At 42.2% G+C, this 141,497-nt stretch overlaps 10 protein-coding genes and 1 non-coding gene across 28 annotated transcripts; 4 read left to right on the forward strand and 7 right to left on the reverse strand.

The window, feature by feature from the left end:
* Positions 1-6,610: 6,610 nt before the first annotated feature.
* Positions 6,611-12,113, reverse strand: LOC139564810 (protein Tob2-like). Its single transcript, XM_071384654.1, has 2 exons — positions 11,920-12,113; positions 6,611-9,986 (listed from the first exon to the last, which is right to left on the reverse strand). The coding sequence occupies exon 2, from the start codon at positions 9,707-9,709 to the stop codon at positions 8,492-8,494; it is 1,218 nt and encodes a 405-aa protein (XP_071240755.1). The 5' UTR covers positions 9,710-9,986; positions 11,920-12,113; the 3' UTR covers positions 6,611-8,491.
* A 1,644-nt stretch (positions 12,114-13,757) lies between these two features.
* On the forward strand, positions 13,758-23,386 carry LOC139565464 (aconitate hydratase, mitochondrial-like). Its single transcript, XM_071385829.1, has 16 exons — positions 13,758-13,833; positions 15,334-15,476; positions 15,734-15,992; positions 16,508-16,600; positions 16,866-17,024; positions 17,169-17,319; positions 17,484-17,588; positions 17,740-17,831; positions 17,947-18,052; positions 18,261-18,418; positions 18,517-18,702; positions 18,800-19,078; positions 19,313-19,504; positions 19,629-19,761; positions 20,171-20,292; positions 20,412-23,386. Exons 1-16 carry the CDS (start codon positions 13,798-13,800, stop codon positions 20,541-20,543), a joined length of 2,346 nt encoding a protein of 781 aa, XP_071241930.1. The 5' UTR covers positions 13,758-13,797; the 3' UTR covers positions 20,544-23,386.
* Positions 23,387-25,497: 2,111 nt separating this feature from the next.
* Positions 25,498-36,580, forward strand: LOC139565294 (DNA-directed RNA polymerase III subunit RPC8-like). Of its 2 annotated transcripts, XM_071385504.1 has the most exons (7): positions 25,498-25,696; positions 25,979-26,093; positions 26,286-26,382; positions 32,517-32,603; positions 32,994-33,057; positions 33,279-33,495; positions 34,111-36,580. In XM_071385504.1, the coding sequence occupies exons 2-7, from the start codon at positions 25,983-25,985 to the stop codon at positions 34,159-34,161; spliced, it is 627 nt and encodes a 208-aa protein (XP_071241605.1). In that variant the 5' UTR covers positions 25,498-25,696; positions 25,979-25,982; the 3' UTR covers positions 34,162-36,580. The 2 variants fall into 2 exon arrangements, with proteins under 2 accessions (XP_071241605.1, XP_071241606.1); XM_071385505.1 differs by lacking the exon at positions 32,517-32,603 and having other exon boundaries at positions 25,499-25,696; positions 34,111-35,143.
* On the forward strand, positions 35,374-39,115 carry LOC139565295 (cold shock domain-containing protein C2-like). Its single transcript, XM_071385506.1, has 4 exons — positions 35,374-35,513; positions 36,831-37,169; positions 37,389-37,511; positions 37,742-39,115. The coding sequence occupies exons 2-4, from the start codon at positions 36,988-36,990 to the stop codon at positions 37,914-37,916; spliced, it is 480 nt and encodes a 159-aa protein (XP_071241607.1). The 5' UTR covers positions 35,374-35,513; positions 36,831-36,987; the 3' UTR covers positions 37,917-39,115.
* Positions 39,116-39,255: 140 nt separating this feature from the next.
* Positions 39,256-54,670, reverse strand: LOC139565293 (phosphomannomutase 1-like). Of its 4 annotated transcripts, none has more exons than XM_071385502.1 (8): positions 53,982-54,670; positions 48,626-48,743; positions 46,143-46,219; positions 45,822-45,913; positions 45,183-45,282; positions 44,737-44,812; positions 42,423-42,538; positions 41,811-42,075 (listed from the first exon to the last, which is right to left on the reverse strand). In XM_071385502.1, the coding sequence occupies exons 1-8, from the start codon at positions 54,060-54,062 to the stop codon at positions 41,953-41,955; spliced, it is 783 nt and encodes a 260-aa protein (XP_071241603.1). In that variant the 5' UTR covers positions 54,063-54,670; the 3' UTR covers positions 41,811-41,952. The 4 variants fall into 4 exon arrangements, with proteins under 4 accessions (XP_071241601.1, XP_071241600.1, XP_071241603.1 ...); XM_071385501.1 differs by having other exon boundaries at positions 46,128-46,219; XM_071385500.1 differs by lacking the exon at positions 44,737-44,812 and having other exon boundaries at positions 39,256-42,075.
* Positions 54,671-60,073: 5,403 nt separating this feature from the next.
* On the forward strand, positions 60,074-80,826 carry LOC139564752 (guanylyl cyclase C-like). Its single transcript, XM_071384535.1, has 27 exons — positions 60,074-60,816; positions 60,993-61,105; positions 61,531-61,598; positions 61,866-62,084; positions 62,288-62,406; positions 62,603-62,699; positions 62,796-62,901; positions 63,108-63,264; positions 63,893-63,978; positions 64,095-64,212; positions 69,186-69,267; positions 69,648-69,750; positions 69,970-70,032; positions 71,086-71,157; positions 71,639-71,743; positions 71,997-72,083; positions 72,372-72,504; positions 72,638-72,775; positions 73,052-73,140; positions 73,230-73,321; positions 74,137-74,295; positions 74,821-75,013; positions 75,400-75,574; positions 75,749-75,847; positions 76,007-76,101; positions 76,192-76,268; positions 76,351-80,826. Exons 1-27 carry the CDS (start codon positions 60,606-60,608, stop codon positions 76,553-76,555), a joined length of 3,261 nt encoding a protein of 1,086 aa, XP_071240636.1. The 5' UTR covers positions 60,074-60,605; the 3' UTR covers positions 76,556-80,826.
* Positions 80,827-86,150: 5,324 nt separating this feature from the next.
* On the reverse strand, positions 86,151-91,385 carry plbd1a (phospholipase B domain containing 1a). Its single transcript, XM_071384536.1, has 11 exons — positions 91,150-91,385; positions 89,318-89,540; positions 89,152-89,235; positions 88,895-89,036; positions 88,652-88,792; positions 88,321-88,465; positions 87,886-88,086; positions 87,634-87,774; positions 87,338-87,523; positions 87,088-87,194; positions 86,151-87,000 (listed from the first exon to the last, which is right to left on the reverse strand). Exons 1-11 carry the CDS (start codon positions 91,208-91,210, stop codon positions 86,824-86,826), a joined length of 1,608 nt encoding a protein of 535 aa, XP_071240637.1. The 5' UTR covers positions 91,211-91,385; the 3' UTR covers positions 86,151-86,823.
* Positions 91,386-93,295: 1,910 nt separating this feature from the next.
* On the reverse strand, positions 93,296-93,368 carry trnar-ccu (transfer RNA arginine (anticodon CCU)). Its single transcript has one exon. It is a non-coding gene; the product is annotated as a tRNA-Arg (tRNA).
* Positions 93,369-97,569: 4,201 nt separating this feature from the next.
* Positions 97,570-107,788, reverse strand: LOC139564928 (PRKCA-binding protein-like). Of its 10 annotated transcripts, none has more exons than XM_071384844.1 (14): positions 107,597-107,781; positions 106,908-106,957; positions 106,748-106,817; positions 105,015-105,126; positions 104,656-104,784; positions 103,596-103,662; positions 102,905-102,994; positions 102,318-102,371; positions 102,161-102,223; positions 101,826-101,959; positions 99,932-100,024; positions 99,754-99,804; positions 99,483-99,627; positions 97,570-98,919 (listed from the first exon to the last, which is right to left on the reverse strand). In XM_071384844.1, the coding sequence occupies exons 3-14, from the start codon at positions 106,786-106,788 to the stop codon at positions 98,657-98,659; spliced, it is 1,242 nt and encodes a 413-aa protein (XP_071240945.1). In that variant the 5' UTR covers positions 106,789-106,817; positions 106,908-106,957; positions 107,597-107,781; the 3' UTR covers positions 97,570-98,656. The 10 variants fall into 10 exon arrangements, with proteins under 10 accessions (XP_071240945.1, XP_071240953.1, XP_071240946.1 ...); XM_071384852.1 differs by having other exon boundaries at positions 106,744-106,817; XM_071384845.1 differs by lacking the exon at positions 107,597-107,781 and adding an exon at positions 107,099-107,564.
* Positions 107,789-109,497: 1,709 nt separating this feature from the next.
* On the reverse strand, positions 109,498-128,603 carry LOC139564880 (interferon-induced very large GTPase 1-like). 5 transcript variants are annotated; one of them, XM_071384729.1, is made up of 6 exons: positions 128,269-128,603; positions 125,493-125,612; positions 120,901-121,042; positions 120,103-120,189; positions 117,661-117,704; positions 109,498-110,889 (listed from the first exon to the last, which is right to left on the reverse strand). In XM_071384729.1, the coding sequence occupies exons 2-6, from the start codon at positions 125,580-125,582 to the stop codon at positions 110,788-110,790; spliced, it is 465 nt and encodes a 154-aa protein (XP_071240830.1). In that variant the 5' UTR covers positions 125,583-125,612; positions 128,269-128,603; the 3' UTR covers positions 109,498-110,787. The 5 variants fall into 5 exon arrangements, with proteins under 5 accessions (XP_071240830.1, XP_071240827.1, XP_071240829.1 ...); XM_071384726.1 differs by having other exon boundaries at positions 109,498-116,406; XM_071384728.1 differs by having other exon boundaries at positions 120,103-120,729.
* An 835-nt stretch (positions 128,604-129,438) lies between these two features.
* Positions 129,439-139,472, reverse strand: LOC139564972 (cdc42 effector protein 1-like). Its single transcript, XM_071384926.1, has 3 exons — positions 139,194-139,472; positions 132,387-135,202; positions 129,439-131,347 (listed from the first exon to the last, which is right to left on the reverse strand). Exons 2-3 carry the CDS (start codon positions 132,838-132,840, stop codon positions 130,743-130,745), a joined length of 1,059 nt encoding a protein of 352 aa, XP_071241027.1. The 5' UTR covers positions 132,841-135,202; positions 139,194-139,472; the 3' UTR covers positions 129,439-130,742.
* Between the last annotated feature and the right edge of the window lie 2,025 nt (positions 139,473-141,497).

Genomic DNA, 141,497 nt, shown 5'->3' on the forward strand with positions numbered 1-141,497 from the left:
TTTTAGAAATGTTTGCACATGTATAAAAAATGTCATAAGTATTCAGAGCCTTTACTTAGTTGAAGCACCTTTGGCAGCAATCACAGCCTCATGTCTTCTTGGGTATGACGCTACACACACCTGCATTTGGGGAGTTTCTCCAATTCTTCTCTGCAAATACTCTGTCAGGTTGGATGGGGGAGCACAGCTATTTTCAGGTCTCTCCAGAGATGTTTGATCGGGTTCAAGTCCAGGCTCTGGCTGGGCCACTCAAGGACATTCAGAGACTTGTCCTGCGTTGTCTTAAAGGGGGATAACCAATTGTACAACTGAATGCCTTCAACTGAAATGTGTCTTCCGCATTTAACCCAACCCCTCTGAATCAGAGAGGTGCGGGGGGCTGCCTTAATCGACATGTTTTCGGCACCCGGGGAACTGACAGACTTGCTCAGGAGCAGAACGACAGATTTTTACCTTGTTAGCTCGGGGATTCGATCCAGCAACCTTTCGGTTACTGGCCCAACGCTCTAACCACTAGGCTACCTGCCGCCCCATATACAGAGGGTACCGGTACCGAGTCAATGTTAAGGTTAATCAAGGTAATTTGTACATGTAGGTAGGGGTGAAGTGACTATAATACAAATGGAGCGGTGGGGGGTGTCAATGTAAATAGTCCGGTGGCCATTTGATTAATTGTTTAGCAGTCTTATGGCTTGGGGGTAGAAGCTGTTAAGGAGCCTGTTGGTCCTAGACTTGGCGCTCCGGTACCGCTTGCCGTGCGGTAGCAGAGATAAGTCTATGACTTGGGTGACTGGGGTCTTTGAAAATTTTGGATGTGTGCTTAGGGTCGTTGTCCTGTTGGAAGGTGAACCTTCGCCCCAGTCTGAGGTCCTAAGTGCTCTGGAGCAGGTTTTCCTCAAGGATCTCTCTGTACTTTGCTCCATTTATTTTTCCCTCGATCCTGACTAGTCTCTCAGTCCCTGATGCTGAAAAACATCCCCACAGCATGACGCTGCCACCACCATGCTTCACCGTAGGGATGGTGCCAGGTTTCCTCCAGGCGTGACGCTTGGCATTCAGGCCAAATAGTTCAATCTTGGTTTCATCAGACCAGAGAATCAGGTTTCTCATGGTCTGAGAGTCCTTTAGTGCCTTTTGGCAAACTCCAAACGGGCTGTCATGTGCCTTTTACCGAGGAGTGGCTTCCATCTGGCCACTCTACCATAAAGGCCTGATTGGTGGAGTGCTGCAGAGATGGTTCTCCCATCTCCACAGAGGAACTCTGGAGCTTTGTCAGAGTGACCATCGGGTACTTGGTCACCTCCCTGATCAAGGCCCTTCTTCCTCGATTGCTCAGTTTGGCTGAGTCTTGGTGGTTCCAAATTTCTTAAATTTAAGAATTATGGAGGCCACTGTGTTCTTGGGGACCTTCAATTCTGCAGACATTTTTTGGTACCCTTCCAAAGATCTGTGCCTCGACACAATCCTGTCTCGGAGCTCTACGGACAATTCCTTCGACCTCATGGCTTGGTTTTTGCTCTGACATGCACTGTCAACTGTGGGACCTTATATAGACACGTCTGTGCCTTTCCAAATCATGTCCAATTTAATTGACTTGATACTGATGATCTATTATTGAGAAGAGAATTGTATTGGATTCACCGTTTGTGTACCATGTCTCATAGAGGTCTGAACCAACAGTTTAATATCAGACCATTTTTTACATGAATATGTCACTTTGATTTGTCTTGCCTTCAAGGTCACCTACCTGGTCATTTTGTAAATATATATTATTTTCTGGAACTAGTACATGAACCCATCTCCTTGTTATTAAATTATTAGAGATAGACTAATTGTTTTTGCACCCACCATGCATCATGTCTGCAATAGTCAGGTGAGGTGAAATGTGTATATTTTGGGATATGAGCACTCAGTTTGTTTGTTTGACCTAACGAATAACCGTTTTGGATTTAAACGTTGTCAGTAAAGCGGTGAATTGGGAGCTTTAACAGTGTGCGGGCCTTCTTGTTCTATACTAGTATTCTTTATTAGCCCAGCACCTATGTTTTTAAGGATGTGAGTATGACCACAAACTTTTCAATCAATTGAATTTACCACAGGTGGACTCCAATCAAGATGTAGAAACATCTCAAGAATGATCAATGGAAACAGGATGCACCTAAGCTCTATTTCGAGACTCATAGCAAAGGGTCAGGACACTTACGTAAATGTGATATTTCAGTTTTTAATTTTAAATACCTTTTCGCTTTGTCATTATGGGGTATCGTGTGTAGACTGATGAGGATATATATATATATTTTTTTAGAATAAGGCTGTAACGTAACAAAATGTGGAAAAAGGGAAGGGGTTTGAACACTTTCCGAATGCACTGTATATGTATAAGTATGTGGACACCCCTTAAAATGAGGGTATTCGGCTATTTCAGCCACACCCGTTGCTGACAGGTGTATAAAATCGAGCATGCAGCCATGCAATCTCCATAGACAAACATTGGCAGTAGAAGGGCCTTACTGAAGAGCTCAGTGACTTTCAACGTGGCACAGTAATAGGATGCCGCCTTTCCAACAAATCAGTTCATCAAATGTCTTCTCTGCTAGAGCTGCCCTGGTCAACTGTAAATGCTGTTATTGTGAAGTGGAAACATCTAGAAGCAACAACGGCTCAGCCGCGAAGTGGTAGGCCGCACAAGCTCACAGAACGGGACCGCAGAGTGCTGTAGCGCATACAAATCATCTGTCTTTGGTTGCAACACTACATAGTTCCAAACTGCCTCTGGAAGCAACGTCAGCAGAATGACTGTTCGTCGGGAGCTTCATTAAGTAGGTTTCCATGGCCGAGCAGCCACACACAAGCCTAAGATCACCTAAGATCAGCGTCGGCTGGAGTGGTGTAAAGCGCCCAGCCATTGGACTCTGGAGCAGGGGAAACGTGTTCTCTGGAGTGATAAATCATGCTTCACCATCTGGCAGTCCGACGGACGAATCTGGATTTGTCGGATACTAGGAGAACGCTACCTGCCCCAATGCATAGTGCCAATTGTAAAGTTTGGTGGAGGTGGAATAATGGTCTGGGGCTGTTTTTCATGGTTCGGGCTAGGCCCCTTAGTTCCAGTGAAGGGAAATCTTAATGCTACAGCATTCAATGACATTCTAGACGATTCTGTGCTTCCAACTTTTTGGCAACAGTTTGGCGAAGGCCCTTTCCTGTTTCAGCATGACAATGTCCCTGCGCACAAAGCGAAGTCCATACAGAAATTGTTTGTCGAGATCGGTGTGGAAGAACTTGACTGGCCTGCACAGAGCCCTGACCTCAATTCCATCGAACACCTTTGAAATTAATTGGAACTCAGACTGCAAGCCAGGCCTAATCGCCCAACATCAGTGCCAACCTCACTAATACTCTTGTGGCTGAATGGAAGCAAGTCCCCGCAGCAATGTTCCAACATCTAGTGGAAAGCCTTCCCAGAAGAGTGGAGGCTGTTATAGCAGCAAAGGGGGGACTCCATATTAATGCCCATGATTTTGGAATGAGATGATTGACAAGCCGGTGTCCACATACTTTTGGTCATGTAGTGTACTTCCTATTTTTAGCGCCACCTTTACTGTTGTAGAGCTTGACCTTGGGCAGTCACAAGGTTACAAATGATTCCTTTTATTTTAGTTTGAAACATCTTGTAAAATACTAAATATTTATTTTGAAATTAACTGGACGTTATCTTTTTGTGATGTCATATGTTTGTTTTTGGTTCCTTAAGTTACACGTGCTTCAGGATAATGAAGTCTTCTCAATGAGGTGGTGGGGACTGAATTATTCCTTTTTACATGGTTCATGAATACATTTACAGTTACTTCCTACCAGATCTGCATAGAAAACCGTTATAAAAGATACCAACTCCAGGCTGAAACAGCCCATCACAATACAAACAGCCAAGGTCATCCTAAAAGAATAGCCTCTTTATGTAGAAAACAGTCAGAATATGAACTCTCTTTTAACAGCTATCTGTATGTACCCATATATGGGATACGTATCATTCATATTTATGAAGTGGAATTCAATGAAAGGTGAGCCCTTGCCTTGACCTTGCCTGAACAATCGACAAACAGCAGTGATTTTGACCAATGCTGACAGGATGCACATTGTGATGCTGGGAGACAAACAGGGAGCAGATCACTCTTCTTGCCTCATGCACACAAACACATGCGCTGTCTGTCTATCACACACGCACATAGACACACACACAAAAACAGAGATTTGAGGTCCTCTGTTTCTGCTCTGCCTATCCCCCTACCTCATCTACATTAGTATTCCAATGGAGTATGAGATGTTGCGTAATGATCACATACACACACAGGGGAGCAGTGTTGCATAAACACAGCCTCAAAGACAAGGGGGGATAGAGGAGAGGGGTGGTGAGGGACGAGTGGGGAAATGCGAAGGGATAGAGAGCAGAAATGTTAAAGGGAAAAAAATAGGGATTTGGTGAGAGAACAGAGCGGAGATAAAGGGAAGATGAGAGGGTGATGGAGGACAGGAATGAGATGTGAGTGGGCGGTGAGGAGATAAAGGGAGCCAAGGAGTAGCTGACCAAGCATGTTAATGCCAAACATCGACACGCCATAGGAGAGCAGAGCTCAGTGGAGACACAACAGGGAGTGTGGCAAACATCGGACAGCACAGTCAAAATAATGCACCGGACATATTTCGAGGTCATGAAATTAGGTAATATTTGTCTGGGGTCTAAGTAGAAGAGTTTGTGAGATGAGCTATTTGAGATTATCATATCTGGGTTGAATTATTAATCAGACTTCAATTTGTTTACATCAATATTAGAATGTATTGCAATGCTATGAAATACATGTTTATTTTTTACAACCTTGCGAGGGCTTTTTATACCGCAGGAACATAAATACTAGAATTCATGATCACAAGTAGGCCATCAGACACTATTCTAAATAATTTTGTAATAATAATTTTGCCAGGATTTGTCACATTTGATTAACTGAAACAGACAAAAATGACAAGAGAATTGTATTATTTTCCATGCTTATTTTTGCAATTGTTTTATTACAAACTTAAAAAAAGAATCTGATACAATAAGAAAGTGCAGTAGTAAGTCCCCTTTCCCATGGGGGGAGCACAGAAAACAGGTCATTGCATTTCAGTAGTGAAACGGTTCATATACATGGTGTACAGATCAGATACAAAATAGGAAAACGATAACAAAATACAGGCAAAAAAAGAGAGTACTATATTAATATATCTTACTTTCCAATTATATCCATTTATTCTTAAATGTTAAATAGAAAATACTTCTATATTACAACAAAATAGTCCAAAGTGCTAAATAAAATACACACGTAGATAAGCAAAAGACAGAATACAAAACTCTGTTTTCCCTCACTTTGAGTCAATCCTGGTGGTAGAACAGCCTGCTTTGTGTGGATTTAAAAACCAAGTATTTTTAATTACATGGAGGATAGTGTAATCTGTTACTCATTTTTAAACGCAAGACATATACCAACAGCCAACCACTATACCGCAACAAAACGCTGTCCATCCTGTGACCAAAAAGCCAATGTGAAACAATATCTATTGCCTTCCTATAATCATCAGAACTTCAAGTAGAGCAGCTCCCATCCCTCAAACGTCACAGTCCTCTGGCCTTCCCATTGGCAGGCGGTCAGTGACCGCAACATGGCCTCCAGGCCACCACTCAAACCTCCAGACCCGCTTTGCAGGCACAGGGAATTAAATACAGCACACATCCGATTACCAAGAGTAATCTGACCATTATTTAAGCAATGGGGGCAGGCAGCACTTTGGGATGCTCGTAGAGATTTTGGAAACCAAAAATCTCACTGAATCAACAAGAATGAACAAAAAAATAGCTCTATCCATCACTAGGCTGTCCACCACCAGGATTGACTAGTCACTGATCATAATCACAGCACATTCAATGACTATCCTCCTCCTAAACCTGCTTGAAACACTTGATTAAATGTATTGGAATATTTGTGGTTGAAAAGGGCTAAGACCCTCCCACAATTGTGGTCTAGAATATGGCGTTAGTTACACATTGCACTGGACCAGGGTAATTCTTCCTGTCATGACAGATCCATTTCCTCAATGGATCCCTATTCCCAAACCGATTCAGAGACAGTTTTAGTTATGGCTATAGTAGCGGGAGCAGGGGAATGTTACCACATGGATGCGAGGTGAATACTCATCGAGGATTAGAATGCAGGAATGGGTTTTTTGCTTTCCCTCAGTCTTTGTGCGAGAATGAAATTGGCAGCCAATTCAGTCACAGTAGGACTGTTCAGGCACACAAATAAGGTTAGTGGTATAAAACAAAGATTAATGGCACTGGACAATATGTAGATGGAATATGAATGAATAAGGGACAAAATTAGTAAGATACGAGCACTACCAAGGGGATTTGGTTTAAATGTGGAGATTTTTGGTTTAAGTGTACAAACTATGAAGGAACAGAAATCTTAAACAAGTTATCAGACTGCCCTTAGAAACAGACTGACAATGATGCTGTCAGACTATCCACCCATTGTAAACATTCATCTCTGAAGCTCTTCAAAAACCCAATTTAACAAAATACATTTACCCGTCTTTTATTGGACAAATTCTGTACAAGGTACAATCCACATTCAATACTTCATTTTATACATCTTTATTTTTATTCCCAACTTGCATATATATTTAGTTATTTTGGTAAGAATAACTTCAGCACATAACTAAACAAAGGAAACCTGAACATAAGAAATATATACATATTCCTACTGTTATAACATCTCTCTCAACTTTACAAAAGTACTTCATTACTTTTGAAAAAACATAGGAAAAATATAGAAAATTTAAAATAAATTACAAATGTAAAAATGACCCCTTCCCTCACAACCATTACATTTATAAAGAGATCCGATCCTCCCCTCCCAACCCCTGGATGTAAAGAAAAATAAACAGTTTGAATGACACACATATGGCCGACTATCACAGCAATTACCAGTGTGAGCACAAGTTAAGAGTACTTATGTTAGCTTATACACAGATGTTTATGGGAACAATCTAGAAAACATTCAGATGATGGCTCGGGACACTCTCCCTTCTATCCAAATCCAAATCTCATTGGAACAGAACCAACATTTCTTAGCAGATGCAGCTGTAACAATGGGGGGGGGGGGGGTCACATGGCATCTATAGCCCAATAATATGAAGTGCTGGATGGCTCAAAAGGAAAGGTGGGGTTAGGAGGCTGCCTGAACCCTGGTGACAATTACTGCCCCCTCTATTACCTATATGGAGACAGGGTATCACCACCATCAATATGAGAATGATCTGACATGGCATCATAAAGATACAAAAACACAGGTTTAGTTAACATTCATAGTCCTGGAAATTGAAAAGGAAAACATCTCATTATATGATGCTGGTCTCCCACTGGAGCAGCAACTGGAACAGAGATAATTAAGGGATTAAAGAGCAGGGGACCTAGCGTGGGCCTTTGGCTGCAACGCCACTAAAGTTCTACAGAAACGTGCTCCTGGTTTTAAAGTTTCAGTCTAAAGCCATTGCACCCAAGATGCCAAAAGGTGTTAAAACGTCATCGATGCCCCTGCCTCGCCATCCATTTTCCCTCTCCTTGCTCCCTCCCCGTCCTCTTTTCCCTGCAGAGTAAGACCTCTCCTTCATAGTCAAAGTCACGCTAAGCCATTCATCACAATCCCCATTGCTTAGCAGCATCCTATTCCCCTCCAACAACGCCCATTCACCTTCACACACTGCTGACAGATTCTATGTGCCTGTGTGTGTGTGGGAGATTAGTAGTCGTTATATCCTAAGACAAAGATCAACTTGCCTCACGTTCACCAAGGTTCACTGACCTCCCTGGCAGTAATTCTTCCTGTCATGACAGATCCATTTCCTCAATGGATCCCTATTCCCAAACCGATTCAGACATGGTGTGTGATATGTTTCAGGTCTCTAGTAACAGGCCAACTATATTCACAATGACCATAAGCCACAGAAGAGCACATTTAACACTTGTTAGCATGAATAAGACCTCACCAAACCCCTCTGTGCATTTTTGGTAACTAAGGCAGAGCAGATTGCAAAGCGCTAAGCTTTCCAAACCCATCTTACAGGACATTGGTCCTTTTTCACAGCGTGACAGTGAAGTGCAAAATATAACTATCATACTGCTGTCAATAGACCAAAGCTGAAGGGCATTTTACTCTGCTGAACATTCAATGAAAATGTCTGTGCAATAGGAGGCTGGTTACTCCTCTGGTTAGAGAAAGTGAAATCAAAATCCGTAACAACAAAAAAACGGAACATTAAATGATATTGAAATATATAGTGGAGGTTGTAGTAGTAATAAAACAAATTCTACGATGTAGTATCAGTAAGAACAATTTTCGCAAAAAATACTTGAGCATTACTGCCCTACTGCTGCAACAGAAATACTCATAAGAAAGGCTTAGTTGGCCAGCACCACCGGCTGGAAGGCCTGGCTGGGATATTGCAGGTTATACCCCCCTACACCCTCTACAAATGAGGGCTTCTCAATGTAAGAAATCCCACCGCTACCACCGATGATGCCAACAGCTGGACCAGGTGGGGGACTGGAGAATGGGTCAAAGGAGGGGTGGGAGTGGGTGGGGTGAGGGTGCTGGAAGGGGCTTGAGTGTGAAAGTAGAAGCGGAGCATCGTTGTCAAAGTATAGAGGCCCTGGGGATGTCGGGTAAACAAACTCTTTAGCATTGGGGGAGAGCTGGCTGGGAATCTGAGCCCCCAGGGAGTGCAGGGAGACTGAGAGGGGCTTGTGTTTCAGCAGCCCTGGGGGAGAGATGTTGGTGGGGGAACGGGAGAGGATCCTCTGTGGCGGGGGCACGCCTACACCCGAGCCGCCAGCCGATCCGGAACCGCCACACTTCTTCATCTTGGTGGAGCCAAATTTTGTGGCGGCGAAACTGGCCGTGGTGAAGGTGATGGGCTGCAGCGGTGGACGGGTGCTGGGAAGGGCAGCCGTTGGCTGCTGAGAGGGGAGGTAAGGGAGTCCCCCACTTGGAGGTGAAGGTGTGGATGTGTTAGAGGAGTGGGCAGTTGGGTTCGTGGGTGTGCTGGAGCTGGGATAGCTGAAAATCACTGGGCAGGATGAGGCCGAGAGGGGTGTGGGTGAGCTGGAGAGGGAAGGAAGCAGAACTGGAGATATCTGGGCTCCAATTGGAACAAACACCTGGGCCTCAGGGTTGAACCCTAAGCTCTTGGCCTCCTCTACCTCCATGTCCCCTTTACTCACTCCACTTACTACTTCCACCATTTCGCCTTCCCCACCTAAGCCGGATGGATCCTCCAAGTACAGGACCTTAACGGCTCCCTTCTCCCCGATTTGGTAGGACACCTCATAGGGGTCGATCCACACACTCAGCTCAGGGGGGACATTGGCACGCACTTCCTCTGTGTCCAGTCCACTTCTCCTGGCAGCTAGCTCCACCACTGGGTCCCTGGGGGCCCCTAGGTGCAAGCAGCGGAAGGCAGAGCCCCGCAGAGGAGCTTCAGGGTACCAGTGGCCTTCATAGTGCGACAACAGTATCTGCTCCAACTCCTCCCCGAAGAGGTCAGCACGACGACGGGGCAGTTTGTTGTACAGGTAGGACACAATAAAATTCAGAGCTACCTTTACCTCTAGGTGCATGACTGTACCTGGCCAATGCAGTCTGGATAGCCAAGTATTCAAATCAAGCCCAAAAAGAGACAATACTGGAACAGTTATCTCTGGCTTGTAGAAGTCTGATGTTTTCTTCTCCACTACATGTACTGCAGGTAAGTTGAAATCCGGCAGAATCTTTAAACCTCTTCCTGGGTGATCAACATGGACAGACTTGGTGGCCAGGAGGCCAAAAACTAGTCCAAACAGTTGTTTTCAGTTGACAGGTAACACGACTTGTCAGGTAACGAGATGAGTAGTTCAACTGGTGGAAAAATAAAAACATGGTGTTATTTCTAGGAAGGTAAAAGGCAGAAGGGATAATGAAGAAGAAGGGATAATGAGAAGGGATAATGAGTGAATGGGTTAGCCAGCCAACATGGAGGGGAGTAACAGATGCAGTGATTGAGGCAGAAAGCCATGATAATCTGCTTCTGCCAGATGCTTCACTACTCAGGTTTACACAATTAGAGAAAGTTCCAAATCAAACAGTGTAGGTGCGAGAGTAGGTTGTGGGTGTACTGTTCACATGTAGGCATGTTTTGCATACTGTAAATGGCACGGTACAGGCTACAGTGCATAAAGGACACCATTTCCCACCATGCAGCACTATTAACGTCATCACAACACGTGCAATACAGTCCACCTACGCACCATAAACATTGCCCAGCAGCCAGGATTACCCAGCAAGCTAAATTTAACAACTGTATACTTGATCTATGAGAACATGGTTATAATGTATGCATCAACGACGATGAATGTTATATTGTGAATTAGATTAGCTTGAGCAAAAATATATAATTATTTATATGAGATATAGCTACTCTGTTTGCAGGCAGAACATTGCATCGACGGCTAGAAGATGGGCAAGAACAAGATACAATACACAACCTGGCTTCGCTTGTTATTTAAGACCGTGTTTTACTTGTGTTAAATCTATGAAGAAGCTCATTTGGAGAGGTGTGAAACCGTTCAATAGGAGATGTTTGGAATATAGCAAACAAACTTTCACCTTTGACTACATTTAAACCAATGATAATGAAGTTTACAGTACATCTTCGAAAAGCACTAACCACCATAGTCATATCCAATATCATTCAATGTCTTTCCTACAAAGCTGTTCTTTCATCTTTTCTTATGCAGCTGGGACTTTATGTACAGTACACAGTAAAACCTGTCATGTATCAAAATGGATCCTAGTTGTTCATTTTGACAATTGACCTATAATGTATATACTGTATTAGTGAATGTGACATTATTCAACCATGAACATATTTGTTTGTCATAGATGTGTCCTACTACTAAGTAGACTACACAATCCAACAGTAGGTTACATGACCTAATCTGATAGTTGACATGTTATTTACAGTGCATCATCACCACCATAAAGCACACATCTGTCCACTCATTGTAACAATGTAGCAAGCTTATTCAAGTGAATACTATACTTGTATATAGTAACAGAACACATTCCTCTAAATAATTTATGGGCAGTAGCCTAATAATAAATAATAGATTAAAGAGAAAAAGTAGCAACCTTGGATGTTGATGATAAGGGGTGTGAAAACAATGTCTACAATATGTAGGCAAACTTGGTTAACTCAAGCAAAATAGGCTACATACAGTAAAGCAATAGAGTGATGGTGTGCAATGACCGAGTAGCCTATATGGCTTTGAAGTGCCGTGGTGAAGCCTATCCCAAAGGTCCAATACCTACTTATCTACATGATGGCAATTCCACCAATAAGGACACATATGATACTATTATTCTAACAAACTGGAAGATCTTACAAATTGGCACTGTAAATAAATTATAAGGAGACTAATAAAGTGGTGAATGTTGCAGTCTCATGTCATTATGTCGACCGATGAGCAGGACTACAACAGCTCAATAATAAATTGGTCCTGCCCGAAAACAGGAAGAAATGATTAGCTGTATATGAGAATAATAAATGCATCTCGACTCTCAGATACGAGTTTGAGTGGTTCTGTCTAAAAATGTAAAAAAACATTCTAAAATGGATGACCGAACCAATTAGAGTCCGATTCTCAAAAGGCAGGGCATCTTTTGAGAGTCCCAAAGCCTTTTTGATAAAATCATGAGGATGCACTATCTAGCCAAATGTACGGTTATGGCAGATACATAAAATGTATGTCAATGCCATAGATGTTTATATGCAGACGCTGTGTATACTTACTAATGCAGCTTGTGTTCAGTTCCTGCGGTTTTAATTCCCGTATTTTACATTGCATTTGAAGGTGATGTGGCTTTTCAAAGTAGTTGTTTAGAGGCAGATATAATGTGGTGTGTTAAATGGGTATTGAAATGTACTCTCTTCATACGGTCTCCATTTCCACAACAGACAGCTTGACTAAAACTGCCCGAGAAAACTTTACTGTTTGACAACCTTGCGCATTTATACAGGACCATTTCGCCCACACCCCCTATTTTGTGACGTTGGTCTGAATAGGGACTACTTTCTTCATACTATTGTAATGTATACTATCAAATAAATTCATACACACCTAGGAGAGAATAGTCGACCTTCAGTAATAAGCCTATAGTTTCAAAATAAGTAAATCATATGAAATAGGCTACGGGTTATTGAGGATTGCAAATGCTGGTAGATATGATTGAACATATTGGTATGAACAACGATGGTAAATAATAAAATGCATTTTCTTTATTTTTCCCCACCTATGAGCCACACAATTACATCCATGGTTCTGCAAAACCAGAAAGCGAAATCCTAGTTTAGTTGGCGAACGGATATTTGTAACTCCAAGTAAGTACTGTGCCATTGCTAAAAATATAAGCGGTGATAGCAACAGAGTCCCTATTGGCTGAGAAGGGGGAGGACGCGTATTTTATTGGGCTGCAAGGGTGTCCAGTCAGCAAGTAAGTGATATGACGTTTTGCAGGAGTTGTGGGTAATGTCGTTCCAACCATATAGAGTACAGAAAGACAAGTTTTTTACAATATTTTCTCGAACTTCCCGCTGAGACTTGTTTTGGGAAATCATTCTGCAGGTGAAATTACATAAGGCTGTAAAGTTACCATGTAAGATTGGCATGGTTTCTACTTTTTTCTACTTTCTCCCCCAGAGTGAACCCTACTTTTCAAACATTAAGAATTAAGAATTGTTTTCTAACTGTTTATATAATTTTTTATGTATTTTTATTTTATTTTGTATGCTATATTTTTGAATATGCAACAACAATCTATAGCCACATTTCACATAAGGAGAGTGATTAAAAAGGAAAATATGTGGACACGTCATTGGTCCAGGACCAGGACAGGTACTGGAAGAAATATACTGAGTAAGGAGTATTCTTGAAAGTAATTATATATACATATATATATATATTTTTTTTTAATAGATTCCAAGTTCTCTGTCAAAATACCTTCTTCAGGACCTTCATTATATTACTGCTGTGCCACATCACAGTCATTGTCTTCAGTTGTTTTGTCAGACTATATATAGGCTACTATGTAAATAATTAATTAATTTGTATTAGTAAAACTCATAGCCGGCAGGTAGCCTTGTTGTTAGAGCGTTGGGCCAGTAACCGAAAGGTTCGTGGCTCCAATCCCCGAGCTGACAAGGTAAAAATCGGTCATTCTACCCCTGAACAAGACAGTTAACCCACTGTTCCTAGGCCGTCATTATAAATAAGAATTTCTTCTTAATTGTCTTGCCTAGTTAAATAAAGGTAAAATAAAATAGCCCTTTTAAACTGTAAAAGTGCATCAACTGTATGCTAACTATGTGCATAGTTTATTATAGAGAGCGCATGGGTTCATTATAGGGAGCTGATGACAACAACCTTACAGATGAGTACTAAACAAAAACATTAACTCAATCATTATGTATATCTTACATTATTGGAACCACTTTGACAATTGTATGGAACTATTATATTTTGACATTGCGTTATTAGAGTCCGTCGTAAGGATTCACAGAGATATACACTTGTACGCAGTTTTAACACCTGTCAGGACAAAAATAATAGACGCGATTAAATTAGGGTTCCTGACGTCACCTGACAGCAACACATCTTTGTCAGTGAACAAAATGGCGTCCTATTGTATGACTGTCACTCGGCTTCGGGTAAGTAGAACGTTATTTTATATTAGTAAATATATTCAACACTATGCATCAAGTGCAAATGTTCAGTTAAAAATGAATTACGAGATATTGCTGTCCACAACGATATTTTTTTAAAATCATCAATATTGTAAACAATCCATCTAAGCGGCTATGTCGTTTGGTCGCGGTCTAGACTGTTAACGTTACTAACCAGCGCTCCATGCAACGGCTACAAGTTAGTCTGGGAAGTGTACAATAACGCTTTATCTGTAATGCTGGTTTACAATACAATATGGTGTCGAAATGCAATACATTGGTAGCTTCAAATTGCACCAAATGTCCAGTTGTGTGCAAGGTGACTCAAGGTTACTGAAGTTAAGTGCGCACTTGTCTGGTTTCTACGCCTGATAACAGATTTAGTCAAATCACGGTGTCGGACAATGCGGCACCAAATATAGAAATTTAACTGAACATGATATGATCTAATGAAATTATCTGAATGGACACTGTCCAATACTGTTCTGCTACGTCTGTGAAAATATTTGACCAAGGGCCTGCTAATATGAGGTAGATTTATATTTGATTCGGCAAATTAACATTACTGATTTTTCTCAGTTGGTTGTGATATTCCATTTGCTTACATCTTTCCACTCTTGATAACTCATGTTAGACAGGCTGATTTACATCTTATTGAGGACGATTGGCTGTGTTGATGCAATGTTGAAAATCATAGCTAGGTTAGGCTACTTGAGCTGTCACAAAATTGGCTGTGCTAATGTGTAGGGATTAGGTGTCTCCTTTAGGGCTAAACACTAATTTACCCAACACTTAGGTTACTCATTCTAAACTTTAGGTGCTGTGTATTTTGGGAAAATGAGTGACAAGTAGCTGGCTGACAGATTTACTTAGTTAGTGTAATGCAATGATCTAGTCTTTACTTGATTAATCTTGCTGCCAGTCTCCATTGTGAGGTGATGGAACATGAAAGTCACATGGAGATCACACAGATTGTATATTAGTCATTTTATGGTGTTCTTTAAAAATATATATTGGGCTTTTGGATTCTTCAACCAGCATGAAAATCCATAATGTCTGTCTGTGCCTCTGTTGATAATGCCAACATGCTTACTTGAAATGATCCCCATAATAACAGAGCCTAACACTGAGTCAAGTGAAACTTTATCTTGTTCTCAGAGTATGAATTCTATATGTCTCTGTTTAAACTTTCTGGTCATTTGGCTATAGACTTGGTCGGGTGTATTCAACTCTTACCCTACAAGATCTGGAACCTGTTGGTTTTCTGATCTACCTGATAATTAATTGCACCCACCTGGTACAGTAATGAGAACGCAGTGGAACTGGCTTTGAGGTCCAGAGTTGAGTTTGAGGAGACTAGGTCCAATGTTTGCAATGATTAGGAACTTTAAAGCCCTTGTATCCTCTTCCATGATGATGAACATGTTTCCAAGTTTGATGTATCATTACTAAAAATGTACCCCCCCCCCCCCCCCTTTCTTTTAGCTTGTCCTTGGAGAAGGGGCAAGGCGTCTCCATGTTTCTGCAGCCTTCAACGCCAAGCCCAAGGTGGCCATGAGCCGCTTTGAGCCTGGCACCAGCATCAGCTATGAGAAGCTGCATGAGAACATTGACATTGTGCGCAAGAGGTCAGTAGCTGCCTTTCCAACCTCACACCCAGCGCTCCTCAGTGTTCCTCTGTTAATAACCACTACTACTATGAAATGCCCATTACAACTGCTCACTAAATCCTTTGACATGTTAGCGTGTTGACTTCTCATGTTCAGCAACACTGGTCACACCGGGCTAACTTTAGATTACAATGCATTCCACCTAGTGAGTTAACCTTTTTTAAGTTGAATCCTAACCACACTGTCCTCCAATCCCCGCCCTCCTCTCACCTCAGGCTCAATCGCCCCCTCACCTTGTCGGAGAAGATTGTGTACGGTCACCTGGATGACCCTGTGGGGCAGGACATTGCCAGGGGCCGCACTTACCTGCGTCTGCGTCCGGACCGTGTGGCCATGCAAGACGCCACGGCCCAGATGGCCATGCTACAGTTCATCAGCAGCGGCCTGCCCAAGGTGGCCGTGCCCTCAACCATCCACTGTGACCACCTGATTGAGGCGCAGATCGGAGGCGTCGAGGATCTAAAGAGGGCCAAGGTCAGTAGGGAGCAGAGGAAACTCAAGGGCCTGTCCAGATGTTTTTGGGCTGTCCAGCTGATTTCTGTTGACTGAGATTTAGGGTGTTCTACAGAGGGATCATCTTTTCCATGGTATCACAAGTTCCTAGGGGTAACCAATTTTTTAAAATTTTATTTTATTTAACTAGGCAAATCAGTTAAGAACAAATTCTTATTTACAATGACAGCCAACCATAAGTATTGCGTTGGGGCCAAGATGACCCAAATGAGAGAGAATGTTGGTTAACTGCTACACACACACACGGCATCACATTATATTTTTAGACAAAGTGAAGCCCTGAGGAATATTTAGCATGGGTGACACTTACTACATCCAATTGCACAGAGGTCAAATTGAGGAACAGGGATTAAAGGGGAATTAAGGTCTGCAGCCAAATATGTGCTGTGAAGGTTATATAAAGTGGACTACCAGCTGAAAATATATTCTCCTCAACTGACACCCCAACCTCTTCTCCCTTGGCCTTTTTAATCCAGGAAGTGAATCAGGAGGTTTACAACTTCCTGGCGACAGCTGGAGCCAAATATGGAGTTGGCTTCTGGAAACCAGGCTCTGGAATCATTCACCAGGTACTGGAACTATACTGGTATAATAAAGGATAACTGGTCAGATTGAGCTGCCATGAGACTAATTTGTATTTGAACAATATCCACATCTGAAATTAGTCTAACAACTAGATTAGAGCTCAGGAATACTGCTGTGAAACAAGTAGTAGAATGCATTGTTTACTCATGAGATCAAACCTATTATACAATCAGATCTTGATGTTATTGAGATCAATACGTCAAAGGATTGTTGTGCATTGGCTAACAGATTTCACTTAACCCTTGACAGATAATTCTAGAGAACTATGCCTACCCAGGAGTCCTGCTGATTGGCACAGACTCCCACACACCTAATGGGGGTGGCCTGGGCTCCATCTGCATCGGAGTGGGTGGCGCTGACGCTGTGGACGTCATGGCTGGTATCCCATGGGAGCTCAAGTGTCCCAATGTGAGCTGCTATGACAGTGAACCACCTCACTACATTCCCTTCACCCACTCATGTCTCTAACTCCTTCCTACGTGTGTGTGTGTGTGTGTGTATGTATGTATGTATGACCTTTCACAAATGTAGTAATTCCCTCCTACCGATCAGGTGATTGGAGTGAAGCTGACAGGTAGTCTATCGGGCTGGACTTCTCCCAAGGATGTTATCCTGAAGGTGGCTGGGATCCTGACAGTGAAGGGGGGCACTGGAGCCATCGTGGAGTACCATGGCCCAGGCGTCGACTCCATTTCCTGCACCGGTGAGGCCAAAAGATAGTAAGGTTTACCTGAACTAGTGAGTAAACTACTCTACGCTGTTTGTTTTAACACTGCTTGTTTCAGTTGAGTTTGTCCAGTGGTTTGGTCTTGATTTGGTGCTAGTTTGCATAAACTTGATGTAACTTTTCTCACCTCCTGGTTGCAGGTATGGCAACTATCTGCAACATGGGAGCTGAAATTGGGGCCACCACCTCTGTTTTCCCCTACAACCACCGCATGAAGACTTACCTGAATAAGACTGGACGTGCAGGTTAGTACTCATAATAAGACATTACAGATTATTTTTATAGCCCGTTATTTCACAATGTGTTCCGTTTCAGTCTCGCAGCCACTGATACACATACAGTATAGTCCCTTAGCATTTTTGTATTCTCTTTTGGACTTTTTCCATCTACTTTCAGACATCGCTGCCCTGGCTGACGAGCATAAGGATGACTTGGTCCCTGACAAAGGCTGCGAGTACGACCAGGTCATTGAGATCAACCTGAGTGAGGTGAGTCCACTCTGTTATTAGGCTGACATCCATTACCTGTATTTATAGAATATCTTCTCAAGAAATTACACGCATTGTCAATGCTAACTGTGTGTCTGTTTTCTGTCCCTGGCAGCTGAAGCCTCATATCAACGGGCCCTTCACTCCTGACCTGGCCCACCCAGTGTCTGAGATTGGTGCTGTGGCTGAAAAGAACGGCTGGCCCCTGGAGGTCAAAGTGGGTCAGTATCAGCACCAGCAGTCACACGGTATCTTTAACACTCCCTTAAAGTCTACATTTTGCTCTCTGTTAATATTCAAGGAAAGCCCTATAATAGGAAAGTACAGTAACATTTCATTATCATATTTGCAGGCATATTTACATGACTGTTAAAATCACCTGGATTCTCCTGTCTTTATTATTAACCTGATTTCTGGTGGTCCCAATAGGTCTGATTGGCAGCTGCACAAACTCCAGCTATGAGGACATGGGCCGTGCTGCTTCCCTGGCCAAGCAGGCCCTAGACAAAGGCCTGAAGTGCAAGGCTGCGTTCACCGTCACTCCCGGTTCTGAGCAGATCCGTGCCACCATCGAGAGGGATGGCTTTGTGAGTTCAAACCTTTTGGGGGAAAAAACTCCATTACCAAACTAGTTGCCCTCTTACTTGATTTGTAGGTACATTCTTGTTGTTTTTTTCTCCTTCAGTCTAAGATCCTGAGGGATGTGGGTGGAGTGGTCCTTGCTAACGCTTGTGGACCCTGCATTGGCCAGTGGGACAGGAAGGATGTGAAGAAGGGGGAGAAGAACACTATCGTCACTTCCTACAACAGGAACTTCACTTCCAGAAATGATGCTAACCCTGCCACTCATGCGTTCGTCACATCCCCTGAGGTACCAATAATTACAACACACACACACTTCTTATATTATGACGTCCACACTATGTCCCCCTGTAACTGCCCTAATAACCCTCTCTCTTCCTATACAGATTGTCACAGCCTTGGCCATCGCTGGTACCCTGAAGTTTGATCCTGAGACTGACTACCTCACCGCTGCCAATGGTGAGAAATTCAAGTTGGAGCCACCCAATGGCGATGAGCTACCTGCCCTTGACTTTGACCCCGGCCAGGACACCTACCAACACCCCCCCGCCGAGAGCGGCTCCGTTATGGTGGACGTCAGCCCCACCAGCACCCGCCTGCAGCTGCTGGAGCCCTTTGACAAGTGGAATGGCAAGGACCTTGAGGACCTGCAAGTGCTGATCAAGGTGAGAGGTGTATGTCAAGACAGCTATATGATGAGGAAGGCCTCTTCTCATTGTTTGGCTGAGTTCTATCCTCCACCAAGGACCGTGGTTGGAATTGAGAGGCCTTCAACGGTGGCATTATAATTATTAAATACTTAGAAACCACAGAGTTGGCAGAAGTTTGATCAGGCATGTGGTGCCACATTTGGATTGCCATTTACCCTACGGTCTCTTTTCTTCCTTCCTGTTCCGCAGGTGAAAGGCAAGTGCACCACAGACCACATCAGCGCCGCCGGCCCCTGGCTCAAGTTTCGCGGTCACCTCGACAACATCTCCAACAACATGCTCATCGGAGCAATCAACATCGAGAACGACGCGGTCAACAAGATCAAGAACCGTCTGACGGGAGAGTACGGGGGCGTGCCTGACGTGGCTCGCCACTACAAGGTGTGACAGACAGTAACTGTCAGGAGAGAACCTATAGAGGCTGTGTACTGTTGGGCTGTCCCAGAATGACAATATTTAAATTGGAATCTGATTTTAAGAAATATTCTCTCTCTGCTCCCTCCAGGCTAACGGTCTGTCGTGGGTGGTTGTGGGGGATGACAACTACGGGGAGGGCTCGAGCAGAGAGCATGCAGCCCTGGAGCCCAGACACCTGGGAGGCAGGGTCATCCTCGTCAAGAGCTTCGCCAGGATCCACGGTACGCTTAGATGTTACATGTGGAGTCACCAAGAGAGAGGAGAGGGTATAGGGGTGTGGTGGGGCATGTGGGTGGGTAGCATGAGAGGAAAAGCTTTTGGTGGGAACCTGCTCAATCTGAGACTATCTGTGCTGAGACGGAGCTCATGTAGCTATCATGAGACCCATTGCACAAAAGGGGAAACGTGGTTAGAAACAAGATCACCCACACACTTTGAATGTACACATTGTTCTCTATGACCTTGACTTGGCATGTAATGGATCTGCCCCGCTGTGGTAGAAGGCCTCTCTGTTTACACAATGGAGCTCGATACGAGCCAATTCCCAAAGCTCCCTCTTGTTCCCCACTTTCTTTTTTTCTGTCTTATTTTCAATCTTTTCTCCTCATTGCCATTCTGTCCTCTTCTCAGAGACTAACCTGAAGAAGCAGGGCATGCTGCCCTTGACCTTTGCCGACCCCACCGACTATGACAAAATCCGCCCCGATGACAAGATCTCCATCACAGGCCTCGCAACCTTTGCCCCCGGAAAGGTGAGAGTCATTGACCATTCAGCCACCCAAATTACCGCCCTCCATATAATGGGGATGGGACTTGGTAGTATGTGTATTTTACACGGATGCCTTACAGGCCAGCTGTCTTTCTCCTCTAGCCCCTGAAGGGAGTGGTGAAGCACGGTGACGGCAGCCAGGACATCATCACCCTGAACCACACCTTCAACGAGAACCAGGTTGAGTGGTTCCGCGCCGGCAGCGCCCTCAACAGGATGAAGGAGCTTCAGTAACTGAAGGGACCCAGGGGGGTTCGGAGGGGCGGAGGAGCACAGAGAGAGGCGGACCTGGAGATACTGAGGGGGAGGGGCTGCATAGACGTGGGAAATGGGCGGTAGCAGCCTGCATAGCGTAAACACACACCCCATGCTGCTGTACAGATGAAATGCTTGCGCACACATACAGGATTACTGTCAAAGCTCTCCCCACAGACAGGTAGAGCTGTATACGCACACACAAGCTCTGACATAACACACACAAGAACCCTTGTCTTTGTTTCAGCATAGCATTTAAGTGTTCCCGTTCTAGGCAGCACTGCTCTTGTTGGCAGTCCTCCGTTTGTGTAATCACGTTTGTCACGCTTCTTGCTATTGACTGTAGTGCTGCAGTATTCAATTCACTCTTACCTCACAAACACACTGCTAGCTCCTCATATCTGGTCTGTAGCTTGAATCCTTCTCACGTTCCTTTCCCTGTCTTAGTTGTTGTGTTAAGCTGTGTACCTGGACCACCACTTGTTTCCTCCAATACAGACAGAGCTGGTTAACACAGTTGCACATTTTAATTCACTGAATGTATCCCTCTCATTCCCAGGATTTCCAACTCTTGTTAGTTCACTATTGCTGCTGGTAAAGATTAATGTGAATATTTGTTTAGGTAAGTCCACCATAGTTCTAGTGGGCCTCAGGAGCTGCAGATTTTTTTCTGTGACTGACCTGAATTGATCCGTTTTAGTCATTTGATTAGACAGCAAGTCGCTTAACCTGGTTACCCAGGCCGAGTAACTGTTCACATAGTAGACTAAAGGCATCAATGTAACCATTAGATTATGTGGCCCCAGAACCAGGTTGTAGTGACAAGGTCAATCCTTCTACAGAGTGTAGTGTAATCATATACTTTTTTTTGGTAGGGTTTTCCTTTTCCGGTGTTTCTCTTGACCCAAAATCAATTTTAACCCACGGAATTTGGTGTACCGTTTGTCACTCCTTTGCATTCCACACGTTAACTCTCAACCGCTGCTTTCTCCACGTGCTCTATTTGTTTCTACTTGAGGGCTATTGCATGAAATGATATTAGATCCTAGCAGCCCTTTTCTGTGTGTCTCTGTAGGTGGGAGTAAAATGCTACATACTGCTGTGTTGTACTAGTCTTGCCATTACTTTCCATGTGCGTGTCCATATATGTTAGCTAGCTAATCAGACCATTGCCTGTCCATATCCCTGTCTGGCTTTGTGCTGCTCCTCTGTCCTTGCTAATTCCAAGGCTCCACGCACAGCTTGAGGGACCTCCTCTTACAAAATGAACGAACAATCTAGTGTCCAGGCGGCTGTACACTAGCGCTATATGTAGTAGTATTGTAGACACTCATCCACGCTTTCACTTATGCATCGCAAATGCTGCACTCCATAGCATCTTAAAGCAAGGGTGTGATTTTAATTTGAAATAACAGAATACGACAAATGTAATTTGAGAAATGTATACCATTATCTGATTCAGGTTATTACATTTGGCTAAAGCTCTTGCCATTTTGTATCTACATTTTGCCACTTAAATGGTACATTGTGTGTTTGAGGATATTGCAGCTAAGTCTTATAAAGTGTGACTGTTTAAGTTGGCTTTGGGGGGCCATGACCACCTATTCGTTGTCTTCTCGTCACTAAGTACTAATTTACTTTAAAGTAAGTTCTAATCAAAGTATTCATGGGAATACTTTGGAGATTGGACTGGCCACTTCCATTAAATCCATTGGTCATGGTGCCAAGATGATTAATGTTGCTATCAAATCAACATTTGTTTTCATGTCAGTTTATTTTGCTTATCAATGATGAACTGAAGAGCTAACTGAAGAGCTAACTATCTCAGTTTTTGTAGTTGCAGTAGGGTGTAATGAAAGTAGAAACGCAATGCCTATTTTTGTCCACTAGCATATGGTCTTCATTGACAATCTATTCAGATGAATAGCAATGGCTCTGTTAAACCCAAATGTATTTAAAGGAACTTGGTTTGGGCCTGTGTGTAAATCATGTAATATAGAGGTGTACATATGCACTATGTAAAATGGAGAGAGGGTGGGCAGTAGCTGCCTGGTTGAATGCAGAGCCTTTTGTTCTCTGATAAACCCACTGTAACAAACTAATCATTTAATCTCATCAATTATCTTTTATTAAACTGAAGCCTAAAATAGTTTATCCATTTCCCCCCTCCCCAATCTAAGGGTTTCACAACTAGTCAAACCAATAAACAGGTGGTTGGAGGTTTTAAATTAAAGGTAAATTATTGTTGAAGCATTAAAGTAGGGTTGTACTGTACGTCTCAATGTTTTGTCACTCTTGGACCTGTGCTGTACAGTGGTCCGTCTTTGTATGTTGCACACTGGTGTGCACCCAGGTGAATGTTGGAGTTGTCAATGTAAAGGGAGCGACTGGTCAGGTGAGACATGCCTAGGTTTTGTTTTAAAGTTATTTGATGCAGATGAAGGAACCCCTGATTTGAAACAGGATTGGCTCCAGATCATGCAACTTTAACCCATGTATGCGGTTTAGAGACCATTAACCAACTTGTTATACACTGTCATAATCAATACTAATTCGTCATTTGCTCAACCTTAACTTTGCTAACACGTTGCTGATGAATTCTCTCTGATCTGTCTACTGAAGTTAATCACCAAAGATGCCTCATGAAAATGCCCCATTTACATACTAAAACAAACATAAGTGTTGTTACAAAGGTTTGCCATTCTGTTTCATTTCTTCATGTCAATGAACCCCATGTTTGAGTATGAAGATGACCAGTGTAATGCCAGCAGCATTTAAGTTTGTCAATTGTGTGGCTTTTAATAAAGAAATTCTTAAATTCACAAGTATTTAATGCAGTCTCTAAATGGAACTGTTCCTTTGTACATTGTAATTCATAAGGATAACAGCCACCCATGAAGCAGGCTGCTTATACTGTGATGTAATATACAATATGTTGATCCCTGGTTCAAATCTGTGAGTTTCTGAAATGCTACTGTAACGTGACAAAGCAAATGCTTAGCTCATTTTAAGTTGTCTTCAGTAAATCCAAAACCTGAACTGCTTTGTTTTATTGGCCTAGCTATTTCTTTTCCATTTTGAAACACTGTCAATGACTGACTTCATAAGAATGCTAATTTTGTTCAGACACTGCAAACAATTAAATGTAGAAACCCATTGATGGGCATTATTCAATTTAATGTAATCTCAAGTGGTTAATTCCGCTTGACTGATTTCCATATTTGTTTTGATTTTTAAAGTTTGTTTTGTATTAGATTTGAATGCTTGGAGTTTCATAGCGTACAAGATTAAAAAGAGATTTTAGGATATTTCCTGTGGTAAATTAATAAAATGTTATTTTTGCAAGTTTACATAATTAGATTTAATTCAGCACTTATAGTTACAATTCAGCACTGTGAATATAGTATCCCTTAGCCATAATAGAGGCGGTTTCACGGACAGAGATTGAGCCTAGTCCTGGACTAAGAAGTACTTTCAATGGCGATTTTCAGTCCATGACTAGGCTTAACCTGTGTCTGGGTTTTTCCATTACAGCACCATTGTGTTGCCAGTGACTATGTTAATGTAGGCTCTAGTGTTATGTTTTTGGAGAAGGGCTGTGGAATTGGAAACAAGTCTGAGCCTTTTTGGTAAAACACTGAGGTAAGTCACTAGTGGAAATGTGCAATTATGGTGCTTTTCGAATGAGACTTACCCCCACACTAGAGATCTTCACGGGTCCTAAAAGTTGGACCCAGACCCAAGGCCAATTACCCCTTTTTCTCCCCAATTTTGTGAAATCCAATTGCTAGTTAGTCGTGTCCCATCGCTGCAACTCCCCTACGGACTCGGGAGAGGTGAAGGTCGAGAGCCATGCATCCTCTGAAACACGACCTTGCCAAACCTCACTGCTTCTTGACACACTGCACGCTTAACTCGGAAGCCAGCCGCACCAATGTGTCAGAGGAAACACCGTCCAGCTGGCGACCGAAGTCAGCTTACAGGCACCTGGCCCGCCGCAAGGAGTTGCTAGAGTGCGATGGGATGAGGATATCCCGGCCGGCCAAACCCTCCTCTAACCCGGACCACGCTAGGCCAATTGTGCCGGGCAATGCAGTGCCTTAAACCGCTGCACAACTTGGGAGGCCCAAACACATTTTTTAAAGGGTGACCCTCCCGAATGGACACGAGAACAATCGAATCCGGGCCCGATGACAACCAGACCTAGAGCCAAATTTTGGGTTCGGTCGAACCCATGAAGATTTCTACCCCAACACCAGTGGGTTGCCAGTGTTTTATGTTAAATGTAAGCTCCAGTGTAATTGTATTTCCTTCAGGAGTGTGACACTAAAGACGGGGCGAGCAGAATCAACGGGGCGAGCAGAATCAACAACCTCTGCGTCATTCAAGACTGTTGATTTGTGAGAAGGTGCTGAAGTTCACAGTTAGCCAGTGTTATGTAAATGCCAGCTGAAATGTATACATGGCTTGGCACCAAATCAGGCCAGGTCCGCCAGAGCCATGGCTCAATGAGACTTGGTGCCGGTCTGCGTAGATGGAAACAGACAAGTTTGAGTCTTTTGGTATACAACCAGGGTAAATCCTCAAGGGAATATCACTATTCATGTGTTTGTATTCTGTTAAAAAAATGTTTTTTAAAATGTAAGTATTTCCCAGGTACATCATTCAGAGGAAACTGCAAGACAGCATGACTGAGTGCAAAGACAAATACTGTGTATCTCAACAGTATTAAGTGGCTTCCTTTCTGTGTGTCCTTTTCTACACTATGTTGAAGAACTGGGCAAGTGAGAACAAATGTATGAGTTCTCAGATCAGTAGACCAGATAAGGAAAGGAGACCAGAGGAGGAAGCCAAGAACTTTGACGAACAAAATACTAAAATAAAATTGCTGAAAAAAGCGTTCTGTGCCTTTAAGATTGCGACCTGCCGTAAACGGTCACGATAATGTAGTAAATCAATAACACGTGTAAAAAAATATTTTATGAAGCTAGCGACACCAAGATGGGGATTTTGGTGTCAATTTATCTATGATACCAGTATTTATTCAAACTAATAAGATGGTGATCCTTGCAGTTGAAGATACATTGTCCGAATTTAAATAATTTGAGTAGTTTAAAGGATTGCAAGGAAAGGTAGGTAACGTTAACAGTTTCAGGACCGTGATGCTGTGTTAGCTAGCTAGAGAGATAACGTTATGTTTCTTGATGAAATTGTTATACATTACTAGCTACATTGTTTCATTACACTGTAACAATGGAATTTAATATGATAAGGTAGCTAGCTAGCTGGTAAATGTACCTGTGCTATAGCACTTTAACACATGGCAGACTTACTGTCATACCACCCTGTCTGAAAGGTATTTTTCTGTGATTTCATAGCTACTGTATATTGTTTCTTGTTTTTCCTCGGACCAGAATTATGTTCGTGGCAGTGGAGATGGTTGACACTGTCAGAATCCCCCCATGGAATTTCCAGCGGCAGTTCAATGAAGCCATAGCCGAAGAACTCAACAAGAAATTGGCCAATAAGGTGAGAGGATGCAGTACCAAAGATACTGTATCCAACTCCCCTATTCATCAGTGGACAGAGGTTCTGTATATTGTCAGCTGAGTTAATCTTTTATTGTTTGCTTTGTTTAGCCTAACACAATTGTGACATTGTAGTCTTGTTAACTTATCTGCTTTATTTATGTTTGGCTGTTCTTTACCTGCATCGCCACAGGTGGTTTACCAGGTTGGCCTCTGTATCTGTTTGTATGACATCACAAAACTGGAGGATTCCTACATATTTCCAGGTGATGGAGCTTCCCACACCAAAGGTAAGGAAATTACAATTTGCGACAGATTTTGATGCGAATATTTAAAAATCAGCATAAAAATATTATGCACATTTTCCCACCGCAGGTGGGTTTCCATAAAACTGACTTGTTGCAGATAAAAAGCTGTGTGATGACAGGGCACATAAAAAGCCCTTTTGTGCTTACATTTCTTTGTACTGAATAAAAAATGGAAGTTCAATGTTTCCATTGCATTTTAAACTCGACCGATGGTTTTGTCACAAACTGTTACAACAAATAGTAAACGTGCTCAATCTGGTTTTTGCACATGCTCTCTAGACAACAGTTCACTTATAAAGTTGACAGAGTAGGTTATATGATGAGATGTGGATAAGCGCGAGATCATTTTTATTTGATAAAGCCGAACACCGATCATGTCAATCCTCAATATTTATTTATTGGACATTTGCAAGCCTACAGTGTACTTAAAAGCCCAATACAGCCATTTTGTATCTTAATATCAAATCATTTCACCAGGCAGGCCAAAACTCCATCCCACCAAAACAGGCTGAAATTTCAGGCGCTCTTTTCAAACAGTGCTTACAATAAGAGGGCATTATCATTATTTTCAGTTTCATGGTGTTATTCCAACCTCATAGTGCGTAAATACAGTTGAAGTTGGAAGTTTACATACACCTTAGTCATATACATTTAAACTCAGTTTTTCATAATTCCTGACATTTAATCCTAGTAAAAAATGTGGAATGTCAGAATAATAGTAGAGTGATTTATTTCAGCTTTTATTTCTTTCATCACATTCCCAGTGGGTCAGAAGTTTACATACACTCAATTAGTATTTGGTAGCTTTGCCTTTAAATTGTTTAACTTGGGTCAAATGTTTCGGGTAGCCTTCCACAAGCTTCCCACAATAAATTGGGTGAATTTTGGCCCATTCCTCCTGACAGAGCTGGTGTAACTGAGTCAGGTTTGTAGGCCTCCTTGCTCGCACACGCTTTTTCAGTTCTGCCCAGAAATGTTCTATAGGATTGAGGTCAGGGCTTTGTGATGGCCAGACCAATACCTTGACTTTGTTGTCCTTAAGCCATTTTGCCACAACTTTGGAAGTATGCTTGGGGTCATTGTCCATTTGGAAGACCCATTTATGACCAAGCTTTAACTTCCTGACTGATGTCTTGAGATGTTGCTTCAATATATCCACATAATTTTCCTTCCTCATGATGCCATTTATTTTGTGAAGTGCACTAGACCCTCCTGCAGAAAAGCATCCCCACAACATGATGCTGCCGGGGGTGCAAGCCTCCCCCTTTTTCCTCCAAACATAACGATGGTCATTATGGCCAAATAGTTCTATTTTAGTTTCATCAGACCAGAAGACATTTCTCCAAAAAAGTACGATCTTTGTCTCCATGTGCAGTTACAAACCATAGTCTGGCTTTTTTATGACGGTTTTGGAGCAGTGGCTTCTTCCTTGCTGAGCGTCCTTTCAGGATATGTCGATATAGGACTCGTTTTACTGTGGATATAGATACTTATGTACCTGTTTCCTCCAGCATCTTCACAGGGTCCTTTGCTGTGGTTTTGGGATTGATTTGCACTTTTTGCACCAAAGTATGTACATTTATTTCACATTTTATTTCACATTTATTTAACCAGGTAGGCAAGTTGAGAACAAGTTCATTTACAATTGCGACAGTTACAGTTACACATGGAGTAAAACAAACATAATACAGTAGAAAAATAAGTCTATATACAATGTGAGCAAATGAGGTGAGATAAGGGAGGTAAAGGCAAAAAAAAGGCCATGGTGGCGAAGTAAATACAATATAGCAAGTAAAACACTGGAATGGTAGATTTGCAGTGGAAGAATGTGCAAAGTAGAAACAGAAATAATGGGGTGCAAAGGAGCTAAATAAATACAGTAGTGGAAGGGGTAGTTGTTTGGGCTAAATTATAGATGGGCTATGTACAGGTGCCGTAATCTGTGAGCTGCTCTGACAGCTGGTGCTTAAAGCTAGTAAGGGAGATAAGTGTTTCCAGTTTCAGAGATTTTTGTTGTTCGCTCCAGTCATTGGCAGCAGAGAACTGGAAGGAGAGGCGGCCAAAGTAGGAATTGGCTTTGGGGGTGACCAGAGATATATATACCTGCTGGAGCGCGTGCTACAGGTGGGTGCTGCTATGGTGACCAGCGAGCTGAGATAAGGGGGGACTTTACCTAGCAGGGTCTTGTAGATGACCTGGAGCCAGTGGGTTTGGCGATGAGTATGAAGCGAGGGCCAGCCAACGAGAGCGTACAGGTCGCAGTGGTGGGTAGTATATGGGGCTTTGGTGACAAAACGGATGGCACTGTGATAAACTGCATCCAATTTATTGAGTAGGGTATTGGAGGGTATTTTGTAAATGACAACGCCGAAGTCGAGGATCTGTAGGATGGTCAGTTTTACGAGGGTATGTTTGGCAGCATGAGTGAAGGATGCTTTGTTTCGAAATAGGAAGCCAATTCTAGATTTAACTTTGGATTGGAGATGTTTGATGTGAGTCTGGAAGGAGAGTTCATCTCTAGGAGACAGAACGCGTCTCCTTCCTGAGCAGTATGACGGCTGCGTGGTCCCATGGTGTTTATACTTGCGTACTATTGTTTGTACAGATGAACGTGGCACCTTCAGGCGTTTGGAAATTGCTCCCAAGGATCAACCAGACTTGTGGATGTCTACAATTTTTTTCTGAGGTCTTGGCTGATTTCTTTTGATTTTCCCATGATATCAAGCAAAGAGGCACTGAGTTTGAAGGTAGGCCTTGAAATACATCCACAGGTACACCTCCAATTGAATCAAATGATGTCAATTAGCCTATCAGAAGCTTCTAAAGCCATGACATCATTTTTGGGACTTTTCCAAGCGGTTTAAAGGCACAGTCAACTTAGTGTATGTAAACTTCTGACCCAATGGAATTGTGATACAGTGAATTATAAGTTAAATAATCTGTATGTAAGCAATTGTTGGAAATATTACTTGTGTCATGCACAAAGTAGATGTCCTAACCGACTTGCCAAAACTAGTTTGTTAACAAGAAATTTGTGGAGTGGTTGAAAAATGAGTTTTAATGACTCCAACCTAAGTGTATGTAAACTTCTGATTTCAACTGTATATATAAAACACAGGAAAATCATAGTTTTGACCACCATCATTGTTTATTTAATCTTCCTATAAACTCTTCATGCTTTTCCATGGCATGGTGGTAGTAGGCTGCAACGTAAAATATCATTGCGTGAATCCAAGTTAACCTCGACATGATGGTTATTATATCAATAGTTGCGGCGTTTCGACCATGATTATTGCATAATCTTTCACAGGCAAGAAAATTGTCCACCCTTGTCTAGTGTATTTTGTGTTGACATTTTGCCCTCAAATGTGCTGTTTCCATCATGCCTGCTGTGAGTTAATTTTTTTAATGTGTAATTCATCTGCATGAAATGGTTGGATGGAAACCTGCTTAATGTCGCTGATAGGCCTACATGTTTCATATGAATATTGATTTGCAGGTAACAAGTGAATACATTGTTTTAGGATTGAGCCCACAAATGTATTCACTTGTTACCTGTAAATCAATATTCATGCAATAATTGTGGTCAAAATGGTGCAAAATAATACAAATAAAATAAAAACGTCACTGGTCCAATGAATGTGTTTATTTTCGAACGCTCTGCATAGAATTATTACTTTGTGTTATCTAAGGTAGAAAAAATACAGGTTAAGACGAAGTAATAATTCCATGCAGAGCATTCGAAAATAAACACGTTCATTGGACCAGTGACTTAAAAAAAATATATATATATTTCACCTTTCATTTAACTAGGCAAGTCAGTTAAGAACAAATTCTTATTTACATTGACGGCCTAGAAACAGTGTGTTAACTGCCTTGTTCAGGGGCAGAACGACTGATTTTTACCTTGTCAGCTCGGGGACTCGATCTAGCAACATATTCGGTTACTAGCTAGGTGTCAGAAGCAGCAGGTTCACCATCCTTTCTCCCCTGCCTCTGGAATGGTTGCAGTCTGGGAGAATGTTGGACTACCTAGCTAACATTTTTGATCCTGTTCGTTTGATCCTGATCCTATTTCAAATGCTCACACTGATGTTTTCCAATTCAGTCAAACAAATAATGGCTTATTACCAAAGCGGTATTGTAAACACGTTGTGGCCGATGTGTGTGATTGTTTGCAGACTTTTTTTCCCCAGCTTTGACCGTGCTACTGACTGTAGTGGTGTTGCTTGGCTTGCGCATGCAAATTTAGTTCACACAACATTTTATAATAGAATTTTATTTGACACGTCAAATTAAAAGCTTAATTGATGCGTATCTTTTTTTGAAATGCAAAGACCCAAACGGCATTCCATATGTTATATACACTGCTCAAAAAAATAAAGGGAACACTTAAACAACACAATGTAACTCCAAGTCAATCACACTTCTGTGAAATCAAACTGTCCACTTAGGAAGCAACACTGATTGACAATAAATTTCACATGCTGTTGTGCAAATGGAATAGACAAAAGGTGGAAATTATAGGCAATTAGCAAGACACCCCCAATAAAGGAGTGATTCTGCAGGTGGTGACCACAGACCACTTCTCAGTTCCTATGCTTCCTGGCTGATGTTTTGGTCACTTTTGAATGCTGGCGGTGCTCTCACTCTAGTGGTAGCATGAGACGGAGTCTACAACCCACACAAGTGGCTCAGGTAGTGCAGCTCATCCAGGATGGCACATCAATGCGAGCTGTGGCAAGAAGGTTTGCTGTGTCTGTCAGCGTAGTGTCCAGAGCATGGAGGCGCTACCAGGAGACAGGCCAGTACATCAGGAGACGTGGAGGAGGCCGTAGGAGGGCAACAACCCAGCAGCAGGACCGCTACCTCCGCCTTTGTGCAAGGAGGAGCACTGCCAGAGCCCTGCAAAATGACCTCCAGCAGGCCACAAATGTGCATGTGTCTGCTCAAACGGTCAGAAACAGACTCCATGAGGGTGGTATGAGGGCCCGACGTCCACAGGTGGGGGTTGTGCTTACAGCCCAACACCGTGCAGGACGTTTGGCATTTGCCAGAGAACACCAAGATTGGCAAATCGCCACTGGCGCCCTGTGCTCTTCACAGATGAAAGCGGGTTCACACTGAGCACATGAGCACATGTGACAGACGTGACAGAGTCTGGAGACGCCGTGGAGAACGTTCTGCTGCCTGCAACATCCTCCAGCATGACCGGTTTGGCGGTGGGTCAGTCATGGTGTGGGGTGGCATTTCTTTGTGGGGCCGCACAGCCCTCCATGTGCTCGCCAGAGGTAGCCTGACTGCCATTAGGTACCAATATGAGATCCTCAGACCCCTTGTGAGACCATATGCTGACACATGCACATTTGTGGCCTGCTGGAGGTCATTTTGCAGGGCTCTGGCAGTGCTCCTCCTTGCACAAAGGCGGAGGTAGCGGTCCTGCTGCTGGGTTGTTGCCCTCCTACGGCCTCCTCCACGTCTCCTGATGTACTGGCCTGTCTCCTGGTAGCGCCTCCATGCTCTGGACACTACGCTGACAGACACAGCAAACCTTCTTGCCACAGCTCGCATTGATGTGCCATCCTGGATGAGCTGCACTACCTGAGCCACTTGTGTGGGTTGTAGACTCTGTCTCATGCTACCACTAGAGTGAGAGCACCGCCAGCATTCAAAAGTGACCAAAACATCAGCCAGGAAGCATAGGAACTAAGAAGTGGTCTGTGGTCACCACCTGCAGAATCACTCCTTTATTAGGGGTGTCTTGCTAATTGCCTATAATTTCCACCTTTTGTCTATTCCATTTGCACAACAGCATGTGAAATTTATTGTCAATCAGTGTTGCTTCCTAAGTGGACAGTTTGATTTCACAGAAGTGTGATTGACTTGGAGTTACATTGTGTTGTTTAAGTGTTCCCTTTATTCTTTTGAGCAGTGTAAGTAGCTCCACCTTGCCCTCTGATAGGTTAGGTGGAACTTTCACTGTATTGCACCATATTACTATCAGATCTACACAAGTGCCTGGAGGTCACTGACTAGGAGTTGTTTCTGGGCAGGGATTTTCTCTTAGGACTGACTGTCCATTTTGATGTGACCTTATCTTTTCCCTACTCTGTTAGTCCACTTCAGGTATGTTGTGTTCCACCCTTTCTTGGATGAGATTCTTGTTGGAAAGATCAAGTACTGCAGTCAAGAAGGAGTACATGGTGAGAGAAACACCTCATCTTTCACCCCACCTTCCAGTTTTCTCCCCACCCATCTGAATGTTAAGTCCTAGTAGCCTATATGACTCAGTGCAACAGCATTGTCCATAACGCATATACCTATGTCTATTCTGGACTAATAGGCCTCGTTGTGTGGAAATAAGAACAATTGAACATGCTGTGATTTGCTGATACACTAATTTGGGTCAGATACTTTTTATACTCCGGCGTCACAGCCCCAGAGGAGTCTGTACACACTGCAGTGGTTTTCCTACCGACCCGGTCTCTCTCTCAATGTATAAAGTGGATCAACAGGAAGAATGTCTCAGTATGAAGTATAACATTGTGGCAGTCTGTATAGATTTGTTCACACTGCCATATTTTGTTTCACAGTCAGCCTAGGATTCTTTGATGACATCGTCATTCCCCCAGAGTCCCTACAGCAGCCTGCAAAATTGTATCCTGCCCAGTGATGTGTGTTTGTGTATTTCTTACCAATGTGTGCATTTGACAATTTGTTGCTTAAAGCTGAGTTGCAGTAGATGGCTCTGGAATACAATTGTGTAAATGTTAATTAAACTCCTCATGTTGATAGCTATCTGATAGACATTTTAGTTTACCTGTAAAAGCTACTGAAAATAAAGCAATCTAGCAAGCGCTCCTTGACTGCTGCCTCAGCGATGAAGCGGAGCAGGTGTGGGTGTGGGAGTATGAGACGGACGAAGGGGCCCATGACCTCTACATGGACCAAGGTGAGGACATCCGCTTCCGGGTCACAGATGAAGTCTTCCTGGACACGTCGCCCACAGGCCCTTCTGCCGCAGCAACCGACACCCCTGCAGCTCCAGGAGCAGAGGAGAGTGGCCAGAAGAAAGAGGCCCCTTACACACTGCTAGTAAGAAGGCGCTCACTGATAGAACAGACTTATTTCACACTACAAAAGATTGAATTACTATTGTTGTGAATTGAATAATTTCAAGTATCCATTTACAGTATATGTGATTGAGTTAAATGGTACCGGTAAGCTCACTCAAAATGTCCAGTGAGCAAGTATGGAACGTTTGATCAGGAGTATAATTCATTGGCTGAATTCTCCTGATGACCTGGATGGAATTATGTGATCTTTCCTTAACCCATAGGAAGTCCCACCCAGTTGACTACTTAAACATTTTGAAAGTCCTCAACGGTGCTGCCCAGGCTTAAACAAGCTTTGGGGCACTGGAGCTGTCTATTTTAGTCTATGGTGATGTTACTGCAGAATTGGTACCTTTTGGGTAGTGCAACTGGTTAGTACTTTGTCAAGTAGGGCGGTCACTTGTGCTTGCGAAGCAAAGGACCACTCGTTCGAGAAGGCAAAACTGTTAGCAGCATAGTGATGTCCTTCACATAGGTGTACTTTTGGTTTTGCATCATACATCCTTATTACAAATGACTATTTTAAGGTATTTTTCAATACTATAAGTCAGTAATTAATTCCACCCCTTCCCTCCCTGCCTTTCTTGTGTATCAGGGTACCATTAGCGAGCCAGGCTTGGGCCTCCTGTCCTGGTGGAACAGCTAGCGAAAGGAGAGACCATTACAGTAGAGAAAACAGGGGAGACAGCTGTCAAGTATTCATCCTACCTGCTGGACATACACCTTCTTTTTGGACTCTTCTCAGTCACTCCTCCCAGGTTGTGACTTTAACACTGGAGAAACAGGACTCTGTGAAGTGTCCACAAGGCTAATAGACACAGAACTTTGGGCTCAAGTAGAGGAGCCAGGATTCCCATAATAGGAATGGCAGACCCAAGGACAAGGAACCAGTAGCAAGGATTTCTAATAGCGCACACAGGCCGGGGACATGGAGAACTGCCTCACTTGCAAAGGTGTAGATCCACTTCCCCCTGTATATTGTAAATACTACCACCATAACTGTTAACGCACCAGCATTTACACCCGGTGCACATGACCGTAAGAAAGACTGACTAAAGGGCCCCAATTGGCCTATTTAGTGTCACCATGTAGTCTGTGAGTGTTCAGTTGAACAAGTAATGGAGTGTGCCTAAATATACAATTGTGTGTTGTCTTTTTGACCAGTATAGTGTTTCATCAGTGATAATCTTTGTTTGCATGATTTTGAGTTGGGTTATTTAAGTAATTAACGCCCAAGGAGGTGATGGTATATGGCCAATATACCACGGATCTCAGGCATGACGCATCGCAGAGTATTGGCCATTTTTCACAAAGCCCTGAGGTTTCTTATTGCTATTATAAACTGGTTACCAATGTAATTAGAGCAGTAAAAATAAATGTTTTGTCATATCTGTGGTATATGGCTGATATACCACGGCTGTCAGCCAATCAGCATTCAGGGCTCGAACCACCCAGTTTATAATTGTGTATAGGACATGTATCCCAAAAATATCATAAAATTACTGTCCTTGGGAAGGGTTGTTGTGAACCCACAAGCACTACACCTCACTGTAATTTGTGTATTTTCAGAGTTGGTCCTCTGAAGCAGTTTTTGATAAAGCGTAGAAGCCATATTCTTCCAGGCCAAATGAATGTTTCATATTCTGATCTTGATTTTGGTTATTTTTACTTACACCATTACATGAAGGAATACATCAGTATGGTTTACAATACGAACACGTACTTGTTTAATGTAATAACTGCTTTGACGCGTATGGGCATAGCACTCTTGTTATGCCAACAAATTTGTCGGCAAACACACATCACAAACATCACGCCCATTCTCCCGGCTACGGTGTAATCTCAGCCAGCGGCAGATGCGCAGCTTCAACAACACACCGCAAATCAGGGTATTCCGCGCGACTACGCGTATTTACTGTTATTTATTTAATGTTATATAATAGTAACTGACAAGGCACACACCCGTCCTCTACCGACAAAACGGACTCTAGCAATGCAGTAAGTAGACCGATGTTAAAAAAAAATAAAAAAATATTGTACAAATATTCAAGTACGGGCATGCCAGCTATTGTTTGGATTGTAGAAAATCTGTATCGCCTATTCATTAACGTGTGACAGCCTTTTTGACCAAAGTATAGGCTAAAGGAAATGTATGATAATGACAACTATTGGCTATAGAATACCTTTGACAAGGCTACTCATCCTCTCATCCCTATAGCGTCTCTGTTTGCGCGCGCCGACTTTTCGAATGTTCTGGAAATTAGAAAAAGTCGGATGATATGCGTGTTTATTACATAATAATTTGGCAATGCAAACTGGTCATTCATTTAGCCCGAAATGCACGCCTCCGCAACATGACGAATCATACAATGTTATGAATGTCTCACGTAGAGGGATTTTTCTTGTGATATTTAGACACGTTGAGCCGAGTCAATTGACTATTTCAGATATTTAATTCTGATGTAGCCCAGAGAAAGTATCCAGAGAGATAGACTTAACTGTTTCTCTCTTTTAATTTTAACTTTATAAAAACGGTGTTACAATGTTGGTGTTACAATGTAGCAGCCCTAATGTTTTGGTTTGCAGTCATTATCCAACGCTTTCCCGTATTGCATGCTGACGTCAGAAACACACAGCTAGCGTTTTGCCAGCAGTTCTGTCGACGGCGTTCTCAACATTCGAGCTGTCTGTTTTACTGTAACCTTGATGATGCAGGCAGAGCGAAAGAATGTAACTATCTTAAACCATGCAAAGCCATCTTGGCCTTGGAGTGTGTGCTGTGTCCTATCTTATTGCGTGCACATGCCATCAATATGCACCACCATGTCTTGGCACACAATGGCTGCTTTATTAAAATATATATATATATATATTTAACCTTTATTTAACTGCTTTTGTTGCAGCAATTCCTAAAGCTGTGCTCCTCTTGAGCTTGAAGGACTTGATACATAATGTAAACAACAGTCATATATCTAAGTTGAGCCTGTTATTGTTTGTGGGCAGACTTAGGAATGGTTGGCAGTTGAAATGTATGGCATTTGAAAGTAAAAATTGTCTGTAATGAATTGAAAGGCTGCCAGTGTCATTTTTGGTTAAACATTGCCACTAGGCTGATACTCTTAACCAGGGTAGTCTGACTAAATGGCTCCATAAGTGTCCAGTAATGTAAATCCAAACATCCATCTTAATATGAAGCTGTTATGAATGATGCATAATGTTCTCTGCAGTAGGGATAAACTTCATGAAATCTGTCTTTGTTTCAGTTGTTCCTTTTGGTTCAACTTTCGCTTTTCTTCTCTTTCTTTCTTCATTAAGAAACTTGCTGAAACAAACTGACAAATGTGTACTCAATAGCAAGACATATTAAAGCAGAGACAGTGAGCAGACTAACAAAACTGGAGTGTCAGCATCAGGCCAGGTGGTGAAGAACCAGAAGAGTGGTAAGAAGAGCGACCTCGCCCGTGCCTCAGCCATGACAGACCCCAGCCTGACGTCCCCCTCAGAGGCCCCTCTGCGCTCCCCCCGGGCTGCACCCATTTCCCTCTCCTTCCCCTTCTTGAGGGAGGGCAGCCGTGTGTGGGAAAGGGGAGCGCCACCCCAGCCCCGGTCACTGCCCAGCCCACTGCCCACCAAACGCAACCGCACCTATTCAGCGTAAGCAACTAGATATGCTGCTCATGAATGCGTTTCTGTATTAGAATTGGTTTGATAGTGCATGTTTATTATCGTTCACTTCTATGACGTTTATATATACATTCCTTAACTTCTTAGAGAATAATTTATTTCCACAAGCAGTAGCAGAAGGGATATGGTGTGTTGATGTAATGTTTTGTTAAGAGTGGACATGATGCTCTCTCCCCTGTCTCTCTTCAGCACGGTGCGGGCCACCTCAGGGCCAGCGTTTAAGGGCGTGTGCAAGAGCTTCTGCAGGTCACAAGGTCATGGCTTCATACGCCCCACCAATGGCGGAGATGACATCTTTGTTCACATCTCTGAGTGAGTGGCCTTCATCACTACAGCAGCCTTCTTTAGCTTGGCAAATTTCTAAAATGAACAGAATGCCCTGTTTTTTAAATATTCTGTTCACAGCTTTCTATCTCAGAGCAGCAATGGAACATCAGTGTTCAGTGTCAGATAAAATGTGTCAAGGTTCAAAGCAGGAACTGACTGCATATTCATATTGTGCAGTAAATGAACATCTAAATCATTAATTCAATCTATTTCAGTATCGAGGGCGAGTATGTCCCAGTAGAAGGAGATGAGGTCACATACAAAGTCTCCCGGATCCCACCCAAAAACCTGAAGATCCAGGCCGTGGAGGTGAAGATAGTTCATCTGAACCCAGGGACGAAGCATGAGACCTGGTCTGGCCAGATCATCAGCCAGCTAGACGAGAGCTAGGCTTCAGCGCTGGCCTGTTTATCTACACTTGGCTACAGGGAGGGCTAGGGTGGGAAGTTGAGGGGTCTGGCTAGGGCAGGCAGGGACGGCCAACTGGTGCTGGAGAGTCTGTCTAAATCAGGTGTGCTAGAGCTGGGCTGGAACAAAACCCTAGATACACTGACTGGCTCCTCAGGACACAAGTTGGCCATCCGTGAACTAGGACGTGGTTAGTACAGACTGGATTGATAAGTCATAAAAGCCAAGGGAGGAGAATATGTTCAACCTGAAGGTACTGGAAGTGGGTGAGGGGACTGAGCGGAGTGGTGGAGGAAATAGAATGAGAAATCCGACACCATTTTGAGGAGAAGCATTACTATTGGTGTCAAATCAAAATGAGGTTGGAGAGAAAATAACTGATGAAGGTTTAGAGATACAGAATCGGAAACGTCTGATTGAGAGAGCAATCGAGAAGGGAGGGAGAGATGGGCGTAAGACAAAATCAAAAGCTTGAACGAATAATTTATATTTTACTGTGAATGGAAAAGCCACTATTAATATGTTCTCGAGGTACACAACCGTCTTTGTATTTTTGCCTTTTATTAATATATATTTATTTGATCATTTTGCTTCGATTTTTTTGTATCCGTTAGTTTTGAGGTTACTGGGTTTAAGTTTTGGGAATTGTAGTCAAACGAATGCACTTAAAAACTTGAACTTCCATTCTGAAATACTGCCGAACCGACTACAACTCCTATTAGGCTTTATCATGTGGCAATTTGTAGTCCTGTTTGCAAATTGTAACTCACCATGATGGTATGAGCAAATTACTGTAAGGTTTTTGAAACTATTTGAAACTTTTCTATTGTCTGAGAGACGCTGTAACACACTGTCAATGGAATTTAAATACATTTGAATGTATTTGTTTAAGTTCTGAAATGATCATTTGATTGTTACTGAGCCGTTATTCGTATTTGTTTCATGTCTGCCCATTATGTTTAGCATTTCTCCATATTTAGGCTATTTCTATGTATTTTTCTGTCCTTCATTCTTACTGTTTTGGGTTGTTTTATTTCATATTTTAGTTTTAGTTAAAATGCTAGGTTTTCCATTGGTCACAGTTCAGAGCATTTTCTGTTAGACAAGCCACTGTGGCTATAGTTTACCCTAATTTCAATGTGAGCCTTGAAAGAGCACTAAAAACATTTTATGATTCACAATTATGGTGGCTGTTATCTTTCTTTAGTATTTATCTTTGGAGATAAGGGTGTATACATAGTATGTGACATTAGAATGACATGCCTATTCCTTAGTTATACTTTCCATCTGTTGTACAAAAAAATAACAAGTCACACTTGGCCCAATGATATAAAATAATTTATTACAATGAACATAGTTCAAATGAATACAGTACTCAACAATGACATCATGATTTCACAATTAGTGTATGTCGATCAAACTGTACAAGTGAGTCCACTGGACCTTTGTCATTCAGGAAGGTCTAATGGCCTTTGGCAGAAGGGTCAAGACATCCAGATTATTGTATTTGTCGCAGATGTCATTAACCTTTTAATAAAATTTGATTTGATAAGATACAACTAAAGGACGTGTACCTATGAATATACTGGGTAGGTAATGTAAAGGGTGTATAAGCCATCTGTGAGATCCATTTCTTATAGCGGTGCAGACTGAAGTAGCAGGAATAATTTATATAAAATTGCATAGATGAGGTAAGACTTCTTTCTACAGTGCCTAAACACTCTTAGAAAAAAAGGTGCTATCTAGATTCTAATTAGGGGTTTTCGGCTGTCCCCATAGGAGAACCCTTTGAAGAAACCTTTTTGGTTCCAGATTGAACCCTTTCCACAAAGGGTTCTACATGGAACCCAAAAGAGTTCTACCTGGAATAAAAAAAGGGTTCTACCTGGAACTGAAACGGGTTCTCCTATGGGGACAGCCGAAGAACCCTTTTGTGTAGAAAGTCTACACCCTCCTTGGATTTCTTCACATTTTATTGTGTTACAAAGTGGAATTAAAATTGATTTGTCAATTTTTTGTCAACAATCTACACAAAATACTGTCAAAGTGGAAGAAAAAATTCTAACATTTATTTTTAGATAAGTTTTCACCCCCCTGAGTCAATACATGTTAGAAACACATTTTGACAGCGATTACAGCTTTGAGTCATCTTGGGTAAGTCTCATAAGAGCTTTGCACACCTGTATTATGCAATATTTTCCCATTATTCAAGCTCTGTCAAGGTGTTGGAGATCATGGCTAGATAGCAATTTTCAAGTCTTGCCATAGATTTTCAAGCAGATTTAAGTCAAAACTGTAACTTGCCCACTCAGGAACATTCACTGTCTCCTTGGTAAGCTACTCCAGTGTATATTCAGCTTTGTGTTGTAGGTTATTGTCCTGCTGAAAGGTGAATTCCTCTCCTGGTGTCTGGTGTAAGGCAGACTGAAGCAGGTTTTCCTATAGGATTTTGCCTGTGCTTAGCTCCATCCCGATTGTTTTCATCCTGAAAAACTCCCCAGTCTTTGCTGATGTCAAGCATACCCATACCATGAAGGCAATTAACTCAGTGATGTGTTGTGTTGGATTTTCCCCAAACATAAGGCTTTGCATTTAGGCCAAAAAGTATATTCCTTTGCCGTGTTTTTTTGCAGTATTACTTTAGTGCCTTGTTGCATGTTCTGGAATATTTTTATTCTGTGTATTTGTATTATTTTTATCACTCTGTCATTTAGGTCATTATTGTGGAGTCACTACAATGTTGTTGATCCATCCTCAGTTCTCCCATCACAACCATTGAACTCTGTAGCTGTTTTAAAATCCCCAATGGCCTCATGGTGACATCCCTAAGCAGTTTCCTTCCTTTCCTGCAGCTCAGTTCAGAAGAATGACTGTATTTTTTATGTGTCTGGGTGGTTTAATGCTTCATCCACAACTTAATTATTAACTTGACCATGCTTAAAGATATATTCAATGTCTGATATGTTATTGTTACCCATCTACCAATCATTGCCCTTTATTTTTTAAGCTTTCGAAAAAGCCCTGGGAGGACAGAGGAAGAAGTGGTCATAAAATAATATAATGTCAACCCCTATTATTTCACACAGAGTACAGAGTGAGTCCATATAAATTATAATGCGATTTGTTAAGCCACATTTGACTTCTGAACTAATTCAGGCTTGCCTAAACAAAGGGGGTGAATACTTAAAGGAATTATTATATTTTAGTTATAATTTTTTTTAAACATTTGTAAAAAAAACTTGACAAACAATTACAATTAATCTATTTCAATCCCACTTTGTAACGCAACAAAATGTGAAACAAATTCAAGGGGGGGTGCAGACTTTCTATAGGCACTTAATCTGAAAGTGGACTGGCACAGAGCAAAAAAACACATTTTCTCTCTTCTGTCTCGCTCCATTTTGTTCAAAGACAACACTAGTCACTTCCTACATTCACAAAGAAAACAAATGATCCAAAACCCAGTTTGTCAGATAACTGTATCAATATTAGTGCAAAAGATAAGTGAGTATTTACATTATATACTCAAAATGTATGTAAATCTTCACATGATATTCACAAAAGAGGATTGTCTTACAGGAGGGCCTATAAGACATTTGGTTAATTTGATGTTACATACAAATACAGGGACACGCTACAAAAAACATTGGGTTGATAGATGTTAAACAGTCAGATATTACATTAAAACCTTAGAGAAACACTTAGTCATGATAAAAAACTGAAAACATTAGTACACTTCCTCACATTGTTTGAGCTACCATCCCTTTAAAAAAGCAGATCTGTCCACATCTCATAATAATTTCAATGGGAGTCCAGCCAATGTGAATTACTGATGATCCCTTTATGTGTCCAGTGCTAGTTAGAATAATATTATATAACAACAATGCATTGATTACAAATCTGTAGTGGTTTACCTCCCATTTCCACCTCTTCTCCTTCAGGTGCTCTTAGTAACTGCCCACAACAACAGGGGGAGCCCAGGGGAAGCTGACTGTGAGAGTGCCTGCTGCACGATTTATCACGACTCATTGGTGGGAGCTTTGAAGAAAATCTCTCGACAGTGCCTGGCTGTGTCCTCTGGTGAGTATACTGTAAAACCAATGGTGCGCGGGTCGTTGAAGATCTCATAGTCGTTTCCCCCCTGAACAGAGAGGAATGTAGATACGGCTTTAGAATCTGCTTTTTCACAAATAGGTTTGCACCGACTGCCCTTTTCCCCCTTGTCGACCTCTTTCCTTGTTTCCTCACTCACTCTTTATCTCTCTCTATGTCTCAGTAAAAGAGGTTAAATAAACACACAACCATCACAAAGCTCATGCAACATTCTTTCAGGCAGGGGTCAACTCCACATAGAATGACATCAACAATGATCTCTGAACTTTAACCTTTATCATTCAAGCCACAGCACAATCCTACTCTCATTGCTATCTTTAGCCTCAGAGCATTCCCCACCACTGACACGTCTACAAGGTCCTCCCCTTCACTTACAGACGATGTCTCGTTGCCAAAGAAGTAGATAGCGTCCAGGCCCTCCCCCTCCAGCACGTCCAGACAGAGCCTCTTGTCCCAGCCTTCAGGGAACACGTCAAAACTGATGAGACCACCTGAATAGAGAGGCACACGAGAGGGAATAATTCAGTCAATTTCAATTGATACATTACAATTTAACATGTTACTGAACAGAATATTAGTCCCTCCCATAAAATAATGATGATTTTAGTGATGATTATTAACACATTACAACCAGCTCTCTCATGCCATGTCAGGGATATTTGTTTTGGTTGGTCAATGCACTGATGAGTGAGGATGCCCAATGTATGTAAAATAGGTGTGATATTTCCCCCATTATAGGAACAGCAGCTTTGAGATATTTTTAAGACTGCAACTTCAACCGGTTAATGTTGCACATTTCTCTGCAACAGACTTGGAGCCCAACACATTCTCCCCTCGAAAAGCATGAAAGGTTATTAAAAGCCCCAATCACTGTGCTTAGTTCAGCAGAACAGACTTATTTATGCCCTGTGCATCGACTGTGTGGTGATGGCTTTGACATACAGTCTGTGTCCAGGGAGACCAGTCTTATTATTGGTGATTATTCACTACTTGGCTGACCTCCATGAGGTCACTAACAGTATGTGAGCCTACAGGCTGCCCATTGAGGTGGACTCAGTTCCACAAACACAGCCTGTGGCTGACTCCTTTCTTTTAAATCCCTCTTTCCTTTTCATTCTACAACCAGAGCAGTTAGTCTTTAAATTCTGCCACATATTCAGGTCAATGAAAGGTGAATGTGCACGAAAAGCCCTCAGAGAAGTAAGTTTAAATTCTGCTTCTTGCCCATCCCCCCTGCCTTCAGATTCTACTTCATTACCCCCCAGTGTTTAAAGCGGCAATCAGCAATAACAAAGCGCCCTCCTCACCACTGTTTCAGTAAAAGGTGTGGCGATGGGACTGGAGAAATGTAAGCACTCTCAAATTCAAAGGCAGAGCTATGAATGCAAGGACTGACCATCCATGATATCAAAATTATAACTTTAACCATGTTTTTAGGCTATACAGTGTTTGTTTACATTTACTTTGTTTCTAAACAATGGAGTAAAAATAGCTTATATGTTGTGTTCTGATGGGGTACGACTGTTCAAGATCATATGGCATTTATAAGTTATATTCTTCAAGAATCAATGGATACATATCATTAATGTATTAGTCCAAAAATGGATGTAGCAACTGCTGCTTGACCAGAAGGGAAGCTCACAAACGCAACAGCTAGGGAGGTTTCAGCCAATCAGAGGGTGTATTGGCCACAAACACCCACATCCTCAGCCCATCCCCCACACAGTTCCTTCCCCACCCCTGGCCATGCACCATAAAGGTGAAAGAAAACATAGCCAGGACAAAGGTGCCTGTATTTGAAGTGACGCTGCAATGTTGCCTTTTGAGCTGAGTGACATGAGCAACAATCTCTGGCGTAAGAACAGACAGTGCCGCATAGACATAAACAGCATTGCATATGTGAAATGTGAACAAACCAAGGCAGGGTAGACGTGCAGATACAGACTGCAATGAGCAAACACATAAATCTTATCCACTAGCCTTCTCATTGGCTTGTTTTATCAGGCTCTGCGGCTGCAGTGCAAACAGCCCTCCAACTGGCTCTGCTGCCAGTGCTATGAGCATCAGCTTCCACATCAGCAACCAGAAGGATTCCCAGTTAATATCAGCAATCAGAGGGATTCCCAGGGCAGTCACTCAGTTAGGGTAAAGTAAGGCCGTTAGGATGAAGTAAGGATAAATGTCTGTGTTTGTAACTACTGCTGCTACTGGCCCAAGGCTTTAACAAAGTGCCTTATGAAGACAACAGCCTTATCTCCAGCTGTTTGTGCAGCTGCCTGAATTGTGTACAGTTTCACAGGCCATTAAGTAAGCCCCACACCTCGTTACAGTCAGCAAACACCTAGTCTGACTAACCAGAGAAAAACATCTCTGAACCTCAGAGAGTGGAACAGGGGAGAGTAATGTTTAATGAAGTTGGGCACAATGTGTCCAGGAGATTGGCTACGCATGGCAGATCGTCTTTGTGAACTGGCAGATAGGAAGCAACAGCAAGGAAAAGACAGCAAAGGAGCTAGTACATTGAAGTCATAACAGGGTCCTTTCTATCTGAGAGATAAATGAGTCTTGAAATGTAGATATCACACCATGCACAGATGGCATACAAAAGAATACTGAAATACAAGACTAGAGGTGCTAATAGTTACACTGATATTAATTCCCAGCTCACATCCTGTGCCAGTTGGCTTACCTCTAGTAAATCGTAGACCCTTCCCAGCAAACTCCTCCTGCAGGGCCGCAACAAACTTCTCCCGGATTTTCTCTCTCTTTGAAGAGGTTAAGGAAAGGGGTCAGGCTTCAGGCCACTAAGGGTTAAGCCTCTCCACATCACCCATCAGACCACTAGACCCTCCATAATGTGTGGCTGTGAAACATCAATGGGCTGTCTGTTCAGCCATCTTGAAAGCTCAGCATTGTTTTGACTTGTTTACTCTCTTCCCCTTTTAATAGGAGCCAACGTAACAGAATATAAGATAAAATCATGCCTGCTTGCACTGTGCAGTGATTTGAGGTTATAAGAGGTTGAAAACATGACTCAATCAATAACACATGCTTTGTTTGTTTACTATTCGTTTTAAAAGTTTATATGTTTAGCCGTTTGGATCATTATTTAGGCACTCTTATACTGTGTAATACCTTGTCAATTTCAGAGAATTCGATTCGCTCCTCAAGTGTGCAGCTCCGGCCAATGGGGGAGATGTTCAGCATTCCGTTGCGGAATTCGATAAAGGTGCCCCTGAGGGCAGAATAAAGCATTAATCTGCAAAAAGAGACTTTAGTGTGGCTGTTACCAGCCATCATACATGTATAATCTCCCAGCAATTTATTGGGTATTTACCAACGTTTCGGCATCACTGTGCCTCGTGATGCCGAAATGTTGGTAAATACCCATTAAATTGCTGGGAGATTACACAATGGAGTGTGCGACTTTCTTTATTATGATAGTTTATAGTTTATTCGCCATTAGTCAGCACCTCCACACAAACTATTATTTTGGGTGTGCGCCAGCTTTTGTTTACCAACCATCATACAACAATTCTAGAGGTTCTAGTGTTAGATTCAGAATTGCTTTGTTCCTCAAGGAAATAAGTATTTCCACCCAGATACAGATCAATCCTTCTGTCTTAGTCTCTGCTTTAGGAATGCTGACAGAGCCACCATTCCTTTCTCCAATGCCTACAGCTGTGATAGACAGGTTGTAGTGACCATGGGGCCTCTGAATGACTAGACACGTAGAAAAGGAGCTGAAAGTAGGTCAGAGGGAGGGAATCTCACCTTTTCTTGGGCAGCTTGATCAGCCCCATGTAACTGAGACAGAAGTTAATGAGGTCCTGCAGTAGTTCCTCTCCTATCTGGTTCTGGATGGCCTGTAGGACAGAGGACATAGTTCAAATATTTGAACTGTCTTTTCTTATTAACACAGTGCAGTTCTCTTAAAGACATGATCATAACTTTCCCTTCCAGTCTTCTTAGCTGAGAGCAGTTTATAAGAAAAAAAGGTTGTGCCTGCATGTTGTTTACATGGAATCATGTTTAAATAGCTTGTTAGTGAGCAAAAATATATTTTATTCCTTCCCTCACCTCAGTCACACCCACCTGTTTGGAAAGGAGCTTCCCATCTTTGTACTGCACCGTGCCATTCTCAGCAAACACATAGTCAAACTTCTGTATCACTGTAAGAGAAAAAGGGGGCAAATTAGGTAAAAGTGTGTTATTGTGAGAACATTCATAGTAAATAGACAACACAAGCTACCAGCACATAGCCTTAAAAATAATAATAATAATGGAACACAGGCATGTTGTACCTGGTGCAGCGGGATTATTGGTTTTTGCAGATTACCACCTATGTAACACTACCTGAAACAGTCCAATTTAATCTCTGTTCTGTCCATTCACTCTACACATATCTCACATAGCTAGAGTATCAAAGTACTGAGCATCTCAATCAGTCTTGCATAATGCAGTCTGGGGATGATCAGGATAGAGAACTGTTGATGCAAAAATGCACTGAAAACAAAGCCTTGAATGCACTAGTAGCACTCCCACTTATACAGTGGGGCAAAAATGTATTTAGTCAGCCACCAATTGTGCAAGTTCTCCCACTTAAAAAGATGAGAGAGGCCTGTAATTTTCATCATAGGTACACTTCAACTATGACAGACAAAATGAGAAAAAAAATCCAGAAAATCACATTGTAGGATTTTTAATGAATTTATTTGCAAATTAGGGTGGAAAATAAGTATTTGGTCACCTACAAACAAGCAAGATTTCTGGCTCTCACAGACCTGTAACTTATTCTTTAAGAGGCTCCTCTGTCCTCCACTCGTTACCTGTATTAATGGCACCTGTTTGAACTTGTTATCAGTATAAAAGACACCTGTCCACAACCTCAAACAGTCACACTCCAAACTCCACTATGGCCAAGACCAAAGAGCTGTCAAAGGACACCAGAAACAAAATTGTAGACCTGCACCAGGCTGGGAAGACTGAATCTGCAATAGGTAAGCAGCTTGGTTTGAAGAAATCAACTGTGGGAGCAATTATTAGGAAATGGAAGACATACAAGACCACTGATAATCTCCCTCGATCCGGGGCTCCACTCAAGATCTCACCCCGTGGGGTCAAAATGATCACAAGAACGGTGAGCAAAAATCCCAGAACCACACAGGGGGACCTAGTGAATGACCTGCAGAGAGCTGGGACCAAAGTAACAAAGTCTACCATCAGTAACACACTACGCCGCCAGGGACTCAAATCCTGCAGTGCCAGACGTGTCCCCCTGCTTAAGCCAGTACATGTCCAGGCCCGTCTGAAGTTTGCTAGAGAGCATTTGGATGATCCAGAAGAAGATTGGGAGAATGTCATATGGTCAGATGAAACCAAAATATAACCTTTTGATTAAAAACTCAACTCGTCGTGTTTGGAGGACAAAGAATGCTGAGTTGCATCCAAAGAACACCATACCTACTGTGAAGCATGGTGGTGGAAACATCATGCTTTGGGGCTGTTTTCCTGCAAAGGGACCAGGACGACTGATCCGTGTAAAGGAAAGAATGAATGGGGCCATGTATCGTGAGATTTTGAGTGAAAACCTCCTTCCATCAGCAAGGGCATTGAAGATGAAACGTGGCTGGGTCTTTCAGCATGACAATGATCCCAAACACACCGCCCGGGCAACGAAGGAGTGGCTTCGTAAGAAGCATTTCAAGGTCCTGGAGTGGCCTAGCTAGTCTCCAGATCTCAACCCCATAGAAAATATTTGGAGGGAGTTGAAAGTCCGTGTTGCCCAGCAACAGCCCCAAAACATCACTGCTCTAGAGGAGATCTGCATGGAGGAATGGGCCAAAATACCAGCAACATTGTGTTGATTTACAGAAAACATTTGACCTCTGTCATTGCCAACAAAGGGTATATAACAAAGTAATGAGATAAACTTTTGTTATTAACCAAATGCTTATTTTCCACCATAATTTGCAAATAAATTCATTAAAAATCATTAAAAAAATTCAAAATGTGATTTTCTGATTTTGTCTGTCATAGTTGAAGTGTACCTATGATGAAAATTACAGGCCTCTCTCATCTTTTTAAGTGGGAGAACTTGCACAATTGGTGGCTGACTAAATACTTCCCCCCCCCACTGTATTTACTCTATTGTTCGTCGCTTTACTTTTGTTGCTGCTCTGAGTGATAACTGTCAGTTGTCAGTGTGTTGGTGGCCAGTCTCCACTGCTGTGTGTAAACTCCACCACAGGGTTAGTGTGTCAAGATAACACAGGTATATGAGCAAACATGTAACTCCACCTGGGTCCATGTGTGACCCGGAGTGGAGACTTCAGTTATGATGTAGCTGCTTTTGTCTATGTCTGTTATTTATGGACTGATGTCAAATGAGAGTGGGCTGCCAACATGAAAGCATCTAAACTGTCTCTCTGGTGAATTTCCTTTAAATAATTTCATGACCATGAAAGCGACAGCCTTTTGGGGTTTGCAAAGCCCTGTGAGAGAAAGGCAATAATGTGGGTTTGAGGGTGAATATGTGAGACTGAAATGAGACCAAAGTGAGAATGAGGAGTGCTCACCTTCATCTCCCTCCCCCAGCTGTTCTGCGATCTTTGAGTAGTCTGATCCACCCACTATGCCGATCTTCACTTTCCTGCGCAGAGACTGGAAAAACTCATCCAGCTTAGGGTCAATTTTCTGCAGGGTGTAAGCACACACGCATGATGCGTAAACACACGATGAGTGCACACAGACAGACACACACACACTATTGAAAACACCGTTTTAGGGACTCATAATATAAACTGTGACAAGACAGGCATTTACAGTCCTTAAAACGGCTTTTGTTGTCTGAACACAAAGCAGGATTGTCACACCCTGGCCTTAGTTATCTTTGTTTTCATTAGTATTTTAGTTAGGTCAGGGTGTGACATGGGTTAGTATGTGTTTTTGTATTGTCTAGTGTGGTTTGTATGGTTGAGGGGGTTTCATAGAGTAGATGGGGTTGTGTTCAGTGTAGGTGTTTAGAATTGTCTATGGTTGAGTGTAGTTGTTTAGGAAAGTCTATGGTTGCCTGATTTGGTTCTCAATCAGAGACAGCTGGTTATTGTTGTCTCTGATTGGGAGCCATATTTAAGGTAGCCATAGGCTTTAGGTGTTTGTGGGTAATTGTCTATGTTGAACGTAAGTAGTTTGTGTGTGCACTTGCGTTTGTAGCTTCACGGTCGTTTGTTGTTTTTGTATAGTTTGTATAAGTGTTTCGTTTCATGTTCATCTTCGTCGTTATAATAAAAGAAGATGGCTTATTTTCCACATGCTGCGTTTTGGTCCGTCTCTCCTCCACACGATCGTGACAGAATTACCCACCACAGGATCAAGCAGCGTGACAAGCGGCAACAGGAGCAAGGCATCAAGGATTCTTGGACATGGGAGGAGATATTGGATGGAAAGGGACCTTGGGCTCAACCTGGAGAATATCGCCGTCCCAAAGCTGAGCTGGAGGCAGCGAAAGCAGAGAGGCGGCGATATGAGGAGGCAGCACGGAGGCAAGGCTGGAAGCCCGTGAGTACTGCCCAAAAATTTCTTGGGGGGGGGGCTAGGAGGTAGTGGGCCGAGGGCAGGTAGGAGACCTGCGCCCACTTCCCAGGCTAACCGTGGAGAGCGGGAGTACGGGCAGACACCGTGTTACGCAGTAGAGCGCACGGTCTCTCCTGTACGTGTGCATAGCCCAGTGCGGGTTATTCCACCTCCCCGCACTGGTAGGGCTAGGTTGAGCATTGAGCCAAGTGCCATGAAGCCGGCTCTACCTATCTGGCCACCAGTGCGTCTCCTCAGGCCGGCTTACATGGCACCAGCCTTACGCATGGTGTCCCCGGTTCGCCTACATAGCCCGGTGCGGGTTATTCCACCTCCCCGCACTGGTCGGGCGACGGGGAGCATTCAACCAGGTAAGGTTGGGCAGGCTCAATGCTCAAGGGAGCCAGTACGCCTGCACGGTCCGGTATTTCCGGCGCCACCTCCCCGCCCCAGTCCAGTTCCACCAGTGCCTACACCACGCACCAGGCTTCCAGTGTGTCTCCAGAGCCCTGTTCCTCCTCCACGCACTCGTCCAATGGTGCGTGTCTCCAGCCCATTACCACCAGTGCCTACGCCACGCACCAAGCCTCCTGTGCGTCTCCAGAGTCCTGTGCATCCTGTTGCTGCTCCCCGCACTAGCCTTGAAGTGCGTGTTCCCAGCCCGGTACCACCAGTGCCGGCACCACGCACTAGGCCTAATGTGCGTCTCCAGGGTCCAGTATGCCCTGTTCCTTCTCCCCGCACTAGCCTTGAGATGCGTGTCCCCAGCCCGGTACCACCAGTTCCCGGCACCAGGCACCAGGCCTACAGTGCGCCTCATACGGCCAGAGCCATCCGTCTCCCCAGCGCCATCTGAGCCATCCGTCTCCCCAGCGCCATCTGAGCCATCCGTCTCCCCAGCGCCATCTGAGCCATCCGTCTCCCCAGCGCCATCTGAGCTATCCGTCTCCCCAGCGCCATCTGAGCCATCCGTCTCCCCAGCGCCATCTGAGCCATCCGTCTGTCCCGAGCCATTAGAGCCGCCCGTCTGTCCCGAGCCGTCAGAGCCGTTCGTCAGTCAGGAGCCGCTAGAGCCGCCAACCAGACAGGATCTGCCAGAGCCGCCAACCAGACAGGATCTGCCAGAGCCGCCAACCAGACAGGATCTGCCAGAGCCGCCAACCAGACAGGATCTGCCAGAGCCGCCAACCAGACAGGATCTGCCAGAGCCGCCAACCAGACAGGATCTGCCAGAGCCGCCAACCAGACAGGATCTGCCAGAGCCGCCAACCAGACAGGATCTGCCAGAGCCGCCAACCAGACAGGATCTGCCAGAGCCGCCAACCAGACAGGATCTGCCAGAGCCGCCAACCAGACAGGATCTGCCAGAGCCGCCAGAGAGCCATGAGCAGCCAGATCCGTCAGCCAGCCATGAGCAGCCAGATCCGTCAGCCAGCCATGAGTAGCCAGATCCGTCAGCCAGCCATGAGCAGCCATATCCGTCAGCCAGCCATGAGCAGCCATATCCGTCAGCCAGCCATGAGCAGCCATATCCGTCAGCCAGCCATGAGCAGCCATATCCGTCAGCCAGCCATGAGCAGCCAGATCCGTCAGCCAGCCATGAGCAGCCAGATCCGTAAGCCAGCCATGAGCAGCCAGATCCGTCAGCCAGCCATGAGCAGCCAGATCCGTCAGCCAGCCAGGATCCGCCAAAGCCGTCCAGCCAGGATCCGCCAGAGCTGTCCAGCCAGGATCCGCCATTTAGTCCGGGGCTGCCCCTTAGTCCGGGGCTGCCCCTTAGTCCGGGGCTGCCCCTTATCCCGGTGCTGCCCCTTATCCCGGTGCTGCCCCTTATCCTGGTGCTGCCCCTTATCCCGGTGCTGCCCCTTAGTCCGGTGCTGCCTCTTAGTCCGGTGCTGCCACTTAGTCCGGTGCTGCCCCTGAATCCAGTGGGGTTAAGTTGGAGGGTGGACATTTGGAGGAGGCTACGAAAGCGGGTAGTGACTATGGTGGGGTGGGGACCACGACCAGTACCAGAGCCGCCACCATGGACAGACGCCCACCCAAACCCTCCCATAGACTTTATGCTGGTGCGTCCGGAGTTCGCACCTTAAGGGGGGGGTTATGTCACACCCTGGCCTTAGTTATCTTTGTTTTCATTAGTATTTTAGTTAGGTCAGGGTGTGACATGGGTTAGTATGTGTTTTTGTATTGTCTAGTGTGGTTTGTATGGTTGAGGGGGTTTCATAGAGTAGATGGGGTTGTGTTCAGTGTAGGTGTTTAGAATTGTCTATGGTTGAGTGTAGTTGTTTAGGAAAGTCTATGGTTGCCTGATTTGGTTCTCAATCAGAGACAGCTGGTTATTGTTGTCTCTGATTGGGAGCCATATTTAAGGTAGCCATAGGCTTTAGGTGTTTGTGGGTAATTGTCTATGTTGAACGTAAGTAGTTTGTGTGTGCACTTGCGTTTGTAGCTTCACGGTCGTTTGTTGTTTTTGTATAGTTTGTATAAGTGTTTCGTTTCATGTTCATCTTCGTCGTTATAATAAAAGAAGATGGCTTATTTTCCACATGCTGCGTTTTGGTCCGTCTCTCCTCCACACGATCGTGACAAGGATAATGCTTTTGTTTAGACAGAGTGAGATTGGCATCTGTCTCTGAAGGAGGAGCAACTTTGATAGTGGTCTATTGATCCTCTGCAGAAATAATCCTATTAAACTTTCCATCTTGCCAGAGAGACTTGGGCAGACGGATCAGGCAGGGACCGCTTCATGCGCACATGAGGAAACTGCATTACATAATATAAGGGCATTCTGCACACTTATGTCTCTGTGACCGACCAACGGCTGCTGAACTGGGCACTGCCTACACGACGATCATTGAACGTTTCTTTACATCACCGGTCCAGACACTGAGACAAGAATGCAGATAGTCTACAATAGGATCTTTTTTTGTCTATGTTACAACAAAGACATCATCTTGTGATGATGGGCAGAGATACGAGGGATAATCTTAATGTTTATCCTCCTGTTTAATTGAATTATTTGAAGACATGGAGAACTGCCTGTTTTCACACGACAATTGCAAAGACATTTATTGATACAGCGTTGTGTAACTGAGAGTTAACCATTTATCATCATATGAATGAGTAACACTAGAGAGCCGTTTCACTGATTATTAATTGATTATCTTGCATTTCAAATCTGACGGTCAAAAGAGGCTGAGGATATAACTAATAGGCTACCCCCATTATGAATGTCAACATCCTTGATCAAAGTAGTCTGTTTTTAGGGTAGGAACTCCATGTGACTCTTCTTCCCATGTACCCACTTTAAGTTGTTTACTATCAGTTTATCTGTCTGTTAAAGTTCCAATGCAGCTGTTGTTATCTCAAAATCAAATAATTTCTGGGTAACAATGAAGTACCTTAATTGTCAAAAAGAAACAAAAATAGCTTCAGAGCAAAGAGCAATTTCTCAAGCAAGAATTTTGCTAGGACTGTTTGAGAGTGGTCTGAGTGGGGAGGGGAAAACAGAAAATGAGCTGTTATTGGCAGAGAGGTTTGGAACTCTCTTTCTCATTGGTCTATTAACTAATGATATCACCAGGCATTACAAAACTCCATCCCACCAAATCAGGCTGAAATTCAACAGCTGTCTTTTCAAACAGCTCTTACACTAAAAGGGCAATATTATAATTTTCACAATTTCACAGTATCCAACCTAATAGTGTGGCAATATATATAAAACACTGGGCCTTTAAGGATTGGCGCGAACAGTTGCAAGGTAATTGATACTTCACATGGAAGGACAGCAGTTATAGGGTATTTTGAATTGGCGTAAGCAGTGTCCCAGTGTAACGGTGGTCTAGGGTTGACACTTCATAAGTGTTGTGCAAGTAGGCAACAGTATTTTACTGTCGTGTTCTCGTACGGACGGAGGACATAACGTTCTTCCAAATGAATTATATCTCTGCTCCATGGGGCGCGCGCTACTTTGAAGTAAAATACAAGCTTCAGATGCAAACGAAGACATTTCAGTTTCATTGAAAAGAGTTGACGGACGACAGCATTTGTAGCGTACAACCACGGGATTAAATAATATATGAAAACAAGAACTTGGAAGGACAGAAAATGATGGTGTTTGCCAACATTATCAGGAAGTATATCGACAGAAAATAGTAAATCATTACATAACATGCAGGAACATTCCAGACCTTGCTGCAGATAAGACACTGACATTATTGCAACAGTTTTGTGCTATCAAGATGGCATGGCGATTGGCAAAGGTTTGACACGTTGGACAGCAACATTAGAAGAAAGAAAATGACAAACAAAACACAATTAATAGAACGGGATAATAAAACATGTTATTTAGCCTACCTCTCTCGGTGGGGTAAGAGTGCCGTCCACGTCAAATAAACACAGAATAGTCCTTTTTGAAGAACCATTTGATTCATCCATTTCTTATTTTGCAATGATAGTGTTACTAATGTGTAAATAATGATAGTGTTACTATTGTGTAAGTAATGATAATGTTACTAATGTGTAAGAAATATTCTGGGAAAGAGTGACAATTTTCTGATCTTGCCTCTAATGCAAAACAACGACTACTGTATAGGCTACAATACGGTACACTGTAAAATGTAATGCCCACCACTAGTTGGATGAATCATTTATGCCATGCGGTCTAGTAGATAACGACAAACCATATCCAATAGTTGTTGAACTGTAGTTTATCCTCAGACTGAAGAATAGGTCTGCCACCGTTTCCGATCGAATTCAGATAATCATCACAGGCAGCTCTACAAGTCTCAGGTTTATTTTGCAACAATGTCTCGATTCTCGTAGGCTACATGCAAACAGCCAATCGCAGCTTTTATGTTTGATGACGCGAAGTGGGTGTTGGCAAGATATATAAACATAGAAGTCCATTGCCCCCTTCCATGTCAAATCAAGACTGATTAAGACCCATCTCAACAGTCATTCGACCGTTCACCTAGAGGAGAGGACAGTGCTCAGACTGTGCCTAGATCTGTACAATGTAGGCTATCATATAATAAATTCACAGCCCAAACAATGGAATGATTCTTTACTGCATGTCAGGCCAGCCAGGGCATTAATCAGGCCAGCCAGGGCAGTAAGAAATGTATGATGAATAACGTTTAGTTGATAGCTCCATCAAGTGTTGCTTTAATTACCTGTATAACATGGTGATAGATCCAACTTCCAAAATAAACACTCACACTTGGCTCCTTCTGGATAGAGTTGTTGTGCAGGATTACCAGGACGTTTGTGTGATCGCTTTTATTATCAGTAAGTTAGTTGTCCACTAGAGGGCAGGCTAAAACAATATACATGCTTGTGCCCTATGGAAGCCAAATGCCATAGTGCAGAACAGCTATATTCCCGAAGGAGGTTCTGAGGGCTGTTAGATGGATTTGTCTGTTAAGGGTATCTGCAATCCTAACATGTCTTGTGGGTGGTGAGGAACTCAAATAAAGATGAAAGGTCTATCAGCGTCAAAGGAAAAATAATGTTTACATAAAGACATGATTATAGTCATGGTCCCTATTGGCACAGATGGCCATTTGTTCTGCGTCACTCCTTAATAAACAGTCCATATTTTGAAATTCTTACTGATATTCTGAATGGACATGAAAACTACGCATTTCAAATAGATTTCTTATTGTTGCATTGTTGAGAAGGAACCTGGAAGTAAGCATTTAGTTGGACCATGTGTATCCTGTACATACGACTAATACAACTTGAAACTAAATTAATTAAAACGTGTGTTGTGTGTCTTTTATCCTGCTACCAGTTATCTACCAGTTATCTACCAGTTATCTTGGTATACCCTTGCTCTATATTTAGCTGATACGCACAATGCACCTTCATCTAGGAGCACATTTTATAAAATTCGATGGTTTTGTATAACCTCATTCACCACTTTCAGGAGAATGGCTACATAGTCATGAACACAATAAGACTAACAGCATTTCTTGGGATTGTTTTTTATTAATAGGCCCTTCACTAGACTATGCTAAGGAGATACTAGGTATAAGGGCCATCTGATCAATTCACAAAGGGTTGTCCATTGAGCAACATTTAAGACTAGGTTAGGTAGACTTTGAACTTCTGTTGTTTTTTATTGTCAATAAGATTGTTGTAATGTGAATAATGGGTAATAAACTGAGGGCAGAAATGGAGATTATACAAGGCTGAATTGCAGCAGGTGATGAATGGCTTTGAATAGCCACCAATATACACTTCCGTTCAAAAGATTGGGGTCACTTAGAAATGTCCTTGTTTTTGAAAGAAAAGCATTTTTTTTGTCCATTAAAATAACATCAAATTGATCAGAAATACAGTGTAGACACTGTTAATTTTGTAAATGACTATTGTAGCTGGACGTCTCACAAGTCCTCAACTGGCAGCTCCATGAAATAGTACCCACAAAACACCAGTCTCAACGTCAACAGTGAAGAGGCGACTCCGGGATGCTGGCCTTCTAGGCAGAGTTTCAAAGAAAAAGCCATATCTCAGACTGGCCAATAAAAAGAAAAGATTAAGATGGGCAAAAGAACACAAACACTGGACAGAGGAACTCTGCCTAGAAGGCCAGCATCCCAGAGTCGCCTCTTCACTGTTGACGTTGAGACTGGTGTTTTGTGGGTACTATTTCATGGAGCTGCCAGTTGAGGACTTGTGAGGCGTCTGTTTCTCAAACTAGACACTCTAATGTACTTGTCCTCTTGCTCAGTTGTGCACCGTGACCTCCCAATCCTCTTTCTATTCTGGTTAGGGACAGTTTGTCCTGTTCTGGGGAGAGAGTAGTACACAGCGTTGTACGAGATCTTCAGTTTCTTGGCAATTTCTCGCATAGAATAGCCTTAATTTCTCAGAACAAGAATAGACTGACGAGTTTCAGAAAAAAGGTCTTTGTTTCTGGCCATTTTGAGCCTGTAATTGAACCCAGAAATGCTGACACTCCAGACACTCAGCTAGTCTAAAGAAGTACAGTTTTATTGTTTCTTTAATCAGTACAACAGTTTTCAGCTGTGCTAACATAACTGCAAAAGGGTTTTCTAATGATCAATTAGACTTTTTTAAATTAAAAACTTGGATTAGCTAACACACCGTACCATTGGAACACAGGAGTGATGGTTGCTGATAATGGGCCTCTGTACGCCTATGGAGATATTCCATAAAAAATCTGCCGTTTCCAGCTACAATAGTCATTTACAACATTAACAATGTCTACACTGTATTTCTGATCAATGTGATGTTATTGTATTTTAATAGACATAAAATGTGCTTTTCTTTCAAAAACAAGGCCATTTTTAAGTGACCCCAAACTTTTGAAAGGTAGTGTACCTCTGACATTTCACAACAGCAATAAATCACATCATTGATTTGGCCTGGAATCTATTTGTGTCTTTAATTTGTAACAAGATATTATTTCTGTGCGTATGTATATGTATAGGGAATATAAGAATGATGTTAATGAAAAAGCCATCTATGTTTGACTTTAAAGACATGCTTCGGTTGGACTTAGTAACATATCATCAATGACGTGATGAATATTGAGGCCAGTTACTAAGTCTGTATTTTAAAAGGCCACATTAATTCCAACGCCATGAATAGATAAGGGGCAGCCCTATCAGGAAGGAGATAACAGAGCAGATACTGTGAAGCAGAGACAGGATTACTCACAGTCACAAGTCACAACATACAACTTACAACATGCCTTAGTGAGTTTACCATTACTCAACTCTCCCTTTCCCCTTTCATTAAAAATGTGTCAGGGTCTTAGTCGGGGTGACAGCCTGCTTCTTCAGTATCCAGAGCTTTGTATTATCTGTGTTTTTGCTCAATATTTTATTTACAGGATGGACAGAGATAAATAGGGTTGGCTAAAGGAGACAGATGGTCACTCAGGCCATAGGTATCTCATTATGAGCCTCAGTCACTGAGAAAAACACTGAGAGACCATACAGCGAACAGAAAATACTCTGCTTGGACGTGTTGGCGTTTATTGCTCATAAACACTTTGTGATGCACAACAAATCACTCTATGCACTAGGCAATATTTAACTTCTTAGACAATGTCTTTATGATTTATATTTGAAAATGTGTTCATGTTTTAAGTAGTAGTACTTATATTCAAAATTACTTATTTCTTATTTATGGTATGCCTACATGTTTTGTTTGTGTGTGTATGTGAGGAAGCATTTACATAGACAGCCTTCCTATCTTTTTATAGATTCACTGGTGTTCAGCAAAGTCCATATTTCTGAGGGAAACAAAAACATCCATAACAGGCACGCGTCATGCCACTCTGTCCAATGGCAATCAGAGAAGTTTACAGTCACTATAAAAACAATCTCTTGTTCCTTTAACACATTATTACTCCATTTGCTAATCAACTGGGGTGTTTGAAGATGGAAGTATTCTCAGCTCTCTCTCTCTCTCTCTCTCTCTCTCTCTCTCTCTCTCTCTCTCTCTCTCTCTCTCTCTCTCTCTCTCTCTCTCTCTCTCTCTCTCTCTCTCTCTCTCTCTCTCTCTCTCTCTCTCTCTCTCTCTCTCTCTCTCTCTCTCTCTCTCTCTCTCTCTCTCTCTCTCTCTCTCTCTCTCTCTCTCTCTCTCTCTCTCTCTCTCTCTCTCTCTCTCTCTCTCTCTCTCTCTCTCTCTCTCTCTCTCTCTCTCTGTCTGTTCATGTGGCAGAATGACTGGGTTTCCCAAACCAACCCAGTCATTACACTCAGACACATTCAATGTAATGTTTACATAGTTTTTACAGCACCGGTGCCCAGTTCTCCTTCCTGAACACGTCGGTGTACATGTAAGAGTGTGCAGAGTATATGACTTGAGTAAACAGAACTAACAGCCCATTGCCTCAGAACAAGATGGAGTTACTGTCAGAGTTCAAGGTATTGGGGCGAAGATGTTTTTATGCCAGAAAGACATGCACACTCAGAGTAAATACACAAAGGCAACCCAAACAATAAACACACACTGCAAGAGCTTCAGTCATGATTTTCTGTTCAATGAGGAGCAAAACAACAGTAATGTGAAAACATGAGCAATAATGAGCGTGATAATGAATGATACACGTAGAGATTGGGCACAATCTTGGGAGGAGGGCAGTGAGGAAGAGAGGAATATAGCAACTCAAACACACAAGCAAGCCTGGAAAATGTTTTAAGTCTAGACTACACACAGGTTCTGTCACAGAGAAGGACTATGTGTTTCTGCAACCCGTTCTCATGATTTTACGTGTTTTACGTATGTTTTGGATAACTGAAAATAAAACTGTGTAATAGCCTATGAATATATGAACATGTTTAGTTGATACATCTCTCTAAAATGTCTATATTTCACAAAATGTTGTGTGTATGCTTTAAAGGGGCAATCCACAGTTGTCCATTTTTGGATTTATATATTATTGACATGTACCCATTGATTCTTGAAGAATATAACTCATAAATATCTCATGAGCTTAGTTCAACTGTCGTATCCCATCAGAACCATTAAATATATGCTTGTTTTACTCAAATGTTTGAAAACAGTGTAAATGTAAACAAAAATGGCATAGCTTCAAAACATGGTTAAAGCTATCGTTTGATATCATGGATGGTCAGACCTTGCATCCATAACTTTATCTATGAATTTGAGAGTGGTTACATTTCTCCAGCCCCATTATTCAGCTTTTTACCTAAACTGTGGCGGGGAGGACACTTTGTTATTGTTTCAACTGCAGATTACCCATTTAAAGGACTAGCAAACCGTTTTATAGGCTTGCAATCAACTTGCTTTATAACCAACAAATTTATCTGCAACACACAAGGCATCCATTTTATGGCCTTTTGTGACCTTCGCCCCTCTCCCTGCAAAAGCTCTCCCTTCTACTGAACATGGAGTTTCTGGGACATTCTAGACTGTGTTGCTATATAATAATTATGTAATTTCCATTGTCCTCAATACGATTTCACATCTACCTGTTTGATTTTCACATGCCTCCTTGTCAACATTCCTTTGTCTTTGTTTTCCTCTCTTGTATTTTTGTTCCTCCTAATTCTCATTAGGAGGAACACATTGTTTCCTCCAATTCCTTCTACTAGTCAGTTGAACATTGGATTTAGGCCTACTCACCTGTATCCTATACAAGGAAACAATAGAGACTCAATAAAGGCCATGCTTAAAGAGATAAACTCTCAGAGGCAAGTAGATTATTGCAGGGCCTACAATAAGTTAATAAGGGCAATTACAATGTTTCTATAGGGTGTTCTGCATACTACAGGATTCTTCCAATAAGTTAACAGGGTCAACAAATAGCATGTTTATAAACATGATTAAATCATTCAGTTTCATATTGAGATATATAAATAAATGAACTGTAGGTGTCAGGCATAGCTGCCCTCCCTCGTCTGTGTGCACAATCTGTCACAATCGGTTGTTCATTAACGCGTGGGACAGAGTGGCTGACAGGTACTATTTCACGGAAGCGCTCACAAGTGGGTCTATTGCCTTCGCTACTCCTTTAAACCTTTTTACTTTTAATATCAGAGGGTTCTCTACTTTTTGTTAATTTACCATTACTTTATCCAGAGAGTTGGTTGAGCTGACATAAACAATTTCACCTCTTTAAAAAAAAAGACGTTCTTTCTATCCCATTTCCCATCCATTTCTTGTTCTACCTTAGCTCTGGTAGGTGTGTCTCATGTGATTGCAAATAACTTAGAGTGTTAATTTGTTAAAGTTCTAACCATTGTTTTTCATTTTATATTTATATCTAAGAATTGAAGTAGGTTACTCAAATGGACAATTTCTTTTAAACATCCCATTTTTTAAAACAACTTTTTTCCTTTTTACTAGTTCTAACTTTTCTACCTTTTTGGTTTGGAGTGGCCTTCAGCCCTTAAGGGGGTGTCTACATCTGGATTTAGATAGTGGAGTTTTTTTACAATATTTTTAAAATTAAGTCCTGTTCTGTACAGCATCAAAATGCTGAATTCAATTTTTTTTCTGTGCGTGGGAGTCTTATTTGTGGCACTTGTTGAGAGTCGAATGCTGGACAAATGCATGAAATCAAAACCCAAATACACAATGAACGTTGTACTTTTGGAGGATCAAACTTCAGACTGGAGCCTTAGGCTTGTAAAGGTTGCAGTGTTGCAAGCAATTGAAGCGGACCGGCAACTGAACATTGCAGCAGGTACAGAAACATGTATTTCTTTTTTATTTGAATTTACTTTAATGTCAACATTAAATGAATTCGTCAGTGATAAACAAAATTAAGCTGTAACCTATCACACAAACCTATTGGACATTTCATTATGCTTGATAACCGTCATTATCTCATCCTCCTACAACACTCTCTCCCTTGTCAAGGTTTGAACACCAAATTAACGGCTAATTTCAATGGGTTCAACACCACGCTGTACAAACGAAGAGGCTGTGGGAGCAGCACCTGTGAGGGAGTGGAGATACTCAAGTCCCTGCATGTGAGACAGTCTTTTTTAGACAGTAATGTCCATTCTCATCTTGATACCATCTCTTCCAGGAGACCATTGCGACTTGAAGATATTATATGTTGACTTACAGACTGATTTAGATGAGAAGATGAATTGCCATTGAAGTGTAATTTCAACCATTCACTGTAGGCATATCATTTGGATCCGCTTGGCTACTGAAACTGTTCTAAGACATCAGGTGGCGAAGTTCTCATTCTTACGGACGAATACTGCAATGACTATACTGAACCTAAAACAGCACTTTCAGTCAGATTAAAATTGGGCTGATGAAGAGGGCCTATAAGATGAATAAAGATTACATTATTTCAGAAAGAGTAAGAGACAGGGACAAGCCCTTCCCCATTACTCAACAATATGAGGGCCTATGTTTATGTACGTATTTGTTTGTGCTCCAGACTAAAGGTGAGGTGGGATGTGCCATGCTGGGACCCTCCTGTACATTTGCCACTTTCTTTATGGTGGAGTAAGTACTCTCTCTGTCTTGCACGCACACACGCATGTTAATGATCCCTGTCTCTGTCATCCCCATTGAACAAGCATTTGTTTTGCCTGATTATTAGTAGTTGATTATGTGTACGTGTGGTAAATGACCCACTAGGTGATTATGATAATAGCGTTTATTGTTATGCTGGTTTATAATATGATGTCCTGTAAGATAAGGACAGATTGACCTGCTGGCCATGATCCCTCTATTTGGAGAACTGTGTGACCCCCGGTCTGTGTGTCTCAGCGTGGAGATAGGCCTGACCCTGACTATCCCCATCATCTCCGCCGGGAGCTTCGGTCTGTCCTGTGACTACAAGGCCAACCTGTCCCGCCTGCTGCCCCCGGCACGCAAGATCTCCAACTTCTTTGTCCACTTCTGGAACTTCACCAGAAATGGTCTGAAGATGCTCTGGGAGAGGGCTTATGTCTACAAGAAGGCAGACCAAACTGAAGACTGTTTTTGGTGAGATGGAACACCTGTGCATTTGAAAGGGGATTTCCGCCATGTACACACATACAGACAGTACAGAGATGGTCATAGCATGTGCATGGTAGACTGTAACACTGTAACATACATACGTAAGTTTGATGCCAGGGAGAGAAGAGTTTATTGTTGGGTGCTCCATGGTGCACCGTTACATCACTTCCCTTTTGCCATCGTCATAGGTACATCAATGCTCTGGAGGCACCTTCGGTCCAGTTTGCTATGTCAATCTCAAGAGAGATGCTACGCAGCAAGAAAGAGCTAAAGAAAGCTATTCAGTCTGAAAACAGACACAGCAACGGTGTGTGCCTCCCTCTGTCTTCTTCAATACCTTCTCAAGTCTTATCCATGCCTTACACACCAGCCACTTTTTCCACCCTGAATAGGAAGTAAATCAATGGTTACTAAAAACAAAACAAAACTTTTGTAATCTAGCTACATGCTTTAAGATGTTACTTCATCACACAGTTTTATCACCCCTGCACAATGTTTTTTAGTATTCATCCTCTGTGGAACCCCAGATGACATCACCACTATAAAGAACGAAACAACGATTCCCCCAGAAATTGTCTTCATCCTCATCGATATCTATAAGTGAGACTGGTTTTGGCAGTTTGTTACACTGCATTACATCGTTTTTGGGGGGACACTGATTGAAAATTGAAACCATGTAACCTTTCTATCTTCTAGCCATGGGTATCACATTAACATGACTGCCAACCCAAGCATGGACAATGTTCTGGTGCTCACCTTGCCTGAGAGACATTACAACAACACAGTAGATCACAACAGCATGGTTAGTCCCTGCTCAACTCATCTATCTTCATTCCTCAATTCTTCTGACCTCCTAATGTCTGAACAGAGATACCATCTCTCTCTCTCTCTCTCTCTCTCTCTCTCTCTCTCTCTCTCTCTCTTTCTCTCTCTCTCTCTCTCTCTCTCTCTCTCTCTCTCTGTCTCTGTCTCTCTGTCTTCCTGACTGCTTCCCTTCTCCTGTTGCAGGAGTTAAATGACTATGTGGCGGGGTACCATGACGGCGTGTTGCTCTTTGGCCATGTGCTGAGGCAGAGGTTGACCAGTGAGCTGAGAGGCAGAGCAACACAGCCAACCGCCACAGAGCTCTCCGATGTAAACCCCTTCAGGAATGTCTCTTTTCAAGGTATAGGAGGGCCTAATGGCCAGAGCCATGGTCCATACTGTCCTCAGTCCTCCATATAAACACCATAACATTTTAAGTCAGGCAATGGTGAGAACCTATACTTGTTGGACTTGGCAAAGCTGCTCGGCGGCAACCTTTAGCATCTGATCTTTGACTCTCGTCCAACGGGAACTTGCGCAAACCAGAACAGTAAATGTTTCATTTTTGTCACACCTCCGTCATTCTCCACACAGGAACGAAAGGCCACACATTATGCAGAATCCCATTCACTTAGATTTTTTTTTACAGTGCAGTACATGGCTAATTAGAGTGTTCTCTCTTGGCTGACTTTTATGGGCAATGTTTCACATTTTGTCCATTTATAGCTGAGGACCATAGTAGTTCAGCTGGTTATATGTCTTCCCCAACCTCTTGTATTAGATGACATTTCCCAACCTGAACCTTGATAATGGCACTAGGTCGTAGCCTCAATTTCTTTGGAATTGTTGCTCACAGTGGTGTGATTATTGGTGCTATAATAAGGGAGCAACTGGTTGTTAAGGGCAGGTGTTTCAGTCAACAGTTTTCTGCTCAGGAGGATAAATGGTGATACTCTTAAAGGGTTAGACATAATAGTATCTGTGTGCAGGTATGGGGGGACACTACGTGCTGGATGAGAATGGGGACAGGGACGTGAACTTCTCTGTGATTTACACATCCACCATCGATAAACAGGTAGGCTTCATCCAATGTAACTGTTGGAATGGTCACCATCTCCGTCCCCTGTTTAACAGCAGCAGGACATCATTTAATGATCACTTAATAACGCTGTCATTGCACCTCCCCTCCAGTACAAAACCCTGTTTGTGTTTGATACGTCCATAAATGAGACCAGAGTGGAGGACAGCACCCCCTCACTGCCCTGGCCCGGGTCTCAACTCCCAGATGACAAGCCAATCAACCCTAACGGTAATGACATACAGTGCATTTGGAAATTATTCAGACCCCTTGACTTTTTCCACATTTTGTTACGTTACAGCCTTATTCTAAAATGAATTAAAAATCAATCCTAATCAATCTACACACAATACCCCATAGTGACAAAGCAAAGTTTTTAGAAATTTTTGCAAATTTATAAAACAAAATAAAAACAGAAATACCTTATTTACATAAGTATTCAGACCCTTTGCTATGAGATTCGAAATTGAGCTCAGGTGATCATCCTTGAGATGTTCCTACAACTTGATTGGAGTCCACCTGTGGTAAGTTCAATTGATTGGACATGATTTGGAAAGGAACACACCTGTCTATATAAGGTCCCACAGTTAACAGTGCATGTCAGAGAAAAACCAAGCCATGAGGTCGAAGGAATTGTCCGTAGAGCTCTGAGACAGGATTGTGTTGATGCACAGATCTGGGGAAGGGTATCAAAAAATGTCTGCAGCATTGAATGTCCCCAAGAACACAGTGGCCTCCATCATTCTTAAATTAAAGAAGTTTGGAATGACCAAGACTATTCCTAGAGCTTGCCGCCTGGCCAAACTGAGCAATCGGGGAGAAGGGCCTTGGTCAGGGAGGTTACCAGGAACCTGATGATCACTCTGACAGAGCTCCAGAGTTCCTCTGTGGAGATGGGAGAACCTTCCAGAAGGACAACCATCTCTGCAGCACTCCACCAATCAGGCCTTTATGGTGGAGTGGCCAGACGGAAGCCACTCCTCAGTAAAAGGCACAAGACAGCCCGCTTTTTGCCAAAAGGCACCTAAAGACTCTCAGACCATGATAAAAAGATTCTCTGGTCTGATGAAACCAAGATTGAACTCTTTGGCCTGAATGCCAAGCATCATTGTAACGGCTGTTGTCCTCCTCTTCCTCGGACGAGGAGAGGAGAGAAGGATCAGTGGACCAATACGCAGCAGTAGGAAAATAAGCCATCTTTTATTGAATAGGACGGCCAAACGAAAACAAAACACTTACAAAACTAACAAAATCAGAAAACGACGTAGACGAAATCTGAACATGAACTTACATAACTACACGTAGAACTCACGGACAGGAACAGACTACATCAAACGAACGAACAGCCAAACAGTCCCGTATGGTACATACATCGACGACACAGGAGACAATCACCCACAAACAAACAGTGAGAACACCCTACCTAAATATGACTCTTAATTAGAGGAAAACGCAAAACACCTGCCTCTAATTAAGAGCCATACCAGGCAACCAAAACCAACATAGAAACAGAAAACATAGACTGCCCACCCAAAACTCACGCCCTGACCATATACACATACAAAAACAACATAAAACAGGTCAGGAACGTTACAGAACCCCCCCCTCAAGGTGCGAACGCCGGGCGCACCAGCACAAAGTCCAGGGGAGGGTCTGGGTGGGCAGTTGACCACGGTGGTGGCTCAGGCTCTGGACGCTGTCCCCACACCACCATAGTCACTCCCCGCTTCTGTCTTCCCCTCCCAATGACCACCCTCAAACTAAGATCCCCTAAATGAACAGCCAACACCGGGATAAGGGGCAGCACCGGGAGAAGGGGCAGCACCGGGACAAGGGGCAGCACCGGGACAAGGGGCAGCACCGGGACAAGGGGCAGCACCGGGACAAGGGGCAGCACCGGGACAAGGGGCAGCACCGGGACAAGGGGCAGCACCGGGATAAGGGACAGCACCGGGATAAGGGGCAGCACCGGGACAAGGGGCAGCACCGGGACAAGGGGCAGCACCGGGACAAGGGGCAGCACCGGGACAAGGGGCAGCACCGGGATAAGGGGCAGCACCGGGATAAGGGGCAGCACCGGGACAAGGGGCAGCACCGGGACAAGGGGCGGCAGGTCCCGGCTGAGAGACTCTGGCAGATCCTGGCTGAGGGACTCTGGCAGGTCCTGGCTGAGGGACTCTGGCAGGTCCTGGCTGAGGGACTCTGGCAGGTCCTGGCTGAGGGACTCTGGCAGGTCCTGGCTGAGGGACTCTGGCAGGTCCTGGCTGAGGGACTCTGGCAGGTCCTGGCTGAGGGACTCTGGCAGGTCCTGGCTGAGGGACTCTGGCAGGTCCTGGCTGAGGAACCCTGGCAGGTCCTGGCTGGACGGCTCTGGCAGGTCCTGGCTGGACGGCTCTGGCAGGTCCTGGCTGGACGGCTCTGGCAGGTCCTGGCTGGACGGCTCTGGCAGGTCCTGGCTGGACGGCTCTGGCAGGTCCTGGCTGGACGGCTCTGGCAGGTCCTGGCTGGACGGCTCTGGCAGGTCCTGGCTGGACGGCTCTGGCAGGTCATGGCAGGACGGCTCTGGCAGGTCATGGCAGGACGGCTCTGGCAGGTCATGGCAGGACGGCTCTGGCAGGTCATAGCAGGACGGCTCTGGCTGGTCATGGCAGGACGGCTCTGGCTGGTCATGGCAGGACGGCTCTGTAGGGAGGAGAAGGAGAGACAGCCTGGTGCGTGGTCTAGGCACTGGCTGCGCTGGAGAGGAGGAAACAGCTGGAGAGAGAACCCGGAGAGACAGCCTGGTACGGGGGGCTGCCACCGGAGGACTGGTACATGGAGGTGGCACCGGGTATACCTTACCAGGTTGAATGGTGCCCGTAGCCCTGCCAGTGCGGCGAGGTGGAATAGCCCGCACTGGGCTATACTGGCAAACCGGGGACACCATTCGTAAGGCTGGTGCCATGTATGCCGGCCCGAGGAGACGCACTGGTGGCCAGATGCGTTGGGCCGGCTTCATGACATCCAGCTCGATGCCCAACTTAGCCCTCCCAGTGCGGCAAGGTGGAATAGCCCGCACTGGGCTAAGCACGCGTACTGGGGACACCGTGCGCTTTACCGCATAACACGGTGTCTTACCAGTACGACGCCTTCTACCTCCACGGTAAGCACGGGGAGTTGGCTCAGGTATCCTACCCGGCTTTGCCACACTCCTCGTGTGCCCCCCCCAAGAAATTTTTGGGTCTGACTCACGGGCTCCCAACCGCGTCGCCGCGCTGCCTCCTCATACCAGCGCCTCTCAGCCTTCGCTGCTTCCAACTCCGCCTTGGGACGGCGATATTCCCCTGGCTGAGCCCAGGGTCCTCTACCGTCCAGGATCTCCTCCCAAGTCCAGAAGTCCTGGTTGCTCTGTTGAGCATTCCCTTGCCGCTTGGTCCTAGGTTGGTGGGTGATTCTGTAACGGCTGTTGTCCTCCTCTTCCTCGGACGAGGAGAGGAGAGAAGGATCAGTGGACCAATACGCAGCAGTAGGAAAATAAGCCATCTTTTATTGAATAGGACGGCCAAACGAAAACAAAACACTTACAAAACTAACAAAATAAGAAAACGACGTAGACGAAATCTGAACATGAACTTACATAACTACACGTAGAACTCACGGACAGGAACAGACTACATCAAACGAACGAACAGCCAAACAGTCCCGTATGGTACATACATCGACGACACAGGAGACAATCACCCACAAACAAACAGTGAGAACACCCTACCTAAATATGACTCTTAATTAGAGGAAAACGCAAAACACCTGCCTCTAATTAAGAGCCATACCAGGCAACCAAAACCAACATAGAAACAGAAAACATAGACTGCCCACCCAAAACTCACGCCCTGACCATATACACATACAAAAACAACATAAAACAGGTCAGGAACGTTACAATCATATCTGGAGGAAACCTGGCACCATCCCTACAGTGAAGCATGGTGGTGGCAGCATCATGCTGTGGGGATGTTTTTCAGCAGCAGGGACTGGGAGGACTAGTCAGGATCGAGGGAAAGATGAACAGAGCAAAGCACAGAGAGATCCTTGATGAAAACCTTCTTCAGAGCGCCCATGACCTCAGACTGGGGTGAAGATTCACCTTCCAACAGGACAACGACCCTAAACACACAGCCAAGACAATGCAGGAGTGACTTCGGGAGTGCAGGAGTGGCTTTTTAATACATTTCCAAATATTTCTAAAAACCTGTTTTTACTTTGTCATTATGGGGTATTGTATGTAGATTTATGAGGAAAATGAAAGCAATTTAATACATTTTAGAATAAGGCTGTGACGTAACAAAATGTGGAAAAAGTCAAGGGGTGTGAATACTTTCCCGAATGCACTGTATACGCTCTAGTAACAGGTCAGTAGCAGTTTCTACCCCATAGAGATAAAACTGCTGAACAGTTAATCAAATGGCTACCCGGACTATTTGCATTGACCCCATTATTTTATTTCAATTTTTGGCGTTTAGCAGAAACTCTTATCCAAAGCGACTTACAGTAGTGAGTGCATACATTTATTTCAATGTACACTCACTGGACTCTAACCACACACTCACACATACTACACTGACACTGACACTCCAACACACACACACACACACATGCATATTGACGACACACACACACGTACACGTACACACGCACACGCACACGCACCCACACACACACACACACACACATATTGACGACACGCACGCACGCACGCACGCACGCACGCACACACACACACACACACACACAAACATTCACATTCATTCACACTCTTCACGTACACTGCTGCTACTCTCTGTTTATTATCTATGCATAGTCACTTTAGCCTTATCTACATATGACCTATATTACCCCTTCACATTTATTCGGTACCGGTACCCCTTGTTGCCTCGTTATAGTTTTTTTGTTGCGTTACTATTTTCCCCTTAGTTTATTTACTTTTTAAAAACTCTGCATTGTTGGTTAAGGGCTTGTAAGTAAGCATGTCATGGCAAGGTCTCCATCTGCTGTATTCGGCACGTGACAAATACAATTTTATTTTATTTTATATATAAACACTAGTGCTACTAGTAACAGTACAAAGTTTATTCTTGTACACAAGCTCTTTTGAAGTTTCTGTTACATCTTGGTACGAAGATACAGTATTGGTGGGGGGAATACTTATTCTATGTTTGTGATTCCAGATCTGAAGACAGAGGATATCATTGTGATCGTCCTGAGTGTCAGTGTTGTGGTGGTGACTGCCATCGCTCTGATCTTCTACAGGTCAAATATGCACCACACCAACCTCTGTGTTCTCACTTCTGTCCAATCACATTGTTACTTGATGACATGTCTCACTCACCTCTGTGTTTGTCTATTTATTATTATTATTAACATTATTATTATTATTATATTTACCCTTCTGCTCAGTCACTTTAAACCTGATTACATAACTGTCACCAGAATCCCTTTCATTGATTGATACTGATATTGACCTTGTATATAGTATCAATCAATCCTGTGTGTATTTTTCTTTTATATTACTTAGTATTACTGCATTGAGGAAGAGCTTGCAAGCAAGTATTGCCCTGTACTGTTTACACTTGCTGTATCCTGTGCACGTCACAAATAAACTCTGGTTTGATTTGATTTATGGCCAATAGGCAGAACATGAAGGAACGTCAAAACCAAAAGAGGTGGTCCCACATCAGCCAAGACCTGATTGGTCCGCTGGATGGGAAAGAGTTAAGCCTGGTCTCACTGAAGGTGACCTCCCTCACCTCCTCCTTGTAATGATGTTGTTGCCTATATGTTTCTATTTATAGTATGTCATCTCTCAAACTCCCATAATGCATGGCCAACACAAGCTGGTGTTACACTGATGGTGGTTTAAATTATTTCATTTACATGCTGATACTCCCTGTGTTCTTTAATACCCAGGGATTTATTCCGAATTATTTATCCCTTTTTCTTTCTATATATCAGATCGATGAAGACAACAGGAAGGACAGCTGTTACCAGATTCACAGGGCTCGCTATGACAAAAAGGTGCCATTACACTCTTTGGTCCATAAACTGACTTAAACACATGGTGTGAGTTGTCATACCAGGGTCGTTCCGTGAAAAGATTTCCTTTTGCGTCCATTTGATATTTTAAGGACAAATTGTGCACCAATATAACATTTTAAAAGCCTGTTATATTAAATCATGTGCCATTTAATGTAGACCACGTGGAGAATTCAATAAATGAATAAAGACTTGCTAAAGTGCAAAAATTCAGCATGACATGTCCCTCTGAGGACCCTCTCTGACTTCTAGGAAGATTTTAACCCACTTAACCCCCATATTTCACCATCATTGTAAAGCCCTAGTTATTTTGTTGCTTTGACAAAGTCGTTTCTGAAGGTTATTATTTATTTCATGTGATTAGTGATTCATTTACGTTTGTTCCTCATTTTAAGGTCAACCCTGTTACTTGAACTGAACTCTCATTAATATGGTATAACTATTCCTTTTTAAATATGTTTTTCAAAATTAACATCTTTGATTCAGAGGGGTTGGGTTAAATGCGGAATAAAATGTTCAGTTGAATGCAACTGACTAGATGTCCGCTTTCCCTTTCCCTTAATAGTCAAATCATAGTGTAAAAGCAGGAGAGCTGGTTCTAGTCTTTGTGGCAATTTTCTGGTGTTTTGTGGTGGAAAACTGAGCAGATCGAGCATAACCCTGTTACCCATAGATAGACAGGCTAGAAATGTTTTTTATTTTTTATTTTTTTGTGAAGCTTGCATTCAATTGCAACCCCCTGTTGCCCACAACAAGCTTCCATTTCCCCTGTCGCAAGGAGATTATGGCTGATTTAAGATGAAATCGTCAACCCTGTTACTTTATTTGACACTTAATAGGCACTTACTATAGTAATATTTTTATTTAACCCCTTGAGACGGGGAAAGTGTTTTTCATGAAGTTGAATATGTGCTCTTCGTGACAGTTACACTTCTTGAAAGGCACTGAATTGGAGGAACGACCCACCAGTAACTACTCTCAAAGGCTGAAATGGGCATAACTTCTACTCTATTATTATGGATCTATTATTTTCAGCCCGTGATCCTGAAGGAGCTGCAACACACAGATGGCAACTTCAGTGAGATCCAGAGGATTGAGCTCAACACTGTAAGGTTCTTGCTAATGATGTCATTTCCTCTCCGCCGCTATCGTGGTTCTCCTAACCTGCTGATTCAAACAGTAGTCCAGTCAGCTATCCACTGATCTAGTGTCCATTTTGAGTGTCTATGTGGCCCGAGCTCAAGGTCAACCACATATTTGCTTATCTTGATGTGGTGTGAACAACAGAGGTTTGCGGATTTGTGTGTGTGTGTTTTGTGGCTTTGTGGCCCTATGGAGGAATCTTTTATCTCCTTGTCAATCAGAGGAGATAGCCTATGTGACCTTATGTGAGCAACTAGGTGATAAAAGTAGAGTGTGTAAATGAGTGTGAGGAAGTCATGATCACCCATGAGAGGATGTCTTTCACACTTTCTTTCTCTCTCTCTCTCTCTCTCTCTCTCTCTCTCTCTCTCTCTCTCTCTCTCTCTCTCGCTCTCGCTCTCGCTCTCGCTCTCTCTCGCTCTCTCTCGCTCTCTCTCTCTCTCAGCTCCTGCGTATTGACTACTACAACCTGACCAAGTTCTATGGCACGGTGAAGTTTGAGTATGGCCTGTTTGGAGTGTTTGAATACTGTGAGAGGGGATCCCTGAGGGTAAGAGGATTGGCAGAGAACACGACTTTATGGTGGGAATCAGTGTCCTACTTTCCACCCATATATCTTCATTGTGCAATGATAAGCAAATGACATTTACACACATGTTGATTACAGAACTCCTTTACCGACAGTGCCTGGGTCACAATCACAGTTACATTCACTCAGTTTTCTAATACCCTACCAGGCAGAAACAAAAACACTCAAGCATAAACTGAACTGCAGTAAACTCTGTAATTCACTGTCTTTACAGTATGTCCTTAATGACACAATCTCCTATCCTGAAAAGACCTTCATGGACTTGGAATTCAAGATTTCAGTCATGTATGACATAGCTAAGGTATGCTTATGTAGTTTGGTTGTACTATGTGTTTACTGTGGGTAAATGCACTGACATTGTAATATGGTGTAATCCAGTGCCCCCCAACCTTTTTTGCTTACTGTACCACCAACTGAATTTTGCTCTGGCTGTGGTACCCCTTAAGTACCCCCTCATGTGCATTTTACCAGTAACCCTATGGTCTCATGAGTCTTCTCAAGTACCCCCAGTTGTCATAGTACCCCTGGTTGGGAACCACTGGTGTTGCATGCTGTAGCTGTGTGGGGCTCACCCTGGTGGCGGTTTCAGGGCATGTCCTACCTCCACTCCAGCAACATTGAGGTCCATGGCCGACTGAAGTCCTCAAACTGTGTGGTGGACAACCGCATGGTGGTCAAAATCACAGACTTTGGCTGCAACACCATCCTCAACCCCTGCAAAGGTGAAGCCCTCTGCCCACTTTTTCCCTTACAAGTAAATGATTCAACCTGAAAGTATTATGCCATGAAGTTAGTAAAAAACTCAAGCAGGAGAGTGATTTGATATCCCATTCTGGTCCCTCTCCTTTCTGTCAGACTTGTGGACGGCTCCAGAACACCTCCGGAAGCAGGGGATCTCCCAGAAGGGGGACGTCTACAGCTTTGCCATCATCGCTCAGGAGATCATACTGAGGAAGAACCCCTTCTTCACCCAGGCCTGCTCCGACATCGCAGGTAACAATGGTCTGGCGGCTATAGTCAGAGAGTCATGCAGAACAGTTTTCAGCAATAGTAAAAGTTATCAAGTTTTTTATGTCTATGCACCTCACACTGGTAATTTAACAGCGGCTCCTGCTGCCCATTACATGTAAATACAACTTCTGCTCACTAGGGATCACTGTTAACAATTACTATTCTAGGGATTTTGCAAAAGGAGAGTGAAATTCGTATTATTTTACTGTAAATGATGGCATGGCTGTCAACTGAATTCCCCTTTCCTTCCTCCCTCAGAGAAGCTGTACATGGTGCAGTACCCATGTCAAACTGGCTTCTTCAGGCCAGATCTGAACTTTGAGACAGCAGCAGAAAACGAGGCGGAGGTACAAGGCCCCTCATAGCATTCCTCACGTACGCATGCATATCTGTGTTAGTTTGTATGTATGGTTGTCATTGTACTTGTCTCCTGCAGCTTTACATGCTGATAAAGAACTGCTGGGAAGAGGACCCGGAGAGGAGGCCAGACTTCAAGAAAATAGAGGGATCTCTGGGTAAGATATTCAGGTAAGCCCAGTGCTTCATGAGAGTGCGAGTGTGTGTGCATGATGTGTGAGTTTGTGTGTGTGTGTGTACATAATGCCTGATATTCCATATCTACACTGAGTGTACAAAACACAATCCTAATATTGAGTTGCACCCCACATGGACTCTACAAGGTGTAGAAGCGTTCCACAGGGACGCTGGTCCATGTTGACTCCAATGCTTCCCACAGTTGTGTCAAGTTGGCTGGATGTCCTTTGGGTGGTGGACCATTCTTGATACACACAGGAAACTGTTGACTGTGAAAAACCCAGCAGCGTTGCAGTTCTTGACACAAACCAGTGCGCCTGGCACCTATTACCATACCCCATTCAAAACACTTGTCACCCTCTGAATGGAACACATACACAATCCATGTCTCAGTTGTCTCAAGGCTTAAAAATATATATTTTTAACATGTCTCTTCCCCTTCTTCTACACTGACTGAAGTCGATTTAACAAGTGACAACAATAAGGGATCATAGCTTTCACCTGGATTCACCTGGTCAGTCTATGTCATGGAAAAGGCGGATGCTAGTAATGTTTTGTACACTCAGTACATTCAGTCAATCAAAACCCTTTTTACACACCAAAAGCCATGGCATGTCAACAGCTGATTTGTGTTTAACATACAGACGTCTTAGAAATGTAGAGTTCTGTCAATGCATTATTCATGCAAAAGTTGGAGTGATAGACAATCTCCAATTTGGATTTTTCTCTTGTTAAAGATTTTCTGAGCTATTGGGCTTTTATCATTACAGAGATTTTGTCATTTTTTTCCATGTTCCACAATCATTCAGCAACCTGCACAACCAGGCTAATGAGAGCTACATGGACAACCTGATCCGTCGGCTGCAGATGTACTCCAGGAACCTGGAGCACCTGGTGGAGGAGAGAACCTCTCTGTACAAGGCTGAGAGGGACAGGGCTGACAGACTCAACTTCCTGCTCCTGCCAGCGTATGTCATGCATCCCAGCTCAACCTTAACCCTTAACCCTAACTCTAACACTAGCTTCATGTCCACATCCTAGCTCAACCCTAACCCTTAACCCTAACTCTAACACTAGCTTCATGTCCACATCCTGGTTCAACCCTAACCCTAGCTATCACCCTAACCTTACCCCTAACCTGAGCTTTATGTCCACATCCTGGCTCAACCCTAATCCTAGCTATCACCCTAACCTTACCCCTAACCTGAGCTTTATGTCCACATCCTGGCTCAACCCTAACCCTAGCTATCACCCTAACCTTACCCCTAACCTGAGCTTTATGTCCACATCCTGGCTCAACCCTAACCCTAGCTATCACCCTAACTTTACCCCTAACCTGAGCTTTATGTCCACATCCTGGTTCAACCCTAACAACCCTAATCCTCTTAACGCTTTACCCTAACACACCTGCCAGCCTATTTAGCTTTTGGAAGCCAACAGAACGATAAGGAGTCGCTCAGCCTAACCTCCCGTCCCCCTGCTTCCCTCCTCAGCCCAGTGGTGCGTTCCCTGAAGGAGACGGGCAGTGTGGAGCCAGAGCTGTTTGATGAGGTGACGGTCTACTTCAGCGACATCGTGGGCTTCACCACCCTGTGCCAGTACAGCACGCCCATGGAGGTGGTGGACATGCTCAACGACATCTACAAGAACTTTGACAGGATCCTGGACCACCATGATGTATACAAGGTAGTTGGGACTGAGGCTTGACATGTTCACATACAGTGTCTTGTAAAAGTATTCACCCCCTTGGCGTCTTTCCTATTTTGTTGCATTACAACCTGTAATTTAAATGTTTTTTTATTTGGATTTCATGTAATGGACATACACAAATTAGTCCAAATTGGTGAAGAGAAATGTAAAAAATAAAAATGTTCAAAAAATTCGCAAGCCACTGTACTAAAGAAGAATCTACAGTAATGTTGTTACTGTAGTATTATGAAATTGAAAGCATTCATACCATTTGAGATGGAATAGTTGAGTGGGGACAACAGTTTTCATATGATATATGAATGTTATTATTGTATTCAGATGACATTTCAGAGGGTTATCGTCTCTTCTTCTCTCTCTGCCAGGTGGAGACGATCGGTGATGCGTACATGGTGGCGTCAGGGTTGCCGCGGCGCAATGGCAACCGGCACGCAGTGGACATCGCCCACATGGCCCTGGACATCCTAGCTTTCGTAGGGACCTTCCAGCTCCAACACCTACCGGGCATACCCCTGTGGATCCGCATCGGGGTGCACTCAGGTACCCCATCTCAGCACAATATAACTGGCCCATACAGTAGTTTGTATAGATCTTAGCTTTTCCCACAATTTAGTTTTATTTTAAGTTCATAACGTTGGGCCAATACAGTCCTGTAAGTAACACTGTCACTGCCTGCTGTGTGTTTAGCTTTCACTGTGTCTGGTGTATTTACAGGGCCGTGTGCGGCGGGTGTGGTGGGGAACAAGATGCCACGTTACTGTCTGTTTGGAGACACAGTCAACACTGCCTCACGCATGGAGTCCGCAGGCCTGCGTAAGAGACAACACACACAGACAACGACACATCAAACATAACCACTGGGATGAACACTTACAAACATTCTCCTCAGCTATCACAAGCACAGCTCCATTCTAGCAGCGTATATTCACCATAGTTCACCATAGGATGACACCTCTCATGCTTCCTCTCCAGCACTAAGAATCCATGTCAGCCAGCCCACCATAAACATCCTCCAACGGACAGACTGCAAGTTTGAGTATGAGCAGAGAGGAGAGACCTTTCTGAAGGTAAGCTGGGTTCATAAAGCTATGAGATGGTTTTGTGAGTATAGAGTTCAGATTATGCCAACAATTTGTATGTTTGTGTATGTATTATAGGGTAAAGGCAATGAGATGACATACTGGTTAACAGGGGTGACGGGGACAGAATACAACCTGCCAACGCCCCCGACAGCGTGAGTAGAAACCACCCATATCTATATGGAGCATTATGTATGTCAAATAATCCAAACATCTTGTCCCTGGTTGTCTCCTCAGGGAGAACTTCCAGAGGCTACAGCAGGATCTGTCTGAGATGATCGTGTCCAGCCTGGAGAACAGAGGGCCGGGGACCAACGGCATGGAGAAGAGGAAGACCCTCTCCACCAGAGTCAGGAGGAGGGAGACCAATGGGAGCCAGGAGGACGGCCTGCCAGAGTACCTACACCTGGCCATCACAGACATTCCCAGCACCTACCTGTAGCCACCCAGGACCAGACTGCCTCCTGTGGAGATACAGCGCTACTACACGCTGTCAAACGATGACAGTGGAGTCAAGTAGTCTTATATTCACCTCATACAATAGCTACAGTAATGCCTTATACATAGGAAACCTGACTATTTTACAATTAATTTCTGGGTAAAAGACATGGTTTTCTGGTTTGAGATAAAGGTTATTTTGGGTCACATGAGCAAAATGTGTGGAGACTTTCCATAAATAGTCTGTAATGGAGATGCTTTAGGAAAACCTGAACCAGTAAACCAAGGAACAGGATGGTACTCCTCTACTTTAAGAAGCCCCTGAATGAAAAAGAACTTACCACTTAAGGTCTTGAATTGTGTGAAAGATAAATTTGGTCGCTTTGTTATAATTAATGGTACTTTACAAGGGCAGAACATCTCCATAATGAATATTTACTTCCCCCCTGCCCACCCCCCTTATTTCCTCACTAAGGTATTTCTAGACTTTTCAGAATTAAACTCAGACACTGCAGTGGTTGGAGGAGATTTTAATTGTTTGTTGAACCCCCTTATTGATAAGTTTCCCAGCGGTATAGCTTCACTCTCTCCTCGAGCTAAGTCACTTAAAGCTATTTGTGATGATCTGGGGTATGCTGATGTTTGGAGAACTTTTCACCCCTCCAACAGAGAGTTCACTTTTTTCTCTGCACCTCATGGATGTCAGACTACAATAGATTACTTTTTTATGCCCAGGACGTCTTTGCAGTCTGTTTTATCTGCTAGGATAGGAAGCATAGTCATATCTGATCATGCGGAGGTGATCCTGGACATAAAACTCAACGGGGCATTCAATCTGTCAAGACATTGGAGGTTGAATACAACCATCCTTAAAGACCATACGTTCACATCATATTTTATTACAGAGTTTAAAGCATTTTTCTCTATTAACTCTCAATCAACAGATAATCCCTCGCTCCTTTGGGAAACCTGTAAAGCGTACACCAGGGGTCTGATTATGTCATACACAGCCACTAAGAGGCGGAAAAAGCGTGAAAAGCAAAAAAGGTTAGAGGGTGAATTAGGAACTAAAGAGAAGGACTACATTAAAACTCCCACTCCTGCCCTATTAAAGGAAATATCAGTTCTTAGATCAACGTTGGACTCTCTCCTAACACAGGACGCTGAAAAGAAAATGGGATTTGTCAGGCAAAAGCTATATGAACATGGCGATAAGCCAGGAAAGTACTTGGCGTACCTAGCTAAAAAGAGAGCTGACTCACAGTCAATTGCTACTATTACTGATTCGGATGGCAATCATTTATATGAAAATAAATTGATAAATGACTAATTTAAGAAATTTTATGCAAACCTTTATGCCTCAGAACTGCCAAATGACGCACCCAAATTAATGGAGAATTTATTTTCTAAGATTGAGCTCCCTACTATCTCCGAAGAACAGAGGTCTCTCCTTAATGCCCCTATTACCGAGGAAGAGATAATGTTCGCAATTAAGAATCTGCAAAACGGTAAGGCCCCAGGACCAGACGGGTTTGGTAGTGAATTCTATAAAGAGTTTCATGGCCTGATCCTTGAGCCATTGCGTGATATGTTTAACCACTCATTTTCAAATGACCAGCTCCCTCAAACGCTGAGGGAAGCCAACATATCACTTATTCTCAAAAAGGGAAAATGTCCAGAGTCTTGTTCCTCGTACAGACCAATTTCCCTTCTGAATGTGTATAGAAAATTACTTTTTAAAATTCTAGCCACAAGATTAGAGGACTCACTGCCACTAATTGTGAAAGGAGACCAAACTGGCTTCATTAAGGGCCGTAAGTCGTGCAACAATGTCAGGCGGCTTCTTAATGTAATTCAAGCCTACCAACAAAGTGCTAGGGATGGTCTTGTGCTCTCCCTAGATGCTGAGAAAGCATTTGATCGTGTGGAGTTGTCTTACCTACTCTTTGCTCTAAATAAATTTGGTCTAGGGGACAACTTTATAAAATGGGTGAAAGTTTTATATGAGGATCCTCAGGCTGCTGTCCTTACTAATGGGCTAAGGTCAAATAGCTTCTCTATATACAGAGGTACCAGACAGGGCTGCCCTTTATCCCCCCTCCTATTTGCACTCGCTATGGAACCACTGGCCGAGGCCATCAGGGTAACGCCTGCTATACAGGGGCTGCTCATTGGTGATGTTCACCATAAAATAAGCTTGTATGCTGATGATGTCCTGATATTCATCTCTAATCCCGAGACCTCAACTACATCTCTTATTAATATTATTCAATTATTCAGCGAATTCTCAGGCTACAAGATTAACTTAACTAAATCAGAGGCTATGCCACTTGGTAGCCTTCACTCTGTACCTAATACTTCTCCCCCCTTCCCTTTTAAATGGTCTCCCTCAGGCTTTACGTATCTGGGTATATTTGTAACTCCTAAATTCCAGCAAATGTACAAAGCCAATTTTGTTCCATTGTTTGATACAATAAGACAGGATCTGGAGCGCTGGAACTCTCTCCCGATTTCTTGGTTGGGTAGAATATCCCTCTTGAAAATGAACATTTTACCTAGACTACTTTACCCAATCCAAATGATCCCAGTATTACTCTCCAATAAGGTAATAAAGGATGTAAATGGATGGCTAAGTTCCTTCATATGGAGTAAACGCAAGCCAAGGCTTAAGATGGCAATATTGCAGCTGCCAAGTTCTATGGGGGGCTTGGATCTGATAGAATATCAGGTTCTATCAGTGGTGTGCCCACCTGTGTTATATTTCTGATTGGATCACAAACGATGACTCCTCTATTTGGTTAGACATTGAGACTTCTCTTTCAAAATACCCCTTACAGGATCTTTTATTTTTCAGAAGTTTCAAGTCTGTAGAAGATCACTGCAATAATCCTATTACACTTAACACACTCAAGGTTTGGAGGTCAGTTCAGCGCTTCCTGGGAAGGTCCAAACTAACCTCTGCTCTTACCCCAATTCTTAACAACCCAGATTTTGGTCCAGGATTGCTGGATGCTGGCTTTAACTCTTGGCTTAATAAGGGCATACACAGACTAAATGACTTATTTGCTGATAAGATTCTATTGTCATTTGAGCAGATGGTGGAGAAATACCGACTCCCAAAGCAGGACTTTTTCCGCTTCCTACAAGTAAGACATTATATTGTGAAGAGCACCACCTTAATTGGTAACCCTGATATGTCTGTCATTGAGAGAATGCTTTTTTTTCCACAAAGGAAAATGTCTGTAAGTCTGTTTTATGATGCTTTAAGGTCCTTTCCTGCTGTCGACACACAGAGGGTGAAACAAGTGTGGGAGAAAGAATTGTCTGTGACTATTGACGAAGAGATGTGGGAGGACATTTGGAGATATGCAAAAACAATATCTATATGTAATCGTACTAGAGCAATCCAATTAAGAATAATACACCGATTGCATATATCCCCAAATCGCAGACATGCCTTTAGCCCCTCTTCCTCTTCTCCTCAGTGTCTTAAATGCAAAACTGATACAGGCACCTTAACACATTGTTTATGGTCATACAAAGATACTGGTCTGGTGTTCTGCAAGAAATTTAAAAGATCCTAGGGGTTGATCTAGAATTGGACCCAGTTTCTTTACTGTTGGGTCTCCCTAGTAGGCATGTTACTTGTGTGAGTAAGAGGAGGCTTTACAACATCCTTACCTTTGCTGCAAGGAAAAACATCCTTTTACGGTGGATTAGTGATAAGGTTCCTTCTATTAAAGATTGGCATAAGATACTTTTTGAATGGGTGCCTCTGGAATATCTGACATGTACATTGCATTCTAAAACAGATCAGTTCTACAAAGTGTGGGAACCCTATCTAAATTACCTAGAACCTGAGGTATCAGCTATTATGCTGCAAGGATTCTCTTAGAATGGTGGTGATCTATGTATTCAGAATTACACTGTATGTTCCATGTGTGGAACCTAACTTCTTAGTTTAAACCGAGCTTTTTTGTTTAATTTCTGTTTGTAAGTTTGTTTAAAATGTATGTATTGAGAGACGCAATGATGGGGATAGGGTGAGAGAAGCGGGGATAGGAAGGTGGTGTGCTTATGTGTGTATATGTGTATGTATATATATATATGTATGTGTAGGCGGGTGCCGTTTTTTTTTTTTTTTTTTTTTGCCTTGTCTCTGTTGTATCTCTTTAATATGGGTGAAAATTGTGAAATTCCAATAAAAATACTGTTAAAAAAAAAAGAAGCCCCTGAAGAAAGGACAAATATGAGTATTTCTGCATTTTCTCAGCGATCAACAATGAACAATTGTTCAAAACAATATCACTGATTATCACCGAAGCATAATAATAATACTAAAGCTTAATATTGCCATCAATAACGTGATGATTACATCTTATAAATGATGTATACACACAGTGTTGGTTCATAGTTTCTCATTGTAATCTCAGTGCATTTTATTAGTTCATAGTTTCTCATTATAATCTCAGGGCATTTTATTAGTTTATAGTTTCTCATTATAATCTCAGTGCATTTTATTAGTTCATAGTTTCTCATTGTAATCTCAGGGCATTTTATTAGTTCATAGTTTCTCATTATAATCTCAGGGCATTTTATTGGTTTATAGTTTCTCATTGTAATCTCAGGGCATTTTATTAGTTCATAGTTTCTCATTATAATCTCAGGGCATTTTATTGGTTTATAGTTTCTCATTATAATCTCAGTGCATTTTATTGGTTTATAGTTTCTCATTATAATCTCAGGGCATTTTATTGGTTTATAGTTTCTCATTGTAATCTCAGGGCATTTTATTAGTTCATAGTTTCTCATTGTAATCTCAGGGCATTTTATTGGTTTATAGTTTCTCATTATAATCTCAGGGCATTTTATTAGTTCATAGTTTCTCATTGTAATCTCAGGGCATTTTATTGGTTTATAGTTTCTCATTATAATCTCAGGGCATTTTATTTGGTCATAGTACAAAATGTGTTTTTATCCTCAAATTTGATAGATTAGTCTGAAATGCTGTCATTTTAAAGGCCCACAATTTTTTTTATAGGGTTTACCAACCTTTATTAGTAAAGTGTGTCCACTGAATTGAAACAAAATAACTTTCTGTAAAAAGATCAGTATACTTTTGTTTAACCAAAAACCTTGCCTCTACATCTCTGAGGTCAGAGAACCTCTTTCTTATCGAAATGTACTGTATTGTATATGAGTCGGGGTAAAATTTCGACATAATAAGTTTGTGTTTTGTTGATTGTGATGTGTCAAATATATCCCCAAGTTAATAGCAGTTATCACCTTTACTTCTACATTATCTAAAAGTGAATTATAAAGTTAATGTAAATGTTATTCCACATTTTTGCTCATTTTAAAGTAATATTTACAACTGGTTTTACATTGACATATATCGCCAAATTGCATAATTTCACTGCATTTGATTAATTCCATATTATTGTTTTTCCACATCATACACAAATGTACAGCACAACATATAGCCATATAATTGGCCAGATAATACCTTCATTCTAAAACTACCAGCAAATTCTACACAGAATAAGAGTTCAAATAGAAATATCCTATAACAGCCGCGTTAGTATTGGAGTTAACCCAATCTACTCAGATTTGTCTTATTGTCTTGACAATATTTAAGTATAGAAACACAAGTACATAGTTGTCTCCCATAGTATTCTCTTACAGGTTTGTCTTTACTCCTACACCATCACAAATGTAAAAACGTGCATCTAAATGATTATACTGTACCAACAATACTGCAAAGAACAAGTCCGTTTGCTTAACAATGGCCATGTGGTTTTATATGTCAAAATGATGTCCTCTCAGTCGGAACATTGCACAGTCTTGGTGGTCACCAAAGCAGCATCCCCCAGCTCAGTGGCAGGAAGTGGGATCCAATGCTCTCTCAGACCATTGCACATGAACATGCCACCGACCTCCCCAAGAGAGCCACACCCCGAAGCACCGCTGTAGGTGGATACCTCCTGCCTGAAGCATGTTTGGGGCCCACCATTCAGCTGAGCACAGGATGGAGGGGCCTCCTCCTCTCTCTGTACCACAGCTACTGTACAGTCTCCCTCCACAGGTGGCAGGGCTTTAGCTGGAGGGTTAAGTCCTGCCTCTGGTTCACCTGGAGCAGAAACAAGCATTACCCAGCATTATTCTTCCTAAAGAGAAATCTACATCAACATGATAAAGAAGGCCTATACTTCTAATCTGAATCATTGAATAATTGGCAGCAATTGGATAGAGTTAACTCTAACGAGTCTCCCTCCCGGATCCGGGATCCTCCTCATCAAAAAAGCTGACTAGCATAGCCTAGCCTAACGGGACAGGGATATCATATAATATAATTTCATGAAATCACAAGTCCAATACAGCAAATGAAAGATAAACATCTTGTGAATCCAGCCATCATTTCCGATTTTTAAAATGTTTTACAGCGAAAACACAATATTTATTTATATTAGCTCACCACAATAGCCAAACACACAAAGCCATTTATTCACCGCCAACATAGCTTTCACAAAAACCAGCAATAGAGATAAAATGAATCACTAACCTTGAACAACATCATCAGATGACAGTCTTATAACATCATGTTATACAATACATTTATGTTTTGTTCGAAAATGTGCATATTTGAGGTATAAATCATAGTTTTACATTGCAGCCACCATCACAAATAGCACCAAAACAGCCAGAATAATTACAGAGAGCAACGTGAAATACATAAATACTCATCATAAAACATTTATGAAAAATACATGGTGTACAGCAAATGAAAGATAAACATCTTGTGAATCCAGCCAATATTTGCAATTTTTTAAGTGTTTTACAGCGAAAACACAATATATAATTATATTAGTTCCCCACAATAGCCAAACACACAAAGCCATTTATTCACCGCCAACATAGCTTTCACAAAAACCAGCAATAGAGATAAAATTAATCACTAACCTTTGACAACTTCATCAGATGACAGTCTTATAACATCATGTTATACAATACATTTATGTTTTGTTAGAAAATGTGCATATTTAGAGGTACAAATCCTGGTTTTACATTGTGAATACGTAGCAACAATGCACCAAAATGTCCGGAGATATTTTGGACAGTCACCTAATCTAACCAAAGAACTCATCATAAACTTTACTAAAAAATACATGTTGTACAGCAAATGAAAGATACACTGGTGCTTAATGCAACCGCTGTGTTAGATTTTTAAAAATAACTTTACTGCAACATACAGCATGCATTATTGTGAGACAGCGCTCACCTATTCTCCGCCGTGTTGGAGCCAACATATTACACAAAAATACGAAATAACATCATAAATATTCTCTTACTTTTGCTGATCTTCCATCAGAATGTTGTGCAAGGAGTCCTAGTTCCAGAATAAATCGTTGTTTGGTTTTAGAATGTCCATTTCTTCTGTCGAATTAGCAACTTTGGCTAGCATTGTGGCGCGAACATGCCCATCAACTCTTGGCGCCTGGAACGAAAAATTCCAAAAGTCCCAATAAACGTTGAATAAACTGGTCAAACTCGGTTGAAAAATCCTACTTTATGATGTTTTTCTCATATGTATCCAATAAAATCAGAGCCGGAGCAATTCGTCGTGTATACCGAACGCTTTTCAGAAGACAATGTGAGGTTCCCCGGCGCGCAGTTGAAAACTGACCAAAGAGCGGACCTGTCACTCCAAAAGCTCTCATTCGGCCTCACATCAAGCTAGACACCCCATTCAACCTTCTACTGCCTGTTGACATCTAGTGGAAGGCGTATGAAGTGCATACAGATCCATAAATATAAGCCAGTTGAATAGGCAGGCCCTGACACAGAGCCCCATTTTCAGAATTTTCACTTCCTGTCTGGAAGTTTGCTGCCAAATGAGTTCTGTTTTACTCACAGATATAATTCAAACAGTTTTAGAAACTTCAGTGTTTTCTATCCAATAGTAATAATAATATGCATATTGTATGATCTAGAACAGAGTACGAGGCCGTTTAATTTGGGCACGATTTTTTCCCAAAGTGAAAACAGCGCCCCCTATTCACAAGAAGTTTTAAGAAGATGGTTCTCTCGGAAAAGCAAAATGAAGAAATATATACAACAATGCCGGCCCTCTACCCGTCACTCAATTCCAAACATTGTTAAGTTAAATGGTTGTTCTATGTCTTCTATCCAGCTCAACACAGAGCGAACTGTGAGCAGGAGGGATGTAAATGAGGGCTGGTATTCAGGGCATGTATCCCTGTATGTAATGGAGCTAACCTAGTAATCTCATTACCATTCAGTGGTGTACTCACATGTAGTAGTAACTGTTGCCATTTGGGTGTTTATTTGTGTGTGTGTGTGTGTGTGTAAGTATGAGTGTGTGAGGTCATTGGGTGTGAAGAATACTTTTTTGGTCCTCAAAAACCAACGGATGCGTGTTAAGAGTAAAATAGACAGTAGGGCAGTCCCCAGAGAGCCTATCAGAGGGGAACAGAAACTAGAGGAGCTTCATGCTTAATTTGTCTTCAACCCCACTTCACTCAAATGAAAGCACTGAACAAGACACTTGCTGTGAAACAGATAAAAATACACATTGTCCATTAACCTCAATGGCATTCCTTACCTGCAGTGTGATTGCGCCTTGCCTGCATTTTGTATATGATGAACCATAGAAACATTGCCAGGATGGAGCCGTTCACTACGACTACCACTGATATCCAGACAGCTGGACTCACTGCTGGGTTGTACTGGGGAGGAACATCGCTACTCCATTTTACAGGTGGGGATTCTGGTGGAAAAGGATGACAAAGTCCCCATAATACTGTATCAATGACTATGCTGTATCCATCGCTAAGCCAATGGGGAGGATATATAGCTCCATATCAATGCCATACTATAGAGAAGCCAGTGAAATAAATATTTTCCTTTAAAATAAGAACTTGCAGACAATAAGTGAGGACAACCAAGATGAGGGCTCTATTCAATCTGTATCGCTGTAGAAATGTAAAGGTCATTTCCTATTGCGCCGACATCAGCAGTGTTTACAGTGAATGCAGTCTCTGCTAACGTGGGAACATTGTCTTTAAATTCTAGTCACGCTGTAATGTTGAATTTCCCCGATATGGATTGAATAGAGCCCTTAGACAAACCAGAGCAGGGAAACTCACCTGTGGCTGGCTTTGGCTGAGGCCTTGTCAAGGGGATACAGGTGATGAGCAGTTTGTCCCACGTTGTGCCCGGATTACAGGTCTTCTTTGCCATGTCGATGTCTGGTCATGTAATTAATACCCACACTAGAGAAACCTGCTGCCTCACTCTGTTCTCATGGAGCTGTGTGTGTGTGTGTGTGTGAGCCAGAGAATAACATACAGTGAAACCATTTGGACCAGACAGAGAGAAAGAGACGAGGGGAAAGAAAGGCCAACGGAGGGGAGGAGTCTCTCAACAGACGTTTCAGTTCTTCCTTTTGTAGGAAAGGATGAATCACCAATGTGTCCCGAGAGAGAGAGAGATCAAACTTAAACCAGAAAAAGTCACATTTGACTGGTTAAGATGTGTTCAGCTGAAGGTGCACATAAAAGTGAATAAACATATGAAAGTTATGGGCACTGTTCAAATTTATTAACAATGATCATAAAAAATACATTTCTGAAGTGCAGCTTTCCAAGACATCAAACAAGTACAAAGTTCAAAATTATTCTTCCATGTATAAAAATAGAAACACCCACCGTAGCAGCAGGCCATGCAACAAACATGAAACATGAGCCCTGAGAATTGCATTGATATTATCATATAGTGAATTCAACATATGACAACATGATTGTAATTAGTTTCAGGGTCAGGATTTGATTATAATACAAAGGGTACTGAATTTTAATCTAGGTTAAGGTCATTGACCTGAATTTAAACAAAAATAGTATTTGGCACCGAACAAACCAGGCTTCAATAATTTTCTACATTGATTCAGCATCTTTCAAAATATGTCTAAATGACAGCAGTACAGCAGCAACTCTTAGTCAATGTCCAAGACATAGGTCAACTGAGTGCATGAAGAAAAAAAGTAGGTAGGCTATAGACAAAACACAGATAAAATAAGAATTCCTTGAAGCTTGATCATTATTGCAGCATTTCTCCCCGAGGCTGATTTACTATATTGGACTGTAAATAAAGATGATAGTATTAAAGTCTATCTGCATTAACCTCCCTCCTCCATTACCCTAACCCCATAGGCAACTCTTCCAACCTTTTCCCTCCTCCCCTATGGCACCTCTCTCAGGGCATGAAGAGTGCAGGCTGCATGCTGATGAAGGGGAAGTCGTAGTGGTCTGGCAGACCCTGGTGAGCCGTACTATTGAAGTTCTCCCAGGAGAAGGGAGGGAGGTCACCCTGCGTCGTGGGACCGTTCACCGCCTCCGCTCTGAACTCTTGCGCCATGTGGAAATCAGTCACCTACAGAGAGAGACAGAGAGAGATGTTTATTACATGATCTTAAAAGATTTAGAGATCGAACTGAATGAATGCTAGTAAAAGTTCTGCCTTGGTGTCATAGCATCCTCCTGGGCTGGGGTCTTTCTCTCTCAGGTCATTACGGCAACAGATGGACTTGCATGGGTCACCCTTGGAGTAGGGGTCATTTTTGTAGTCTGAAAGAGAAAGGAACACGGTTAACAGCTACTCAAAGCGAGAGCTGAGAGAATGTCGGGAGGAAATTAACTAAAGGAACTAACTAAAAGCTAACCAGAGTAAAAAGAAATGGCCAAGGTAAAGGCAAGGAACGTAGGCGCACCGTTGTATCTCATGATGTGTTTGAGGGAGTCCAGGTCCTTAACCTCAGCCTGGTCCCGACGAAATATCTTGGCCCGGGGGCAGAGGTCATAGGAGAAGTCCTCCCCGTACTTCTCCCACATCTTCCCATAGCCACTCAGGGTGTAGATCTTTGGGTGGAAAGGCACGTTATACGAGGGCCAGTAACCTGTGAAAGGAAGATCTTGCTCAATTACTATCTCCTCCAGGGATTTTATCTCTGCTAAGTTTATGCTTAAGATGTGCATCTATTGGCAGTACTATATCCGTGTTCCTCACCCCTGCGCAGGGCCCGAGTTTGGTCAGAGAACTCTACCAGGCCAGGAATCTGCTCCACCACTGTCAGAGCCCCATCCTCTATACTGTGGCCCAGGGTCACTTTTCTCATGTCCACTATCATGTACTGGTTGTTATAGGTGCCTAGAGAGGGAGGGAGAGTGAATAAGTGTGAAAAAAATGCATTCTGTACTGTAGACCCTTATCAGAGGGATAAACCAGGACAAGATTTCATGCGTCATCCACCTCCCTCACCAGAGTTGTATCTGGAGAAGGTATTGGCCCACTGCTCCCCAGTGTGTGACAGGGTGTGGGCCAGACGCACCCTCTGCCAGGCCAGCAGGCTGTGGGGCGTGACCTGGGAGAAGAGGGACTTGTTGAAGATGTTGTTGGTGGTCTGGGTCATCATCAGGCCACTGCCCAGGAGGTAGAAGTCATCCAGAGACACCAGGAAGCCTGTGTAGAGGGTGGTCTCACAGTATCTGTTTATGTACTGATGAATTCTGAAGCATGTTAATAACATTGACAGTTTTCATAAATCAAAAATATACACATTTATATGAAAATGTAGAGGGGCTACATCTAGCGCTTCCAAAATATTGAGGTATCTCTTCAGCCACGGGTAGTGTTTATGCTGTCACAGCGGCCATTATACGGTGCTGTACCTACCTGGGTAGCTGCTGTACCTACCTGGGTAGCTGCTGAAGGACAGCTTGCCCGTGGCGGTGTGGGGCTCACTGAGGTGGAAGTCCCAGTGCTTGTAGATGCGCATGGTGGCAGCGTATGTATACCAGCTAGAGTGGGAAAACAGCAGGTTCTCAAACCCAGGGAGCATCTAGAAGGGGGAGAGAGAGACTGGTTTTGAGTGCTATAGAAACATTGATTGTACTAAATAGAGGGAAAACCATATTGAGTTCTACACAAGACTGATGTAAGTCAAGAACAGATCCACACTATTTGATATCACTAATGATCTGTCCAGAATAAATCTCTCAACAGCAAGAGCAGAATAACCTCTAACCTTAATGAGGGCAGAGCAGTGGCCCATTCCGGGTAATTTGAAATGTCCGAGAGGAGGCTCAGTGCCAGGGACCAGGGCTGGAATCAGGTCCAGCAGATCTCCCACCGCATTCAGGAACTGGACAGCAAACAGGGACAGAGGCTAAAGTGGGGGAGACACCAATCAGAAAGAGGTTAGAGATCACATTGTGCCACTGAATGAAGATCCATTAATCTATTGATCCATTCCTAGATATCAGCGCACCTCTTTCCCTTGTTTCTTGGCCCAGTGTGCGACCCCCGCCTGAAGTCCGTCCATCTGGGCCACTATGAAGCCAGTGTGGTGCCACAGAGGATCAGTGCTCCTGTTCAGTTTCACCTGCTCCCTGGTCCACGAGTCCTGCTTCCTGATAGAGCCAAGCACATTTCAAAACCCTCAAAGGACAGGATGCAGATCTGACCTGGCTTTTCACTATGGTTATTGGCCATCATCCCTGAGGATAAAAAACAAAAAACACTCACACCATGAAGCGCTCCACTGGACCTAAAACTTTGGGGTCCTTGATCAGCTGGGGATACATGTTGGCGTAGTGACTAATCATTTGCCTGATGAAAAACAAAATAAGATTAAACATGACAATGTCGATCAGAAATTGAATTGACATGCAACAATGCCCAAGGCACTTACGGTGCAGTGAGGAAGCCCTCTAGGTATCCCGCAAGGAAGTAGGTGACCTCATCATGCTCAAGGGTCTCCCCATACCCTGCACGGATCTCCAGTACACTCCAGCCCGTTTGAGAGAGGCTGTCATTGAGGTATCCATATGCATCCCCCTCTTTTTCTATCACTCCTTCTCTCAGTTGTACAGTCTTATGTGTAGCATCCCAGTACACTGTGGCTGCTTTCATCTCTGTAAAGCAGGCAATTACACATGTCAACTTTCAACAGAAACATTACAGAGTATTTTTTTCTATTGACATGATCAAATAAAAATGTATTGGTCGTGTACACAGATCTACAGATGTTAATCGCAAGTGCAGCAAAATATGTTTCTAGCTCCAAAAAGTTACAACAAAATATGTTTCTAGCTCCATTTGTGCAGTATAGCCAAAAAGTTACAACAAAATATGTTTCTAGCTCCATTTGTGCAGTATAGCCAAAAAGTTACAACAAAATATGTTTCTAGCTCCATTTGTGCAGTATAGCCAAAAACTTACAAAAAAATATGAAATTAATCAGAACAAAAACAGGATGTCAGCTTTGGAATTTCCTGGGTTTATCGTTGATTTAAATAGATTCATTTCTGCATTTAATGGAACAAATTGTCTCGACCACAGTACAACCCTGCACGTTTCACTGTTAGTTTCACTATCTGAGATGTCAGCCTATTTCGTCTAGCCCACATGTAATCTCTTTCTTCTATGTCGGTAAACAAATTGTGACCCATCGCATTAATTTACTGTTTTTTATTTAATATATATATATATATATATTTTTTTAATCTTTATTTTAACAGGGAAAACAGACTGAGACCTGGATCTCTTTTACGGCTGTGCCCTGTGTAAACATGTTGACATGTACAGTTTTAGACATACAGACAAGAACATTTCAAAACATACACAATTCAACAGAAACAATCACAGACAACATCATATTGATCCTCCATAAGCATTTTAAAATGGGCAAGGGACACCAGAGTGTCTAACTTAAGTTGGATCTGCAGTTTGTTCCATGAATAAGGTGCAAAGGAACTGAAGGCAGTCCTACCCAACTCTGTGGAGACCGCAGGAGTCTCTAATGTAATCCACATCTGTGATCTGGTTTTAAAATTAGTACATCTTGTGGAAATTAATGATGATATATATGGAGGTAGTTTTAAAAGAAGTGCTTTATAAATAAACAAGAGAGCATGTTGCTCTCGCCTCACAGATAGAGAGACCCAACCCTCATGTTGATATAGGATACAGTGATGAGTTCTGTAATTATCACCCGTGATAAACCTGAGTGCACAATGGTAAATAGCATCCAGTGGTTTTAATGTGTTTGCCGATGCATGCATATAGATAATATCACCATAATCTAAAACGGACATAAAAGTAGCCTGCACAATTTTTTTCCTATTTACAGAGGACAGACAAGCCCTGTTTCTGTAAAGGAATCCTATCTTGAATTTGAGCTCTTTTCCCAATTCAGTAACATGTTTTTTAAAAGAAAGCCTATCATCTAACCATACCCCCAAGTATTTATATGCAGAGACCTTATTGATTTGAGTACCATCCAAGCTAGTGATTACAAACGTGTTTCTAACTGAGAGTTTAGACCTAGAAAAAAACATGACATTTGTTTTCTTAGCGTTTAAAACAAGTTTAAGCTGTAAAAGAGACCCCTGTAGTATCCTAAAATCAGACTCCAACTGCATTAAAGCTTGGTCCGCTGTTGGAGCTGTGCTTTGATTAGCGCATTCGCTGTGTATCCAAATACAGTTCACAAAATAACTTCGGCTACAATGTATCACCTACCATCAGCACTGGCGAAGGTCGCAGCAACATAGAAAAAAAACAAAAGACATAGCCTCTTCATTTCTGTTCGAAGTAAATACAGATCTTAAATGCGTGATTTACAGATATGAATGTTACCTGAATAAATCACACTATTCACAAAATAAAAACAGTAGGGAACTGAAAGTCTGGTTCAAGTTTATAGTTTCCTTATTGGTGGAGCCGGTGGGGAATTTATCACAAACGTGTTTTGAACAACATTAGCATGAGCAACAATAGTGGAATCAGTTATTTGCCTTCAAAATAAAAGTTCCCTATTGAAACTGATGCAAACGGATCAAAATAGTGGAATCATACCACAATTGGATTAGATAGTGCTAAACAAGTTTGGAATGTTGTTTTATAAATTCAACAAAAGACAATTATTCGTTAATTTGACAAAAAAGTTAGTTGAAATTTCACTGCATATGTATTTGAATTCAGAATTGCATTGGGGTCATACTTATATGCACTGTACAGCAGTGGTGTAAAGTACTTAAGTAAAAATACTTTAAAGTACTACTTTAAGTAGTTTTTGGGATATCTGTACTTTACTTCACTATTCATATTTTTTACAACTTTTACTTTACTACATTACTAAAGAAAATTATGTATTCTTTACTCGATACATTTCCCCTGACACCCAAAAGTACTAGTTACATTTTGAATGCTTAGCGGGACAGGAAAATGGTCCAATTCACGCACTTATGAAGACAACACATGGTCATCTCTACTTTCTCTGTTCTGGCGGACTCACTAAACACAAATGCATAATTTATAAATTATGTCTGAGTGTTGGAGTGTGCCCCTGGCTATCCGTACATTTTTTAAACAAGAAAATGGTGCTGTCTGCTTTGCATAATATGAGGAATTTCAAATTATTTCTACTTTTATTTTTGATACAACTTTTGATACTTAAGTATATTTAGAACCAAATACTTTTAGACTTTTACTCAAGTAGAATTTTACTGGGTGACGTTCACTTTTACTTGAGTAACTTTCTATTAAGGTATCTATACTTTTACTCAAGTATCACAATTGGGTACTTTTTCCACCACTGCTGTACAGCCTAACCTATGGATTGTGCACCCATGAAATGGGGTATCGGCCTACTCAGTGACACTCACAGAACACAACTATAGTTAAATAAAGGTTAAATAAAAACAACAAATATATATATTTTATTTTGTTTGTTGAGTTTACACAAATATTAGCGTCTTAGCTCTTATTGCAGGACTTTGACTGTGGGAATTCACCACGCTATTCAGCCTACTGTGTATATTTTTGGTGTGTAAACTCTTCACAGTTGCGTTCTGTGAGTTTCACTGAGTAGGCTGATACCCCATGTCTGGGTGCACAATCCATAGGTTAGGCTGTACAGCAGTGGTGGAAAAAGTACCCAATTGTGATACTTGAGTAAAAGTATAGATACCTTAATAGAAAGTTACTCAAGTAAAAGTGAACGTCACCCAGTAAAATTCTACTTGAGTAAAAGTCTAAAAGTAATAAACTGTATTTATGCCTTCAATCCAATTCTAATTTCAAATATATCCCAATTTATTTTTTTTCTTCTTCAAATTAACAAATAATTGTTTTGTTGAATTTATATAACAACATTCCAACTGTGTGTAGCATTATCTAGTCCAATTGTGGCATGTTTTCAGTATTTTTATCCGTTTGCATCCGTTACAATGACGGACTTTTATTTCAAAGACGAACCTGCCGATTCCACTATTGCTGCTCTCGGGAATGTTGTTCATGACACACACGTGAATTTATCTCGATTGGTTACCCTCCGTCTTGGATTTCTCACCAGATGCAAGATCCCATTGTATCAGCCTACAAAGTCAAACAAGTATACTCCACGAAGTCATTACAATATATGTACATACGTTACCAAATACATCATCCAGAATACGATTAATGATCGAATCATAACTTTATTATTGTGTTATTGACTGTACGTTTGTTTATGTGTAACTCTGTGTTGTTGTTTTTGTCGCACTGTTTTGCTTTATCTTGGCCAGGTCGCAGTTGTTCTCAACTGGCCTACCTGGTCAAATAAAGGTGAAATAAATTAAAAAAGAACTCCAATGAATGAAAATGAAATTTGACGCAAAAAACAGTCCACCCCAGATGGGACTCGAACCCACAATCCCTGGCTTAGGAGGCCAGTGCCTTATCCATTAGGCCACTGGGGCGCACGCGAACCATGGGCGGGGAGGTGTTATTTTAAATGTACGTGATAAGCAGATGCTATTGCGGGTGTAGCGAAATGTTTGTGCTTCTAGCTCTAAACAACAAATATATATATTTAACAAATTACATAACATATACCCAATACACACAACTCTAAGTAGGAATGAATTAATACTATATACATATATGGCCGAGCGATGTCAGAGCAAAATGGACTAAGATACAGTAGAACAGTATAGAATATAGTACATACATATAAGATGAGTAATGCAAGATATGTAAACATTATTAAGTGACTAAGATACCGTAGAAGGATAGAAAAGAGTATATACATATGAGATGAGTAATGCCAGACATTATTAAGTGACTAAGATACTGTAGAATAGCCTCTAGTGTGCTAGTGATGTAACAGTCGGCTGGCCTTGATATAGGAGCTGTTTTTCAGTCTCTCGGTCCCAGCTTTGATGCACCTGTACTGACCTCGCCTTCTGGATGATAGTAGGGTGAACAGGCAGTGGCTCGGGTAATTGATGTCCTTGATGCTCTTTTTGGCCTTCCTGTGACATCGGGTGCTGTAGGTGTCCTGGAGGGCGGGTAGATTACCCCCGGTAATGCGTTGGGCAGACCGCACCACCCTCTGGAGAGCCTTGCGGTTGCGGGCGGTGCAGTTGCTGTACCAGGCGGTGATACAGCCCAACAGGATGCTTTCAATTGTGCATCTGTAAAAGTTTGTGAGGGTTTTAGGTGACAAGACAGATTTCTTTAGCATCCTGGGGTTGAAGAGGCTCTGTTGTGCCGCCTTTACCACACTGTCTGTGCGGGCGGTCCATTTCAGTTTGTCAGTGATGTGTACACCAAGGAAATTGAAGCTTTCCACCTTCTCCACTAGGGTCCCGTCGATGTAGACAGGGGGTGCACCCTCTGCTGTTTCCTGAAGTCCACGATCATCTCCTTTGTTTTGTTGACGTTGAGTGAGAGGTTGTTTTCCAGGCACCACACTCCCAGAGCCCTCACCTCCTCCCTGTAGGCTGTCTCGTCATCATTGGTAATCAAGCCTACTACTGTTGTGTTGTCTGCAAACTTGATTTTTTCTATACTTTTTTTTATTTCACCTTTATTTAACCAGGTAGGCTAGTTGAGAACAAGTTCTCATTTACAACTGCGACCTGGCCAAGATAAAGCATAGCAGTGTGAACAGACAACAACACAGAGTTACACATGGAGTAAATGTAACCGATGTGAAATGGCTAGCTAGGTAGCGGTGGTGCGCGCTAGCAGCCTTTCAGTCGGTGACGTCACGTGCTCTGAGACTTGAAGTAGTGGTTCCCCAAGAGCCGTGGCTTTTGTGGAGCGATGGGTAACGATGCTTCGTGGGTGACTGTTGTTGATGTGTGCAGAGGGTCCCTGGTTCGGGCGAGGGGACGCCATAAAGTTAAACTGTTACATTGATGCTGTTGACCCGGATCACTGGTTGCTGCGGAAAAGGAGGAGGTCGAAAGGGGGGTGAGTGTAAAGGATGTGAAATGGCTAGCTAGTTAGCGGTGGTGCGCGCTAATAGCGTTTCAATCGGTTACGTCACTCGCTTTGAGACCTTGAAGTAGTGGTTCCCCTTGCTCTGCAAAGGCCGCGGCCTTTGTGGAGCGATGGGTAACGATGCTTCGTGGGTGTCAGTTGTTGATGTTTGCAGAGGGTCCCTGGTCCGCGCCCGGGTATGGGCGAGGGGACGGACGTAAAGTTAAACTGTTACATAGTGTAACGGATGTGAAATGGCTAGCTAGTTAGCAGTGGTGCGCGCTAATAGCGTTTCAATCGGTTACGTCACTCGCTTTGAGGCCTTGAAGTAGTGGCTCCCCTTGCTCTGCCGCGGCCCTTGCAGAGCAAGGGGAACCACTACTTCAAGGTCTCAAAGCGAGTGACGTAACCGATTGAAACGCTATTAGCGCGCACCACCGCTAACTAGCTAGCCATTTCACATCCGTTACATAAACAATAAACAAGTCAATAACACAGTGATTGAGTTCGAGGGGTGCTTGGCCACGCAGTCATGGGTGAACAGGGAGTTGACAGGGGCTGAGGGGCTGATGGGCTGAGCACACACCCTTGTGGGGCCCCAGTGTTGAGGATCAGCGGAGTGGAGGTGATGTTTCCTACCTTCACCACCTGTGGGCGGCCCGTCAGAAAGTCCAGACCCAGGGCCTCGAGCTTAATGATGAGCTTGGAGGGTACTATGGTGTTGAATGCTGAGCTGTAGTTAATAAACATCATTCTTACATAGGTATTCCCCTTGTCCAGATGGGATAGGGCAGAGTGATGGTGATTGCATCAACTGTGGATCTATTGGGGTGGTAAGCAAATTGAAGTGCAGCTGGTCTGCACATGCTCTGAGGATGCGGTTAGGGATGCCGTCTGGGCCAGCAGCCTTGCGAGGGTTAACACGTTTACAGTGCCTTGCAAAAGTATTCATCCCCCTTGGCGTTTTCCCTATTTTTTTGCATTACAACCTGTAATTGAAATAGATTTTTATTTGGATTTCATGTAATCGACATACACAAAATAGCCAAATTGGTGAGGTGAAATGAAAAAAATTACTTGTTTAAAAAAATTATAAAAAATAAAAAACTGAAAATTGGTGCGTGCATATGTATTCACCCCCTTTGCTATGAAGCCCCTAAATAAGATCTGGTGCAACCAATTACCTTCAGAAGTCACAGAATTAGTTAAATAAAGTACACCTGTGTGCAATCTAAGTGTCACATGATCTGTCACATGATCTCAGTATATATACACTTGTTCTGAAAGGCTCTAGAGTCTGCAACACCACTAAACAAGGGACACCACCAAGCAAGCGGCACCAAGAAGACCAAGGAGCTCTCCAAACAGGTCAGGGACAATATTGTGGAGAAGTACAGATCAGGGTTGAACATTCCGCGGAGCACCATTAAATCCATTATTAAAATTTTTTAAGAATATGGCACCACAACAAACCTGCCAAGAGAGGGCCGCTCACCAAAACTTATGGACCAGGCAAGGAGGGCATTAATCAGAGGCAACAAAGAGACCAAAGATAACCCTGAAGGAGCTGCAAAGCTCCACAGCGGAGATTGGAGTGTCTGTCCATAGGACCACTTTAAGCCGTACACTCCACAGAGCTGGGCTTTATGGAAGTGGCCAGAAAAAAGCCATTGCTTAAATAAAAAAATATGCAACCATGTTTGGTGTTTGCCAAAAGGCATGTGGGAGACTCTCCAAACATATGGAAGGAGGTACTCTGGTCAGATTAGACTACAATTTAGCTTTTTGGCCATCAAGGAAAACACTATGTCTGGCGCAAACCCAACACCTCTCATCACCCCGAGAACAACATCCCCACAGTGAAGCATGGTGGTGGCAGCATCATACTGTGGGGATGTCTTTCATCGGCAGGGACTGGGTAACTGGTCAGAATTGAAGGAATGATGGACGGTGCTAAATACAGGGAAATTCTTGTGGGAAACCTGTTTCAGTCTTCCAGAGATTTGAGACTGGGACGGAGGTTCACCTTTCAGCAGGACAATGACCCTAAGCATACTGCTAAAGCAACATTCGAGTGGTTTAAGGGGAAACATTTAAATGGCTTGAATGGCCTAGTCAAAGCCCAGACCTCAATCCAATTGAGAATGTGTAGTATGACTTAAAGATTGCTGTATACCAGCGGAATCCATCCAACTTGAAGGAGCTGGAGCAGTTTTTTCTTGAAGAATGGGCAAAAATCCCAGTGGCTAGATGTGCCAAGCTTATAGAGACATACCCCAAGAAACTTGCAGCTGTAATTGCTGCAAAAGGTGGCTCTACAAAGTATTGACTTTGGGGGGGTGAATAGTTATGCATGCTCAAATTTTCTGATTCTTTGTCTTGTTTGTTTCACAGTATAAAATATTTTGCATCTTCAAAGTGGTAGGCATGTTGCGTAAGTCAAATGATACAATCTAATTTAATTCCAGGTTGTAAGGCAACAAAATAGGAAAAATGCCAAGGAGGTGAATACTTTCACAAGCCACTGTAAGTGTTTTGCTCACGTTGGCCACGGAGAAGGAGAGCCCACAGTCCTTGGTAGCAGGCTGCGTCGGTGGCACTGTGTTATCCTCAAAGCGTGCGAAGAATGTCACATGTAAACATGTGATCCAAACAATCCATCTTAATAACACACAGAATGGTTACCAAATATTTTTTTTGCAGAAACAACTTTAATTAAATCTGAATAATTAATGAATCCTTCTTTTACCTACACAACATGTAACATAAAGACAAACACAGAAGAGCTCAACACAAGATTAAAACACACATAGGAAATAAAAATATTCAATATCTAAATAAAATAAGACATTCTGGAAGCTCCAGCAATGTTCCTTATATTGTAAATCCCTTTTGAGCCCATGGTTTTCACAATGGATACATATTTGAATAATACATGAAGCATAGAGGAAAATAAAAACACAATTTACACATATCAAATTGGTATAATGTTCAAGGTTCACTTTGTTTGTGGAACTGAACGAGAGTAGCAATGTAACCAGATTAAAGCTTCAGCACAAAATCAATAGTTTCAGTAGTTGACAAATCAAAACATAAGACAAAGGTCCCTTTGATTAAATACATTCCAATTTGAAAGAACACAGCCCTCTACTGCACTTGTTTTATGATTATTAAACTGTAGTGGGGCTGAGAATCTAGCATCGGGTGCAGCAGCGAGACAGAGAAACCCTTAACATTGAAAGAAAAAGACAAGTAACAAAACAACACACTGTGGAATTATAAAATTTAATTTGACCGAGGTTCCTTCATACAGTTTAAAATGCTGTTTGGGCCAAACCTTGCCATTACACACTCATCCTTTACAAGTGATTTGTACCTCACTACTATGTTCAGCTACCCCATTCAAATGTCATGTGGTTTAGTGCAGATAGAATTCAAAATATTGAGTGGAACTGTTAAACTTGTAACATCAGGGCTTGTGTCAATGGAAAATGAGTCCTATTTTGGTCTGTGGCCAGCCGTTGAGAAATCGATTCAAGCCCCACAAAGTTGGTTACAGTGATGGCTGTCAGTTGTGGAAATGGTATTGGTTACAGTAGGTTGCAATAGTTAGTTCCAGTACAGTTGAATAGCAGCAATTCACAGTAGTATTTTCCAGTGTGAAGACTTTGCTGACCATTTCCACATATTTAACTAATCATTGCTAAATAAATGCAAAGTGAGTGGCAGTTGATAGACATAGGTGGAATTTTGCTACAGAAAACAATCATATAAACTCTCAATAATCATCAATCAGTTTTTCAGCACCGTTCTCAGCCTGCTTGCCAGCACCCCCATCCTGTTCTTCACTTCCTCCTCCCTCCTCCTCCTCTTCCTCTTCTTCGGTGAAGGAGCGTGACTGGCTGCCGTAGTTGATCATTGTGCGGGAGAGGTCCACCTCGATGGGGAAGACGTCAGCCTCCTTCAGCACGGCGTAGCACTCGTCGTAGTAGCGCGACATGCCTGACACAAAACGCTGCAGCTGGAACACGATGTCCTGGACTGAAGGGAAGCAGGAAGGGAGAAGGATGTAAACACGCACCCTACCTTAATACCACACTTTAGACAGATCTGGTGTTTCCTAGCAGTGCAGAGGTCAAAGAAAGAGTTGTTTACAATTAGTAGGCCATCTGTGCCGAGAAATGCTCAGCCTGATACATTAGTATATCGTGAAGCAGGGAGAGAGGGTCTGATCATACATTGGATAAAATTTACCCGCTGGGCACAGATGTCAGTTCAACGTCTAGTTTTGATTTACATTTGATTGAGGTTTCAACTAACTTGAATTCAACATAAAATCTAAAATAATTATTATGAAAAGTTGGGTGAAAAATAATACAAAATTCCCTTGCGTTGATGATTTTGCAAATCCAATCAGTTTTCCACGTGGATACAACATTGACATATCCAGTTTTTGCCCAGTGGGAAGGCTTTTATATCCATTAGTAATGGGCAAACAGAGAGAGACTGTTTGGAGAGATACTCCACTTATTACAGGTAGCTGGACAGAGCGTTAATGGAGAGGATGATTCTCCTAGGTAGACAGACACAGAGAGAGAACAAACCATGTTTCTGGTCCAGTAGCTCAATCTTCTCCAGCACATCCTTTCTCATCTTGGCGAACCGAGCACGGGCCTCCTGTCGACACCGCAGCACAAGCCGGTACTCGTAGTTCCCGGTGCCGACGCGATACATAGGCTCTCCCATCGCCTAAGGAAACACACAGGTATATAAGAAAAACTAAATTAAACACGCTACATAGATCCACTTTGTTACTCAATGATATCAGTGTTTCTGTATGGACTACAGGCATAGGAAGTAAGGTAAGGTACTCACAATGCAGCTGTACTCTTCATCGTCCATCTCCTTCACTTTCAGACAGTAAGACTGGAACACAAAATGGATTAACTTTTACGCCAATGACTAACACATTAGAAATAAACGCTTCGGTTCAGTTTAGACCCTGTTTTTAGTTGATCAATGTTGACATTTTGAATAAGGGGTCTGCTCTTACCAAGTACTCAAATTTGACGTCCAGGTATTTGCGGATGGTGAGCTTGGTGTCTGGTATTGCCTTATGAAGGTAGGTGTTCAGGTCATGGAGCATCTACAAAACAGGAGACAGAGAGATGAACATGATTAATTGATTCCCAATATATACAGTGGGGAGAACAAGTATTTGATACACTGCCGATTTTGCAGGTTTTCCTACTTACAAAGCATGTAGAGGTCTGTCATTTTTATCATAGGTACACTTCAACTGTGAGAGACGGAATCTAAAACAAAAATCTTGAAAATCACATTGTATGATTTTTAAGTAATTAATTTGCATTTTATTGCATGACATAAGTATTTGATCACCTACCAACCAGTAAGAATTCCGGCTCTCACAGACCTGTTAGTTTTTCTTTAAGAAGCCCTCCTGTTCTCCACTCATTACCTGTATTAACTGCACTTGTTTGAACTCGTTACCTGTATAAAAGACACCTGTCCACACATTCAATCAAACAGACTCCAACCTCTCCACAATAGCCAAGACCAGAGAGCTGTGTAAGGACATCAGGGATACAATTGTAGACCTGCACAAGGCTGGGATGGGCTACAGGACAATAGGCAAGCAGCTTGGTGAGAAGGCAACAACTGTTGGCGCAATTATTAGAAAATGGAAGAAGTTCAAGATGACGGTCAATCACCCTCGGTCTGGGGCTCCATGCAAGATCTCACCTCGTGGGGCATCAATGATCATGAGGAAGGTGAGGGATCAGCCCAGAACTACACGGCAGGACCTGGTCAATGACCTGAAGAGAGCTGGGACCACAGTCTCAAAGAAAACCATTAGTAACACACTACGCCGTCATGGATTAAAATCCTGCAGCGCACACAAGGTCCCCCTGCTCAAGCAGGCGCATGTCCAGGCCCGTCTGAAGTTTGCCAATGACCATCTGGATGATCCAGAGGAGGAATGGGAGAAGGTCATGTGGTCTGATGATTCAAAAATAGAGCTTTTTGGTCTAAACTCCACTCGCCGTGTTTGGAGGAAGAAGAAGGATGAGTACAACCCCAAGAACACCATCCCAACCGTGAAGCATGGAGGTGGAAACATCATTCTTTGGGGATGCTTTTCTGCAAAGGGGACAGGACGACTGCACCGTATTGAGGGGAGGATGGATGGGGCCATGTATTGCGAGATCTTAGCCAACAACCTCCTTCCCTCAGTAAGAGCATTGATGATGGGTCGTGGCTGGGTCTTCCAGCATGACAACGACCCGAAACACACAGCCAGGGCAACTAAGGAGTGGCTCCGTAAGAAGTATCTCAAGGTCCTGGAGTGGCCTAGCCAGTCTCCAGACCTGAACCCATTAGAAAATCTTTGGAGGGAGCTGAAAGTCCGTATTGCCCAGCGACAGCCCCGAAACCTGAAGGATCTGGAGAAGGTCTGTATGGAGGAGTGGGCCAAAATCCCTGCTGCAGTGTGTGCAAACCTGGTCAAGAACTACAGGAAACGTATGATCTCTGTAATTGCAAACAAAGGATTCAGTACCAAATATTAAGTTCTGCCTTTCTGATGTATCAAATACTTATGTCTTGCAATAAAATGCTAATTAATTACTTAAAAATCATACAATGTGATTTTCGGGATTTTTGTTTTAGATTCCGTCTCTCACAGTTGAAGTGTACCTATGATAAAAATGACAGACCTCTACATGCTTTGTAAGTAGGAAAACCTGCAAAATCGGCAGTGTATCAAATACTTGTTCTCCCCACTGTATATGGATGTGTGGGGATGTAAGTTATCTAATCTAGGTATATGCAGGAGTGAATGCAAGCTTGTTGGGGTGTTGGCATATGAATCCTGTTAATGGTTTGTGTATTGATTTGACTGTTTGTTAATGTCTTCTACTACTCACTGGCTTGATGGTCTTTAGCAGCTGGATACCGTACTTCTCCATGTTGCGATGGGCCTCAGCAAACTTCACAAAGGCCTCACTGGCTGCAGCCTGAGGCTCCCGTACCCCGATCACAGAGAACACATCCCCAAACGCTGAGGGTCGTCCAGGCAGAGGGAGAGAGTGGAACAATCAAACATCATCCAGTCTCATGGCATGCAACACATTACTGTAAATACAAACCTGTTCACTTTCAGTGTGAGGGAGCTTGAGTATGATCATAGTACATGGTTATATTGTGTCTAGATCTGTAGTTTAATATAATGTTTGTGTAGTTTCAAGGCGTGGTAACTCACCTCTGTGTGTCTGAGAGAGTTCAAAGAAGGCTCTGAGCAGTCTCTTCGTGTGCTCCATCAGGCCTGTAAAGAGACAAACAAGGACAGTGGTGCATGAAGAGGGGAGAACGTATGAAGAATGTCACACATAATAACATTACAATCATTTAAAAAATACCTTTGTACAGCTCTGCTGTTTTCTCCAACTCCTCCAGTCTCTTCACCAGCCCATCTGAAAAAGAAAAGGGCCTAGTATGAGGACCCTTACAGTAGTAGCATAGTGCCCCTCTCCGGTCCAGATGATATCAGTCATCATGAGATGGCACAGAGCTTATGCAGTGGCCGTTTCCGAATACCCATACTAGCATACTAGATATAACTTTTTTTCAGATACTAAGTGACATTTTTTAAATAGTACTCCGAATGAGACAGCTAATGCGTGATTGCGTTGACTCCCGTCATTTGTTCATTTTGGTACTGCGCGTCAATTTATCTGATTATCAGCTTTTGTCAAACACGTGAGTCAGAATACACAAGTGAATTCTACGAGATCAAATACCGGAATGAGTATGCAGTTTAAGTATGTAGTACGCGCTAGTATGGTTATTCAGACAGGGTCAGTATCTTAGGGATGATGCCAACTAAATTGGCTTCAATTGACTGTAATTGGCTTAAGGTGTATGCAATGAAGAAAGTAGAGTCAGAAATAATAGAAATCTATAACATGGCCAGACGGATGGACAGCGTGTTTTGTCCCAGTCTCACCATTGCAGAGTATGGCTCTGCTGAGCCCCAGAGCGTCAGCTGTACCAGAGCTCATGTTCTCCACCAGGCGGTGCTTCACCTTCTTCAGCACTAAAACACACCAGATAACACACACCACAATGTAAAAACATACTATGATGGTAGCATCTGTCTGTCTGGTGAGTAAGAATGGTACTCTACCCATATATAGGAAACTGCCAACATAAAGGAAACACTTGAGTAAATGAGGGATACAATGTACTGTATATTGAAGTTGCCCAGTATTTTGGCTACCATGGCTAGAAGAAGATATCATAGTGACTTTGCAAGAGGGATGATTGTTGGGGCAAGTTTGACAAGAGCTTCAGTGACGAAGACTGCTCAATTTGCTGATCTTTCATGATATGCTACGGCCGTGCCAGTCACCCGATCTCAACCCCATGGGAGACTGGGAGATACTTATGGGAGATTCTGGAGTGGCGCCTGAGACAGCGTTTTCCACCACCATCAACAAAACACAGATTTTCTTGTGGAAGAATGGTGTCGCATCCCTCCAATAGAGTTCCATACACTTGTAGAATCTATACCAAGGAGCATTGAATCTGTTCTAGCGGTTCGTAGTGGCCCAACGTCCTGTTAAGACACTATGTTGGTGTTTCCATTATTTTGTCAATTACCTGTATATTTTAGAGATGTATTCTGCGACTGTTACCTATGTCCAGTGACTTCCCCTGTTTGGGGTCAGCCTGCAGCTTGTTGTAGTGGATTGTTGCTTCTCCCTGCAAAGACAAGAGGAATGCATGGAAGAGATCAGGAAGACAGTAACTCAAACACCACCTCAGTATAATAAAAACCATGACGCAAATCCACATCGACACTTCCCCCAGGGGTCATATTACTCAAACTAAAATATATAGCCTATGGGGTTCCCCCAGGCAATACAGTATTGATAGATCTACCTAACCTGACATTGGCTTTGTCCCCTGGTTAGTCTGAGGACTAGCGTTACAGGCAGGTTATAGTCAACCAGGTATTGCCAAACAATCCATGTGTACAAAGTGTGTCTAACTAATTTCAACTGAAAATCATGAAGGACAATATAGCAGTATTTAAGCCAAACAAAGGTGCTTCTGCAAGTGTAGAAACATAATAATTACAGATCCTCTGATAAAACTGCACAAAGTGTGCAAGTAATATCAATAAATACCACTGTGACAATTTCAACTCAGTGGGCATAGCATGCAAAAAAATGAAAGAGTCAGCAAAGCCTAAGGGCAACAATGGCACATACTAATCCTTTATACAGACAGTGGAGCATCTCTCCCCATCTCTCAAATCCTGAGCACAGACCATGGTGGGGTAGTCATTGAACTCGCATAGCTTCCTGTGTCATCCCAATGGATTTAAAAACAACATTGCCACTCCACACTGGTGATGTGAGGGCCCAAACTCCTGGCTATCGTCCTGTTCTCACTAGCTCCGCTGAGCGATCTGAGGTGTCCCTATTATTTAACGTCTAATAGTGACCGCAGCCCTTTTCAGACTGACTGGTAATTTACTGCTAAAAAACACTGAATCCAGAATTAAATACTGTGGCTTTGGACTTTCTATTTTTATCAACTGGTAAGTGTTAGTCTTGTCAGTGTTGGTACATGGTTTGGGTTGTGTGGCTATCAAAAAATAACTATAGGAAATACACTAACTGGTTTGTAGCCTTTTGTAGTATCAAACCAAAATTGATTGAAAAGTCGTTCCAAGCCTTCTTATTGTACCTGGACAGCCTGAATCATCTTTGCCACCTCCACCTTTGTCTTGCCCTTCACAGGTTTGCCGTTCACTCCTGTGATCTCGTCGCCAGCCGCCAGAGTCCCCTCCAGAGCAGCAGGGGTGTTGTCAAAGACCTGACAGAGATCCCAGTTACAGGGAAAGAATATATCCAACACTGACAAAAACCAAGCCATAAGAGCTCAGAGCCTTAAAACAAATTGCTTTAAGAAAGTTCAAGAAAATGGTTTATACAATGCATCTATAATCTAATGTTTCTGATTTAGTTAACACTCTGGATACATAGCTACTGAACCAAACACAACCACTCTAATGGACTGAGGTACAGTATAGAGGTACATAATACCTGTACAATGTAAAGACAGGGACAGTACTGCGCCCCTCCCCCGATGCTGATCCCTATCAGGTTCTGAGCATCCTTCTTTAGGGATAAAGTCCCAGGGACTGTAGGGATCCCCCTGTTAAAGAATAATTGGAGATTCTTTTAATACATTGTCTGTCTAGTCTCTACAATATGATTTGGGAAAGCAAGCGCTGTCAAAGCCAATTAGATGAGATGTACAGTGCAATTGGAAAGTAGTCAGACCCCTTCACTTTTTCCACATTTTGTTACGTTACAGGCTTATTCTAAAATTGATTAAATAGTTTTTTCCCTTCATCAATCTGCACACAATACCTCCATAATGGCAAAGCAAAGTCAGGTTATTAGAAATTTTGCAAATGTATAATAAACCCCCCCTGAAAATATTACCTTTACATAAGTATTCAGACCCTTTACTCAGTACTTTGATGAAGCACCTTTAGCAGCGATTACAGCCTCAAGTCTTCTTGGGTATAACGCTACAAGCTTGGCACACCTGTATTTGGGGAGTCTCTCCCATTCTAGTCTGTAGATCCCCTCAAGCTCTGTCAGGTTGGATGGGGAGTGTTGCTGCACAGCTATTTTCAGGTCTCTCCAGAGATGTTTGATCAGGTTCAAGTCCGGGCTCTGGCTTGGCCACTCAAGGACATTCAGAGACTTGTCCCGAAGCCACTCCTGCGTTGTCTTGGCTGTGTGCTTTGGGTCATTGTTGTCAATGTGAACCTTTGCTCGAGTCGGAGGTCCTGAGCGCTCTAGAGCAGGTTTTCATCAAGGATCTCACTGTACTTTGCTCCGTTCATCTTTCCCTTGATCCTGACTAGTCTCCCAGTCCCTGCTACTGAAAAACATCCCCAAAGCATGATGCTGCCACCACCATGCTTCACCATAGGGATGGTATTGGCCAGGTGATGAGCGGTGCCTGGTTCCCCCCAGATGTGATGCTTGGCATTCAGGCCAAAGAGTTCAATATTGGTTTCATCAGACTAGAGAATCTCGTTCCTCATGGTCAGAGTCCTTTAGGTGCCTTTTGGCAAACTCCAAGAGGACTGTCATGTGCCTTTTACTGGAGGAATGGCTTCAGTCAAGCCACTCTAGCATAAAAGCCTGATTGGTGAAGTGCTGCAGAGATGGTTGTCCTTCTGGAAGGTTCTCCCATCTCCAAAGAGGAACTCTGGAGCTCTGTCAGAGTGACCGTCGGGTTCTTGGTCAGTTTGGCCAGGCAGCCAGCTCTAGGAAGAGTCTTGGTGGTTCCAAACTTCTTCCATATAAGCATGATGGAGGCTACTGTTCTTGGGGACCTTCAATGCTGCAGAAATGTTCTGGTACCCTTCCCCAGAACTCTGTCTTGACAGAATCCTGTCTCGAAGCTCTACGGACAATTCCTTCAACCTCATGGCTTGGTCTTTGCTCAGCCATGCACTGTCAACTGTGGAACCTTATATATACACAAGTGTGTGCCTTTCCAAATTATGTCCAATCAATTGAATTTACCACAGGTGGACTCCAATCAAGTTGTAGAAACATCTCAAGGATGATCACTGGAAGCAAGATGTACCCGAGCTCAATTTCGAGTCTCATGGCAAAGGGTCTGAATACTTATGTAAATAAGGTATTTCTGTTTTGTTTTTTTATAAATACATTTGCAAACATTTCTAAAAACCTGTTTTCACTTTTTTTACATGTAGAACATGAAAAGGATGCAAATCAGACTTACTTACAGTTTGTCCTCCTCCAACTCATAGTCCATGTCTGTGAACATTCCAGGACTGTTTATCCTGTATAATCTGGCTAAGAGGAAAACAAGAATGGCATTGATTAATCTTAGTCAAGCAGTAGCTATGTCTATAAAGACATAAAAAAAATAAGTTAACTAGTTACCTCACACAAAATTCCATCACTGGTTACGGTTGCCAATGCTGACACAGTAACTGTAACAGAATATGTGGGCAACAAATAACTTGAAAGCTTTCCTTTATTTGCTGGAAATAAATGGGAATTCGCTAGCTGCTGTCAGTTAATGATGAAGCCATCACAGCTGGTAGATAGCTGAGCCTAGCTTGAACCAGTACCTGGGCTTTAGTAGACGATGAATATGACGAGATCCTCGTCTCCTCAAGCACAGCTAGTCGGTCCTGGTTCAAGCCTAGCTAGGCTTTTATTTAACCAGGCAAGTTAGTTAAGAACAAGTTCTTATTTACAATTACGGCCTACCCCGTCCAAACCCTAACCCGGACAACGCTGGGCCAATTGTATGCCGCCCTATGGGACTCCCAATCACGGCCGGTTGTGATACAGCCTGGAATCGAACCAGGGTCTGTAGTGACGCCTCTAGCACTGCGATGCAGTGCCTTGGACCGCTGCACCACTCGGGAGGTTATGTTGCAAACATGTACTTTTGTAATGAAAGCAACAACAAAAAAACTGGCAACGTTAGTAGCAAGCTACCTCCCTAAATAATGGTTAGCTTACTTGCTTGCTAGGCTACCCAATGTTGGCAGCTGTCAGCAGTATGTGTATTGCAAATGAGCATGATAAAAAAGAAAGGTGGCCACTGGCCAGCTATTTACCTCCGACACAGTTAATGACACGCGCGTTGTTATCTTAACACAAACGTTTATCTCATGCCCCTGGGGAATGTTTCTTTAAATGTACATTTTATTTTAGATAATTTAGTATTTCTTCGGACCACTTCACGGGTTATTCATCTGTCAAAAGGAAGATTCTGTTTACATGTCTCGTCACTTCCCGGAATTTGGCGGAAACTGTCATTGATTCTTTTTCCCTTCTCCTCATAGAGATGGTCAGCGCTATCCTGGATTTTGGGACGTCCCACCCTTACCTTAACCCCTACCCTAACCATAACCCTTACCTTAACCATTTAACATTTCTACTTCAATGGGGTTGAGAGGTCCCAAGGATTCCAGATAGCAAGGACCATACTGTTTTGGACTGGATTTCAATATTATATAATAAAATTCATGAAAACGCTGTCATTTAAGATATGTATAAAATTGTATTTGTGGATTCGTCTACTTATTCTACCTGATGCCTTTTATAGAATATTTTCAATAGCGTTTTTGTGTGTTTTGCACTTGGAAGACCATTCAAAGACTAAAAAGGTTGATAGGCTAGGGACGTAGTCACACTTTCCCAGCACATATATCTGAATATACTGTTGATTCATAAAATCTATTCATTGTTGTATTTGTTAAGGGCAGATCATGCACTTTAACTGTCCAGTGCTTCCAGATTTCTATTAAATATGACCTATAATTAATTACAATATTAGTTAAATAGTTCTTACCTTAAATGTTTTAAATTTATGTTAAAAAGCAGCTTTTCTGTGTTTGAATGGTGTGAGCGTACCCCAACAACAGAATGCTGTGGGCGTATACCAGTAATTAAAAATATTAATGACAAGTAAACGACTTAAACGTCTCGGCCAAAAACGTGACATCATGTTATATGAGGAGATACAACTTTGAGATACAACTTTAAGGTGGGGTTTGAAGTGTGGTTTTGTTCTGAAATGTATGCTTTGATAACAAAATATGAGTAAAAGATGAGTTGATAACATTATTTGGGTATGAGTTAACACAACATGAGCTTTTAAAAGTAAGATTTTTCACTGGACAGTCATTTACTTTAAACACTGTCAATACAGCACCACTAGTGGCTGTCAGCCAATCAGCACTCAGGGCTCAAACCACCCAGTTTATAATATACAGTGCAGCACTGCACAGTTGATTACTGATCAGACTGACTTTGATCAAAGATCAGGCTTTTCAATGTGAGTAAAAGCATCAGTTTAGTAGGCAACTATCTTCACTGCCAGTCTGCCACCAAGCTTCTTCTCATAACCTAGTATCAGGGTGTGAGTAAGAGAATAATTTTATGGTTTTTATTGAATCATCATTAAGCATGCCTCATTATCATGCTAATCAGTGAGTGACCTGTGTGAGGAGGGTTGCGCACATAAAAGGATAGTTCAAACTTGCAACTAACATTCTACTCTCTGTATCTCAGGAAATAAGGTTATCTTGTCCGATCCCAGTCCGTCTTGCATCTCAAACCACATTCAGGGCCGCTTTCACCACCAGTGACAACATGGCAATGCCGATGGTAAGTCTCGTTAACTTTCATGCTTTCATGTGCTGATACTTTTATTCCACACAGTTACTTACTGAAGAGGCTGTGTTTATACAGGCAGCCCAAATCTTATCTTTTGTGGAAAAATATCAGAACTGGGCTGCCTGTGTAAACGCAGCCATAGTGGCCTACATGCTTACTGCACTCAGATATGTGTTGCTGAGTGAATTAATTTAAATGGTCAGGCCCTTGAGTCTTATGTTTTGTGTTTTGACAACATGGTATTTGTTGAAAAAGTAATCTATGCATGTGTTGAGGTTCGTTCCTTGTTTCTTGTCAATCGTTGGCTCATTGGTAAAATTAGAATTCAGACAATATCTTCAATTAAATCAATCAAAAACCTTTATTAATGCAATTGCAGACAGAAGTTGACAACAGGAACATAGCATGCATGTTTCCGAGTAAGTTCTGCAAAATAGAAAAGGGTCCGAGTTGTTTTATTATGCCTGCAGTCATATATCTTAGTGATGTCACTGCCTACGTCATTACCTTCTACTCATGAGACCAAACCCATGCCTACACAACTATACCAACAAGAGTTTCAGTGTTATCTAAAGGCTCAACAGTAAATGTCCACTCCCTAAGTTGATTTATAGTGGAATGTCTGACTCGTCTCTTATCTCTTTCACTCCCCTGCAGAGTTCTGTCTCAGTCACAAATCTCTCAGACCGTTTCTTTATAAGAGGCAGAGACTTAGAAAAGACTGTGGAACAATATTAAACCTCTATAATTAATATAAATATATATTGTTAATCTGTAGTCTAGGACCCTATAAATGTAAGGAGGGAGGGGTCTTATAACCCTATAAATGTAAGGAGGGAGGGGTCTTATAACCCCCCCCTTCTATAAATACAACATACGCATAATCAATTATTATAATACATCAAACATTTGGTACAGCCCCTATCATGACCCCAAGGTGAACCCGACACATGCACTGTACATAGTCATTCCAATGATTATTAAAAGTCAGTCATTAAATATTTTATAACCCAACATGACATATTAATATACAAAATCCCTTTTACCTTATGTTCAAAAGCACTCAATTTAATTATATGGTTCTTCATAGGAACTTGAGCTGAAGCATGTGGAGCTGAGAGCTGGAGACCAGTTCAAAGTACAGGGGAGGACTATGGATGCGGCTGAGAGGTACATTTAAAACATTTAAAAATAAATCTTATTTACAATGATGGCCTACCCCAGCCAAACCCGGCCCAATTGTGCACCGCCCTATGGGACTCCCAATCACAGCCGGACGTGATGCAGTGACGCCTCTTGCACTGAGATGCAGTGTCTTAGACCACTGTGCCACTCGGGAGCTGCATTTAACAGTTTTTTGTGTTTATATCACACAGAGGGACCCATAAGATTAATATATGCATAAAAAATAAAAAAACTACCAGTTTCACAAATGATTGCTCAAAAGAGGAGAGGACGGACCAGAGCATGGTTTTGTTTTGGTATACTGTATGTGTGAAATCAATTAATGTTAGACAGACATGTATTAGGGTTTCTGGAATGATGTGATTTCTATTTCCCATATCCAGGTTTCAGATCGACCTGGGCTGTGATGAAGACCACCTGGCACTGCACTTTAACCCACGCTTCAATGATGACACTGATGGTACTGTGCTCGTGTGCAACTCAAAGATTGCCGGCTGCTGGGGTGATGAGAAGAGGGAGATCCACAATCCACTCCAAAGGGGTTCTACATTCAAGGTGTGAAAATGGAGGTTGAAAATATGGAGGGAGGGGGGTTTGGTCCTGGCTATAAAAATGGAGAATCTTGGGCATAGTGTTTCAGGTGTTCAATATAACAGAAACAATTAGGGCCTATGTCCATGTAATCTCCTGCTAGTATCGTTTTAAGGAAACTAGCGCTAATACACTGCACAGTGCTTACTCCAGCTTGTTCGTTGCAATTGGCCATGTGGGTGTAAGGGTGAATGTGCTACAACACTAATGATGTAAACAAATGGGGTTTCTCCCTCTCAAGATTGTGCTGAAGCTGACGGGCGACATGTTTGAAGTGGAGATGCCTGATGGACAGGAGATCCAGTTCCCCAATCGTGAGGGCCTAGACGTCATTACCTACATTCGTATCAAAGGAGACCTCAAACTTACTTCTTTCAAAATCTACTAGACCCCAATATATGAGGGGTGATTTAGTTAGATCAATGGGTTAGGACTATGTTGACATTGTAAACATGAACATAGTCAGAAACTGAAAAACCTCTTGGCAATGTGCCCTTGAGCAATGTACAATGAAGCACCCCTTTTATTATTCTAATCAGCTGTGCCATCATGTTTGTGCCATCATGTCTGTATGTTTTTACTATTTGAGCTCCCCTTAGATTTTCTTCAAGCTTTCAATAGCTTGCTGTTTTGTGAACTTCCTCCATTCAATTGGAATTTCACCTCTGCCCTGGAATTTTTTGTCATAAAACCTTTCCAGGTCTTTTTGAAATCGACAAACAAACCACTTCCAGTACGGAAGTTCAGAGAGGTCTGGTGTGATGCTCCAATCAACAAATCTTGGGCCAGCGTTTCTGTATTCTTTCCAAAGATATGTATCCTCTGATTCATGGGATGGGTAAAACCGGCCATTACTTGTTACTGAAGTTGTGCAAAAATCAATGCTAAATTCTACTGTGTCTCTGAAGTGGCATCCATTGATTCCAATAGGGCGATGAAAAGGGACATTGTGATCCTTCGGTTGGTGCCCCTCCATGGTGTTTGTGCAGATGGCTTTACAGAAGGGACACTGTACCCAGCAACAATCACAAAAGTGTTTGATCAGAATCTCATCTGGCCTCTCCCTGAACTGCTTCATGTCCAGGAGTGACACATTGCTGAGGCTTCTGTTGATCTCCATGATTCTGTTGGCAAGACCTTCCCTTACCTCTTTTTTGAGGAAGTCAAAGTCGGTTATGTCACAGAAATCACTGAAATGCTTTTCAGCAAATTTCAGCTCATCTTTTAGAGCACTGGAAAACTCTCTAAGCCACATGTTGGTGTCTCCATTCTTGTTTTTGACCATCTTTGTTGCTGTATGCACTGCGTGGCTCACACGCTGCTCTTTAACTTTTATGTTCCCTTCAATCAAGGCAAGGACTTTGGACCTTTCTGTGAGCATATATTTCTCTGCAACCTCTCTAATAAATTTCTCAAAGTGTTTCCTTGGGTTTTGAATGTAGGTCATGAACTTGTCAAAGTTCTCCTTCTCCGCCAGTGATATCAGGATGTGTTTCTCCATGTTAGACCTGTTTCCACTGAATGGAGGGTGACTTAATTGCATTTCTCCAGCCAAGTCAATGGCCGTCTGGTCATAGACCGCCTGTACAATCGATTCTTTTAGTGTGTTGCAAATTAACTCACCAAGCACAGCTGCAGTTGAGGACCCTTTGCAGTATCTCTTGAAAATCTTGTTGTACTGTGGCCTCTTCTGCTCCAGGTAAGTAAGGGCATCATTGTTGCTTCTGAATTTGCTATGGGAATCTGCTAACTTACTTCCTGCAAGCTCACACACATGAAGTGAAAGATCAATCGTAAACTCCTTCTTGAATGAATATTTTCTTATCTTCGATTCAAATTCCTTCACGCTTTCTTTGACATGAGTTGCTATTTCTTGCATGTAACTGTCATTGTATCCCATCTTTTCTATGGGCTTTGTCTCGATTATCTTCTGGCTTTGTTTGACAACATCATTGGTGAATGCTCTTATCAATTCCTGATCTGTGTATGTTAGAATGTTGCTTGGACCAATGTGGTCAATTGTCTTAAACCCCCAAAAACTCTTAAAAGCACCCCACACATTATTTTTCTGCAATTGGTCATTGTTTGGCTTCCTTTGAGCATCTTTTGAGTGCTGATCGTCGTTAAAAAGATCTTGGTGCTTGGATACAATTGCATAGTTCGAATAACTCCCCAAGGTACACATCTCATGGTACATTCCGCAACTTTTCCGATCATGTACAAGAGACGATTCATTACCGATCTCTCCAAGGATATAAGTCACATCATCCGATATGTTTATGTCCTTAATGGGAGGTGCATCTTTGGTCAACTCAGCAACCCACACTCCCCAAAGAGTATTGAATTCATTCTCAAGTTGTTTTTCATCCTTTGCCTTGTCCTTCAGTTTTGAGGCAAGTTCTTTGCTCTTTTGGAAGAGCTTGTTTTCATACTGTGTCTTCTTGTCATCCAGCTTTTTGCGCGCATCCCTCTGCTGAATAACCTCCTCTAACTTTCTTTTTGCTCCCTTCACAAGTTCATCATAAAGCTCACACATTTTGGTTTGAAATCTCCCTCGCCACTGAATCAACATTTCTTTATCTCTGTGTTCATCAAAGTACTTTTCCATTGATTTGTCCACTTCTTCACGAGTCTTTCTCATTTCTTCAACAAGGTAATGTCTCTCAACCCTGTGAAGTTTTCCATTTTCGATTCGATTGTGCAGTTGATTTTCAATGCTTAGCATGGCACTCCTGAGAGTCCAGATCCATTTTCCATACTGAATCTCAAGTTGTCTGTAAACTGCAATTTCTAGTGTGTTTTTGAAGCTGAACACAAAGTTTTCATTCAGCAGGGCATTCCAAAGGTCTTGGATACTGCTTTTGAACTGTGATAATGTCATGCCAAAAGACTTTGATGTTTTAGAGAAGATTGTTTTCCTTAGCTCCTGGACATTCTCACTGTAGCATGGGTTTGGTGGGGCCATGGGTGGGCTGCCCTCCCACAGCTGGGAAAAGTATTTCACATCTCTTTGTATGTCAAATGCAATGACATCGCTGAAACACTCTGCATTACTGTCCTCTTCTTTGGCAGCTAACTGGGTCATCTCGTCTAGTTTGTCCTGTAAGCGCCTCTTTCCCTCCATGTTTTTCTCTCCAGCCATGATGTCTCCAACATTCTGGTGCACAAACACACAACTTGGAGACAGATTAATTTTTTTCATCCTCATGAAGGCCTGAACAGCTATCTGAATGATGTCCTGCATCTCAGCAGGATTCTCTCCAAATATGTTGATCAAGGTCATGTTTCCAAGGCCAATGACAAAAGTTGCAAGTTCATTGTCATGGTGCACTGTTGCCTTTCCTGCCAACTCTAAAGCTCGAAGTCCCTCAGTGTCAACAACAAGAACATAGTCAAACCTAAAGTCATCTTTCATCTCCTCGGTCACTTTCACCAGCTGCATGAAAGCACCTCTGGTACACCTTCCAGCACTTACTGCGAATTGCAGTCCAAACATTGCATTCAGCATTGTAGATTTCCCAGTGCTCTGGATTCCCAAAATGGACAAAACAAAGACTCTCTGATCTCCTAGTTTCTTGATAACTTCATCTAAAACCCCATTAATCCACATCAGTGGCACATGAGCTGCGTCACCATCCATTAGTTCCATTGGGTGTCCCGATATCATAAGTTCTGCCGCAAGCTCTGGAAGGTAAGACACGGTCACCTTACTTTCTCCTTTGCTTTGCCTGGCCACAGATGCATGGGCTTCATAGATCTGTCCCATTTCCCTTAGGATATGTTCAAATCCGAAGGTTGCTGCTTGCAGCTTTCCTGATATTTTTTCCAGCTCCATTTGTCTCATTTTCAGTTGCTCTGATTTATCATGCTTCTTTCTCAAAGCCAGGACCTCGGACCACTTTTCATCATATTTGTGATGAAGGTCTGAGAGCTCATCCGAGGACAGGTCATCCAGTAGTATCCATACCCACTTGAGGAAATATAATTTTTCTTTTTCTCCCAGAGATCGTAGACTTGTGATAAACATCTGCATGAGTTCAGTAAAGGCAACTTGATGTTGATGGTGTCGAATTTGCATCATTTCATGCTGTATTTTACTTCTTTCCATCTCTAGATTCCCTTGGAGACGATAAAGGTCTTTATTTTTTTGACACCAATCATGCCACAGCCTTCCTTGACATGGAATAAATTTTTCTTTGATCTTGGACAGTTCCATTTCCTTAAGCAGATCCGTAATCTGCAGAGCATTAGTCTTCCCTACTTGGCAATCTTCATCATCCTCATCTACCCTGAACCCTGAGTACTCTGCCATGTCCTCAAGTTTGAAGGAGCAACATGGTCTTGACAAATTATTTCTAATGATCCTTTTTAGTTCCTCAGACACATCTGACTGATTTCTGTCTCTCAAACCCATTTTGTACTTTCCCTTTTTAATTTCAGTTGCAACAGAATCCTCTTCAGTGAGCAGACATATCAGAGGTTTAGAAGACTTGAACAGCTCCTGCACGATTGCCATACTTTTGTCGCCTTTTCCAAGACTTGGTAAAAGGATAACATTGACTGAGGCTTTTTCAATCAGTATGTCACGCTGAATTTCTTTCACAATTGCGTCACCATGGAGATTACAGAATGCAACACAGTCAGTGAAAATATCATTGGGCTTCCCAGCAGGACAATACCATGCAATCTCTACCACCCCATCCATTAGGAGGCAGGTTTTACTGCTTCCTGGACAGTGTCTGTGGAAGAATGTGCTGTGACGTTGGTTGATCAAGTTGCTCATCAGCTGAGATTTTGATGAGGACACAGAACCAAGCCTAAAGAATGACACCATAGGTGTTTCTGCCTTGTAAATAGGCATACTTTGGCTGGTGAGCATATTAGAGTCATTAGTGGACTTCCAGGTTTTTCTGATTTGTCGAAATGTCCACAAAGGGCATTCAATCTCTTCGGTGAAGGGATTTGGCACAAGCAAAGGCAAGGCATACTGACACAAGGACAGCTTTGTGACCATGAACTGCCGAAGGAAACTGTCTGAACAGTGAAACACTGCCATCTGGACGTCCATTGGGTGAACATGCGTGTTCCTCTTTATATCACCAGAGTCTGTGTTCTTGTTGAAAAGGGCATCAAAGGCACTTTCTTCTGTTTCTGCATTATCATTTCTGTTGTCATTTGTGTCATGCATCTCACTATTCTCATCTCTTACAGGAATGTACCTGGCTCTGTAGTCCAGCATCAACAACCTTTGTAGGAAAGTATGAGCAAGTTTGTTCTCTGTTTGGGGTTCGTGTTGATGTTGAGCAGAAGAGCCAATGTTCAGGAAGTCTGCAGTTGTCAACTTATCTTGATATTTATCTTGAAGGTGAAGTCTACACATGAGCTCTTCTACTTTTGCTAGTTGTATATTTTCTGGGATGTTTTTTTCAATTAAACTCCCGTCGATTTCCTCAAGTATCTTTTCTTCTCCCTTTAACGTTAACCAAACACATTTTAATAGCTTAGTAAGTCAAAACATCTGCCGTACTATCAACACACATACTTAAGAGTGACGCAGAGTGATATTTAAGAGATACAGTCTCTAGTATAAGTCTACATACCCCTTGCAGTCTCACATTTTGCAGCCTTAAAAAGGGATTAAATTAGATTTTTTCCCTACCGATCTACACAATCTACTCCACATTTTCAAAGTGAAAGAAAAATTAAAGAATAGTGTCAATTTATTACAAATAAAAAAACAAAGATGTCTTGATTGCGTATGTCTTCACACCCCAGAGTAATAATTGGTGGAAGCACTTTTGGAAGCCATTACAACCTTTTACCTGGGCTTTGGTCCTTTCATATTTATTTTGATCCTGACAAACTCCCCAGTCCCTGCTGGTGACAAGCATACCCATAACAGGATGCTGCCACCAAAATAGTTGAAAATACTGTAGGGTTTCACTCTGTGTTGTATTGGATTTGACCCAAGCCTGTAGATTTTAATCTAGGCCAAAAGGTTATTTTATTTTTCATATTGTCTTGCAGGATTACTTAACAGCCTTGTGCAAACAATGGATGATTTGGAGTGGATTTTTTAATCACAGGATTCCTCCTTTTCACTTTGTCATACAGGTCAGTAATGTGGAGTGGATGCAATGTTGTTGATCCTATCTATTTCCTCAGTATTGTGGTGGTAGCATCATTTTATGGGCATGGTTGTCACCGGCAGGGACTGGGGAGAATTTTATTTTTCAGCAAGACAATTACACAAATGGGAATGCCAAAGACACCAGAATGGCTTTCCGATAGTTGTTCAGTGTTCCTGAATGGTCCAGTCTCAGTCCTGACTTAAATCTGCTTGAAAATCAGACACAAGGTTTGAATATTGCTATCAATGATTCCCAACCAAAATTACTGAGCTTGAGCAATATTGTTGTGCAAAGTTGGTAGAATCTTATTCAAAATGATTAACAACTGACAAAGATGCTTCCACCATGTGTGAAGACATATGCAATCAAGACTTTTTTTTTTTTTCATTCATTTGGAAAGTGTTATATAATTTTTCTTTCAGTTTGAAAATGTGGATTAGGTTCTCTACATAAGTAGGGGAAATCGACTTTAATACTTGTTTTGATCGAATTTTAAGGCAGCAAAATGCAAAGACTGTACAAGGGGTGTGTAGAATTTCACAAGGCACTGTATGTGAGCTTACCAGAATTTGTGTAAGGTTTTTTCAAATTACCTTTTCTTTGTTTGCAAGACCATCTTCAGGCAAGTTATCTGGAACTGTAAGTAAGAGGGACAGGAAAAAGTAAAGTGTATATTAGACACGTACAGTATGATGAGCAGAACTTTTCCTAATGTCTCAATCTTTGTGGCATTGATCACTTTTTTACAGGACATGAAAGTTACCATTGTCAACCAAGCTTTCCTAACAACACATAGAGGATTTCCCCCTATCTTCACATGTGAATCTGTTTACACACTTATCCCACTGTTGTCAATAGCTAGTCTCGGAAATCCGAGACCTAGGGCAACAGCAGATTGCCCTAAAATCACAAGTTGGGGTGGGCGGGGCTTAAAATGTGAGCACAAATTGTGATCTTGAAAAATAATTGCCTCATATATATGACAGAGGCGGACACAATGTGGACGCAGATAGCTAGGCTAATTATAGCCTCAGCCAGTCAGTAGGGGAAAACTTGTAAAGTTACAGTGCCTTCAGAAAGTATTTACACCCCTCAACTTTTTCCACATTTTGTTGTGTTACAAGGTGGGATTAAAATGGATTTGTCATTTTTTGTCAACAATCTAAACAATACTCTAATGTCAAAGTGGAAGGAAAATTCTAACATTTGTAAAAAAATAAATATATACAGTACCAGTCAAAAGTTTGGACACACTTACTCATTCAAGGGTTTTTCTTTATTTTTACTATTTTCTACATTGTAGAATAGTGAAGACATCAAAACTATGAAATAACACATATGGAATCATGTAGTAATCAAAAAAGTGTTAAACAAATCAAAATATATTTTATATTTGAGAGATTCTTCAAAGTAGCCACCCTTTGCCTTGATGACAAATCACATGTGGCGTTCCACAAGTTTCGATTTTGGGTCCGGTACTGTTCAGTTTATATATGTTACCCCTTGGCAGAGTTATCAGAAAGCCCAGCATTGATTTTCACTGCTACGCAGACGATACACAACTTTACATTTCTGTGTCACCAGAGGATTTTAGATCCACTGAAAAATTATTAGACTGTATTAGTGATTTAAATACTTGGTTGGCTCATAACTTCCTCCAGTTAAAGACCAAGGTATTTATTGTTGGAGCCAAAGCACAGAGAGAGAATCTAGCCGCACATTTGAATTAACGGGCAATAAAGATAAAACACCAGGTAAAAAACCTTGGTGTTATTTTCAATTCTGGACTACATTTTGAGTCACACATTAGGAATGTGATCAAAATAGCTTTTTACCACCTGAGGAACATTGCCAAGGTGCGGCCGTTTCTCTCTCAGTCTGATACAGAGAGACTCACCCATGCTTTTATTACAAGTAGGCTTGACTACTGTAATGGTCTCCTGTCTGGTCTACCCAAGAAAGCCATTGGTCAACTGCAAAACATACAGAATGCTGCAACACGGGTACTGACCAAGACCAGACAGAGAGCAGACATTACAGTGGTTTAAAGGTCTCTGCACTGGCTGCCTGTGAGTTTAAGAATTAATTTTAAGATTCTTCTATTCGTTTTTAAATCAATCCACGATTGTGCACCCCAATACATGTCAGACATGCTTTTATGTTATGTACCCAGTAGGTCCCTCAGGTCCTCTGGCAGTGGCCTTTCAACTATCCCAAAGCCTAGGACCAAGAGGCATGGAGAGGCAGCCTTTAGTTATTATGCCCCTAGCCTCTGGAATAGCCTCCCATAGAACATGAGGGGGGCTGAAACTGTGAACATATTTAAAATAGATCTTAAAGCACATCTTTTTAGCTTTGCTTTTCCATCGGGTGCTTTTTAGTTGTTCAGTTTGTGTCATTCTTTAGTTTTTTATCTTATGTTTGTTGTGTAGTAAATATTTCAGCTTTTATTTTCAATGTTTTTTATTCGTTTTTTTCCTGTAAAGCACATTGCGTTTCATTCCATTTATGAAATGTGCTGTTTAAAGCTTGATTTGATTTGCATGTAAACGTGGTCAATGACAATCCCCAAATGTCATTACACTTTTTGGTGTTTTGTAACAGATGTCTCTTTCCATTCATCAAATGGTGTGAGTGCACAGTGCACTGTTTGGATCTGGAATTATTTTGGAGTGGATGAACATGTGCAGGTAGCCGACTTTTTGAAGTGATTTGTTGCACAATAAGATGAAAACATCATAACTGGATGTGTTCATGCCAAATTAAAAGGTAATAAAACATGTTTTACCCTTAAATGACATGTACTTACTATTAGGCAAATAAAAAAGCAGGCCCACTCAAGCGCGTGCACACATAGGGGGTCTATTGAAAAAAATAGACCCCCCCCGAATGTCACGGTATAATTCGCACTCTGCCTATCTTAATATGCAAGATATAGACCGGGAAACAGTTTTTGGGTATCGTCAACGATCGGGGTAAGTGTGTGTAGACGGAGCCACATGTCAAGATGGGGAAAATCCTCCTACAGGACTTACCTGATGCAGTTTTCTCCTCGCTTTGTGATCGGTCACCCCAATCTGTTTTCAGTTGCCGTTTCCTGATCTCTTCATCATACATTTCTCCTGTGTAGCAGCATAGATCATTTTCAGACACCATGAGGTCTATCTGTTCAAGTAATGTTGAAATCTCGATTGGATCATTCATACTCTTTTTGCAGGTGAGATACCTATTTCCACACATTTCTATGAGATCCATCAGATCATTGTTGTCCTTTAGATCACCCAACCCAAAGTCTTGGTCATTCTTGTGGGTAAAGACGATTATTGTAAAGGCAAGGGCTCGCTCTCCAAGCATTCTTTCCAGCCACCCCACTCCCATTTTGAATTCATCAATATGCTGACCCAATGGTAGAAGTAAGAGGACAGCATTGATACCCTGCTTATGCACAAGTGGACCTATGTGATTCTCCTGGGTAAGTTCAGAACTCTGCAAGCCCAGCATGTTGATGACAGAGACACAACGACCGGACAAATCATACATCCTGGGTGCTATCTGTGAGAGTTCTGCTGCTGGTAGATCATCTTGACCAAGAAGGAGATTTCCAGATTCAATCTCCATAGAATCAGTGCCACCAATCAATGCAATTGTCAGAACAGGTGTCACTGAACAATTATTATAAGAACAATTAAATATACATACTGTAAGTTAGCTGTAAATCATGTACAATGCTATGACATGATGGTTGACTAAAACAATCTCACCTGTCTTACTTCTAATTGTAAGTTGCTCTGGATAAGAGCATCTACTGAATTACTAAAATGTAAATTTCTTACTGCTTTGTGCGAAATTAGAAGACGTTGTGATTTCTGTCTTTTCTTCATCAGTCTTGGTTGTCTTGTCATCCTGTTGGTCGCTGTGTTGACTCTCAATGTCTGTGATGTCAAGGGCCTCAGGCTCCAACTGTAGAAATAGTTGCTGTGGATGTATCATGGGAGTATCAAAATACATATCTGGATTACATAATTTGAGTACAAACATTTATACAAGTATTTTGTTAAAGTTACTGTGTAAATTAAAAGGTAGTGATCAGATTACATTTACTTCAGACCCAAGGTTTGGGAAAAATGGGAATGCCCTTGTCATGCAAATTCTGCATAGGTCTGCGCAAATATTAATAACATATTGAAAAGATGAGTAAGTTATTTCAGAATCTAGCAGATTCATTAACTACCAACAACAGCTGCAAATCCCAATGAAACTACATCATGTTTTGATGTTCACTTTCTTGGCTTTGTCTAACAACACTATCATGAATCTAGAAAATAGGTTTTGTGGGTCAGAGTGCAGTATATATTTAGTTTCATAGCACAAACGTTTGCTAGCAAGTTTCTCACACTGTCTTTAGCTGTGGTCTGCCAGGGCAAGTCCAGGAGGGATGCCTAGCAGTGATCCCACTTCCCAATTTCAGAACACTATCTTCACTGTCCTAGATGGGTATTTAGGTTCTGGTCAAATCACCAAAAAATAACACGACTTTTGGGCTATTCAACACCCTAAAATTGCCGCTTTCTATGCCGAAATTACACAATAATGTTACAAAACCTCCAGGGCGTCCGTCCTATTGTAGCGGCATTGATGCAGTAACGGTCCCTTTATCAACTTTTGACTTTTTTTATTAGAACACTCGCAGAACAGCTCCCCTCCTTTGTAAAGGACACCAGCAGTATGATCTCTATTATTGAACCTCTTGATTCTCTCCCTGTGAATACTTTGTTAGTTACTTTTGATGTTGAGTCGTTATACATGAATATTCCACACGGGGGCGGTATTGAAGCCATGAAACATTTTCTTCTGCAACGTGACCCTAATGAACTACCTTCCAGGGCATGCATTATAACATTTACTGAAATAGTACACACACGTTTAGAAACTATTTCATGTTTATAAATGATTTCTTTATTCAGACCAAGAGTACTGCTATGGGATCATCCATTGGCTACTAACTATGCTAATTTGTATGTGAAACAGTACTCAATACTCTCAAAAAATATGTATTGCCTAACATTATTATATGGAAACGGTACATTGATATTTTTGTTCTATGGAGGGGTGATGCAAAACAGCTCCAGCTGTTCCATGCTTTTCTTAACACTTGTTCTGAGCACCTGAGATTTACTATGCAATCTGGCACACGTCAAATCCGTTTCCTTGATCTTCTGATTGTGTGAGGATAATGTTCTATACACTGACATATACAGGAAACCTACTGATCGTAACAGTTTGTTGAGGGCTGATAGCTGTCACCAGCTTCCCTTGAAAAACAGTTTTCCCTACAGCCAATTCTGTCGAATCAAAATCATTTGCAAAAAAACTATCAGATTTCGACAGAAATATGGCTGAGATGCAAAGAAAATTAAAGGACAGCGGGTACAAAAATGGTCAGATTAAAATGTAAAAAAAGAAGCATTCATACTACCTGCTATTCAAAGTGCTCTGAACAAATTAAGGGTAATCGTTCGCAAATATTGGCACATTCTAAGATCGGTAATGTGTTTTCGGACATATTCTCGCGGGGCAGAAATCTCAGAGCACAATTGTTAAACTCTGATTTACCACCCCAAAACAACGCCTCTACCGGATGGAAACTACAAGTGTAATGGTTGCGCTCAATGCAATGGCACTTAAAAACGTAGCTCCTTCAAACACCCCCAAACAGGGAAACAAATCCCAATCAAAGGTGTTATCACGTGCTCCAATGATGCAGCTATTTATTTTATGAATTGTCATTGTGGTAAAACGAAGTGCGAATTAAAAGTATGAATCTCGGAGTATCGTAAAAACCAGTTGGGGCCCACTTTTTGGAATTGAACCACTCGATTTCGTCCCTACGTTATATCGGCACCGAACACGTCACCATCCCTATGAGAGGAGGTGACCTCGACAATTTATTGTTTAAACAAGAGGCTGCCTGGATCTTTAATTTAAAGACGCTTGCTCCCTTCGGTCTCAACCTAGACTTTGATCTGAAGCCATTCTTGTGATTATTGTGATTTTGCTATTCATTGGAAATATTTGTAGGCCTATGTAGCCAAATTGTATCTTTGATCGTATCCTATCCTTTTCAGTTTTTTTATATGTTCTATTTATATCTGTAAATTAACTAATGATATCAAGCCACACCCAGCCATGATTACAGACACATGTGTGTGTCCTTTTACACTATATAAACTAGTGACCCGCAGTGTTTGTCATTATACCCTGATTAAGACAGCTTGTCTGTCGAGATGTTGGTTATCAGGTTATTCAATTATTGCATCCTAGTGTGCGCTCTCCTTTTCAAGTGTTCTACTCCGCTTGCCAGCACCTCACCTAAACAGGTGTGCGTTTCTTTCGTCTCCAGATTTGCCTAGTAACACGTACCTCCGAGGGAGGCAACGGGTGTTCGAGCAGTAAGGGCTAACAAAGCTGTCTGTAGACGAAAGTCGGCAAATGAAGTCGTGGGGAGGTGCATCTGCGACAGCCGAAAGTCGGACTCTAGTGGTTTTCCAACAGCAAGGCTCAGATCAACATGGTAGCGTCAACTTAATTGCTATTGTTTATAAAAAAATGTTTTTGTACATTTCGAAATAAACTTTTCTATACACCCATATCACACACTTACAAACTGAAAACGTGCATACTAGTAATAGGTTAGAAACAGGCCTCAAATATAACTTTCATTTGTATCTGCTTTAGAATCGTGGAAAAGTTGGTTTCTGTTTAGGGTCACGCTTGTGTGGATCAAACAAAAACAATGATTGGTGTGTCACAAAAATACAGTAGACAGAGCCATGGATGCAAGGACTGACCATAATTTTAGACATCATTTAGCTTACTGGGATCTCCTTAAAATGTTGATATTTGGTTATGTTGACAACCAAATATAATTAAATAGCACATTTGTAATACAGAAAATAGCCTATTAACTTATTTACATGTTACCTAATTATATATCAATTAATGTAATGTGGCTCCCGAGTGGCACAGCGGTCTAAGGCACTGCATCTCAGTGTTAGAGGTGTCACTACAGACTCTGGTTCGATTCCAGGCTGTATCACAACCGGCCGTGATTGGAAGTCCCATAGTGCGGCGCACAATCGGCCCAGCGTCGTTAGGGTTTGACTGGGGTAGGCTGTCATTGTAAATAAGAATTTGTTCTTAAATTACTAACCTAGTTAAATAAAGGATAAACAGAAATAAATAAAATGTTGGATTCATGTCTCCATCTCTACCTAAAATCACAGTTAAAATTAGTTCCATCTGTGCCACTGGCTTAATCATATTCTTTAACTTAGATTTTTGACCCAGATGGAGACATGAATAGAGACATGAATCGAACATACAGTATCAGCCAAGAAGTAGATGCTATAGCCAAGTAAATCTTCTTCAGATGTTGATATTTGGTTGTATAGACAACCAAACACAATTCAATATCACTTTTGTAATACAGTAAATAACCTAAAATAACAGTATTTATTAAACCTTAAAATAAGTATTTATTCAACCTAAAATGAGTAAAACATCCATGGCCACATTTTGGGGTTACTGTAATTTGTAAATGTCTTCTTATATAATCCTAGAAAGCTTGCATGTTCAAGATGGCATGCGAAGGTCGCAGATCTATGGAGATCTTCTCAATTGCTCTGATGTTAAAGTCTGGTCTCATAGACTAGATGTAACATAGTAAATGTAAAACCGGGACACGGCAGAATTTTGAACAGGATGTACTTTTAATGCAATCTTAACCACAATTTAGGTTATTTGTTTTTGCTATTAGATGCAGCACAGTGATAACACATTCTGTTGTTCTATAAACAAAATATCAGATATTGTTTTCCCATTGGAACTTTGTTTTGCTTTTAAATGGTTGGAAGCGCAGTGATGACCCATTTAGGTGACAACTAAACCAGAAATCTGACATTGTTTTCCATTGGAATTTAGTTGTGCTTTTAGATGATTGAAAGCATAGTGATAACACATTGGGAAATCAACAAATATGTGGCTGTCTTTTTGAGTGGGTGATTAAAGGTTGTAATTACATTTTACATATTTAGCAGACACTCTTATCCAGAGCAACAATTAAGGTTAAGTGCCTTGCTCAAGGGCACATCGGCAGATTTATCATCTAGTCGGCTCAGAGTTTCAAACCAGCAACCTTTCGGTTACTGGCCCAATGCTCTAAACTGCTAGGCTACCCTGTTGTTCCCTCTCATTGATCAACATCTAAGCCAAATATTTCCCAATTGTCCACATTGAAATGATGTGCCCAGTAGAATGCTTGTCTCTTTGTCTCTGTTTTAATGATAATTTTCCTGATTTATTTGAGAGTCAATTCCTGACACTCTCTGTCTTGCTGTTCCTAACATGATGTTCCTCAGTTACTCACATGTTCTTCTCCTTGACATGTACACTCAGACGACGGCTCCAGTGCGTCTTCAGTCTTTGTCTCCATTTCCTTATTTTCCCCAGTCTCCATTATTAGCTGCTACTAGTCACTGCAACAAAACTTAAGAAAAATCAATCAGTTGTATATTATTATATTCACTTCAGTTACCTTACATCAAAACAAAACCTTTGTTAGTATTTTACTATATAAAGCAGCACTTCATTGAAAACAGTTTGGGTAATAGTAAATAATAAAATTCTACTGTATCAGCAGATTTAGTCGAATTTACACATTCTGTTCATGCTCACTTTCAGTTTATGATTTTTATTTGGTTCCCCATTAGCTGTTGAAGAAGCAGCAGCTATTCTTCCTGGGGTCCACACAAAACGTAGAACATGGCAAAATACACAACACTAATGGACAGGAACAGCAGCACAAATGTAATCTAAGGACACCATTTAAAAATATATATTTTTATCTAAGGACACTATGACGAAAGAAAAATACTGTCACGACTTCCGCCGAAGTCGGCTCCTCTCCTTTTTCGTGCGGCGTTCGACGATCAACGTCGAACGCTTTCTAGCCCTCGCCGCTCCATTTTTCATATTCCATTTGTTTTGTCTTGTTCCATACACACCTGGTTTTCATTCCCTAATCACACTGAATGTATTTGGTCCTCTGTTCCCCTCCATGTCTTTGTGTGAAATTGTTTTGATGTTATGTGGGTATTGTTACGCGCCAGACTTTTGTTTATGTTCCGTGTTTTGGGCACGTTTTATGTTCTTATGTGCTTTCGTTTGGACCGGAATAAAAAGTGCGCCTGTTAACTACACTCTGCTCTCCTGCACCTGACTTCGTCTCCAGTACACACCCTTAACAAATACGACTATTACAAAAAAGAAGAAGAAAGAAAATAAAGAAATAAATGAATAATGCTAAGAATAATGTGTGTGTAGAGTGTGTGTGTCTCTTCACAGTCTGCGTTGTTCCTTGAGATGTTGTTTAATCTGTTTTGTTTTTTACTGATTTTATTGCTTGCCTGAGTTACCTGAGGTGGAAGAGAATTTCATGTAGTCATTGTTCTATAGAGTATCAGTATCAGTGCAGTACATGTTGAGTGTCCTTCCCTATAAGTGTGCTGAAAGTCAGTTGTTAAATTAATCACAGAGAAATAGCATTGTCTCTGGTCAAACACAATCTTTTCTATAAGTTTGCTAGGAACTGGCAGCAAGCTGATTGGGCGGCTGTTAGAGCCAGCAAAGGGAGCTTTAACATTTTTGGGTAGCGGAATTACTTTAGCTTCCCTCCAGGTCTGTGGACAAACACTTTTCAAGATACATCACAAAGTACCATTGGGTTTTGTAATTGGTTTGCTTGAACAATGAAATTAGCTCCATAATAGATAACATGATTGGTTTAAATAGAACAATTATGTGAATCTTTACAGTGTCAAATTTGAGCTTGACTGTATGTCATTTGGTATGACATATTTACGAACACACAAATAAACATACAAATATACATATTGTGAGAGTTGAAAATATGTTTTGCTTGCTATGCAGGCTTCTGTGTGAGCTGAAGTTATAATACAGGTTGTGCAACATATAGTGTGACTAGCTGAAGAGGCCATGGTTAATATTGAGCGGAAACTGTATTTTGAGCCATTGACACATGCATAAAAGAAGTGTTGCAAATAGTCAATTTTAGGTTGGAACACAACAACAGGAACTGAGCCTGCGGCCGCAGTCTCTAGGATGCGATCACATAGATAATCTGCACAGCAACAACTATTTCTGTCAACTGGAGCGCCTGGGGGCTGGGACCAGCCTGTGCCCCAACGATAGGCTGAGTAAGTCTAAACCACACTCAGCCTCTACTCTGATAGGCCAGCTCAGAAGCGGGAACTATTTCTGTCAGAGTATTTGAGAAGCATCTTGTTAGGAACAGGAGAGTTCTCTGTTTTGCCCTGCGTGGTGTTACAGTGAACCCGTATATACGAAGATTGCATTTACCATTTATCGCTTGACTATAATAAAAAGACATATAACATATTTAGTGACTCCGTGTCGCAGTCTATCCTGATACCAGATACGATTGACGCAACCTAACAATATAAAGGATTAGTTGTTTTTTTTAAGTCATTGTTTCACCCCATCTATGTAAATTCATCTTTACATTAGAATGTTTTGTTTTTATGCAACCATGTTAATTATTATACACTACATGGTCCCTGTGTCATGCCCTGACCATAGAGAGCCCTTGTTTCTCTATGGTGTAGTAGGTCAGGGCGTGACTAGGGGGTATTCTAGTTTATAATTTCTATGTTGTGTTCTAGTTTATATTTTCTATGTTGGTGTTTTGTATGATTCCCAATTAGAGGCAGCTGGTCATCTTGTCTCTAATTGGGGATCATATTTAAGTAGCTATTTTTCCCACCTGTGTTTGTGGGATATTGTCTTGTGTTTGTGCATTTGCACCACGTAGTCACGTTTAGTTGTTCGTTTATTGATTTATAGTTTTTTTCTTTAAGTTTCACTTTGCAATAAATATGTGGAACTCAACATCCGCTGCGCCTTGGTCCCGTTCTTACGACAACCGTGACACCCTGTTGTCATTATTTACCTGATAGTACCCAATCTAATTGGTTTTGATTAAATGTTTGATTTGACAGTGTTTGATTTTATACTACTTACACTGTATTATACTACTTACACTGCCATACTACAGTTACCATGAGGTGCAACATAAACAAACATAAATTATAAAGGTTACTTACAGTTTGCAAAGTGATATCCATTTGTTGTCTGTTCATAATGTAGACTGAAGTGAACCTTTTATCCACATGATATTTATAAGGCCTTCAGTATCTGTCAAAACGTAATTTCCAGGAAATCACATGACCATGTGTAAATGAAACTTAAGATATTTGAGATGACAAAGTTCGGTTAGTAATCAGTACACTGTAACTAATACTGTTTATCGCAAGTCAAACATATAAGACATCCATAAAATTATATATTTTACGTGAATGTAAATTAAAAATGAAGTGCAAAGTTCCCAAAATCCTTTATTGGAGTGGTGGGGAAACAAAACTCATTAATTGTGTAATGCAGTATAAATTTGACCTCATTTAAAAGTTATATAGACTTTTGAGAATGCATACACCCACCCTGTCACATGATGAAGACAGAGTTTTTTTCTCAGTGACTCACCTTTATAAAGCAGATTTACAAGGATAATGCGTTTCGTTTGCTCTGAGAAACTGCATAGCATTGTGTGTGTGTGTGTGTGGCTGTGGTGGGTAGATGTAAAAGTGCAGTTGTGTTTATACATGTGCTTGTCTGTGAATGCTTTTGTGGAATGTCATCCTACTTGCACCAAGATAACCTCAGGTGTGTGTGTGCAGGAAGTAGTTGACAGAGAGAGAGGAAGAGATGCAGTGTCTTTGCTCTGAATTAAAATCAGCTCTGCCCAGTTCTATACAACAGGTGCCATGGAGTCCTCATCCTTGGTCATTGGGATCTCAGAAAGTGGAATTTGAGTGTTTAGCTTCTACATCTGAATGAAGGGACAAGATAGTATTGCCTTCTTTGTATGTCTAATGTAGTTTTTAGGACCAATTATGATGTTAATCTAGTAAATCTGTTCCCAAGTATTCCCTTGAATATGTAGAGAGACACGTGATAGTGTCTCAATGTATGGTATGAAAGGATTACGTTATATCCAAATACAATATCTGTCTGGTCTTACTTGCGGTCAATTTGCAGTGTACAAATGATTATCATATTTTTCCAGCCCCTATTCACTCAGAAATAAATCGTCCCACGGCTGAATTAAGTTACCCCTGGTCTATAGTGAATATCCATTCCTGGTTGAAAATCACTGTTACTTGTTTCTGTATATTTTCTGTATCCACTCAATGTGTCAAAAAGGACAGAACCAATGCTTATTAAAAAACTGTATTTATTGTTAAGAATATGACTGCTATGACTGCTACTGGTAAATGGATCAAATTATACAATCGTATCTCATTCCGTATACATACTGTATTCATATGTGACATCACATACATGTCTCTACTGGTCATTCTAAGTAGAGTGCCTGTAGTCTTATGAACATAGCTAATATTCAACTTAATTTGATTACCTTCATGTATGACAATGCATTTGTTTCCTTGTTATTTAAAAAGAAAAGTATACTCACATGTATGAACATAACACTGAGAACAAACATACTTGGAAAAAGTACTTGACAATAACTATCACTGTAAGGCAGCTATAGGTTTAAACGATTATAGGGCTGTGTATCCAAAATTAGTTTTAGACATTTTACAGGGCACACCCTTCATTTCAACCTTAGCATGCACTGCAATCTCAGATATTAATCCAGATATTAGTGAGAAAAGATTTATTCCTATCAAACTTTTCTCAGGAAATTATCATTTATGAAACTGGCTTTGTGTTAGGTCTAACTGAGATGATTTTGTCAGTGAAGATATGTCAATTTAGGTCAGGTGGATAGAAACGAAATCAAACAAAACAAAATGTATTGTCCCTTTAGTATCCACATACTGTTACAAATAGTTTTGCAGATAGTCATGTTTTATCTTCCTTTTCAATCCTTTTCACAGAAGGAGTGTGTCATTAGGCTGGAAATCCTACCTTTGTCTTCTAAAAATAAAATGTATTATGTTCCTTACATCCATGTGGCATGTCTGTGAATGACCACTATGAGTGCTTTTGACAGACAGCCTTGGCTCATCACTGTGTCCTTCCTTCTGGTTGTTGTACGGCATCTTGTGTGACTGTTGCACTGCAGCTGATATAGCACAGAGTTGCACGGTATCAAGAGATTTCCATCCCAGAATTTAATAACAGTTTAATGGGATCTGCTTAGTATAAGGTATATTTCTTATGAATATATAATGAAACCTGTCATGTTTTAAAGGTTGTTTTTATATATACCATGTCCAATGTTGCTGTCAGATCATGTCTGTCAAACTCTACACAAGCTTCTCTAGAACTGAACAAGAAACAGTATTGATTCAGTTGTTAGATGGTAGACAAGAGAGCTCTTATCATTACGAGGAGGAGCTTTCCAATTCAAATCATTCATGTAAAAGGTTTATTGAAAAACATGGATCCCTCTGAAGGTCTTGAGTGCAAGGATTGAGAACCAAGGTCACCCAGTAAGTAGTCTAATGATCAAAAGGGTTCTTCTCCTCACAATGATAAACATTTGGTAAATGTTTCAGACTTTGATCTCCTCTTCCTCAGGGAAGGCGTAAGGGACTTTAGGCTGGCTGAGGGGTGAGGAGGAGGAGGAGGCAGAATCGCTGCGTTGACTCCTGGAGAAGGAGCCTCCCCCGTAGTGACGCGCCAGCACGTCAGCTGCCCTCTGGAACCTCTCAGCTTCCATAACTGGTTCTACCTGTGTAGGAGACCCCATAGATGCGTCTGGCGTCTTAAGAGATCTCTCATCCTCCTCCTCTCCCCTGTTGTTCACATTCACTTTGAGCGGAGTGCTTAATATGGAAGGGTTTGATGAGCTTAGCATGGGGCTAAACTCAGACACAGAGCTCTGCTCCTCCTCTTCCTCCTCTTCCCCCAACTCCCAGCTGTGATTGGGCATAGTGAGGCAACTGGGGCTGTCAATCATGCCCAGAACCTCACTCATGAGGGAGGGGCCAAGGTCCACTGTGAACGAGGTGAAGGAGTCAGAGCGCGTTAGCGCGAAGCCGTCGTTGTCTGGGAGCGAGCCACAGCTAAAGTTCTGAGCGAACAGTCCGGTGCCGTCCTGCAGCTGTTTATCAAGGCGGGAGTGGCGGGGTAGTGTGACGAAACCAGACTGCAGACCTGCAGACAGGACGGAGACAAACATATTAAAATGTAAAACATTTTTAGAACAGTTCTTGCCTTGAAAAAGGCCATTGTCTATTCTATTAATACAGCTACAGTATAATATCCAATTACTTTCATTAGACAGAGAAACCAACTGTCAAAAAAGTGCATTGAAAATAATGTCAGGGAGCCTTGCAGTTTGCCTCATTGGCCAGAGGGTGACAGTATAAAACAAGCAAGGTGTTTAGTCGTTTCAGAGCACCAGCCCAACCCACACACACATTCCACGGTGCCATGACTTCACTGGTTCTGAATGCTACCTGGGTGGGGGATGGGGGGAGGGCTTGGTTTTATGCCTAGTGGACAGTTCTCAGCCGCTACTGAAAGGGAAGTGAGAGGATGACCCAGAATGGTATATATAGAGGATAACAGAGTGGGAAAGAGAAAGGAACTTAAAGTTTTAAAAAGTTGATGACGTGGAGAGTAGAAAAGGAATGAGAGGAAAATGGGACAGGAGAGGAAAGAAAGAAGAGCTAAAGAAATGACCAGTGTGAGTTAACCTGTTGATCCCCCAGATCATCTAGCTCTCTGTGCCCTCTGTTGCTGCTCTTTATTTGGGTACATTCCATCTGAGTTGGGTAACTATTCCAGTGGCTGGGGGGAATTCCAGACATCCCACATACTGTTCGAAAAAACCCTACCCCTGAACACACATACACAGTTTCGCTGTACCAGCAGTGATTTAAAAGGGAGATGATGAGTGTTGGGTTTATGAGGTGCAGTCAAGCAGCCCACAAACACAAAAGATGACAGGAAATGCCCTCTCGGTATCTTTCTCTCCCCAGCTATGTTTGTTTGTGTTTATAGGCTTAATTGTACGCAGGTGTAACGAAGGTAATTTCAGATGACTCAGAAAAAAATGATCTGTTTGTTGACTGTTTGGAGGTTTGAGAAGAGGAAATGGCAACCTGTGTGTGCGTGCGCATGTGCAGGTGTGTGTGTGTGTGTGTGTGTGTGTGCAATATGTGCTTTTTCCCATTACAGATGTTCTTACCGTAGCTGTAGAGGGAGGCATCTGGGGAGCTCACTGAGCTGGGGAACAGCACCCTCTGGTAGCCGTTGGGCATGTCAATGTTCAGCTGGGGCAGTGAGATAGCGTTCTTGATGATGGGTGAGACAGGAGGCGGTGGGGGTGAAAGGTCACGGGAACCGATCCTGGCACGGGGCACAGGGGACCTGCGTACATGCCTCAGGGTGCGGGAGAAGAAGCGGGTGGTCTTCGTGCTGGTGGTGGGTGAATCGGGGCTCACTGGTTCCCCTTTGCCCCCATGATTGCTAAGGAAGGAGGTGTCTCCGAACACGTCGCCGCCGCGGCCCACGTGCATGGTGTGGCGAAAATCTGGTAGCGGTGGGCTGATCATGTCCACGGAGAGTTCGCTCTTAAAGCGCCTCTTCCCCTGAGAGCCCGACGCTAAGCCTTTAATCCCTGGCAGTTTTCCCAGACTCATGGTAGCAGAGATGAATACCCTTTAAATATAATTAATCAGGGGGATAAAAAATCCAGTAAGAAATCAGTCAACTTTTCCAATGTAAAATGAGTGTTAAAAGACACTTAAACAACTTTCTGGATCCTTAAAAAACACACAAATTATGTGCTGAGAATGTGTGTAGAATACATTCTCCACACGGCAGCAAGTGCCGGCAGCAAGTGCCAGCTATTCATCGAGCGTAAGCCTGCAGTTTGGCTTTAGGAAGTCCCACTGAAGTTTTCAGCTGAATGATGGTTATCTATGGAGTCAGTCAACATTCAAAGCTTTCTCTCACAGGGCCAATTCTGTGCTTTAGAATGACTCCAGCCTCAGAGAAATCCTGTCCTCCTTCCCAGCAGCTTTCAGTCATGCGGAATAAAAAGAGGAGGAATGACACATCCCAGGGATTCTGGAATAACCACAGCCTATGTGGTCTGAGAGCTTGGGATCCACTGTTCTTTTCCCAGACGGTGGGTTTTTGAATGTCAGTTCAGAAAATATATCCAGTTGCGGCTCCAAATATATACTGACAGTGAAAGATAACTCATCCAGTATTTGTGCAGTGAAAGATTGAGAGAATACCAAAAGATGCTCACATTCTGTCCATCAGACAAAATACATTTCACTCTTTGTGTTATTTTGAACTTGTGTTTCTGCTTGTGAACACTAACAATATAACTATCATGCTCTCTCTGTTGGCAAGCTCATACCTGTGAACGTTTCTAGAGCTAAATCAATCTTAGACGTGCACAGCAATTTCTATAATTAGGTCATTTAAATGCACCTTTCCCTTCAGCAACAAAAATATACAGGTCCTTAAACGTCCCTCTCAAAGTTAAGCAATGAGGCTTTACAAAAACAAAATCTTGTTCTTCTCTTTTTAGGATCAGTCCAAACTGAAGTCTATACCTACCTCCTTTAAAATGAGCACCAATGTCTTCTGTCAAGGCTGGACAGCCAGCAGTGTTACCAAAGAGACTCCTTTCTGTGAAAACCACCCAAGGCCTTGTTTACAAACAGTTAACGAACATCCAACCCATCTAGACACTAATCACCTTGCCAGAGGTTTACGAGATCCTCGTAAAATGAGAAGAAATATTTATGTTTTCTGTAAACCTAGTTAAAATTCCTTCTTGGTTTGGCACAGTACAGTAGATAGGAGTCAGGCTGTGTTATACATCTGAAAGTGGTTATGTTTAAGTTGCTTGGCCCTGTGTGCTCTGTCCAATAAACTTGTGAGATTATAAATAACTTGTTAAGGAATTGTAATGGGATTATGTCAGCTTTAAAACATTCTTTATTACCACTTCACTCTCACCCAGTGCTTTCTCTTCTCACCACTACAGGCTTCAACACCAACACAACACCAAGACAACAACTCTCACCAACCAGGTCACTTTAGATATGGCTTATTGAGGAGTGACTCAATAGGCTGACACCTTTGATTGTCAGCTAATAATCTTCTCTAATGCACCTACACACATGAACACACTGCACTCAAATACCAAAACACACACTTGATACTTAGTCACTTAACTGACAACTCAGGTCCTTCCAGTTAATGATGGAGGTTTCTAGGCTGCCGCAAGTCTCCTCAACCAAGTCCTTCTTCCCTTCAGATACAGTAAATGTTTTCAGAAACGAATTTGTAATCCTGCTTTGAAAGCAACCTCACCTTATACTCCCCTGTAATCAACAACTAAAATATCTCCAACCTGTAACTCACTAGTCACTCAGTCGTTTTAGTATTCCCTCATAGAAGTTTGATCTTGAATGTACCGTCCTCAGGGGTGTTCAGCTTTCAGTCCCTCTGAGACCCAACAGAAAGAGCAGGGGGTCCGTTTACACATGTCGTCTCCACTAAAGCGCTTTATCTGCGTGTGGCACCACACAGTCCATGGGACATCCTGTCACTTCGCTCCCCTCTCACCGGGACTGTTGTCCTCTTTTATCCTTTGTTGTACAGTTCATCAAATTTACCACAGGCCCGGGACACCAGGCATTTAGGGGAAATGAAACACCATACAAAAGGGATAATGCTTTAAAAAAAGGCAATACACTAAAGTGCAGTAATCCGTGCGACTGTTTTGTCTGCGTCTTGGAAGAAAAGGAGCTCCTCTGGGATTGGCTGTGTCCTGGATTAGCTTCTAATCCATCCCTCCATTCCTCCCTCTCTTCTCTTGTTCTCTGCCTCCCACAATCCAGATAGTATTTTGAGATACAGGTAAGTGGCTCCTCTCTCGTTCTCTGCCTCCCACAATCCAGATAGTGTTTTGAGATACAGGTAAGTGGCTCCTCTCTCTTTCTTCATTCAGACCACGTCAGGGCTGCCTGGAGAAGACTTCACAGAGAGTTACAGAGTTAGAGAAAAGGCAACCATTAATAGGACTCACATAAATGGGGTCACATAAATGACTTCTTTTGGGAATGCTTCTTTTCACCCAGTTTTGGCTCATGAGTCACTTCTAACGGCCAACAGGTCATAAAATGTATTTTTTTTGGTATGTGAGTTGTTTTCCAAAATAAGAGAGCACCACAACACATTTTAGAGAGCCTTGTATGTCAGACTCCAAATGCAATATATCCATTTCAACAAGACCAGTTCTCACATAATGCTTTACAGCAGGGTTCAGCAACGTGCGGTCCACAGGTCAGGTGATTTTATTTGTCCTCCCGTTTTCTGAGCAAAACAAATTCATAAAAGACTGTAAAAACACCAGAAAATCAGCTCCAAGTGATTTTGGAAATCTGTTCCAAAGTATTCCCATGCACAATAGAGAGATGTGTGATTTAATAAAAATGTAATGTGATTATGTTTTGATCAAACATTATATATTTGTAGGCTTCTTGCGGTCAATTTGCAGTCTACAAATTATTTGTAATTATGTTCCGGCACCCTGACCATCCGCTCGAGAAAAAAATCAGTCCGTGGCTGAATCTAGTTGATGATCCCTGCTTTATAGAATCTTAATTGTTTAATTGTCAGGTTTGTCTCAAGCCCTCTTAACTAAACTGACACCCTAGGAAGAACGCGGAATGACATGATTCTGTATTCTAGAGTTACAATGTACCTCAAATTTTACACCACTAACTGTATTTAAGGCACTTCAGGACTGTGTAGGTACAAGGTAGCCATGTTTATGTAGGCCTACTCTAGTCTGCCATGTTCGTCCTGCATGCTGAGGAAGTGAACACCTAACTTAGCCCCATGTGGCTTTGGCTGACTGCTCCACAGCGTCTCTGAGGATTAGTGTCATGGCCTGTCAGTGTGACGTGGTGTCTCATTTGGAGTACAGGGGTTAGAGTAGAGGTACCTGTGGCTGCTGCTACTCAGGCTTAGGATAGTGGGGGAAGGAGGACTGAGGATGTTTGTCGTCTGCGCCTGTACTGTTTCGTCTTCTCATGAACGATTAGCTGCAATTCAATTAAGAGGCTGATTAGTCGTCTGTGACGTTAGCGTGCGAGTGGCAGGGAGGAGGGACGGTCGCTGCTGGCTGGTTGCCAGTTGTGTCAAAACCAATCTGTAGTAAGGGATGCCTGTCCCTGGCTAGTTGCCACTCCTATCGTTCACAGTGGGTGTCTCTGTCTCTTATAGCACCTCTGCAAACTCCCCTAATCTCCTAATCTCACACTAAATTGCTCCCTCCTTCCCCTACCCTGACATTTTACACGGTCCCATCTCTCCCTCTCTTTATCAGTACTTCCACAACTTTCTGTGAGCTTTTAGATGCCTCTGTGCTCATAAACCCTATACTGCAGATCAGGAATCCACTGCAGGCTCTGTATACAGTACATGGACTGGTTAAAGACGTACAAGGAGATGCATGGCTCTGCTAAACATTATATTTATTATTTAATTGTACCGGCACACATCCGTAAACAAGATGAGTTATGCCGCACGGCTGGTGAGGGCAGCCTGTCTGATTGTATTTAAACTATGGAGGGAGGGAGACACAGCGATCTGAAACTGTAATGGGAGCAGTGTGTGAGGGGAAGACGGCCGGACGCGCTTCATTATGGCCGTCAAATAAAGGACCTAAAGCTCTGAATGGAAACACTTTTAATCTCCCTTTCTTGTCAATGTTTTCCTTCTCCGTCTCTCTCTTTACTCTTTTTTCTCTCTCATCACTCTTTCCTTGCCTCTCTCTCTCTTTCTTTCTTTCTTTTCTTCTTTCCCCACTCTGTGTCCTCCTGCTTGCCCAGTAAATGGGTTTAAGTCTTCAGAGGAACAGCTGGTACCACAAAGCCTGCAAATTGCAGAACTGAGCTCTGCACTGGGATGGTTCTGCCACAGTGGGTCAGCTCTGAGGATGCTTCCACTGGAGAGTCCTGGTCCCTTTAGAGCAGGGTTCCCCAACTTGTGGCCCGCGGGCGCAGTTGGTTTTATTTGCCCCCCAAGATTTATGAAAAATAATCATTGTTGGACATAAAAAAGGAGGAAATCAGCTCCAAGTGATTTTAATTTTGGAAATCTGTTCGCGGGTATTCCCACGCATTATAAAGAGACACGTGATCATATACAAATGTAGGCAATGGTTGAAATTATTTTGTTTTAGTCTAAAAATATACATCTCAAGATGCTCAAGAAAAAAATCATCCCACATCAGAATATAGTTGATGATCCCTGCTTTAGAGCATTGCATCACCAGGCTGTGGGTTAAGACGCATGACTCCAAATACTGTCACTTAGTTTACGAGGATCTACTTTTGCGACGTGGCTATAGAAGGTCTGCCAGGTCCCCTAGTGGTGTGCTGACTCTGTGTGTGTGTGTGTGTGTACATAGTCCTCCCTCCCCATAATTCCCTTGATGCAATACATTGCAACATTTCAACACTGCATTGCCTAATGCTCAAATAAATCTCCAAAGATGTTCATTTCCCAGCACTCTCTCTCGTCATTAACCAGTGTCTTCTTGACCATACTTACTGTATGGTACACAACAGAGGGGCAATAAGTCAGAACAACAGTGGAGTGTAAATACATCCCTATTCCATTTCAATAGCATGTTAGACCACCAGACCAGAGAGTGTTTGCTCTCTAAACTTCCACATGGCAAACATCAGTAGAGGCCATTTAGTGCACAAGGTGACAGTGAATGTTCTCAGTCCAGTTACCAAAATATCATTAGAAATTCACATTGTTACTGTGTTTCAGTGATTATAATTTCAAGTAGGCTATAGGAAATTAGGCTAATTATTTTGGACAGTCTGGGACCATCATCTCTTATGCATTAATGTTTTATTGTGAGTGTCTGTGTGCGCGCTCGTGAGTGTGTGTCACCAACAAGGAAATCCAATCTCTGCGGGAGATAAAGTTGTGTTTGTTTTTTTATATTTTCTTTCTCTAATCCAATTTCTGGCCCCTTACATACTTACATTCTCAACATCCCCAGGTGCATACTGTAGAATGAACCTAAAACCAGACCACTCATCTTGGCTGCATGTACATTGTTTAAGAAACTGTAAATCAGGGTTAACTTACAAAATGAGGTCAGAGTTGATTAACATTGATTAATTTCCTCTGAATGCGTGCACCCCTACATCAGGAAATGACTACCCACTGCCAGTATTCAGCATGATGTGTAAATAGAACAAGAGTAACCGAAAGCCTAATCCATTGTCCTGTAACACTTTGAATATGTAATTCTAACTCAATGCTCTCTCATATAAATTCTATAGGGGTTAATTATTTCACAAACAGGTGTCTTAAAACCTCAATTGGACCCCAAGAAACCCAATACTTCAAAACATTGAAATCAATTGGCCACTGCTGGTGTGTCATGGCAAAACTGTACTGAGATCCTGCCAGCATCACAGGCCAGTGAATAGTGAGGCTTACCTCACACAATCACTCTGCTAGTAACTGATCTGAGAGCAGCAAAAATGGAGCAGCAGCAAAACACTTATCATAAGAGGTTCCCTTATTGCAACATTTCTGATGGTAGTGCACTGGTCCCACTGTCCCCAGCTATGCGCTACTGTCAGTTCTCTCTCTCTACCCACAATTATGCGCTCCAGGCACACAACCGATCTCAACTCCTGTCTAGAATATCCGACAGTCTACCTCGTCTCGATGTAGAAAATTACTATACAACGTTATAGATTTGATTCAAAATGTAAGGGACTGATCAACGTGATCTATACCAGTACATGGCCCCCACCATCAGCAACTAAATTGAAAACAAATATTTTAAATTTGTCTTTACTTTACAGTTTATTTATGCATTAGCCTACAATAATAATGTATCAGCAGTTAGGATAAAGATATGTGAATAAAGTAATTTCCTTACGAAGTACAGACAGTGTAATACTTTATTCCGATGTAAACTTACCATAAAATCCGCTGAAAGTTCGCTTTCGCTCCATGAGCTATGAAGGGAAAGGTACATAGAAAATAGTATTTTCAATGTGTGCCACCCTTGTCTTCTTTGATATGTTTCGATGTATTAAAATGTTTCCAGTAAAGTCCATAATGTGCTTTGCAGAGGTGTTGCGATGCTGCTTAGAAATTGTTTCGCTGGAAGATGGGAAGGAGATACAGGGTTGCGCCGCAGGAACGTGAGCGACAAAACAGTTGTCAAATCAGGATTTGAATGACGCCTTCAACAAACGTTCACCGTAAGAAATAAATGGGGAGGGGACTTGGAAGTCTTGTAACATTTATGCACACTAATCTCTGTACAGTCGTAGACAAAAGTTTTGAGAATGACACAAATATTAATTTTCACAAAGTCTGCTGCCTCAGTTTGTATGATGATGCATATACTCCAGAATGTTATGAAGAGTGATCAGATGAATTGCAATTAAATCGCAAAGTCCCTCTTTGCCATGCAAATTAATTGAATCCCCCAAAAACATTTCCACTGCATTTCAGCCCTGCCACAAAAGGATTAGCTGACATCATGTCAGTGATTCTCTCGTTAACACAGGTGTGAGTGTTGACAAGGACAAGGCTGGAGATCACTTTGTCATGCCGATTGAGTTCGAATAACAGACTGGTGGCTTCAAAAGGAGGGTAGTGCTTGGAATCATTGTTCTTCCTCTGTCAACCATGGTTACCTGCAAGGAAACACGTGCCATCATCATTGCTTTGCACAAAAAGGGCTTCACAGGCAAGGATATTGCTGCCAGTGAGATTGCACCTAAATCAACCATTTATCAGATCATCAAGAACTTCAAGGAGAGCGGTTCAATTGTTGTGAAGAAGGCTTCAGGGCGCCCAAGAAAGTCCAGCAAGCGCCAGGACCGTCTCCTAAAGTTGATTCAGCTGCGGGATCGGGGCACCACCAGTACAGAGCTTGCTCAGGAATAGCAGCAGGCAGGTGTGAGTGCATCTGCACGCACAGTGAGGCGAAGACTTTTGGAGGATGGCCTGGTGTCAAGAAGGGCAGCAAAGAAGCCGCTTCTCTCCAGGAAAAACATCAGGGACAGATATTCTGCAAAAGGTACAGGGATTGGACTGCTGAAGACTGGGGTAAAGTAATTTTCTCTGATGAATCCCCTTTCCGATTGTTTGGGGCATCCGGAAAAAAGCTTGTCCGGAGAAGACAAGGTGAGCGCTAGCATCAGTCCTGTGTCATGCCAACAGTAAAGCATCCTGAGACCATTCATGAGTGGGGTTGCTTCTCAGCCAAGGGAGTGGGCTCACTCACAATTTTGCCTAAGAACACAGCCATGAATGAAGAATGGTACCAACACATCCTCCGAGAGCAACTTCTCCCAACCATCCAGGAACAGTTTGGTGATGAACAATGCCTTTTCCAGCATTATGGAGCACCTTGCCATAAGGCAAAAGTGATAACTAAGTGGCTCGGGGAACAAAACATCGATATTTTGGGTCCATGGTCAGGAAACTCCCCAGACCTTAATCCCATTGAGAGCTTGTGGTCAAACCTCAAGAGGTGGGTGGACAAACAAAAACCCACAAATTCTGACAAACTCCAAGCATTGATTATGCAAGAATGGGCTGCCATCACTCAGGATGTGGCCCAGAAGTTAATTGACAGCATGCCAGGGCTGATTGCAGAGGTCTTGAAAAAGAAGGGTCAACACTGCAAATATTGACTCTTTGCATCAACTTCATGTAATTGTCAATAAAAGCCTTTGACACTTATTAAATGCTTGTAATTATACTTCAGTATTCCATAGTAACATCTGACAAAAAAATCTAAAGACACTGAAGCAGCAAACTTTGTGGAAATTAATATTTGTGTCATTCTCAAAACTTTTGGCTACAACTGTACTGTTGCAGCAGCAAACGCTTTTATGATGCATAAATTAATTGTATTTTCTTTTCTCATTAACAAATACAATGTGGTTGTTAATCAACTCTGGCTTTAAATTCAGTTGATAAGTTCTCTTTATTTTAATTCCTGAAGTTAGGATATTTTTTAGGCCAATACAAAAACGTGCCACTTATTATTTGTACACTCCTGAAAAAAGGTGCTATCTAGAACCTAAAATGGTTATTTGACTCTCCCCATACGAGAATCCTTTGAAGAACCCTTTCGGTTCCAGGTAGAACCCTTTTGGGTTCCATGTAGAACCCTTTCCACAGAGGTTTCTACATGTAATCCAAAAGGGTTCTACATGGAACCAAAAAGGGTTCTTCCTGGAACCAAAAAGGGTTCTCCTAT

Source organism: Salvelinus alpinus, chromosome 36 (genome assembly GCF_045679555.1).
Source record: "Salvelinus alpinus chromosome 36, SLU_Salpinus.1, whole genome shotgun sequence".
NCBI classification, from domain to species: domain Eukaryota; kingdom Metazoa; phylum Chordata; class Actinopteri; order Salmoniformes; family Salmonidae; genus Salvelinus; species Salvelinus alpinus.

Bases quoted from the DNA above. Each gene is read 5' to 3' on its own strand.
- LOC139564810 (XM_071384654.1), bottom strand. From the start codon at position 9,709: ATGCACCTAGAGGTAAAGGTAGCTCTGAATTTTATTGTGTCCTACCTG.
- LOC139564752 (XM_071384535.1), top strand. From the start codon at position 60,606: ATGCTGAATTCAATTTTTTTTCTGTGCGTGGGAGTCTTATTTGTGGCA. The intron at 71,744-71,996 runs GTAAGAGGATTG...CTGTCTTTACAG, and splicing joins GTGAGAGGGGATCCCTGAGG to TATGTCCTTAATGACACAAT. The intron at 72,505-72,637 runs GTGAAGCCCTCT...CCTTTCTGTCAG, and splicing joins CATCCTCAACCCCTGCAAAG to ACTTGTGGACGGCTCCAGAA.
- LOC139565464 (XM_071385829.1), top strand. From the start codon at position 13,798: ATGGCGTCCTATTGTATGACTGTCACTCGGCTTCGG. The intron at 19,079-19,312 runs GTGAGAGGTGTA...CCTGTTCCGCAG, and splicing joins ACCTGCAAGTGCTGATCAAG to GTGAAAGGCAAGTGCACCAC. The intron at 19,762-20,170 runs GTACGCTTAGAT...TCCTCTTCTCAG, and splicing joins GAGCTTCGCCAGGATCCACG to AGACTAACCTGAAGAAGCAG.
- LOC139564880 (XM_071384725.1), bottom strand. From the start codon at position 125,582: ATGGAGACTGGGGAAAATAAGGAAATGGAGACAAAGACTGAAGACGCA. The intron at 117,705-120,102 runs GTAAGTCCTGTA...TCTTACTTACAG, and splicing joins CGAGGAGAAAACTGCATCAG to TTCCAGATAACTTGCCTGAA. The intron at 116,407-117,660 runs GTAATTTGAAAA...TTAACGTTAAAG, and splicing joins GTCTTGCAAACAAAGAAAAG to GGAGAAGAAAAGATACTTGA.
- plbd1a (XM_071384536.1), bottom strand. From the start codon at position 91,210: ATGAAGAGGCTATGTCTTTTGTTTTTTTTCTATGTTGCTGCGACCTTC. The intron at 89,541-91,149 runs GTAGGTGATACA...CCTGCTTTACAG, and splicing joins GACCTTCGCCAGTGCTGATG to AGATGAAAGCAGCCACAGTG. The intron at 89,236-89,317 runs GTAAGTGCCTTG...GTTTTTCATCAG, and splicing joins GAGGGCTTCCTCACTGCACC to GCAAATGATTAGTCACTACG.
- LOC139565295 (XM_071385506.1), top strand. From the start codon at position 36,988: ATGACAGACCCCAGCCTGACGTCCCCCTCAGAGGCCCCTCTGCGCTCC. The intron at 37,170-37,388 runs GTAAGCAACTAG...GTCTCTCTTCAG, and splicing joins CGCAACCGCACCTATTCAGC to CACGGTGCGGGCCACCTCAG. The intron at 37,512-37,741 runs GTGAGTGGCCTT...AATCTATTTCAG, and splicing joins ATCTTTGTTCACATCTCTGA to TATCGAGGGCGAGTATGTCC.
- LOC139565294 (XM_071385504.1), top strand. From the start codon at position 25,983: ATGTTCGTGGCAGTGGAGATGGTTGACACTGTCAGAATCCCCCCATGG. The intron at 26,094-26,285 runs GTGAGAGGATGC...GCATCGCCACAG, and splicing joins ACAAGAAATTGGCCAATAAG to GTGGTTTACCAGGTTGGCCT. The intron at 33,058-33,278 runs GTATCCTGCCCA...CTGCTGCCTCAG, and splicing joins CTACAGCAGCCTGCAAAATT to CGATGAAGCGGAGCAGGTGT.
- LOC139564928 (XM_071384848.1), bottom strand. From the start codon at position 106,788: ATGTTCACAGACATGGACTATGAGTTGGAGGAGGACAAACT. The intron at 102,995-103,595 runs GTAACAGTCGCA...GGTGTGTTTTAG, and splicing joins GGGGAAGTCACTGGACATAG to TGCTGAAGAAGGTGAAGCAC. The intron at 99,628-99,753 runs GTGAGTACCTTA...GTGTTTCCTTAG, and splicing joins ATGAAGAGTACAGCTGCATT to GCGATGGGAGAGCCTATGTA.
- LOC139565293 (XM_071385499.1), bottom strand. From the start codon at position 54,062: ATGGATGAATCAAATGGTTCTTCAAAAAGGACTATTCTGTGTTTATTT. The intron at 48,744-53,981 runs GTAGGCTAAATA...TACACCCTGCAG, and splicing joins CTCTTACCCCACCGAGAGAG to AAAATTGACCCTAAGCTGGA. The intron at 46,220-48,625 runs GTGAGCACTCCT...TTTCTCTTACAG, and splicing joins GCTGGGGGAGGGAGATGAAG to TGATACAGAAGTTTGACTAT.
- LOC139564972 (XM_071384926.1), bottom strand. From the start codon at position 132,840: ATGAGTCTGGGAAAACTGCCAGGGATTAAAGGCTTAGCGTCGGGCTCT. The intron at 131,348-132,386 runs GTAAGAACATCT...TCCTGTCTGCAG, and splicing joins TGCCTCCCTCTACAGCTACG to GTCTGCAGTCTGGTTTCGTC.